Source organism: Phragmites australis, chromosome 7, assembly GCF_958298935.1.
Source record: "Phragmites australis chromosome 7, lpPhrAust1.1, whole genome shotgun sequence".
Lineage (NCBI taxonomy): Eukaryota > Viridiplantae > Streptophyta > Magnoliopsida > Poales > Poaceae > Phragmites > Phragmites australis.
The window spans coordinates 35,357,323-35,479,218 of record NC_084927.1 but is presented as its reverse complement, the minus strand read 5'-3'; the positions used below and the strand labels follow the sequence as shown (position 1 = coordinate 35,479,218).

Here is a 121,896-nt window from a genome sequence, read left to right as displayed (position 1 = left end):
TTTTTTTTTTTGTGAGGAACGGCAGGAGCTCTACCGGAATGAATTAAGGAGAGAAACAATAAGTCTGTACATGGGCACGGCCTGATAGGATGCAGCGTTGATGCCCCGCCCTGAACAACAAAGAAAGACTCTAGATGAAAGGACACAGACTCCCAAGGATTAGGCCAACAAAATGTTTAGCAAATGGTCCCACGGAGGAGATCATGTGACCTCTAGTAATCAATGACTATTACTCTATGAGCTCGGTCAATATGACTTACCGTGGTACGCTGAGCACTGCACTGAGTGCCCCGGAGTTTCGCTCTCGCCTTCACTGTCCATAGTCCATTCAGTTCTGCACGCAGTTTTTCTTTCCACGCGCGGCGCAGCTAGCGCTGTTGGAGGCTTGGTCGTCTATCGTTTAAGTGCGTTTGCTCTCATGCCGGTCATCTGCACTGCAGTGCCTTGGTCTACCCGACTAGGTCCTCGCTGTCTCGATCCGTCAGCATCTCCCACTGCTCAAATGCGACGACTGATGAGAGCCACATATTCATCCACTTGATGCAGTCCAACTGATGACTGATAATGAACCACGCACGCTCGAGTTACTTATCTACATCTATAAAAGATACTTTCATCACACTTCGCATACAAACGAACAAATGAGCATGGCCAGACGCCTTCCCGTTCTCATGCTCCTATTATTGAGCCCTTTCTGCCAATCCAACGACCAGCTGACACAAGCAAATACACTCTCCTCCGGCGACATGCTCATCTCCCAGGGCGGGGACTTTGCCCTCGGCTTCTTCTCTCCGACCAACTCACCCAAGAACTACATTGGAATCTGGTACAACAAAATCCCTGAACTCACCGTCGTGTGGGTTGCCAATCGCGACAACCCAATCACCACTCCATCAGCAAAGCTCGTCATTACCAACAGTTCAGAGTTGTTGTTGTCCGACTCCAAAGGCCGCACTCTTTGGACGACGGCAAGCAACATCACCAGTGGAGGTGCTAGAGCTGTGGCGGTGCTGCTCGACTCTGGGAACTTTATCCTCCAGTCGTTAAACGGCATGAAGATATGGCAAAGCTTCGATCACCCGACCGACACCATCCTTCCAACCATGAGGTTCGTGCTTAGCTACAAGGGGCAAGTGGTCGAGCGCCTTGTTGCATGGAAGGGCCTTGATGACCCATCTACCGGGGACTTCTCCTATAGCCTTGATCCTAGCTCAGAACTTCAGATGTTGCTTTGGCACAACACCTCACCGTATTACCGCACAGTTGTGTTTAACGACGGTGTGTCGGTGTTCGGCAGGATATACCATAGCAACAGTACCTCTACCTGGATCATGTACCAAACCATGGTCAGCACAGAGGATGGGCTCTACGTTTTTTACACAGTCTCTGATGGCTCGCCTTACATGCGATTCTTGATTGATTACACCGGCAAGTCGAGGCTCCTGAGCTGGAACAACAACACGTTGTCATGGAGAGTCGTTAAAGAGGCGCCCGGTAGATGTGATCTCTACGCCTTGTGTGGCCTGTTCGGCTATTGCGACCAAACGGAGGCGCTCCCAACGTGTAAGTGCCTCGATGGGTTCGATCCCATCGACAGTCTCAACTTTTCGAGAGGATGCCGGAGAAGGGAAGCGCTGAAATGCGGAAAGGAAAACCATTTTGTGACCCTGCCCGGGATGAAGGTTCCTGACAAGTTTGTGCACATCCGGAACAGAAGCTTGGACCAGTGCGCAGCTGAGTGTAGCAGAAATTGCTTGTGTTCGGCGTACGCCTACGCCAACTTCAGCAGCGCTGGTGACATTATGACCGACACGTCGAGGTGCTTGGTTTGGGCTGGGGATCTCGTCGACATGTGGAAGATGCCTAGCTTTGGTGAGAACTTGTACCTCCGACTTGCCGAGTCCCCAGGTACGTGCAGTTCCATGTCCACCTCAGTGCTTTTTGCCCCTGCGGTAACATTTGTGCCCTTCATGTCCATAAACCATACATATATTTATACAAGAGTAATTACATTCTGGATCACACAAGAACTTGCTTACGGGTAAAATAGGTTATGATACTTAGGATTTGCACATTCATGTCACAAAATTGTTTTAAGTGAGTAATCAAAAGATCATTAGAGGCTCGACTGAAAAGGCGGACAAACGTGGCCAAGCCTCCAATTTTCAAAAAAGGAAAGGTCCCTAATTGGCATCATTTCTTTCTCGTGTGAGACCGAAAAATTGCAAGATCGAGAAAAACGACTAAAGGAGATGTATAGGAGCCTCACCAAATTCTTAGATGATTTATCCTAATCTTTCACCCAATGCGTCTCAAATTAACAAGCAGAAACAGCAAATGAGATAAATAAGTCACAATGAAAATCTTCAAAGAAAACATGACTCCTATAAATGGAATTGAACCCTAAATTCTATAGAACACAATTCCAAGAGTTATATCTATAAAACTTGCAACTTGAACCGAAAACACTTAGATCTAGGTATTGAGTGAAGAAATTCTCCAAATTAATAGATTTAGAGACAAGGGATGGTTCAAGATCAACTAGTATGTGATTCTTATGCCTCTAGCAACCAGAAGAATGACTCCAACACGATGAAAAATTTTAGCTCTCCACCAAAAACAAAAATTACAATAAAAATTGAAAAACTTGCAAACAAGCAAGAGAGCTCAGATAGAAAAACTAGAAGGAGATGAACATAAGTACAAGATAAAACATAATCTTCATTACTTACGGAGGAACGTCCTACTTTTAGCGAATTACAAAGTATTTTCGTATAGAAAGCTCTCATCTAACACATAGGCTAAGTACTCATCCCTCCCACTTATAACTAGCACACAACTCTTAAATGGTTGGCTCAAGAAACTCATACAACCCTGCTCCTCTATTTATAGGCCTAGTTAGGTTCCTTAGTCCTAAGTTTTCTAGATTCCCAAAATACCCCTATCTTCCAATACACTCATACCTACCACCGAGGGTATTTTCGATTAACTTTTTTTTCGTCCATCGACGACCGTAGCGCCTTCATGATTTAGCTTCGTCTCGACGCAAGCTTCGTGTTTATACCACATGCACTTTCAACATTCCCACGATTTTGAGGCCAAATCACGAAACCGCCTTGCACGTTTCTCAAAGCGTGACTCACCGTCACACGCTTACACCTTAAGCAAGCCACCCGATATCGATATCTGTACTCTGTCTTGTGATCTCGACCGCTGGCAAGTCTCTCCTGCTTTCGATCACTCAGGCCGCCTTGTCACTTGCATCGGCGTCCCTTTCACTTGACTTTCTCAATACACCGTCTTCATCCACTTTCTCAAGCTTTGCTTGCTCTCCACATTTACAGCTAGGATCACATTTGGCTCCGTCCGACCTCTTTGATCGTCCGGCACCAAGCATCCCACTTAGCCCCGATCATCCCACCGTCGACCGTCGACCGTCAAGTTGCATCTATCACATACACATGACAAGACAAACACAAAAGTTTCCCCAACTCCATCTCTAATTAGTCATAATCAAATTCTCAGTTGAAAGCTCATCACAGAAAAATCATGAACACCAAATGATCTGGTGTACACTCCTTCTGAGCATTAGATCATTCGATGTGTGGAAAACCTTTCTTCATCGAGCCAAGAGAAAATCTCCTGAAAAATGCTCTGGCAAAGCATCCGGTGTGTATAACTGTCCATCACTAGACCATCCGACGTTCAACTTCATTCTGACATCAAGGAACACATCTCCTGAAAAATGCTTCGACGAAGCATCTGGTGTGCACAACTGTCCATCACCGGACCATCCAGTGAAGCCTTCGATTTTCTCAACTGAGTCAAAATCCTCTGGTATGAATTTCTTTTGAATATCAAACCATCCGGTGTTGTCTTCTTCCTCAGCGTTTGGACCATCCGGTGTTTGCAATTTTCCTAACTCAGAGACAAAAACTCCAACCCTCATTTCTCTCAACTCCGGTTAGTCATAATCATAACCATACATTATAATACATAGGCATGCTCGTGCAAATCAAAATCAACTCAACTTAAATTTTATTAATGACCCATCACAAATAGTCCATCTTGTCAACCCCAGTAAGTGAACCTTGTCATCTTTTGAACAACGAATGGTCCGGCATTCACACAAGTGCAACACCGGACTATCTGGTGAGTATAACTCCACTGGAACCTAGTTTGCATTTCTCTCTGAAAAAATTAGTCCAATGATCATAAAATCCCAACACCGGATAATCCAGTGAAAACCACAACATTTGCCTTAGAACTGAAATGCTCTGGTGATAATCTATGGTGTTCACACACCCATCATTGAACTATCCAGTGAGTACATCATCACTGGAACTTAGTTTTCCAACCTCTCTGTAAATCTTTGTCTGGTGAAGCCTTCGGTGATCATTCGTGCACACACCGGACCATCCGGTGAGGCTACCATACAAGACTTTCATATTTGCACCATTCTATGAAAAAATTAGTCCGATGCTCACTCTAACCCACATCGTACCTTTCGGTGAATGAATTTTTCTCTGCCTCTGCGCTGAAAAGCTCTGATGCTCATATCTACCATACACAGGACTATCCGATGAGATAAAAAAAACCCTCACACCGGACTATCCGGTGAGTGTAAGCTTCCTGCACCGAGATAATGACACAAACTCCAATTCTTTTCAACTTTGGTTAGACAAAATCAATATTGCAGTATATAACTGTCGGTGTATCAGGAACCGGGGGTCCCTGAATCCCGAGACCAGGCCAGCCATCCGCCACATGGCGCCATCCCGCGAGGTCTCTCCTGTAGGATGAGAAAAGATCAAGTCCCGGAAGAAGGTGCTCGGGGCCACAGTCAGTGGTCCCCGAGCACCCCAGTTCCCCGATGATCCACGAAATCCAATTACCGGGAAGAAAGTGCTCGGGGAGGTGTCCGCTCTCCCCCGAGCACCCTAGTCCCCCGACGATCAGAAGAGCTAAGTTCCGGGAGAGAGTGCTCGGGGCTGCGTACGGTAGCTCCCGAGCACTCGGTTCCCCGAAGATCCGTATAAGAGTGCTCGGGAGAGAGTGCTCGAGGCTGCACGTGGTGGCCCCCGAGCACTCGGTTCCCCGAAGGTTCGTGCAAGAGTGCTCGGGAGAAAGCGCTTGGGGAGGTAACAGTACCCTCGAGCATCCGGTACCCCGAGGACAAGGATGAGAATTCTCGGGAGAGAGTGCTCGGGGATGTGAACAATACCCCCGAGCACTCGGTGCCCCGACAATCCAGCAAGGCCCCCGAGGGGCCCGCTGATAAGGTGTTAACAGTCAGAGGTCCGAGGCCGCATTTAATGAGCGTGCGTGGCCTGACACCTCCAACTGCTCCCGCCGCAGCGTCAGTTCCTGCCATGTTTTAGCAGAGAGGCGTGGGGTTATTAATTGCACGGGTCCCGTCCCGTGTCATCCGGTTTGTCTTGGGATAACATCGCGAGGATCAAGGCGTTCCGTCTGCCACACTGCTGTGGCAGAGGAACAAGACAGGGCGGGCACGCCGGGTTGCTCTGCGGCTGCCCGGTTGGCCCTCTCCACGGTGTCCGTTGCCAGGGCATTTATGGTGACAGGCGACCGGGCGTGCGACGCATTTTTCACCCCCGGTCACTTCGCCCAGAAGAAATGATGACGCCTTTTCCAGTCATGGCGTCTTGGAACTTGTGCCCCCTCCTTCCCGTTCGGGGCATGTCTCGGCCGGCAGGAACTTAAAATAGCCGGCAACACAGAAGCAAAAAAAGGGAAGATAGGAACAAAAGACCAACCATAGCAGGGGCCATCTTAGAGAACAAGACGAACGAGACCAAGAACGAAGAACACAGGCGAGAGTAGACACTGTGAGCAAGGTTGAGCATAGTTCCAGCCGAAGAACAAGGAGCCTCAAGCTCTTAGTTAGGCCAACATCTTTGTAACCAGCAACATCCTTGAGGGACTTCCTCAGGACAGATATAGCATCCATACAGGAGTAGGGTATTACGCCCCCGTGCGGCCTGAACCTGTCTAAATTTCGGTGCATTTACTTCTTCTTGCACTAGGTCGACACCCCCACCACCGACCGTTGCTTTCATTCCCATTTATTTCTCCGACGAACTTATTCAGGATCATCCCCCAGCCGAATCTTTAAAAAGGAATCTCTCGGGATCCCTGCGACAGGAGTTAATCCTCCGACAATAACCATGCATATGCTAACCAATAAAAACCACATAAATATCAATTACTCATCACATAAGATAAACCAAGATACATCTCAACTTGGTTTCTCATAATCTGAAAAAGAAAGAAAAACATCTAGACCCCTTATTGTTATGAATATCTAACGGTACAGATTTAACCAAAAAGTTCATATCAAATACGATTAATAAATAGCTAAATTCGGAAACATAGAGTCAATATCAAATGTGATTAATAAATAGCTAAATTCGAAATTAAAAATTATAAAAATTTAACGGTTCGATTTCCATATGATTTGGAAAGCAAACTATCTAAATAAATAGATCAAATAAAATAAATAATAATTAAAATTGGGATTAAAATAGAAAAAAGAAGAATACATATCAAATATAGTCTTAGAAAAAATTAAATTATAATAAACATCAAATACCTAAATAAAGAGTCCACATAAAATACAATTAATCAATAGCTAAAGTTCATAATACAAATAATGAAAAAAATCAAAATTGTTACTAAGATAATAGATTAAGAATAACCATGTAGCTAAATGTCGTTGTATCAAGCAGGCAAAGGCAAAGCACAACACGCATGTAAGACAAACCTATTTTGATTTTGGTTAGGTTGCCTATACCTGACACATGATTTTAGCAGTTGAACAAAATATATATGAATCAAACTGATACATGTATACGATTCGAGTATAAGTTTGAAGCATAAATAATTTTCTCTTTTACTAACACAATTTTTATCTCTTCTTCTAATTTGATGTGTTTTGTAACTAAATGACACTAATCTTGTAAAAAAAAAAAAGCTAAAAGACTAATTTTTAATCAAAGATTACTGTGACAAACTATTGCAGCGAGACTAGCCACGCTATTAACGTGGTCCACGTTGCCAATTATCTTAATATTTAAATCGGAAATGAACCATCACGTTCACTCTCAAGCCCATAAAATTACCACGTTAATCTAAAACAGAAAATAATTTAAACTATTCATTGTTATGAACAACTAATGGTCTAGATTAAATCAAAGATTAATATCCAATACGATTAATAAATAGCTAAATTCGGAGTTAAAATTATAAAAAAATTAGCTGTTCGATTTCTATACGATTTGAGAAGCAAAATATCTGAATAAAGAATCCAAATAAAATAAAATAAAATAAATAACAAAAAACTAATTTTTTAATAAAAGATTATCGTGAAAACATATTACAGCGAGACTAGCCACACTATTAATATGGGCATTTCGGGTCACAAGAACTTGCTTATGGGTAAACTAGGTTATGACACTTATGATTTGCACATTCATATCACAAAATTGATTTAAGTGAGTTCTCGCGACACCACCCAGCGTGGCGCCGCCAGAACCGGCCCATCGTCGGGTAACGTTCACACAGGCTGGGGGGCCTCCCGGCGGAGCGCCGCCCCCCTGGCCGCGTCCGAAGCCCAGGACCTCCGCTTGCGTCTCAACGAGCGGAGGGGCCACGAAGATGCGCGTGTCACTCTCGAGCGCCAGCGGGAGACCCAGCAGGAGGCCGAGGCTAAGGACCAGGCTTCCTCTTTGCCGGCCCACGATCGCCAGGATTCCCCGACTCACCGGCGTTCACCGCCAAGGAACGCCACCCGCGCCACAGGGTACGGCACCGGCTGCCGTGCCTTCACTAGTGAGCTCCGACGGGTCAAATAGACCTCCAAGTCCCGCCCTGAGCTGCCGGAGAAGTACGACGGGTCCATCGACCCCGTTAAGTTCCTCCAGATATACACTACGGCCGGTGGCAGTGAAAATGTGATGACAAATTATTTCCATGTTGCCTTGAGGGGCTCTGCCCGTTCTTGGCTCATGAACTTACCCCCAGGATCTATTAGCTCCTGGGACGACCTTTGACACTAGTTCGTGGCTAATTTTCAGCGCACATTCACACGCTCCGGCTTGGAGTGCGACCTCCACGCCGTCAAGCAGCAGAGGGAGAGACGCTGCAGCGCTTTATTCAGCGCTTCAACCAGATTCGCAACACTATCCCGCGGATAGCCACCCACGCTGTTATCTTGCTCCTGTGAGGCCAACAAAATCTCTCTTCTTCTTTTTTTGTGAGGAACGGCAGGAGCTCTACCGGAATGAATTAAGGAGAGAAAAAATAAGTCTGTACATGGGCACGGCCTGATAGGATGCAGCGTTGATGCCCCGCCCTGAACAACAAAGAAAGACTCTAGATGAAAGGACACAGACTCCCAAGATTAGGCCAACAACATCTTTAGCAAATGGTCCCACGGAGGAGATCATGTGACCTCTAGTAATCAATATCTATTACTCTATGAGCTCGGTCAATATGACTTACCGTGGTACGCTTAGCACTGAACTGAGTGCCCCGGAGTTTGGCTCTCGCCCTCACTGTCCATGGTCCATTCAGTTCTGCACGTAGTTTTTCTTTCCACGCGCGGCGCAGCTGTTGGTGGTTGTTGGAGGCTTGGTCGTCTATCGTTTAAGTGAGTTTCCTCTCATGCCGGTCATCTGCACTGCAGTGCCTTGGTCTAGCCGACTAGGTCCTCGCTGTCTCGATCCGTCAGCATCTCCCACTGCTCAAATGCGACGACTGATGAGAGCCACATATTCATCCACTTGATGCAGTCCAACTGATGACTGATCTAATGAACCACGCACGCTCGAGTTGCTTATTTACATCTATAGAAGATACTTTCATCACAATTCGCATACAAACGAACAAATGAGCATGGCCAGACGCCTTCCCGTTCTCATGCTCCTATTATTGAGCCCTTTCTGCCAATCCAACGACTAGCTGACACAAGCAAATACACTCTCCCCCGGCGACATGCTCATCTCCCAGGGCGGGGACTTTGCCCTCGGCTTCTTCTCTCCGACCAACTCACCCAAGAACTACATTGGAATCTGGTACAACAAAATCCCTGAACTCACCGTCGTGTGGGTTGCCAATCGCGACAACCCAATCACCACTGCATCAGCAAAGCTCGTCATTACCAACAGTTCAGAGCTGTTGTTGTCAGACTCCAAAGGCCGCACTCTTTGGACGACGACAAGCAACATCACCAGTGGAGGTGCTAGAGCTGTGGCGGTGCTGCTTGACTCTGGGAACTTTGTCCTCCAGTCGTTAAACGGCACGAAGATATGGCAAAGCTTCGATCACCCGACCGACACCATCCTTCCAACCATGAGGTTCGTGCTTAGCTACAGGGGGCAGGTGGTCGGGCGCCTCGTTGCATGGAAGGGCCTTGATGATCCATCTACCGGGGACTTCTCCTATAGCCTTGATCCTAGCTCAAACCTTCAGGTGTTTCTTTGGCACAACACCTCGCTGTATTACCGCAGCACTGTGTTTAATGGTATGTCGGTGGGCGGCGGGATATACCAGAGCATCCCTACCTCTACCTGGGTCTTGTACCAAACCGTGGTTAGCACAGAGCATGCGTTCTACTTTTGGTACACAGTCTCTGATGGCTCGCCTTACACACGATTCTTGATTGGTTACACCGGCAAGTTGAGGTTCCTGATCTGGAACAACAACACGTTGTCATGGAGAGTCCTTAATGAGGGGCCCAGTAGCTGTGACCTCTTCGCCTCGTGTGGCCCGTTCGGCTATTGCGACCACGCAAAGGCGCTCCCAACGTGTAAGTGCCTCGATGGGTTCAATCCCATCGACAGTCTCAACTTTTCGAGAGGATGCCGAAGAAAGGAAGCGCTGAAATGCGGAAAGGAAAACCATTTTGTGACCTTGCTCGGGATGAAGGTTCCTGACAAGTTTGTGCACATCAGGAACAGAAGCTTCGACCAGTGCGCAGCTGAGTGCAGCAAAACTTGCTCGTGTTCGGCGTACGCCTACGCCAACTTTAGCAGCGCTGGCACTATGACCGACACGTCGAGGTGCTTAGTTTGGGCTGGGGATCTCGTCGACATGTGGAAGGTGCCTAGCTTTGGTGAGAACTTGTACCTCTGACTTGCCGAGTCCCCAGGTACGTGCAGTTCCATGTCCACCTCAGTGCTTTTTTCCCTGCGGTAACGTTTGTGCCCTTAATGTCCATAAACCATACAGATATTTATACAAGAGTAATTACATTCTGGATCACACAAGAACTTGCTTACAGGTAAAATAGGTTATGATACTTAGAGTTTGCACATTCATGTCACAAAATTGTTTTAAGTGAGTAATCAAAAGATCATTAGAGGCCCGACTGAAAAGGCGGACAAACGTGCCCAAACCTCTAATTTTCAAAAATGAAAAGGTCCCTAATTGGCATCATTTCTTTCCTGTGTGAGACCGAAAAATTGCAGGATCGAGAAAAATAACTAGAGGATATGTATAGGAGCCTCACCAAATTCTTAGATGACTTATACTAATCTTTCACCCAACGCGTCTCAAATCAACAAGCGGAAACAACAAATGAGATAAACAAGTCACAATGAAAATCTTCAAAGAAAACATGACTCCTATAGATGGAATTGAACCCTAGATTCTATAGAACACAATTCCAAGAGTTATATCTATAAAACTTGCAACTTGAACCGAAGACACTTAGATCTAGGTATTGGGTGAAGAAATTCTCCAAGTTAATAGAATTCTAGCACACAACTCTCAAATAGTTAGCTCAAGTAACTCACACAACCTTGCTCCTCTATTTATAGACCTAGGCAGGTTCTTTAGTCCAAAGTTTTCTAGATTCCCAAAATACTCCTTTCTTCCAATACACTCATACCTACCACCGAGGGTATTTTCGTCTAACTTTTTCTTCATCCATCGAACGATCGTAGTGCCTTCATGATTTAGCTTCGTCTCGACGCAAGCTTCGTATTTATGCCACGTGCACTTTCAATATTCCCACGATTTTGAAGCTAAACCACGAAACCACCTTGCACGTTTCTCAAAGCGTAACTCATCGTCATATGCTTACACCTTAAGCAAACCACCCAATGTCGATGTTTGTACTCCGTCTTGCGATCTCGACCGCTAGCAAGTCTCTCCCGCTCCCAACCCCTCGGGACGCCTTGTCACTTGCATCGACGTCCCTTTCACTTGACTTTCTCAACACGCCGTCTTCATCCACTTTCTCAAGCTTTGCTTGCTCTCCACATTTACAGTTAGGATCACATTTGGCTCCGCCCAGCTTCCTTGATCGTTCGTCACCAAGCATCCCGCTTAGCTCCGATCATCCCGCCGTCGATCGTCAAGTTGCGTCGATCGTCAAGTTGCATCTATCACCTACATATGACAAGACAAACACAAAAGTTTCCCCAACTCCATCTCCAATTAGTCATAATCAAATTCTCAGCTGAAAGCTCATTACAGAAAAATCGTGAACACCAAATGATCTGGTGTACACTCTTTCTGAGTACTGGACAATCTGATGTGTGGAAAACCTTTCTTCACCAAGCCAAGAGAAAATCTCTTAAAAATGCTCTGACGAAGCATCCGGTGTGCATAACTGCCCATCACTAGACCATCTGACGTTCAACTCCAATCTGACATCAAGGAACACATCTCCTGAAAACTTGTACTTGCGGCTTGGAGAGTCTCCTGGAACGCGCACTTCCATGACCACCATAGTGTTCTCCCTGCGTGACATTTCTGCCTTTTGCTGTGTCATGACCACTCTAAATGGATTTCAAATCTTAACTAACCTTGTCATCAAATAAACCATAACAACACACCATCTGGTCCATCTCTCGCACTTCGTGCTGATTTTTGTAGTACTTTTGTAGCACATCTTTTTAAATATGGCAGGAGCAATGCCGATCGATTTAAAGTACAAGAAGAGGTTGGCCTACATCCCAATTACAAGATGGGTTACAAGAAATAGGAACAAGAGCAACAACTAAGGACAACAAATCAAAGCCACCGCTGTAATGAGAGAAAGCTAACTGAAATGTGCACAATCATCTTCTAATGAAATGCATTACTTGCGATGGATGCCAAATTTTTTAGGTTGACAGCTGCCAAATTCAAATTTGATGATTGTAGCAATAAATATGTGTATGAGCAGATATAATGCAGCCATAACTTATCACAATATCACATGCCCATCAGTAATGCTGGATGGATTTCTCTGTTTGAGTGGCAGTTAGGTGTTTAGTTTTAGTGTGCAAATAAATTCACTCTTGCAAGTGATGCTTGATGCGGTAAATTTTAATAGGATATGTTTCTGTGCAGTTCAAAATAAGAGCAATTTAGCAAAGATTGTACTCCCGATTATCGCATGCCTGCTGCTACTCGCATCCACAACCCTTCTCTGGATATGCAAATACAGAGGTACAAAGAACAAGAGCCCCTGTTTTGCAAATGCAACGTTGTTGTGTTCGTGTTGAGAAAAAAAAAATCCACTGATGTTTTTACTAGCAGGCAAACAGCGTAAGAAGGAAGTCCAGAAGAGATTGATGCTAGAATACTTGAGGTCTACGGATGAAGATGGGGATAAGAATATAGAGTTCCCATTTATTAGCTTCGAAGACATTGTCACAGCAACGGACAATTTCTCTGACTCCAATATGCTTGGTAAAGGAGGTTTTGGCAAAGTATACAAGGTACTAGTAAAAAGTTTTACCTTGATAATTACATTAATGGAAAATAAAAATTTCTGAATGATGAAATCATGTAGGGAATGTTGGAAGGTACCAAGGAAGTAGCCATCAAGAGACTTAGCAAGGGTTCTGGGCAAGGCACCGAGGAATTCAGAAATGAAGTAGTCTTGATTGCAAAATTGCAGCACAAGAACCTAGTAAAGCTCCTCGGTTGTTGTATTCACGAAGATGAGAGGTTGTTGGTTTATGAATACTTGCCCAACAAAAGCTTGGATAACTTCCTCTTCGGTAAAATTCAGACTCCAATTTTTCATACTGTGAAATGTCCTAGAACACAACAAATAAATATGTCCAAATATGCCTTGTAATATACCTTGTTCATGGTATTGTTATTAGACTCTGCAAGAAAGCCAATGCTTCAGTGGCCAACAAGGTGTAAGATAATCCAAGGGATAGCTAGAGGAATTCTTTACCTCCATCAGGATTCAAGACTAACCATAATTCATAGAGACCTCAAAGCAAGCAACATCTTGTTAGATAAGGAGATTAGTCCCAAGATATCTGACTTCGGGATGGCCAGGGTATTCTGTGGCGATCAGCACCAAGCAAATACTAACCGAGTTGTCGGGACATAGTAAGTAACTGCTGCACTATCAATTCTTCAGATGGAATTTGTTTGCTTGCACAGTTGCACTTACTCAAATAATGCAGACCTTATTGGTGAAATCATTTGCACAGTGGTTACATGTCTCCTGAGTATGCAATGGAAGGCGCCTTTTCGGTCAAGTCTGACACCTACAGCTTTGGTGTTCTAGTATTGGAGATTGTGAGTGGATTAAAGATCAGCTCGCCACATCTTATCATGGATTTTCCTAATCTTATAGTCTATGTAAGTATCGAGAGATGCTCAGAATCCAGTACTTTCTACAGCTACTCACTGATGATATATTAGCTCAATGAGAAAATTATCTCTCTGTTCAGGCATGGAACTTATGGAAGGATGGCAAAACAGAAGATTTGGTGGACTCATCTGTTAAGGAGAATTGTCCCCTCGAAGAAGTTTCACGATGCATCCACATAGGACTTTTGTGTGTTCAAGACAGTCCAAACTGTAGGCCACTCATGTCAGAAGTTGTGTTCATGTTGGAGAACAAAACCACACCGCTCCCAATACCAATGCGGCCTGTGTACTTTGCACGTTGGGATGCCGAACCTGGAAGAGCCGGTGACAACAAGGTATTGTCCGTGAATGACATAAGCCTCACAGAGCTAGAAGGCCGCTAGATGTTCAGTGAAAACTTTTACTCTACGTGAATTTCAACAATTTGGAACATTGTAACCAATCCTTGCTTAACTGTACATGGATACATGAATTTCGGCGGTTGTACTTTCTGTGAGCTTATTACATGGAAAACACTAGATTCGAGTAGAGTGTATCTGGAAAAGAAATAGCTGTGAATGATACATTAAGAATTGATATTTATACCGACATGCCTCATTTCGGACAAGGTATACCTATTCCACATGAAATTGCTTTTTTCTTCCGTTGCTCACAAGCTTACAAGAAGAAGGTTATCTGATCATTTTAGTGCAGTACCATGTTATGTACCAGATTATTAATAGTATTCTTTATCCTGGGATCGCTCATTGCTCTGAGTCAGCATAGTTTTCAATAAGGCTAGTAAACTTGCACAATTTGTCATAGTTGGCCACGAGGTCTATGTTGCTTTTTTTAAATCTCTATAGAATAGAAGAACTAAACTCCCAAAGCTCAGACAAAAAGACTAATAGGTTCAGAGTCTTTTTTTTTTTCAGCATTGTTGAACACTACAATCAAATCTGGGAGGCCAGACGGTAGAATTTAACCGGTTTCAATGCGAACAGGTTAGAACAGAGACCCAAAATCGTAGTAGTACCTGGCCTCATGACGGCGACCGTCGCGAGCCTGGCGCCGAATCGCTGCGGGGAGATCGGCGGCAAGGGCCCGTGAGGCCGTCGTACCACGATCAAAAGAAGGGCAGCGCCTCTTGGCTCTCTTCGGTCCTTCCCCGAGCTGGTAGCTTGGCTGCGACTCCTCAGCCCCAGCCTTCAGCCTCCGCCACTTCGCCGGTCGCCCCAGCCGCCACAACCGACCGCGGCCTCCGCAACGGCGCCTCCTTGGCGGTGGCGAGCGCCGACCAACGGGATGCAACGGGCGCCCAAGCGCTGTCCACCTCTCGAGTGTTGTGGCTCAGCCCAAAGAGAAGTGAACGCGTACCACTTCCTTCCTCCCGCGCCCAATCGGCATGGGTGCTTACGGCCCAGCTTTCCCATACTGCCAGCCCACCGTCCTGAAAGGTACGTGACAGTCCATCAAAGGGTTCCCGCATGACTTTTCCTTTTTTATTTATATATTTTTTCGGAATTAAAAATATATATCTATTTTGAAAATTTAGATATCTAAATGGGCTACAGGTCCACTGGCACACGGTGAACCCGGTTGGTCAGTTTTTTAAAGGCAAACCGAAAGGATTGGCCGAATGGATCTACCGTCCGGATTATTGGTTGCTGTCGCTCAAACAATAAGCGACAGACGTAAAAATTAGCACATATTTTTACTAATTTCGGAAAATATATAAATAGAAAATTTCAGTTCCGCAGAACAGCTAACCTCGAACGAAGGAAATTCTATAAGATCCTTCACTAAAAGATCCTTATGTGACCTGATACATACCGTCTTTCTCTGAATCAACGACTGATATGTATAACTGAGAGAAAGAAAATAACACATGACATAAAGATGATTCATAAAAAATCCCTATAAGACTCTGATTCATATCGTTCTTCTCTAATTCGATGACTGATATATATAACTAAAAGAAGAAAAAAAAGAAACGTAGAACATAAAAAATAGATATTTCTGTAAAACCGGATCTTTTGGTTATAATTTTCTTCCAACTCGAACTGCGTCGCGTAGAAGTTGGAACAGAACAGAACGGCTGTAGTTGCCGGACCGGAACCGCTGTCGTTGGCACCCGCGCAGGCCGTGGATGATGCCGCCCCCGCGTGTCTCATCTCTCCTTTCCCTTTACCTCGCCGCCATCTTTCCACTCCTACTCCCCCCAACCCTACCGCCTCCGCTGCCTCTACCTTGACTGCCTACCTTCGGCGATGCTCCTGACCGCAAAATGGGGTTGGCGTGCTATCTGTCGCCGCCCCCGTAGAGGCGAGCTATCATCCTTCGGAGTTCGGAGCTCCACCTGACGGTAACCAGTTTCTTGTCATCTCCCTTTTCCGTGCCCGTGTACTTCTCAGTCCACGTTTGCTTCCGTAGACCGGCCTATGTAAGTATAGAGGAATGCCTGACTTTTAAATAACTCAAAAACACTAGGTGGTGACTTGATCAGAACTTGATTTCACTGGTGCAGGCCTGGAGCTTATGGAAAGATGGAAATGCAAGGGAAATTGGTGGACTCATCGATTGTGGAGAGCTGATCACTTCAAGAAGTTATACGATGTATTCATTTAGGACTCTTATGTGTTCGAGACCATCTATATGCTAGGCCACTCATGTCTTCCATTGTGTTCATGCTGGAGAATGAAACAGCCCCACTTCCTACCCCAAAGCAACCTGTATATTTTACAATTAGAAATTATGAAACTGATCGATCAAACGAATACATGCGAAGATCTCTGAATAACATGAGTATCACAACACTAGAGGGGTGTTAAATATTTAGTTCCATTGTACTTTATTTTGTAAACTTCTTAAATCTGTGATGTTGTACAACTGCACTAGCAATCCATGTTTGTACACAAAAATGATCCATTCAGCATGTTGTATTCCGTAGATGGTTTGTGTTAAAAAAATCTCTAGTTTTGTAAACTTCACTAGTTTGTGCAACTGTTGTCAAATGGAAGAAGACTACCTGATCATGTGTGGATCACTTACTAGTCACTGCATATGCAGTTGTTTTCCCTGTAAGAATGTTCTGCTTCTCGGCTTTGTCTGTTGGTCAATGAGTCCGAATTTGTAATTTTTTCACAGCAAGGCTGGTGGAAATTCCTTGTTCTCTCTGGATTGGCAAGCATTCATCATCCTTTTTACAGAGATACATCTTACTGTGAGGTACTGAGCATTGTATATATGACTTACAATTTTTATCTTATTCTTCTGCCGAGAATTTATAGGCCTATTATTACACATCACTTTCCGAAGGTGCTGAGTGCCCCAAGATTCAGGTACAGAAACTTTTGGGGGCTACATTTGAACTTCAGCCTAAACGTCTAAATTCAGAAAAGGGGGGGGGGGGGACTTTTCATATTTCTTCTCATTTTCAAGAAGTTGAAAAGGTACTTCAAGTGACCTTGACCTGTGACAGCAGAATTCATCCCTCCTGTCTTCAGAAATTACTTTTCAACATGACCAGCCTAATTAATCCAAAGACACGCTTCCACTGAAATTTTAGAAATAAAATTCAACTCGTTGGTCTTTACATTTGCACTATTAAACTACGTTTTTGTCATACTATGAACAGCGTTTAACTAGCTGCTAAAATTCGGATCGTTCTCCATTCCGAAATTATACTTTCCATTCTAAAAACAGCAATCTTAAACTACGTTTTTGTCATACTATGAACAGCGTTTAACTAGCTGCTAAAACCACTGCTTTGGCTTGCAGGTTCAGAGCTTATTTTTACCGGGTTTTCCAGGCTCAGCTCGGCTGCTATGCAAAGGTTGAGATGTTAGTGTGTTATTCACGATTTTCTAATTGCTTCGGTTAGTGGCCCCATTTGATCACAAATTCGTTCTTCAAAAGATGGTCTCAAAGGAATGTTCCTTTTCAAGAGGTGTCCATCGCGCCGTCGAAGAACTAAGAAAAAGGCTCTGAATTAATTGTACTTCAGTTTCCTGCAAGACTAGGTGGTGTTGAACTGTTCTTTCACGCTTGGCTGCTTGCTTTATGAGTTCGCCGTGTTTGCTTTACCGTTACACTAACGTAGAGTGTCAAACCGCATGTTAGTACCTTCCCAGTTTCATGCAAGTGGAAACAGAGCTAAATTCTGACAAGTGAAAGCTCGTTCACTTTCTTCCAAGGAAAGAACAGTTCAAAGTTCAGATCTCCTTAAAGTACTTTTCTTTTTTGCATGTTAAAGAACTTATTGAGTTTTGGATATTGTTGGGATGTCGATCATAACATAGTGAACTCGTATTTTATGTTATATTAACTGTTTATACCATCACATCGCTAGGGTGAAGATATTTATAGTCATACCTCAATCACTCCAATCTTCATTACATTAGTACCCCTGTTCTTTGAAATGTTCTCATAATATTTCAAAGGTATTACAACACTACACTATTATAACGTTACATTATTCTAGAACATGACACGTGTCTGCAAGTACACGTATCGACTAGCCCTTCGTCACCGTGGTTGGCTACCTTCGGGCTTCCCTTCGGTCTCGTTCCCTTTGAGTCCTTCGTTCCACCTTAGATGGTCATTCGCTTCTCGTTTATGTCTTCAGCAGAGATGCCCTGTCCTTCGGGTCTTCACCCCTCTCCAAGTAGCTCTTCGGGCCCCTTGTTGCCTCCGACGAATCCTCAGGATCTTCGGGGCGCCTTTTGAGACCTTGGTGCTCATACTTGGCGTTAGCTTTTCCTTCAACTCCGTCTCTACAAGACAACTTCTAAAACTAATTCACTATTATGGTGTCACCACCCATTCTTGTCTAAGATTTACCGAGGTTGTCCAAAACCGAGCAGGGAGGAACCAGTAAGGTACCATTCCCCCCAACAGATGTATTAATTCCAACCATGCTATTTTAGCACTCATCCACTCATAGATTTGGTGCGCTGTTACCAAAATTTATGCACATATAGTCTAGTCAGTCGCAGACTCACAGCACCACAAGGGATGCCAGGGATCCGGATGCAAATGAGTTTTAGTCATAAAATATTTGCTATGATTATACTATTTTTTTAACGAGCTACGATTATACTATGATCAGTAGTATGCAAAAATAGCTTGTATGAAACTTTTACGTGTTAATAAAAGATAAAATTCTGTTTCGCAGTGATCAAACCAGGACTTTATGGAGATTACAGGTATGTAGTACTTCTGATGCAGTAGCTCTACGTATAAGAAGAGCTTTGCTGAGTTCTCCATACACAAAGTAATCACTCCAATTCCTATCTACTTGGGTACCATCTTACAAAATTTATTATCTCGGTAGCAGCTTAATTGGTACATTTCTGATGTAACTAAATCAAGAACGCAATGTATGCATTATATAAGACTCTTCGATCGATTAATATGCATTTGTGTACGTGTCCATGTGATAAAAAAAATGCAGCAGAATATGCCTATGCAAAAGCTATGGATGCGCTGATATCCACTACGGAAATGGAATAAGTTAACCTGAAAGATTCTGGCAATATTATTTAACCAAAAGACACATCTGCACAAATTCCTGAAGGCGCTACTTAATAGCAAAATATGTGGTTTATATTCAAAAGAGAAGCTAGCCAAAAGCGAGTGCTGATCAATCAAAGAGATGCCACTTTTATTTGGTAGTACACGATCAATAGAAACCTGCTACACACTTTGATCCATCACTAGTTTAAACTAAATCCATTACACATCTTTAACAATTTGTTTCACAACTACTCAATGATGCAACCTAACAACCAATCATGATTAGAAACTGATGACGATCAGCACAGAATTATGTCCTTTCAGTTATATTAGCCGATCCCTGCTTATTCTGTGATGAACCTGGAGAATGAATCCAAGTCTTCAAGCACTCATTCCAAAGGTTCATCTAGCTAGCTCAGTTCTATCCTTTTTGTCACTGCCACAGCTGCTTAGACACTACTATAGTTATGAATTATGACCATACACTACTAGACGATCGAGATTAAGAAATATCGTCAGGTCGCCATGCATTCGACGCTTCTGATCAGACCTGTTCCAGCCTTCTTCTACCTAAAGTTGGCACCAAATGGAGTCCAGAAGTCGACGGGGACCTCGCTGGTCACCGCGAAGGTGCTCGATATCGGGACCAGGCACAGCCCCCGGCCCTTCAGTGATATCTCGCCATTACTGTCCTTGGACCTGTCAGGACTTGAGCTCTGAAATGAAACACACGCACGCATGTAAAGCGATCAGCACTTGAACCAGATCATACATCATATGCCATGATCCATTACAATGAAAAGGAGAACAAGCATGCAGCATGCATGATCGGCATCCACAGACTGTACCTTCAAATGGGGCATCTGATGTCCGTTCTTCAAGTATGGAGCACTAAAGGCCTGCAGAAACAAGACGCAAACACAATGTGCATGCAGCTCTGATCAGTCCTCTTCTGATGATTCATGTGAAGAAACGTGCGAGTTGGTGCTTCAGATGTGCTATCATTAAAGGTGGGGAATCATGGTACTCGCCCACTTACACCAACTTGGTCGTGGAGGAACTTGATGTACTCGATGGTCTCATGGAGCACCGATGCCGTATCCGTCTGCACGCGCATCGAGAAATAAGATTGAGTTCTTGTATATGTGTGTTGGATCTCGAAAGGAGGAGAAAAGGAAGAACTCTTTTGCGGGGAAGATGTTGATACATAGTTCCAAGCACTAGTTTGTTTGTGATATAATCGGCATTAGTCACCAAAAGCCTCCCTCACCTTTCCAAAAGGAGCGACTAGTTGCTGGAGTGCAGTGACCCTGTCCCCTAGCTTCTCCTTCCTAACCTGAAATATATTGCACACATGCATGCACAACTTTATTAAAGATCCATCTGGGTTTCATGATGCGGTGAAGTTTAAGAACACCAAGTTGATTTCACCGTGCATGGATAATATAGAGGTAGCTAGGTATGTCTACCTTGAAGGTTGGCAATGGCGACGGCGTCTCGAGCCTGGGTTTTTTTAACGCCGGCTCGCCGTTCACCTTCTTGGTGATGATTGAGCTAGACTCTCCTACTCCTTCCAAAGCAGTCTACACATAACCACACACATAGAGATAACAAACGTTAATTACGTCTCGCCAATGTTGCCGTGAAATATTTGCATCATATAGATGCATGTACCGACCTTTAATGCATGGGTTGCTGCACGATGCGCCGGCGATGGTTTGACAGCACGTACGCTAGCTTGGTCAGGGGCCGCCGCCGGCACGCCGAACCCAGCAGTAGAAGGGTTCCAGAAGGGCGAGTCGTTGGTAAACTGGAGTGGCACCCTGACACCTGCCGGCGCAAACCTCGCTGCAGCTGGTGGCGCCAGGCCCATCTGCTGGTACTGATCATACTGCTGAAACCCCGGCAAAGCCGGCTTCGCCGTCGGCTCCATGAGGCTTCTTAGCAGCGACGACTGGAACCCGTAGGGTGAGGTCGGGGACAAGAGTAGCTCGGGTCCGAGGTTGGACAGCAGCTGGTGGTGGTGGTCCTGCTCGTGGTGGCCTTGCAGGGCTAGGTTATTCGATGAGGGATTCATCAAGCTTGATGCGGTCATGTGGCTCTGGTCAGTTCTTGAGCTCATGTCCTGGTGACCATCTTGCAGAAACCCATGCAAAGTAGCACCACCGTTCCTGTTCAAACACACACCAGATATATAGAGAGATCTCAGCGCCACATGATAGTACTTGTATTGTACGCCATCACATGATAGTATGAATTCGTGGCGAATCTGGTCTAGAGCAGAATCTAACTTCAAACTTACATGAGACGAATCCAGTCGGTGAAACTGGCAAGAGGCTGCTGCGGCACGGCGGCGCCGACGCTGGCTGGATCGGCGATGCCGGTCGGTTCTTGGAAGGTCACTGAGCTGTTGTTTCCTGGCGACTCCGACGAGGCCGTGGTGGCGCTCTTGGCCTTGCCCTCCTCGGCCGCCACGTCGTAGCTAGCAGCCAGATGGGGCGACCACGTGCTGAACCCGGCGAGCTCCGTCGAGCACGTCGCCGCTGGCACCGCCGTGTTCCACCAGCCAACATGTGGGGCAGCGCCGCCGCCGTTGTACATGGCCGGAGCAGCATGCAACATATCAGCATGATCCCCCATGTCGATCGATCTAGCTACCCCGTTTCTTGGTCGATGTTGGTGCGTGCAAGGGATAGAGAGTGTGTGGTGACTGGTGAAGTGGTGAGTGCTTGCTTAGCTTATTGGGTTGGGCAAGCTGCAGGAAGGGGCCGGAAAGCTAGCTGCTGGGGTGCTGAACTAAGCTGAACAAGCTGATGAGTATTGGAAAAGATGCGGATGTGTGGGCTGTGTATATATAAACCGTTTGGAAAGAAGAGGGAGAGGAAAATTTTGGCTTTCTGACCGGAGGGCGCCAGGGCGGAGTCGTTGGCGGTCTTCCGGCATCGCGTCAGGTAATTCTGGTGCAACTGATCATGATCCGTCGGTAGTTCAACGACCCAAAGTGCAGTAGTACTACACTTCTCTGTCTCTCTGCATGCATCCATAAATGCATATATATGCGTTGCTAGTTTCTGTATGATCTCTATTACTCTGTTTGTCTGCTTGTAACTTCTTAGGGTTTTAGAATTTTGAGGTGTATGACACAGTGACAGATCTAGGATTTGGCAGTTAGGTATTCTTAAGCTAAAAAAATTGTTTAAGTAATCGCTCAACAATTATTTAAGTATTGGTCTCTCGTCCTACTTCTCAACTTATTATTCACGTTACGTAAAAAACAGATAAATAAGACACGATTTAACGACGGATCTTTCTACGACCCGTTACTTATGTATCCTTATGTCGGGATTAGATATTGACCTGTCACTGATGTCATTTATATATGTAGCATTGAGTCAGGATCGAACCTTGACTCGTTATTGATGACAGATTATCAGTAACGAGTAATAATATAACTTGTCACTTATCACATTGGTAATGGATCATAACTATACCCATCACTTATGAACTGGTCATAAGTAACGGGTCTCCGTGCGCTAGTTATAAATGACGGATTATCTTACGACCCATCACTTATAACTTGATCATATGTGACAGGTCTCCTTGCAACAGTTATAAGTGATGTGTCATGTTAATACCACTGAATATTGAAACTATGTTCTTATCTGTAGACACTTGATCAAAGAAACAAAGAAAAACAAGAAGCCTATCGGATTTGTTGACCCTGAGACCATTACAATCTCGGTCATCGAACTTCATAGCGACTACATTGTGAACTATGTGACCAGGACAATGCAATACTATTCCAAAATAGACTACATGTTAGGCGCCCACAACACCGATAGCCATTGGATCTTACTGTTTATTTGCCTCGAGTAGAACTTGGTATGATACATCGACTTATCAAGACCAGTAGGACCAAAAGGCAAACCTATATAGCGTGATTACAACGCTGTAAAAGGACTCATCGATGCATAAGTTCTGTCTGGCTTAGTTTACATATTTAACTTTTATAATATTTAAATGTTCTCTAATCGATCATTCTTTATACAGGGCTTTTGACAAGTATCTTCGAGCCGATTCTGACTCAACGCGAAAGACGACCGCAGATTGACACATAAGACCATGTTCGCGGTAAATACTACCAAACAGATTACTAAATGCTCTTTGCTGCTTTTTTTTATCTAACAATAAAATTTTTTTTCAGCAGTGCCACCAACAACCACCGGACAACGCATGTAGATTCTATGTTGCGTGAAACATGCTCCTCACGATTCAAGCAAATGATATGAAATCTCCTGATGTAAGTTCAATACAAGATTATTTGTAACTAATTTCAGTAATTTATCTAATTCTATGATAACATGACATTGGCTACGTATAAGTGACGAGTAACCTATTAACCCGTCACTTATATCTTTTTCTCCAATATATAGAAGACGCACGTCAGTGACGAGTCATATTTACGATCCGTCACCTATGATCTCATTGGTGGCGAATACTAACCCGTCACTTATGACTAATCATTAATAACGTGTTTGGATATAATGTTTATCACCCGCCATCTATGACTTTTTCACGTAGCGTTAAAGCTCTTTCCCACAAAGATTTTTAATGATTACATTTCTTCTTCATTTGTCAAAGCTATACTTTCTACATTAAAAAAACGTACACAGACACGGATTTGCGTAGGACCAAAGGGGGAGGCATCCATTGTATTGTAAAATTGAATTCCTTTGATACATCACAAAAGGGGGAGGGAGATTGAGACGGGGGAAGGGGTTTGCTTGCCACGGTGTAGCAGTCGATGGCGACAAGTCGCAGGCGATCAATGCAAATAACTTAGCTAGCAAGAGTGAACATACTGGTGATCGATCGATGTACATGGCTAGCTAGCTAGGGCCGGAACAACTGAATGTTCTTTCTCTCTCTTTTTTTGTTAAAACATTACTCGCTAGTCACTCCATCATTTTTATTTGTTATTTTATTATTTGTGCAGTCAAGTTTGACTGCTGATACATTCAAAACTATTTAAGATTGGTTATATAAAAATCATATTACTACATTTATCTTTAGAAATACCTTAACAAAAGTGCAATTTTATTAGTATATATTGATATAAAGTTATAGAAAGTAAGAGTCTAAGTTATGTTTTAAATATCGAAAAATCAATAAAGACAAATAAAAAATGTATGGAGTATATGTGTCATATGCAACGCATATATTGTCAGTTGCAGAACAAAAGAAGATCAGGCAAAAAATACTCCATGCCATTGTTCCAGGCATTCAGGCAAGTCACATCTAGCTATACCAAATTGAAATTGTAATCCTCCAAATTTTCTTTGCTTTTCTCGTGCATGTTCCAGTCAGCGCACTTTAATTAGCAATGTGAGATTATCCCATTTCTATTGGAATGGATAGAAGAAATAGAGTTCAATAATTGAATTATGTTCCCATGTTTTTCACGCATTGTACTAGAATCAGGACATAGATATGTCGGAAGAATCAGTGTAAATGTAGCTTTTCTTTTACAAATAAAACAAACGAATTAAATATCAGCGAATAAATTCTAGGTAATCTCAAGGGCATTGACCTCCAAAAGGAAGTCTTGGTGATAGCAACATGAGCAAATAAATTAAACCAATAAGAGGGAATGTTGAGTGATTTCACCTAACTAGAAAAGGGTTAGTGAACTGGAGTAGGACTGCTGCACCTAATTCTTGTACACAGAAGTCTTGTTGGTGCGTGCTACATTCTTCTCCAATTGATTTAATATAATTCTAGGAGATTACTTTCTCAGTGATAATTATATTTAATCTCTCCAGTCAGCTTTATTTTACTGTAAAGCATTTCCGACCACTAGAAGATAAACTCAACATCGCTATCGCGTGATGTAAAATACGTACGTACCCCTGGACTATCTAGAAACCATATTTTATAGCACGCCTGTCATTGTAGCATGATGTTTAGTTGTAGCTAAATCATTCAGTATTTGAGTGTTGCAGAATGATGTGCACAGACTTGATTTATTTTAAGACTAAGAGAGCATGCAAGTGAATACATGTACGGGGAGATAATGTTCATTCAAACAATCCGAGACTTTCACCTGTAAAATCTAGACCTCATTAGTATTTTTATCCCAGAAAATAGACTAATTATATATCGCTATTTTTTGGCCGAAGCTCAAAATTTATAGTTACAGACATCAGTATCGTTTGGAAAAGTTGATGTGATAGAAGAGCGTACCCTTCAAATCTCATCAAATCGTGTTAGGCACCCTATGATTTGTATTGGCTGTTATTATTCTCCCTTTCCTTTTTGGATTTTTGTCCATGTACCTATATTCCATTCAGAGTCCAGACCAACCACTGTATATCTGTATTCCTCTTATTTTCATTCCTTCTCGCAAATACTTTCAACCAATAAGATACGCCTATCTACCAACCTGCACGTACATCATGGTCCACAGACAGGAGAGTTCTTCCATTTCCCCGGACAACGTACTAATTTGACGCAAAAATTAGCGTTTTTAATACAAAAAAAATTACTAGCTGAAGCTGAAATACATGCAAGTACGCGAGTACCATACGGACGTACTGGCAGTCCTTAGGAGACGAGTTGATGTCATCTGAATTGGAAGACGGCGGCCGGCCTAGCTACGCCGGCCTAGACCCAGCCTGCTGCGGCGGCGGTGGCTGATTCCTAACAATGCTTGTGACTACGGCGGGGAAGGCCGGCCGGGGACGGCGAGCCGAGCGAGAGCAAACCCATACGTCAAAAGCACGGGGCCCGGGGCGTCGCACGCGTGCCCGGAAAAAGCCAGCCACCCACTCAACTCATCCAGGCCTGGCCATCCACACACGCGCAGAGGCAGAGCCGAGCCGCACACATCACTCCGCCCCCACTTCAGTAGTCGGAGGCCGAGTCAAAAGGCAAGACAAGGACAGCGTCCTGTTCTCTGCTCTCTGCTCGCTGCTCTCCTCTCGTTTTGGTTGTGACACATCCCCCGTGTCGTAACGTCGCTGCCACGTATCGTCAAAGGTTTGACCATCTCGGGCCTGCCTGAGCGAGGAATCATTGGGCTGGGTTGGTAAGTTAGGTTAGGGTATATCCGACTGTTAAGTACGATACAATTTGTTAGAGTTAATTGTAATTTATTTGTTGAGAATTCGTACATGACTATTAATATTTGCAATATAACTAAAAAATACATAATTAGTCACCGAAAAATATTGCATAGAGAGACATGAATTTATATAGGTTTGGATCTATGAGTGGATAATAGTTCTCAGTTATGTCTTGTTTTTTATAATCTCAGAATCACAAAGTACAAAAGAGAGGGTGTATAGATCTAATCCTAAGAAATTCGATAGATTTCTCCGTATTCCTACTACTAAAGCCTAAGTCGGATGAGAATTGCTTCTCCCATGTATTTTCTATGAGTGTTGATGTTCTACTTGACTAAACTTGCTATGGAGATCCACGACTTCATAAATCTAAATGCGTGAGTTGCTACGAGGCTTATGCTCCTATGTGGTGTGTCTTAGACATACCCCTCTGTCGGAGGGTTAACTCCTATCGTAGGGATTCTGAGGGATTCTTTTTTGAGATTCAGCCGGGGGGATGATTCTGAATATGTTTGCTGGAGAAATAAATGAGTATGAGTGCAATGGCAGGTGGTGGAATGATCTAATACAGAACGCAGTAAATGCACTGGAAGAATTTTTAGACAGGTTCGGGCCGCACTGAACGTAATACCCTACTCCTGTGTGGATGCTATAAATGCCCTGTGAATGTCTCTCAGGAACGTGTTGGTTACAAGAATGTCTGTCTATCCCGGAGCCTCGGACTCCTTATTCTTGGTGGTCTCAGCTTCTATGCTTGTACGAAGATGTTTTTCTCTGTTCTTGGTTTACTGAGATTCACCTTGGATTGCTCCAACTTCGATCTGTTTTGTCCGTGCCTGCCGGCTGCTTTAAATACCCGCCGGCGGTAGCGTGCCCCGAAAGGGGGAGGTACGAGTTCCAATGCTCCATAAATAGAAAGGGCGTCATCATGGCCTCTGCGCGAAGTGACGGGAGGTTGAAACCCCCCCCCCCTCCCTCGCCCGGTCTTCGGTCATCATCATGGCGATGGCAACAGGCGCCGTGGAGAGGGCCCACCAGGCAGCCGCAGAGCGGCCCAGCGCTCCCGTTCTATCTTGTACGCCTGCCACAGCAGGGCGGCAGACGGGGCGCCTCGGGCCTTGCGAAGCTATCCCGAGGCGCACCGGATGACGCGGGATGCGACCCGTGCATTAAATGTCCCCACGCCCTTCTGCCAGAATATGGCAGGGACTGACACCGAGCGTGACGGGAGCAGTTGGAGGTGACAGGCCACGCGCGCTCTTAAATGCAGCATCGGGCCTTTCACAGGCTGACACCTCATCGCTGGACCTCTGTGGGGGCCACCGACGGAAGACTCCTTGGGCCGTCGGGGAACCGAGTGCTCGGGGGTCACTGTTTACCTCCCCGAGCACTCTCTCCCGAGAACGCCCTCTCTTGGTCCTCGGGGAACCGAGTGCTCGGGGGCTACTGTTCACGGCCCGAGCACTCTCTCCCAGGCTTGACTGTACGGATCCTCAGGGAACCGAGTGCTCGGGGGCCACTACTCGCAGCCCCGAGCACTCTCTCCCGGAACTACCTTCCTTGGGTCCTCGGGGTACTCAGGTGCTCGGGGGGCCACTATTCGCAGCCCCGGGTACACCCTTCCCGGTACTCAGTTCTCCTGGTCGTCGGGGGACTTGGGTGCTCGGGGGTCACTGTTCACCTCCCCGAGCACTCTCTTCCCGAACACTTAGTCTTCGCAGATCATCGGGGGACCCGGGTACTCAGGGACCACTGTTTGTGGCCCCGAGCGCCCTCTCCCGGGACTTAGTCTTTTTCGTCCCTCGCGGAGATGAAACCCGCGGGAATGTGCCACGTGGTGGATTGCTGGCCTGGCCTCGGGATTCGGGGACCCCTGGTTCCCGATTCACCGACACCCTCCCCTCCTATAGTCAAGGAAACTTAGGCGTACCATACTTAAAATCCTCCGAGTGTAATCTTTTCTAAACTGTTGATCTCCCTGATATCTAGGAAACCCTTTCTGTACAAAGGATAGCTTCGCTATTCATCACGATTACCTTCCTTGTATTTTATCTTCATATATTTCTCTATGGTGGTCACGATATACAACCGATCGAGTAAGATATGCAGGATCATCATATACCCCTTATAGATATATGGTATTTATATAATATATGTTGGTAAAAGAAACTATCTTCCACAAATAAGGTGTGGCGAGAATTGTTCTTACTAGAGCGACTCAAGCTTAGAAAAGTAGTAGAAAGTAATAAGATGACTACAATAGTTCTCAGAAATTTTCCCCCATGACACCATGTGCCCATGGTCAGTATTTATGTTACTTTCCTGAGCGTAAGGTTACAGACATGCCCCCCTCAAGGGTAGAGACACGAGCTACTACTAGTACAACTGGGTTATAGGGCCAGTTTTGTACTAGATCGCCCAGGCCAGAGGCCAAAATATCGACCCGCTGATAACATCACCCAACCGTTGTAGACACGACAGTGGCAAGTGGCCATTGTGCTTGGTCGGTCGCCAAATACGGCACCAATCTTGTCTGGCGTGTCAGGGCGGCTGCCACATGACGGGCATTAAATGAAAGTCACATCGCGACAGATATCACGTGATTGGTGGGCCCAACCCTACTGGTCTCATTAGGAGGCCCTCGCCCTTCCCTAAGCCTCCAAAGGTCCATGGCCTCCGGTGGTTAGTAGCCTCTGGACTGCTGGCCGGGTGCATGTTGTCGCTCGGGGAACACGTCGAGGCTCCTGCGGCTACGTCCCCTAGCCTATGGTGGGTTCGGAGCCTCTCACATGTGGTCGATGTTGTGGATGCCGAATCGTGGGTGTTGTTAGGGTCTATGCCCTTCGGAGCCCTCAGACTCCTTGGAGCCCCTTTTTGTTGGGGTAGATGAGGGGCCTAGGAGGACCCTACTTGCGAAGTTGATCTTACAGGTACGACGGAGGGGTCCGGGATGGCCTCCGTGGTATCATGGTGGAGCTACTTCTCCTTGGCTCGAGCGTATTCTTCTAACTTGCACATGAGGGCATTCATTGTGTGCACCAGGCGTCAGTGCAACCGATCGAAGAGTGGTCCAGATGCCAAGCCCTAGGTCATCGCGTCTATGACTGATGACTCTGACATGCCCTTTATCTGGGCCTTGGTTTGGGCAAACCTCCGGAAGTAATCCCGAAGGGTTTGGCCTGGCTATTGCCTGACGATGAACAGGCTGCCAGAGGTCATCGGCTCGACGAAGGTCCCCTGGAAGTTATTGCAGAAGGCATCCTGGAGCTAGGACCAGGTGTAAATGGACCCCGACTACAACACCTAGAACCACCTAAGGGCTACTCCCTCCAAGGCGAGGGGGAAGCACTTGGCCATGGTGGCCTGCCTGCCTCCGTTAGCCTCGATAGCGAGAGTGTATGAGTGAACAAACTTCTCTGGGTCCAAATCGCCCCTAGATTTAGGAAGTTTGGGGATTCAGAACCCGTCCGAGAAGTGCACGGCCTACAAGCCCTCCAGCAGGGGTGAGTCAGAGTCCAGGAGTGGAGCTTTGTGTCGATGGACCTAGGGCTCAGCCACGTGCGGAGCGTACAGGGGCAGCGCTCGGGGCGATGAAGGGCACACAACGCCCTTGGCGGCCTCCGGAGCCCTACGGTGTTGGCCAGTTGGGCCTGAAGGACCACCATATGTGCCTGCTAGCTAGTGGCGGGGGCTTGTGTAGCTACAGCCTCAGTCACAACCCCTTGAGGTGCCACGATGTTGTCGCCATGCTGTTGCTGCAGGGCCTTTGAACCGGTAGGGTCTGCATGTCACACCCGAATTTAACGAACAAAATCAAGTACGGTTTATGTGTGCATAGGAAGTTTAACACACATAAGAATGTCACAGGTGAAGTAACAAAAGCAATACTTTAACTTACAACTGTTCAACTTTTACATTAAAGACTTGAACTAAACAACTTTATTATCTAAACGACGGCAAACTAATTGACAACAGTGGGACGAAAGCCTCTACGACCAAGCAACTCTACAGGCACTGACCGAAAGACACACTACTAGATCACCGGGTCGTTATCTTGAAAATCTTTAAAGTCCTCCACTGAGCAACATATGTATTGTGGAAGATAGCAAGGGTGAGTACATGTAGTACTCAACAAGTATGGAAAAAATAATGAAATGTAGGCTTTCAACAAGAATAGACTAACACATGGTATATTTGCGTAAATGCAAGTAAAAAACAGTAATGTGTTTCAAAAGCATTAAGCAGTTATTAAATGAATGTAACCCAAAAGACCCAATAACCACAACCCAAATCTAACCAGCTTGCAACCCATAACCATTTAGTATTCCTAGCACCACCAAACCATAACCATAACCAAAATAACCTAATCATGTGAGAATCCAAGTCTCTCATCACCGTAAACACGGCTGATATATTAGATTTTACACTCCGCAGAGGTGTACAATTTTCCCGCGAGTCGTGATTTTATCACTTGCAAGCAGGTGACTGAAGTCTCCATGTTGCCCATGCTGATCAGGCACATTACACACTACCTAGAGTGTGTGCCCAGGAGATCACTATGAAGCCTTTACAAAGAATCCTCCCAGTATGTGTCACCATCACTCCAGGTTCCACCGCAAGGGTTTACACGAGTCTAACTCCTACCCAGAAGCCCCCTCTTGTGCCTTGTGGAATCTAAGAATTAACTTCCCTCATCCACGCCTCTAATCTGGCCCACACAACACTGGGATAACCCTAATTAATCAGCACAGAGGAGTTTGTTGGAGTGATCTCCCTGAGGGCATATTTCCTACATATGTGAACACTAGACATTCCGGTGTACTCTTCAACTCCATCGCCAGACCGATACACTTCTTCTCTGCACAAAATACTTCGGAGTGTTCATCATCAGGACACCGGACCATCCGGCGTGTTGATCTTCATTCTTCAACATCTGCAACCTTCTCTGCAAGAAATACTTCGACGTACCATCCGGCATGTGCAACTCAAAATGTCGGACTATCCGACGTGTATCGTATTCGTCTTCTTGTGTCAGAACACTCCGGCGTTGTCAACTTCATACATCGGACCTTCCGATGTGTACAGTTGCCATGAGCTGAATCACTCTAACAAGCTCCTCTGCACTGGACCATTTGATGTAGTCAATTTTATTAGGACTTTTCTAATGTAATAAATCTTTGTCCCGACTTTGGTGACTTCTTCATGTATTGTATCCATAAAACCTACTAATGGATATACTTGATAAACATATTAGTTTTATTAACTAAGTTATTATTAATCACCAAAATCACATACATACTCTAAGAGAGTCATGTTTGCTATAGGCATCCTACCTCTCCTAGTGCGTCTGTGCTCCCTACGGACGGCGCCTCTATTGATTAAAGAAACTATCTTCCACGAACAAGGTGTGGCAATAATCATTCTTACTAGAGCGACTGAAACTTAGAGAAGTAGTAAAGATGAATAGGATGCCTACAATAGTTCTCAGAAATTTCCCCTCATAGCACCATGTGCCCATGGTCAGTATGTATATTGCTTTAGTGAGCCTAAGGTTATAGGCATACCTTCTCAGGGGTAGAGACAAGATCTACTACTAGTGCAAATGGGTTACATGGCCAGTTTCGTACTAGATCGCCCAGGCCAAAGGCTAAAATATCGATCCACTGATGACATCACCCAATCATGGCAGTCACGACAGCGACGAACGGCCACTGTGCTTGGTCAGTCGCCAAATACGGCGCCAGTCTTGTTCAGTGTGTCAGGATGGCCACCACTTGTACCCACGTATCAGAACGACAACCACTTGATGGGTAGTAAATGCCAGTTGCATCGTGGCAAATACCACGAGGTTGGTAGACCTGGCTCTACTAGTCTCATTTGGGGGCCCTCGTCCTTCCTGAAGCCTCTGGAGGTCCATGGCCTCCGGTGGTTAGCAGCCTTCAGAAGGCTTCGAAGGCTTGGGTCGCCAGGGTCGCTCCGGAGCCTAGGGCTCCAGAGGAATCCTAAGTTTGATGGTCTTCGTTCTTAAGCGGGCGGAGTCAAGGTGCGACGGAGGTCTTTGATGACGATCCCCCAACAATATATAATAACAATTATATATCCTCGTCACTGTCTAATACGATTCGATCTTATTTTTAGGATTGTCTTACGATACAAATCATATACTCTATATAAATATGCCCATGGGGCTCAGTAATACATCTATAATTATCATAATATATTTGTCCTTCTACAAGTTTTTACTCATTTGGTTCAGTAATACATCCATAATTATTATAGTATATTCGTCCTTCGACTTGTTTTTATTCATTTGGTTTCATCTCGTCCCCTAGCTAGCTGAGCTGATCTACTGATTCACTGAACGAGTAGTTTAACTTGTGCCCGGATCTCTTTCCCTGCCGCCTGAGTGATTCTTCAACAAACGATTCTAAAAACCTGGGGATCTCGATCTTTCGTCTCAGGATTGTCTAATAGCACTCAGGTGGGATGGTAATCAGGACTTTAGTCGCGTGCAATCAATTCCCTCTACCAAGCATATACACTCTCTTTGGTGGTAATTTTTCTCCACGTCTTTCTTAGCCACTAACATCTGTACAGACTCTGAATTGCTCGTGCTCATAATCCACGAACGGACTCGTTGGTGGAGTCGCCGTCGCGGTCGGCGAGCCGTCCTCCCGTGCCGTGCGGCCGAGGGCACCCCCGGCCCCAACCCGGTCGACCCGCCGCCGCCGTGAAGGGGAATTCCTTCAATTGCTGTGCGAAACACGGCGGCGCGCCCAGGCGCGCTCGCGCGCACACGGCGACATGCATGCACATCGTCGCAAGAACGCGAGCTAGCTAGTGCGCGCGGCGCTTCGTCAAGCAGCTAGCGGCAGCACGACGGAACGCGCGAGTTCCCTCCCGTGCCGTGTAACACGTGCGTGTCGCGCGCGGGGGCGAGCGACGAACGGCGTCGACGCTGACCCGGCGGCGTCGGTTTCGGAGGGTTAGGAGAGGACGCGCGACGACACACGCCGATCGCGTCGCGTCAGGAAAAAAGCAAGGAGGACGGACGTGTTTGACGTGCCGGAATCATGCGAGCTGAACTGAACGACGCGCCGGCAATGCGGATGCGACCTTTGCGTGGTTAGGCTATCTCCAGCAGAGGAGTTATTTTTGCAGATTCGTCTGGTACAGTGATTTTGCGGTGTACTGTTACTGACAGTGGGTCGGAGGAAGAAAACAATGTCTGTACTGTAGCAACACTGTAGCTGTACTGTTCATAGAGTCTGATAGCGGGTCCGGAGAAAGAAAAAGAGTAGTAGAGGGTAGAAAATAGGGTAACTGCTGGAGATGAAAAAATAAGAAATACTGTAATAATATTTTTAAGAATAAAAATTTAAAGTAGTTATTGGAGATAGCCTGCGTTACGCAGTTGACACGGGGCCGGGGTACGACTTGGTTCGAGCTGCTCCGGGGTAGCCATGTGTCAAAAAGCGTGCTCTGACTTATAATCAGCGTCGGGTCTACTCGACCTGTCGTTTCGCCCCGACAGCTGCCGGGCTAGCTTAACCAGTCTGGAGCTAGCCTAACGTTTGTTGCGTCTCGTGTTGTCAGCGATTAAAAATAAACAGATAAATAACCGTGCGAATGATGACAGTGCAAGGAGCGTGTGTGTGTGTAGCGGCCTAACTTGTAGGTTATGCATCCAGACTGACTCTCGATCTCGATCCAGAGGCAGGTAATCCATCCAAGCCAGAGGTCAACCGCACAAAGAGTTTGAGAATCCACTGGCATGTGTATGCTTAGCCATAAGACGAATGACACTTGGAACACACTTGCTCGTTTCAGAATTATATTATTATAGTAGACTGAATATACCTTGATGGTACAGCTACCTTAATACTACTGGTCTCACCCCAATGGGCCAAGATCCAGTCTGCCATACATCGCACACAACTAGCGGCTGATCTTAAGGGGAGGGGCTAGACCCTTTAGCTGCTGGAACACAAGGGAAAATAAGCGGCGAATGATGAAGAGGAAAAAGAAAAGGAGGAACATGAGGTGGAGAAGAGGGAAGAAGGAGAAGAGAGCCTCTTTACCTCTGGATCCACCGCTGCTTGATCCATATTATCTGATAAGAAAAGGTATGCGAGTAATAGTGCTCATCTAACAGAACTCGAGCGAAGGTGATCTTGTGAATAATTGGAGTGCTTCTTGTTCTGTCGTCTGCGGTTACTCTTGCTTTAATGATGTTGCAAGTGTGAAACGAAGGAACCCTTCCTCCGGCATAGTAGTCAACACTCGTGGACCCCCAAACTGCACGTGCCAACAGTTCAGGTGGGCTCTGATGGCAGCCCAAAGGCCCACAGATTCCGATTCCCTCCCTGACAGCCTGGGCCCCCGGATCGTGACTGCGTTAGGTAAGATGGGCCAGATGGGCCTGTCAAACCAGTGTCTATCGCATTCACAGCCTGGGTGCATGGGTCAAAACCTTTTTTGACTTCTAGCTTTTATTTTATTTTGTTTTCATTTACCTTTTGCCGTTTCATTGGATATACTGTGTCTCGAAATTTCTGCCTAGTCGCCTGTAGATTGCATCAGAGTTCCTATGTGCAATCTCTCATCTTCGCTGACGCACGCGTTACGTATGCACCTCGCCTCATCGGTCATCGCAATATGAAGGATGCTGTTTTCATTCGAGACCGTCTATTGCTTACACATTTTCTTCTTCTTCTCAACGAAGATATATTGCTTAGACAAATTACGATTTGGTGAGACTTCCTCTGCACATTATCGCCCTAGGTCGCACCGTTCTGTCAGGATCAAGATGTTCTCAACAGCGGCTACGACGGCAACTCCGGCGAGCCGTCCGGTCATTCCCGCCGTGATGGCCGCGGCTCATGTAAATCGGACGTCCCTACCAGCAGATGCATATTGCCCATCCCAAATATGATGCACTGGACTGGACCATGGTGGCGCATAGCTTATTAGGCACTAACAACAGCATACGAACAGGGTGTTTTTTGTGCATTTCATAGAGCAGTTGCTGGAGCTTTCGACTTGAATCATTCCTGAAATGATGCCAGGTACGATCATGTTTGATTTAGCAAACAAGTGCTGGTTGACTCCACAAGAGAAACACGTGTTGACAAAGAATTGCAACACGTCAGTCTGCATCCGTGCTCCAAGCTAGGTGCATTGTCCTGAACTGTGGAGGAGTCAGAAAAGATGATGTGCCAAGGCGCCAATTGCTCCTTAACCTGAACCGTGTGGCTGCCATTTCCGGATTATGTAAACGCACAAGTCAGAAGTCTTCGGGGAGTGATCATGCACAACGTATGAACATGAACTGCGCTGCTCTCAATGGTAAGTATTCATTTCAGACAGTCAAAGGGCTGCTCATAAGATCATACCACATGTCTTGTTTCAGAGGTGACCGTGTTGCAAGGAATCTGGAGCCATGGCCGGTGTCAGAGGAATCCTCCAGCAACGACGGCTTTTGGGAGTGGTAAGTAGATCGAAAAGGATTTCTTCCATTCAATCGGGAGAGTGCTGGGGTACCACCAAAAGGCTTTGCCGCGAGACATATGGCTCGATCAGCTCCATTAGCTTCTGTCCCCGCAGCAACAGCGATGGCTGACACCGCCCATGCACACTCGTTTCATCAAAAAAAAAAAAGGCCTGCAGGCTTTCAGGAATCCGCGGCTAACTGGACGGATAAGCGGTGTGGCCAGGGTATATTCAATTAGGTGTCATGAAGTCTGGTTGGATACGTTTCGCAATGTTTGTTCATAGTCTCAGAGTATATGTTTTAAATTGTTTATCTATTACGGTAACTAAAGATATTTTATGGTTCATTTTACTGCTATGTTCTTAATGTATGTATGTATTTACTCTAATATTGATGAGTTACTTACTCTCATCTTTATATTATTAGGGGTAACATGATTATTTCAGTGTATTTTTTACTTAATTTTAGTATTCTTTGATTTGTACGCAATGATGGATATAGATAAACATTACGAAACAGAGGAGCCACTAGCTCTCAAGCAAACTTTGAGACACAAATGACGTAGTATCCAGGACCATACATGTTGTATTGAACCACTACATATGGTGGTCGTAAGAAAGATATCATGACAGGTAACTTCGTGCCCAAGATGCATTGATTCTTGCAAAAAGGAAGAACTGAAATGGGCCACACAAAAAAGAATTTTGGAGCCTGTCAGACAACCTATGAGCCACCACAGCCAGGTAAACCTAACCGGGAACGATCCTCTACAGCTCTGGGCAGAACCATTAAGGCTCTAATCCTCGCCGTTAATCACGCTCTGGCCCACAGGTCATAGAGTCATCAACCAAGCTTTAGTGCTTGCCTCCTTATTAGTCAAGGATGCAGCGGTACGATCCTATAGAACAGATCCTGTTCAAGTAAGGTCGTGTTGCAGGGCGTCAGAACTGCAGTTTTAAGTTAGCTTTGAGCGCTCGTAAGTAGCCGAGGTGATACTAATCGCTGGGAGCGGCCAATATATTGCGTACTGGACCGGCCCATTCTAGTATAGCTCTCCTATGTGGGCTTCATTAACCGCAGCACACGACACTGTTCATTTTGGGCCTTGGAGATTTGTAAAAGCTCACGTCAAGAGACAGACACGGATTGTTTGAACCATTAATGAAAAATAGAGGTTGGTACAGTAGTTAGGAAATAAAATGGGTTTTTATTGTGGATAGAGGGACTTGACCTGAATTTATAAAGTCGACTGATTTTCCTCTTACTATAAATTTTATTGCTATCGATATTGATACAATATCGTAGAATGGGATTCTCATTATTCTCATCCGATTAATCTGTTTTTCAAAATATTTAAAGAATGAATGATTTGATTACTCAATATTCGATTATTCTTTCACCTTTGATTGGAATGGATTCACAATAATTCTGAATTTTCTCCTAATTTCATATTTCATAATTTCTTTATAAAATATATTTCCTAATCTCATTTTTTAAGTACTTCAGTAGATTTTGCTTTGCTTATCCTTTAGTGCAATTTTCATTTGGTGGCAGGGTGCATTTTTTGTGTAGTTCTTGCTTATTTGGGTAACACAGACGAGCGAGCTTCCTTCACTTCTTTGATGTACTGAGCTACTTGATGATGTTTATACATTAGCAACAATCATAGTTTACTAGCATATGTCCGTTATCTCAAATCAATTGTCTCATATATTGTTGGCCTCGAGAGATCTGCCTCTAAAAACGTAGCCAAAATCCTACTGTCGACCATGGGCACCGTGGGCTCAGCAATCTTTGAGCTGTTATTGCTCAACATCTCGACGACTGCAGGCATGGATGGCCTGTCGTCCGGCTTTTCCTGGACGCAAAGAAGTCCAATCTGTATGCACCTGCGTAGCTGAGGAGGCTCGGACCCGGCAGGTGCCGGTGCAACCGCAGAATCAAGGAGGGCCGTAATGATGCGTTCGACCCACAATCGCCAGGCCTGCAACAACTTTGCTCGCTCAACTTTAAAAAATAAAAGAAAAAAGGTTGGTCGCTTTTGTAAAACTGTAATTTGTGATGCTTATTTATTTGCTCATCTCCTAAATAACAGCACTGACTAGAGAGAGCATCAAGGTGAATATGTAATTCAGATTACTTACTTCTGAAGTGAGGCTTGGCCTCTCACAGTTCCTTCGCCCACTCAGTGTCTCCAACAATGTGACCCCAAAGCTGTAAACATCGCATTTCAGCGTTGTCTCACCGCCTTCACTTTGAACGTACTCCGGGGCCATGTACCCACTTCGTATGATCAACAGATTTCATGAACAGAGTGAGTTTACCTAAAAAAAAAGGAAAAGAAAGAAAGAAAGAGTAAGCAGTAATATTGCTCCTTACGGTGTGCCTATTCTTGTCCGAGTTCCTGTCGCTCCGGCAAGGAGCAGTTTTGCAGTCCCGAAGTCCGCCACCTTGGCCTTCCATCCACCATCCAGCAGCACATTGGCCGGCTTCAAATCCCTGTGGATCACGCTGCCGGATGACCCCTCTCCCTCATACAGGTGCTTGACGCCCTCGGCAATCCCCTTAATTATTTGCAGCCTCATCTGCCAATTCAGCAACGCACGTTCTTTGGGTTTCCCTGTCAGTTGAAAAAAGGACCGTTCAGGCAAGAAGATGGCAGGAGATCGGAAAGCAATATATTTGATCAGTAGGCATGTACCAAATATATAGGCATCCAAACTCCTCCTATGCATGTATTCGTACACCAGAATTCGTTCGTTGCCTTCGACGCAATAGGCAAGAAGCCGGAGGACGTTTTGATGCTGCCTGAGTCCAGACATCACTTGCATTTATCTGGTGAAATAGTTGACGATTGTCTCCGGAAGATCAGTGATCGGTTTAAGCCTCTTCACGGCAATAGTTCTCCCGGGAAGTCCTTGTAGGAGGGGATGTCCTCTGGGTAACTTGCCCTTCAGATAGTTAATTTTCACACGTTTTAGAGAGATAGTAGTTAATTACTTCTTCAGTTGTACACCCGAGAAGCCCCCACATTGCTCTTAAGTAGGAGAAATTATCATATTAATAAATAAAAAATGATCTACACCATCGATTGTTATAATAATCATAAGATTAGTAGCATAAGATCATGGTGTCAGATAGTCGATAAGGCAAGCCACAACCCGCAAAAATGATCTAGCAACAACCTATAGTGGCAGCAAAGGATACGAGGACATTGGAGTCAAGCTTGGTCTGTGTACCTCTCTCTGTTGCAGTCATAGGGTGGCGAGGAGCTATGTTTGACTTAATAATCTGAGAATAAATTTATTATTGCACATCACGAGATAGTAGTGTTAGGTAAACAGTGGGTCAAGACACAATCATAGGTCGTAGATGATGGAGCTGTAACCTACGATGGTGACAAGAGACACCTACGAAGTCAAGGATCAACAAGACAGAATGCAACTAGCAAGAGCTGAGTTTGGGCTAGACAGCTTGTAATCACGGTAGTAAGCTGGTGAAAAACATGTTTCACGCATTTGTATGATTAAGAGATGTCTATACTACTATATTTGACTAAAACATTATAGAAATTCTAAAAATCAAACAATAGATTGATCGATTAATCGTATAAATATGAATTTGCAACGGAGAAGAGTATAAAAAAAACACAGTGTAACGAAGCTAGCCACATAAATGTGCAAGTATATACAGTTTTTTGGATGTGCTACAGTGTTATCCCGACAGTAAGTTGTATGTAGGCCTTGCACCGTAGCAATGGCAGCTCACTTGTAAATAACTCTGCTCCCTACTATAATGAAATGGCCGAACAAAAGCCCAGGTTCCTCAAAAAAAAAAAAAATCTAGTATATAATATCGTAACTAGTAAAATTGCATAATTTTTTTTCGAATGGAGCAAAATTGCATAACTAATGTACCTTGTGGTAGTAACAAGAGGATTTAAGCTAATTGGAGATACAGCGGACCTCGTATACAATGCCGAAAGTACCTTCACCAATCACATTCCTTCTAGAGAAATTCCTGGTTGCACTCTTAACCGTGGGCAGAGCAATGGAAACAACAGAGGGATTTTTGGTGGTTGTGCTGCCTCAATAATTTGAACTGACGAGTTACGACCTGATTGATCAAAGCTTTTGTATCAGATAGCTTATAATAATTTTCCCTTTCTATTTCACATTAATTTTGATCGAAATGCAGAAAAAGCATATGAAAAAAGGCGATACCAGTCTCGAGGGTCATACGTCTTATCCAGGCCACCCGCACAAGTAAGAAGGCCAAGATGAGAACAACGCGTTTCTTTTCCTTCCCTTTCCCTGGCCATGATTCCAAATGTCATCGAAATACCCAGTGAATCAGTACCCATCAATAAATCAGTACTTTCTGATGACAGCAAAGTAGTAGTATAGCAGATTAATAGACCATGGTTGAGTAGTGCATACCTAACTCAGACTTTGCCAGCCGTAGGTACAGGGTTTGCCCTCCATCTACGTACCGCAGATCGACGAGGTTTTCTGCCCACATGATGCATCCGCTGCCAGCGCCGCCGCCTCGAATATCTGCGGCGGCATAAGCCACGCAGGAGCAGTTGGCGAGGCACCTCGCCCTGCACTCATCCAGCGTGATGCTCGTGTCCAGCGACGAGTTGAACGTGTAGGGTAGCTTCACTCCCTGCAGGCGAGGACGAAACAAGATGTGTGAAAGATAGCTGAGACCTTGTGGCTAGCGTTTGTCCCTGTTCACCATGGTCACAGTTCAGAATTCACATGTGAAGAAACAGTAACTGAGGAACTTCAGTATTCAGAGACTGGATGTTTTGTGCTGCGAAAGCGCAGGGTTTTGTGGTTTTCTGTTGGTATTTATTGAGAATCGACACAACAATATACTCCTACATCTAAGGCAAGAAACGTGAGTGGGAAATCGTGATCAATCCACCATCTCCACGCTCGGCAACACTGACTGAAACCTGACCGAAATAAAAGGATCACTAACAGCTACCACTAACCTGCACTAACCTGAAGAAGCGCTCCAATGTACACCAAAGCACATTTCAGAGCTGACTAAATAGCAAAAACACAAGACTTACACATCAATATTGGGAAACACAAGACTTACACATCAATATTGGAGATGCAAGAAGACAGAAGAGAGGACTACAGGCAAGGACAAGAAGCAACAGTTTCAAAGGCTTTTTTTGCCCCTGACAAAGATGTACCAACAGGATTTTGTGATTGTGAAGAATGAAACATGGCGCGCATAATGATGGGTTGGTGATGTATGTCTGCAAAAGCGTTGATCTGCAAACATCAAGAGAGTTGTTGTCGAATGGCGATGTTGATGCTCCTCCTTAGTTTACTTGCTTCTATTGAAACATTTGGAGTAAACAACAATTCTGTCACCACTCGTGATTATTTTGTTATGGCCTCGTGGAATTCTAGTCATATATTGAAAGATTTGGAGTAACTAACAATGCTGTAACCAGCAATAATTAAGAATGATAGTCTTATATTAGAAGTCAGAATCATCGTGGAACTCTGTCAACTCTTTTTCATTGTAACTATTACAGCACAATTTTCTGGATTTAATAGTTGACGGCAGACAGCAGAACTATATGTTCAGGCATATTATCAAAATTGATTTAATGACAAAATTTGATTTAAGGAATGTAATTGCCTAATTGGTACGCTAAACAAAAAACTATTGTAAGGTAGCATACGACAGGAATATTCTGAACAAATTATGCATTCAAAAGTTAAAGCACAGCAACATATTGAAAATGTGCAATGTCCATATAAATTCAGACATCGACGATAGCTTTGCCCCACACAGCTCACGCCAAGTTTCTGACTTTTCTACTTTGATTGCAAGAGTAGTTGGAATCACTCTGCTGCAATGCAAACGTGTTCTATGAGAGTCAAAACTCGAAGTTGGGAAGCAAAAAAAAATTTTCTGGAGAGCCTGTCAGACAACCTATGAGCCACCCCAGCCAGGTAAACCTAACCGGGAACGATCCTCTACAGCTCTGGGCAGAACCATTAAGGCTCTGATCCTCGCCGTTAATCACGCTCTGGCCCACAGGTCATAGAGTCATCCACCAAGCTTTAGTGCTTGCCTCCTTATTAGTCAAGGATGCAGCGGTACGATCCTATAGAACAGATCCTGTTCAAGTAAGGTCGTGCTTGTATGGACAAAACTCCGGGTTATAAACAGGTTGCAGCTCGTACAAGCTTCCGAGGTGGTACTTTGCTTCGCTAAGAGCTGGCCTCCCCACAGGTTTCGTCCGGTTCACCTCATCGTGTTATCATTATGTATTTGGGCCGCAGCCCACAGGCCTTTCTTCTGAGAAAAGGCCTAGTCCTTTGGAGACAATCCTATCCTATCATCTGGGCTTCTAAGCCACCCAAGTGGAGCTTTTTTATTTTTATATTTCGGAAATCAAAAAATTATACAATTAGATGTCTGTTTGAAAAAATTATAAAAATAGGCTGATGCCACCTTTCCAACGACGATAAGTTAAAAAATAAAAAAGCATTGTATTTCACTGCTATCAAAATTCAAAATACAATCAAATAATAATGAAAAATTCCGAAACACAAATACACAGTCGTTTCATTGCTTTTTTTCCCATGAATTTCAATAGGTGACAGTAGACTATTTTTGTAATTTTTTCAAATGAACGTATAGTTTTGCAATTTTTTTATTTTCAAAATATAAAAAAATCACCCCAAGTGTTTGCATGAGTCACGAGAGCAATGCTGTCTACCACCTGCCCAACAGCACAAGAGTTCACAGCGAAACATAACATATGGTGGCGATAACTGAAAAACTAGCTGCATCTTTGCTACGTGCCAATCAACCACGCTCGCATGCTCCGCCGCACGGTACTCTACTACCTGAAGAACAAACAAAGATGCAACGCTCCTTCACCGGAGTCGAAAGGGGGCGAGTCGAAGCTGATCCCTGGAAGGAATATGCACTGACTCGTAGCCGCTGCAAAGCAGGCAAGTTGGCAGAACAAACTATTTGACCTGTGAGCTCAATGCCGCAGAGGACGTTTCGTGCTTTGGTTGCTCGCAAACAGCGTGCGTGTACCGGTCGATCAACGGACCACCAGAATACTGTACCTCCACTTGCTCCCTTACACTCGCATGATTGAAGGGTTCAAAGCAGCACCAGCACCGGTACTGAGAAAGTTGTGCAGTACAGGCCTCGAGAGCACCATGAATGGAGTTCCTCACCCTAAAGAAACAGAAACAATGCAGTGTACATTTGGACAAGGATTCTGCGCTAGTTTCATCGCAGAACCAAGAGGGTTGGGACTCGGTAAATGTCCTCGAAGGACAGAAAAATGTCATGGAAGAAACCAAACTGCTGAAACATAGTGCACCATCAAATAATTTACCCTCCTTATCCGTTGATGCACTTGCGGGGGCTCTCAAACAGCGTTCCAGACTTCCAGCAAATCCAGAAGATTAAAGGACCCTCCAGCAAATTGTGATCAGTGGACCACGAGAGTACTGTACCTCTACTTACTCAGTTACACTCTTGACTGAAAGGCTCAACGCAGTGAGAAAGTGGTTCGAAGTGCTGGCCTTGAGAGCACCATGACTTTTCGCCGTACAGAAAATATAAATCTCGTACCTTGAGGACATCTATTTCAGTGTTAAAAGGAGTATATGTTCACTCTTATCACAAAATTACCACATTAATTTTGAAAAATATCTAAAACAGTTATTATTATAAACATCATAACAGTTTAGATTATATTAAAGAGTCCATATCAAATACGATTATAATTAAATTAGAAATTAAAAATTATAAAACATTAGTAGTTTATGTGGAAGCAAATATTAAATAAGGAGTTCAATTAAAATAAATAATAATTAAAATTGGGATTAGAATAGAAAAAAAGAAGAATCCATATCAATAATCTTAGAAAAAATCAAATTATTATAAAAATCAAATACTTAAATAAAAAATCAATATTAAAATATTGCAGCGCCACTAGTCCGTGAAATTAAAGGCTATTAACGTGGGCCCTAGTTTGGACATGAACGCATGAAATCTACTGTACAAATTCATCGCAATCAAGATGGTTAATCGGGCTATTCTCCTCGAAGAAAACCAACCAAAATTTCTAAAACACCTCCACAGAAACAAGGATTACACATCGTAGCCAATGCAAAGCATAGCTTCGCTACAAGACAGCCAGACAGACAGCACACACCATTCTTACAAACCCAACCAAGAAAGAAACCAGCAGTTCCATCCAACAATCGATCAGGATCGATATCCTAGCAGCCCGCGATGCCGCCATTGATCACCGGCCAGCGCACTCGGGCGGCTGGACGGGGAAGCGGTCGGTGTCGACGCAGTAGTCGTAGACGAGGTGGTGCGCCCGAGCCCAGACGAGCTGGTGGCTCTGGTGCACGGTGAGCTCTTCCATGTCCTTCTCCTTCCACCAGTACCGGCCCTCCTTGCCCCACGAACTCTCGCTGCACCGCCGCATCTCCCCGGCGTCCCAGTCGCTGGCATTGGCCGCCCACGCGCAACCGTCCACGCGCACCTCCCGGAACGTGGCCTCGAACGGCGCGTGCGACCAGTCCGTCTTCACGCGCCCGCCCTGCGTCGCCCAGTCGTCCGCGTTCCAGATGGAGCTGTACACGGACATCGGCTGCGGCGACGGGAACGGCGGTGGCGAGGTGGTGTTGGTGTTGTTGGCGTGGCGGTGGTGGCCGTGGGTGGAGGCGGTGCCGTTCTTGTTCTCGTAGACGCGGATGGGGGTGTCGTCGACCATGAAGACGACCTGGCTGGGGTTCCACAGGACGGCGTAGGTGTGGAAGTCGGTGGTAGGGTCGAACCACAGGTCCATGCGCTGCTCGCGGTTGCCCACGCCGTCGATGTACAGGTTCGTCTGCACCAGGTACGGCTCGCCGGTGACGTTGCCCAGGAACTCGAAGTCGAACTCGTTGTGCTTGTCCCCCTGCGACGACAACTGCGCCAATCCATACACGGAAAATGCAATTTCAGTTTCATTAGAGGTCGCAAATGCAATCACATACCAGGTAAGTACTAAAAGTAATAAGTAAATCTACGTGGGTTGGTTTGTAAAAACGGCATCATCTTTAAGGAAGTAGTGTTCTTTCTGCACTTGTTCACGTGCTGTTGTTCTTTGTAAACATGGCAAGCATGTCACAGCATTGGTTTTCGATGACTTTGTTTAATATTTCGTCAATCCTATATGGAACCAAGAATAGCAAGGAATGCAGAGGAAAATATCCAAGGCGTCCATTGCCGAATGCAGTATCAAAACAGTTGGTCATTCTAATGCGCAACTGAAAATGGCAGCTGCATGTTCAGTTGAGAAGGGAGTTGTAAAAAGATGCAAGGCAAAGCCTGCACTCACTCACATAGAAAGCGGTGACCACCCCGGCGGAGTCGCCCGGCACCAGCTTCAGATCGGCGCTCGCCCTGCCGTACAGGAACTTGTTCTTCGACGCGAATCCTCCACCTGCACGAACACATTTCCAAACGCGAAAAAATGCGGAGAGAAGAGCTCGTCAGTACAGGCTACGAATCAGAAACGTACAGAAACGCACCCCCATCTCTGAAGCAAGGAAGAGATTTATTACAAACCTGAGGAGCTGTCGAGGCGGAGCTTGAGGAGGTCGCCTTCGTACACGACGTGGTCGTTTGCCCAGCTCGGCAGCACCACGTCTTCGAGCTTGCTCGCACCCGCCACCACCCCGGCGCCCAGCAGCGCGGCCACCACAACGGCCAGCAGTGAGGCCGCCGCGCCCAGGCCCAGGCCACCACCGCCTCCGTTCCGCAACGCCATTGCCACTAGTTCCCAAGCTGCCCCCCCCCCCCCCCCAACACTGATACCACTGCTCTCTGTGAAACGAGGATGCTTTGCGAGTGAGCCACCGCCTTGGCAGGCGTTATATAAACGGAGGAGGAGGAGGAGGGGGCTGGCTTATGGTGGAAGGGTCGCGCGTGACTCGGAGCGCCACGTCGGAGACCAAGGGGCCCTCTCGCCTGTGGGGCCAGCTCGCCGGTGGCCCATGGGCCTCGCAACTTTTGCGGCTCGGCGAGTGTTTGGGGTATGATTCACGTACGAGGGCAACCTGGTCTGTGAATGCGTATAATACGAGGGGAAACATATTTGGTTATTTTTATACACTATTTTAGATTAGTTCGGTTGAGTTATAAAATTATTATCATGTAAATAATTAATTACATTTTCAACTCTTATATTCATTCGTACAATCTCAAATTCAATTAACTAAACAGAAACTCAGCCTAATCTATCGAGACAAATACAACTAATCGAATACTAAATTTTTCAACAAACATAACTTTGATCAGGATACTTTGTCCTAACCAGAATATATGGTGTATATGGGCAAAACTCACAGTTAACTAATCACACCATTGGCTATCCAAAATTATCTTAATCTGGCCCTATGGATAGGTATAAATTTGAAAAAAAAATGGTTGGCTACTTACAACTACTATTGTAGCATGGCACGTGCTCCACGAACTAGCTCGACAGATTCAAGCTACTACATCTGTTAATACAAACAGTCTCACATATCAATATCGTAAAATAATCTTTATACGATTAATTAATCATAAGCTAAACTCTTATATACATTTATACAACCGCAAATTCAAACAATCAAACAGAAATAAAACCAACCGATCCAAATAAAAACAGCCAAAGTGTCTATACCATCCACACAGCAAAACCCCGCGCACAACCAATCACACCCTTCTGGCTGCACCTGCGCCCCGGCCCGAAAATTTTCTGCTGCATCTAGATCCCCTCGCCTTGCCTCGCCTCGTCGCCTCGCCTCGCCTCGCCCGCCCCAGAAGTCGTACTGCTGCTCTACAGCGACAAGGCGGGAGTGCGGTCCGAGTCGGATACAGCTGGCTCAAGCGAGGCGTACGCGACACGGTGACACGGTAAAGGGAAAGTGAGAAGCGGGTGAGAGTAAAAATGACTAGAGTAAATCTCGTCCCAGTACGTATTCGCACGAACAGAGACACAGGTCGAGTAAATAAATCGTTTTAATGTGGAGTAAAGGCGCGTGTAACAAGATGGCCCCATTTTCGTCTGCCCGTCTGTAGCTGGCGCGGTACGGCTTGATGGACAAGGCAGCAAGAGCCAAGAGGGACAGAGCTCAAGGCCATACGTTGTACCGGTATATCGTATATTGTCTAATTTTTTATTTTTCCCTACCGTATGGGACAGTTTTTTTTACAGCTTACAACATACTCTATCATATCATAAATACAATTGTTTTGATTAAAATCTAATTAAAATTTAAAATTTTAACTGTCAATACTATATCATATCATAAATACAGTCATTCTGATTAAAATCTAATCAAAATTTTAGAATATTTAGTTTGGACATATAAAAATAATATGCGTAAATTTGTCTTAAAAAATATTATTATTATATTATATTTTGTTAGATATTATAACTATATTTTAATAAAATAATAATGATCAAAGTTGTACAACGAAGATCGTGAAAAATCAAATATAGTGAATATTTATGACCGGACGGAGTATGTACAATTAAGATTTCGAGACATCCCGAAAGTATACGACTATATTTTTTAGAAAATAAACATTTAAATTCGTGTCAAAAATACTAATTTAAATAATTTAAACTTACATCTACACCCTCAACCACAATAAAATAGTACAACAAGGGAATCTTAGGTCCTGCCAGACACAACACGGGTTATGTAGTGCACCATGGATGCCTTAGTGACGTCCAGCGCTAATACCTTCACGACCCTTTGGGTTGTAGAGAAAATGTAGGAAAACGTTAGAAATAAGAATTTTTTTGCGTTCCTTATTTGTTTTGTTCACAGGAATAGGCATAAAGTAATAACACAGGCAATGTCGCTCGATTTCACAGAAAAAGTAAAAAAAAAATTGACTCCGAGTTTTTTTTCTCTTGTCGTCACGTAGGATCATGACAGATTCTTATATTTTTTCCGCGTCCATCCAAATACCAACTTAAAAAAAAAATCTTCTATTTTTATCCTTTATTTTTCATCCATCATGCTATCCTATTCGGGTGTTTTAATCATACACTCCAAATGAGCCCTTATCTGGTACTCCTATAGGATTTGATAAATGTTAGCTTCCAGGGCTAAAACTCGTACGCCATTAGGAACAGTTCCCCGGGAGGGAGCAGCCGGGGGTGGAGGCTCCTGCTATGAACGAGTGAGGCCCCAATGGCCCAATCCTTCTCTTTTTCGAAAGGGAACGCCCAGCTGCTCATGTTTTTGGTGCCCGCGATGTCTGCAGGAACAAAATTCATGAGGCATCATCGTGGCACGACCCCTCCTCTTTTCGCTTCCGAGATGCCAAGACCTAGGCGCACAATTCTTGTCCTTGTCGAACGACGAGACGTACTGTAACACTGTTTTAAGACTATCTCTAATCATATTCTTTTTATTTCGTTTTTTATTTCTTTTTCATTCTCATTCCTTTTATTTTATCTCATCTCCAACAGCTTTCTTTCAAAATAAATCGCAAAAAGAAATAAAAGAAAATACTATCATAAAAAAAATAACCTTGAAAATCCCTTCATAACGGGAACCGTGAATGAAAATTATTGAAACGCTGAAGTGAACAAAAATCTCTTCACGATAAAAGTTTTGTCCGCGACGGAAATCCCTTAAGTAGTCTAATGTTTTTTCTCTTCTGCTTAAACAAGTAGTCTTGTAATAAAAGCCTGTTAGGCATGCGAGCTTCGTCTCATATCGTGTTTATACATTAATATAACTTAACTAGTAAATTTTAAAATCTATAACTATTTACACTGTTGTAACATACAACTATATTTTTAAAGTATATTTTATAAAACTATAACTACTTTGACTATTAATAATAAAAACCTATAATTTTTTATCTGATTCCACTTATTAGCCACACATATGTCGTATAGTTTGATTCTACATGTATGCTACACATATGCTAAAAAGTTGATGTTTTTATTGTTAATAAGAATTGAAGTAATTATAGTTTTGTGAAATAGACTTAAAAAAGTTAGAGTTATATATATTAAAATTGTATAAATAGTTATGGTTTTATGAAATTTACCTTAAAATAATTATATATTTATTTTTAGCCTATAATATAAACCAGATGAATCACTTAGAACCCTCGGTATAACCTTTGACTTTATAAATTTTTAGTGCTAAAAATATTTAGTTCCAAAATTTCTTTGAGCAAAAACTCGACCTCTAATTATCGCTAATTCAGAAGCAGTGGTGTCCACACACGTGACCAGACTTTACCACTATCTCCCACAACTACTCCTACAACAAACAATAGCAGGTGATAAAACTAATAAACCAGGAATCATATAGGCAGGCGTCAGAACTAAAAGGATGGGCACACAAAAATATTGTGTCATATCTGTATAGCATTAGTGTTAGCAATGTAATGTTCATCTTCAACAACCTGATGACCGCACTACCGAGAGTAGAAGGGAGAGAGGGGGGAGATGGATGGGTTCATACCTGAGACTCCAGTGGTTGGAGTAGGGTTGCTAGAACCCGCCATCTCTGCTTCGTCGGTGGAGCTCTGCGCTAGGGCAGTGACGGTCGGGGCAGAAGGGCTCGCCGGCGTCCGACGATGATGACGTAGGCGCACGTAGTCCAGGGCGTGACGCAGAGGGCCAGGTGGAGCTTCCCGTCGGCACAGCGCCCTCTCCTCTAGATCGGTTAGGGTTTAGGTGTCGGTGGGGTGACTAGCGGCGCGGTGAACCTCGTGCCGAGCGCCCCGGCCCCCACCTCTTTTTATAGCGCTGGCGACGGGGGCCCACCAGCCAAAATGGGCTGGACGCCCCCGATCAGGGCGCGGGTCAAGGTTCTAATTAAGTCGTTGGGCTTAATTAGTGAGAGATCAGTCTAACATTCTCCCCCTTGATCTCACTCTACACTTTTACTTTTAAACTTTTACTTTTATCCCATTCCATCACAGATAGTTGCATAGAGCATACTTCATCGTCACGGTCAATCGCCGATAGATTTGGTAGCTACAAGCACGTCTCTGTTTTGAAACAGATTCTTTGACTTTTGGGCCCTAGTAGTCCAGGAATCACAGGCTATCCCTTAACCCCATGCCGGCTACATGTTCCTTGAACACGTTGGGTGGTAAGCCTTTCGTTAGCGGATCCGCGAGCATCCTTGCTGTACTTATATGCTCGAGACTTATGATTTGATCCCGGACTTTATCCTTCACAACGTAATACTTTATGTCAATGTGTTTGGCAGCACCACTTGACTTATTGTTGTGAGCGTACTGTACTGCCGGATAATTATCGCAGTATAACTTTAGTGGTCTATAGATGTCGTCAACCACCTTTAAACCGGGTACGAACTTCTTTAGCCAGTTCACCTGCCCCGTTGCCTCGTAACATGCTACAAACTCGGCATACATTGTGGACGATGTAGTGACGGTTTGTTTGGAGCTTTTCCATGATATTGCTCCTCCTGCGAGAGTAAACACGTACCCTGACGTGGACTTTCTATCATCTCCCGCATAATCAGAATCCGAGTACCCTACTATGTGCAAGGAATCTGATTTTCTGTACGTTAGCATGAGGCCTTTTGTGCCTTGCAAATAACGCAAGACCTTCTTTACCAATTTCCAGTGTTCTGGTCCTGGATTACTTTGAAATCTGCCAAGTAACCCGGTGACAAAAACTATGTCAGGGCGTGTACAAACTTGCGCATACTGTAAGCTCCCGACAGCTGAAGCATATGGTACCACTTTCATTTGATCGATCTCGTATTGATTCTTTGGGCATTGAAAATCCCCATATCTATCGCCCTTGACTATGGGTGCAGGTGAGGCACTACACTTATGCATACTGAACTTTTTCAAGACCTTTTCTATGTATGCCTTTTGTGACAGTCCTAATACCCCTTTGCTTCTATCTCGGTGTATCTCAATTCCCAGAACATATGTAGCTTCACCGAGATCTTTCATATCAAAGTTCGAGGACAAGAACTTCTTTGTTTCTTTCATTAGGCTGACATCACTACTCGCAAGCAAGATGTCATCCACATATAAGATCAGAAAGATATACTTTCCACTTTTAAACTTTGAATATACACAATTGTCCTCTATATTTTCTTTGAACCCAAACTGTCTTATTGTCTTATCAAACTTCAAGTACCACTGCCTTGAAGCCTGTTTCAACCCATAAATGGATTTCTTTAAGCGGCATCCCAGACGTTCTTTTCCTTTTACGACAAAGCCTTTCGGTTGTGCCATATAGACACTCTCGTCTAAATCCCCGTTAAGGAATGCTGTCTTTACATCCATTTGATGCAAGTCTAAATCATAGTGGGCTACCAGCGCCATTATGATTCTGAAGGAATCTTTACATGAGACTGGAGAAAAGGTCTCATTGTAATCAATCCCTTCTCTTTGCGTAAAGCCTTTTGCCACAAGTCGCGCTTTATACTTTTCTATATTCCCTTGGGAGTCATATTTTATTTTGTAGACCCATTTGCAGCCCACTGTTTTGGCTCCTTTAGGAATTACCTCTAAGTCCCAAACCTCGTTGGCACTCATTGATCTTATCTCATCTTCCATGGCCTCAAGCCACTTGGATGAGTGTTCGCTTCTCATGGCTTCTTCAAACGAGGTAGGATCACCTTCCATTTGAAACTCTTCGATGTTATACACTTTATAATCGTCAGGGATAGCTGATCTTCTCACTCTTTGAGACCTTCTAGGAGCCTCCACATTTGGAACATTTTCAAGTTGAGGCTGTTGTTGCTCCCCATGATCTGTGGCAATAGCTTCCATGGGTTCCTGAAGCACAGGTTCCACATCTTCATTCGTTGTTGCCACAGGAGGGACAACCACAGGTGCTTGCATCACAGTGTCTTCCACTGTCGGTGCAGCTACAACGGGTAGTGAGAAGAATGGCTCATGAGTCAACGGAGTGGGCACATATTCCCGCTTCTCCTCAAGGTCAAACTCTCGAGCTACCACGCTCCCCCTCATCATCTCATCTTCTAGGAAGATTGCGTGTCTCGTTTCCACAAACTTTGTATGTCTATCAGGGCAGTAGAAACGATAACCTTTCGATCTTTCAGGATAGCCAATGAAATGGTAACTAACTGTTTTGGGATCTAGCTTCCCAATGTTTGGGTTAAACACCTTGGCCTCAGCTGGGCTCCCCCACACACGTAAATGCTTTAGTGAGGGTACTCTCCCTGTCCACAACTCATACGGTGTCTTGGGCACCGATTTACTTGGTACTCTATTGAGAATATGGATTGCTGTCTTTAATGCTTCTATCCATAGACCCAATGGTAGGGATGAGTAACTCATCATACTACGCACCATATCCATCAGGGTACGGTTACGCCTTTCAGCTACTCCATTTTGCTGAGGCTCGCCCGGTGTCGAATACTGGGCTACTATTCCATTTTCTTGTAAGAACCTTGCAAAAGGTCCAGGAATCTGTCCATACGGGGTATGACGACCGTAGTACTCCCCTCCACGGTCAGATCTGACTATCTTAATCTTTAAACTGTGTTGGTTCTCAACTTCTGCTTTGAATATCTTAAATTTATCCAATGCTTCTGTTCTTTCTTTAATTGGATAAATATAGCCAAAACGGGAGTAATCATCTGTGAATGTTATGAACGAGTCAAAACCATCCACACTTTTCACAGGAAATGGACCACATATGTCTGTGTGGATTATTTCTAATATTCCCGTGCTTCGTTTGGCATTTTTCTTAATTTTCTTTACATATTTTCCTTTTATGCAATCTCTGCATTGCTCTAAGTCTGCGAACTCTAATGGAGGAAGAATATCATTCTTTACTAGTCTCTCTATTCTCCCCCTCGAAATATGGACTAAACGACAGTGCCATAATTTCGACGACGCATCTTGAGTTCGCTTTCGTTTTCTGTTTACATCCGCAGACGAGGATACGTTTTCACTATCACATATAACATTTACTTCATCACGTAGTGATAACAAATATAACTCATTTTGTAAGATAGCAATCCCAACACATGCATTATTGAATGTTATCTTACATTTGCCATTTCCAAAATGGCAATCATATCCATCATTGTCCAAACATGAAACACTAATCAAATTCCTCTGTAAAGAGGGAACATAAAGCACATCTCTAAGAATTAATGTGAATCCATCAGCAAGCTCCAGAGGAAGGTCGCCAACGGCTTCAACATCTGCTTGGACTCCATTTGCGACTTTAACGTGTCTTTCGCTTCTTTGCGTAGTCCTCGTCGAACGGAATCCCTGTAATAAGTTTGCAACATGAACAGTTGCTCCTGAGTCAATCCACCATGTAGATTTCGAATAACTCACATACAGGATTTCATTTATGAACGTAATAATGTTCTCACCTTTCTTTGCCATTATCATTTTCAAGAATTCGGGACAGTCTTTCTTGTAATGCCCCGTTTTCTTGCAATGAAGACACTGATCTTTCTCCACTGTGAATTTCTTTTGTTGATGCTGCATGGGGCCTTTGCCCTTGCCCTTTGGAGAGTTAGCATCGAAATTCTTTTTCTTGTTATTCTCTTTCACATAGTTGATGGAACCACCATGTGAAGCTTTTATCCTTTCCTCTTCTTGCACACACATAGCAATGAGCTTCTCTAAATCCCACTTCTCGGGCTGTATGTTGTAGTTCACAACAAATGTATCAAACTCTTTTAGCAAAGAAGCAAAAATCAAATGGATAAGGAACTCATCCTTTAGAGCCAGATCCATTGGTTTGAGCTTGGATGCCAAGTTGCTCATCCTCAGTATGTGCTCTCTTATGCCACTGCCTCCACCTGAGTATCTTTCTGTTACCAGCTGCTTTATCAGCTGGGTAGCATAAGTCTTTGAAGAGCCAGTAAACTGACTCTTTATTCTGTTCAGGTACTCAGTGACAGTGTCACACTCTGGGATCGAACCCACAATAGCAGGCTCAATCGTGTTCTTTATCACTGCCAAACATTTCTTGTTGGCAGTGACCCACTTCCTATGCTCAAGGTCATAGGCCATCTTTTGGGATTGACAATCCCTATCTCTGGTTGCCCAAGCGGCATCAGCCTCGTTTGTCTCCCTCACCGGTGCCACAAGATCTGTAGGACACGGTGTGGTGACTACCCAATCAACCTCAGCCAAGATGAAGGCTAGGTCGATCTTCTTTTTCCATTCTGAATAGTTGTCACCTTTCAGAGTTGGAATCTCATTGATACAACCCATCAAGTTGTACCCTCCTGAAAATACAATTCAAATAATATGAGAACATGAAATGACACCACAATTGCATGCCTTGATTGCAACGTTGGTTAAAATCAAAACATACAACTGTTCCCTGCGCTAATTCTATATCACCGTTGGGCAGAAATAGAATTAATACATGAGATTATACATTAATATTATTATAATATTGCTATTAATCAACGTTGGTCAGAATAATAACAAAATTATAATAATAATCATCATTTTCATTTCCAGAATTAAATTCTCCCGTTGGTTTGAATTTAATAATGAAAATACGCAACGGAAAACAATTTTAAATACTTTATACTATTTTTCCAGAATTATTTCTAGACTTTATAATTTTCTGGGCAAAATTATCGTTGGATAATTTTTTTTTGCATAAAAATCACACCAATATTTCAATTTAAATACTTTCTGGAAAATGCTAAACAGTATAGATACTTTTATACTGTTGAAAACGCCATTTCGGCCTTGACAGCCCATCCATTTCACTTTCGGCCCGGCCGGAGATTTGGCCCTCTTGCGGCCCGCGGTGGACGCGCCCACGACGATCGACGCGCGCCCAGGCCGCAACCTGGGCCTGGGTCGCCAATTCGGCCCGTCAGCGCGCCCCCGCGCCCGCCCGCGTCGATCTCAGCCATTCATTTGGATCGGACGGCGCAGCGGCGATCTCGGCCGAACAAAACCCGACGTCGCCGCGCCCCTCGCCCTAACCCTAACCCATTCGATCTCCTCTCTCTCTCGCGAGACCGAGCGGCGACACGGTGGCGACCGAGGCGATCCGCGGCGACCGGCGCCGGAGAGGAGAGACGGTGCCACCGCGAGGCTCCTCGTCGGCGTGCGCGCTCCCCTAGGGGTGAGCGCGCCCCGGTCGAGTGGCTTCACGGTGGTGCCTGACCCCTTGAGCCCGCGGAGGAGGCGCTCGGGGCTCGGCTCTGTGCCGCACGCCGTCGAGCGGCGGTGCGAGTACTCTGCCGCCCACGGCGGTGATCTACGGCCAGAAGAGGTGAGACATCCCCCCCCTTCTAGTCGAAGATGAACTGTTAGGGTTAGGGTTTGGTTGTGGGCTCTGATACCATTGTTAGCAATGTGATGTTCATCTTCAACAACCTGATGACCGCACTACCGAGAGTAGAAGGGAGAGAGGGGGGAGATGGATGGGTTCATACCTGAGACTCCAGTGGTTGGAGTAGGGTTGCTAGAACCCGCCATCTCTGCTTCGTCGGTGGAGCTCTGCGCTAGGGCAGCGACGGTCGGGGCAGAAGGGCTCGCCGGCGTCCGACAATGGTGACGTAGGCGCACGTAGTCCAGGGCGTGACGCAGAGGGCCAGGTGGAGCTTCCTGTCGGCACAGCGCCCTCTCCTCTAGATCGGTTAGGGTTTAGGTGTCGGTGGGGTGACTAGCGGCGCGGTGAACCTCGTGCCGAGCGCCCCGGCCCCCACCTCTTTTTATAGCGCTGGCGACGGGGGCCCACCAGCCAAAATGGGCTGGACGCCCCCGATCAGGGCGCGGGTCAAGGTTATAATTAAGCCGTTGGGCTTAATTAGTGAGAGATCAGTCTAACAATTAGTACTCCTTTCATTTTGAAATATAGAGCATATTAAAATTTAGAAAAATCAAACTTTATAAATTATGATTAACAATTAGTTAAATTATATACATGTTTAGTGTAAAAAAGTTATATCAATAGATTCATATTTTATTAATATTTTAATATGATATGTATTTTATAGCAATTGATAATATATTGTAAGAGAAATTAATGATCAAACCATATTTATAATAACATTTTAAAATCCTAATATGTCCTTAAAAAAGAAATGGAGGGAGAACAATACTCTGGTGCAATGCAATGGTCGAGGCATGTGGATCCCATGTTTTTGCACAATGACTAATGGGGTCCCTGCCCTTTAGAGCCGCGGTAACAGTGACGTCAGCCATAATAACGCCACCTGCTTCTCTAGCATTGTCCTGGAAAAGTGGAAAGGGAAAAAAGTTTGTGAGTTTGGACACATCCTTTAGCCCTAGTCCAAAACCTTTCGAAAGCTACGAGTGCGAGGAGTACTCTTTCTGATTCAGTCACTGTATCTATTGGTCAGTAATCCAAAACATTTGAAATTTTAAAACCGTACCGTTGGTGTACGCTCAGCCTGTACCGACAAAGATTAGACTCGCAGTGATTTTAATTTTGTTTTACATTTTTTTTCTTCACAGATGAGAAGATTAAAATTTACAAAATTTCATCAAAACCTTAATTCTATAATTTTTGTCTTTTTTTATTAGTCTACGTGACAGTAAAAAAAATTCTATAATTAAATTTTTTATTTCCCTCTAAAGTTTTCAAAATTCACGAAAATTCGTAGAAATTTTAACCCCTACGTACTTCACAACAGATTAACAGCTGCTAAATGTTTTGTACCCTGTACTCGTGTATGGGTAGTACTTAGTAGTATAGTACCCAGCGCGTTCATTATTTTGATACGTACCTTGTTACTGGTGCTGCCGTGCATACAAGGCACGGTAGTCTCCATTGAAACAGTCTGAAACGCTGCGTGTTGGATCGAGTAATTTCGTCTGCCGGAGATGCAGCACGCAGCAGCTCTGTCAAGACTGTCACGGTAGTGGAATGGGCGTGCATGAAATGAATGGCTGCCGAATCGACGTGACCCGCCCTGGAGTCACTTGTCGCTTGCGCTCGTCGCCGTACCCGTTCCAGTACTGCGTGTGCGTGCTCGCGCTACAGCGACGTGCGGAGATATTTCTCGCACTGCCCATGCGTCCTTTTAGTGTACCGGCAGTAGAAACTTTCACGCGTAAATAATTGAATAGTAAATGTATGTTCTTAAACTGTGTGACCGCACGTTTTTACATCACTGGTGTGTAGCGTGTTTATGGACGTGAATGTGGTGTGTAGCTTGAGTGTGTATGCATCCTATTTGTGCTTAACAAATGCACTTACTCGCTTCATTTCAGCAGCACTACCGTTGTTTTGATGCGGTTTATTAAGTACGTTTACATCAGTGGTGAGTATAACAGAGACGCCGGGAATGCGAACGTGACGACGGATGTAGCCATTGGCAGCTTCTTCTTCCTTTCCCGAGCCAGTGAATGGCGATGATGTGTGGCGAGATGATTGCTCAGGGCCGGCCTGTGCCCGTGGGCGAAGCCATTCGATTGGGCGTGCAAAACATGATTCGCCTCGGCGCCTCGTGTCACATCGGATCGTGCGCCCACGGCAATGGCATGCATTGGCCATGGCATTGGGGAGCGAAAGAGCTCAGGCGGCCAGGAAGCGCAGGATACCAAACGCCAGGGGCGGATGCAACGGGGGCCAGGGGAAGGAGCCCTTACCCTGAAATAGTTGAGAGCCCTTCAAGTTATCTTTATAATTTTTAGATATAAAATAGGAGGAAGAAGATAGTGAAAAAAAGGAAGAAGAAAAGAAAAAAAAAAGGTAAAAAGAAGAAGTTGAGCCTTTTAAATTTTGATTCTAGACTCGTCACTGCCAGCCGCAGCAGGAAGAGACAGTTGTGTGGGCGAGGATTGAATCGAAGGGAGCAGTTTACTGCTGGCGTCCATGTCAGCTGTGCAGGTGTGAGATTTGAAATAGCACGAGATTTGCTTGGATCCTGAATAGTGAGAATAATACCCGAGTTTTTGCATGATTAATTGGCTTGCACGGGCGAAAGGATAGCCGGTGAATTCAGAGCAGCCATCAATTTGGAGCTACTTGGCACTCTGTTTCTTAGGCGGATGATGCTCAATTTACTATCCGGTTGTGGTCATCTTACGGCGGTGAATGAACAAGCTCACTTACGTCTCCAATCGACCAGGACTATTCGATTGAGCTAACCGTGCAGTAAGCTCACTCACCACACGAGACTCGCGGCCCCGTCCCCGTGGGGCGTAGCCCGATGGCAAGGACCATTGGCCGATTGGCGACTCGTGAAGGAGCGGTTCCGGTAACAGTGCTAGTGTACTCGGTTTGCATGTGGATGCCGTCGCGTCATTGTCTCGGCGTGCCGGTGGCCTGCCCTGCATGCATTCATGCACGTAGGCCACGCCTGCCCGTCGGGATCAAGGGTGGCAACGGGCCGGGTTGCCCAGCGGGTTTCATACTCCGGAGCAGGTTTGGATGCAAAATTCGCCCTGCATGACTACTGGGTTGGGGTTCTGACTTCAATCGGGTTCAGGGTGAGGCTACATTTGCCCTGCGGGTGCCCCTCGGGCCCGAACCTGCCCTGTGCATGACAGGGCGGGTTTATGGGCTTTAAAGTCTGCTTAATCACAATTGTAATTATATTTTTATTTATTTTTTACTGTAAGTGAAAAATAGAGTAGCATGCACATTTTTATGTAAACTAATGAGATGTTAGATTGTATCCCTACGTGCTCTCACTCGGCGGAAGAAAAAATGTCACGTTGGCTTGGGAATCCCAGGGTCCAGAATCTTCTCTCATCTCTCCTTGCCTGCCTCCCTCCGCAGGGGTGGGTGTCCCAGTCGCCTTTGATCCCCCTTATCCCTAGGGTTCCCCGGCGTCTCTCTTGCCCAGTCGAGGATACCTTGTTGCTGCTTCTTGGTTTCTTCTTTCTAATTATTTTGTAGGTGATGTCTGGAGACCAAAGGTTCTCGGGAGGTTGGGTGATTGGACCAAGCCGGAGGTCGGTCTGCGTCGTTCTTGCCAACTATAGTTCGGAGGCTTGGTGCTGAAGGCTATGCTTCGTTTGGTTGGGGAAATGGATTTTATGCGAATGTTTGGTTTCTCGATTGGTTATGGGGAACATGAGGTGGGTGGTGGTTTGAATTTTGCTTTCCTTTGATTGATTTTGTGCTTAATTTGAGCCCTTGAGATTTTCTTGGGTGAAAAGGATTGAATTTTTGGGGTAAGGGAGTTGGTCTCCATCGCAGGACCTTGCTTGCTTGTAGGCTCTTCGGCATTAGCGCTGAGCTTCCCTGCCATAAGCTCTTTGCTTCGTTAAAGTTGGATTTTAGGGGAGAAATTTATTCCGTCCCCCTCGGGTCATCCACCATGACATCAAATCCACCAACAACCTGCAGGGGTTTCGGTTTTCTATCAGGTCTCGGGTCATAGGATGGACTTGCACCCGGTTAGATTTTTGGAACCGGATCAGGTTTCATGTTTTGGGTGGTTCTCGCTCCATCTGACCTCGACCGGACCTGTCGCCAATTTGGATCGGGCTGTTGGATTTGGATCGACTGCTGTGCATGCACAAAAGAACCCTGATAGTTGTTCTGTGCTGGGCTCACAAAAGATCAACCTAGAGGCCTGCTATGTTTTTATCGGCCCATGAAGGAAGCCATTGAGCAGTAGCTAGTAGTGAAGTAGTAAGTAGCAGCGGCATCAGGAGGAAAGCCATTGAGCAAGGAAAACTATCAAACAGGACACCTCTCGGTTGGGAACACAAAAATTCCACTAGCCCCTTGCGGATACACGTGTAGGTGAAAAAAAATTATAGGATGGAAAAAGAAATTAACAGACGATGGAGATAAGTCGTACGTACGTAAAGAGAGAGATACGTAGATGCATTTTCCCTCGGCACTCCTGCTCTTCGTCCTCCATGTCCGTGGTTCCGCTTCCGCTTCTACATTCAACCCTCCAGTATCTCAAAATCCTTCCTAAATTCACCGTGGACTCCTCACCTGCTTGCAACCAGTGAGGATTGTAGACTTGTTATTCGTTTCAGTCCGATCCCAGCTTCCTCGATGGAAAGAACATGCATATCTCGATTGGCAACACGAAAATAATCATTCGTAAGATCAGTAAGACTATGGAGATCTAGATTCTAGCGATCCAGCTTCGAGTAACTCACTTTCACAACGTGGACGCAACTTTCGCTACGTTCGCCTATCTCCTCTGAGTTCTATCTCACTTGAGAACGGTCTTCTCCCCTTCCTCCAGTCCGGCCATGGTATCATAGAAGGGTTTGTTCATCGTCTCCGGCAAGTAGATGACCAGCAGTCCGCCGACGATGCCTGACGCGCCGAACACCGCGAACGGCACCCTCTCGCCGAGCACCACCACCAGTGGCGCCACAATGGCCCCCATCTGCGCCGCCTGCGCCGTGCACCCCAGCGCCGCGTTCCGCACCACCGTCGGGAACAGCTCTGCTGTGTATATGAACAGCAGGTTGTACGTTGCCGCCATGCCGAAGATCCCCACCACGCCGCACGCCATCCTCACCACCCTGAAGTGCAAGCGCATGCATGTGCCCATTAGTGGCATGTCAGTTGACAAGGTAGGCCAGGACCTGGCAGGTCAGTGGAAGAATTTAACTGAAGGTTATCTCACCTCATGATGCCGACGCCGGGGATGAGACTTCCGGCGGTGCAGAAGATGCCACTGAGCAGCATCGTGCCAATGGCGAGCGGCTTCCGGCCAAAGTGGTCGAGGAGCAGAGCGGTGAGCAGGTAGGCGGGCATCTCGGCGAGCGAGTTGACGACGACACTGACGTACAGGTTGGTCTTGAGATTGACCACGTTCAGGCTGAGGCCGTAGTACACCACCGAGGTCAGGAGGTTGATGAACACCGAGAGCACGAGCCGGACACGCGTCGTCCGCGACCGGAACACGTCCACGATGGAGCCGGAGGATGACGACGACTCATCGACGTTCCTGCCTTCGTCGCCCTCGTCGTCGAGCTTGAGTGAGACGTCGTCGGGGACGTGCCTGCCGTTGGTGGATGCGATGGCGCGGACGACGCGCATGGCGTCGTCCACCCGCCGGCGCACGAGGTACCACCGCGGCGACTCGGAGACGAACGGCATGACGGCGAGCACGAAGACGAGGGACGGGAGCGAGGTGACGACGTAGAGCAGGCGCCAGGAGTGCTGGAAGAGCGCGGCGACCCCAGCGAGCGCGGCGATGCCACCGGAGAAGAAGTAGAAGGAGGACATGCCGGCGGCGCCGCGGCCGGAGGGCCCGATGGGCTCGGTGGCGAGGACGAAGGCGAGGACGCCGACGCTGCCGGTGCTGAATCCCGTGAGGAGGCGCAGCGCGGCGTAGGCCCAGTAGGTGGGGGCGAGCGCGGTGAGGAGGCCGAAGGCGGCGTTGAGGACGCAGACCGCCTGGAGCGAGGCCTTCCGGCCCAGGAACGAGTCCGAGAGGTGCCCGAACACGCCGGCGCCTGCCGAAAACACACACAGCCGCACCGTCACAATCACATCGCCTCACGTAGGTAGCGCGCGCGCGCGACGGCGCGATAGAGGAAAATATGAAGAAAAAAAGCGACCGATGAACCGTGCGACGTTGGGCCCCATCCAGCTCGAAAACTACCCCAACCAGCAGTCCAACTATGCGGCCCATTAATCAGTACTCACCAAAGGCCCGGTGGCCAACTGCTTTCGTCAGTTTGTGAGTTCCGAGACTACGGGAATTTTTTACTTATATATTTTTCCGAAATTAGCTAAAATACATTTTGAAATCTTATAGATCTACTTCCTTTTGTTGTAAATGTAGATCGTTTTAGCCCTTTCAACTATTCTTTAAATATAAATCATTCTCGAACTTATATGCATTTTATTATCTTTTGTTCCTATCTTGCTTTTGTTTAATAAATATTACCACTCTCACAAATAAATAAGTTATTTTTTTTAATACAGAATAAATAAAGAATAATAAAATTATTTGATCTATTTTCTTAATCTTTATACACAAATCTAAAACAATCTATATTTACAATCGAAGAAAATATATACTAACATATCCTCGTTGGACAGACTATGGATCTATATCGCTCGTCTAATGGTCAACAGATGTATAGATCTATAAATGTTAAAAATAAATGTATTTTTTTTGCATATTTCGGAAATAAAAATATATAAATAAAAAGATCGAGACTACGGCCGGCCAGTTGCCGGAACCGGACGGGGAAGCGATTGCTCACATCCCCACAGCTTAGTTGGCACGTGGCACGGCGGTGACAGCCACGTAGCTACCCTATGCTAGCCAATCTCCTCCACACGTACGTACGTGTCATTTCGCGCCACGCCGTCTCCGCCACCGCAGACAAATCAACCGTCTCTGAGAGGCCTGAAGAAGCAATGCCGGTTTCATTCCCTTTTTCCTTTCGAACCAAGGAATATCCTCTCAGTACCAATTTTTTGATCCTCCTGTTTTCTATAATATATAAAAGAAAGAAAAGAACATTGTGTGCATCCCCACCGTGCAGAATTGCAGGAACCGAGCTTCCCAGAAGACAGGAGAGGAGAGCAATGGTGTCATCGCCATCTTGAGCGACAAGTCGCTAGTTTAAATAGCAGAAACTAACACGGGATCGGAATGGTGTATTGGTGTGAAGCCAACATATTATAGACTAAGGTTCTGTTTGTCGCATCTTTAGGTTCAAAATCTACGTTAAATCTGAAGTTTGTATGATAAATAAAATAATTTAAATATTTATTTATTTTATCCAAAATAAAAATTAGTTAACTCAATCAAATACCTCTAATTCATCCACAGCTCCATATTCAATTCTAAAAAATTCAAGATTTAGATTTGTGTCAAACGGCCCCCAAGCCCCCGTTAGGCTGAGCTCCAGCTCGTAGTTTCATGTCAAAATTTAACTTTATTGATTAAGATAAGTTGTTCAACTCTTTATTTTTAGGTTAAAATTGAAACAAAATAGCTAAAACAATTCTTAACATATCCAGAACTTCAACTTCACTATTTTTTTTTTAATATAGAACATTTAGTTTCAAAAATTATTAGAGCTGTAGCTCTACCAAATAGAGCATAAGCCCGCTCTTTCAAATAGACGGATAACCAGGAGTCGCTACTGCCTTAATTTGATCTGTATGCATCTCCATTGTCCAGATTCTAATGTTAGTCCACAGGCACAGGGCAGCGGGATGCTTGGATCAGTCAAAAAGATTCCTAGGTATATCTTCTTTCAGCCAAAGCGGACATGCTAACGTCCTCGAAAAACAAACGCGGAGATGCTAGAAAATTACACAGTGGAATGGGACACTTACATGAGCCTAATCTGACCGTGGTTTGGACTTATTCTGAGGTAGATGGAGTCACAGATAATAGCAAAAAAAAAATATATTCTGAAATGCAATGCATCTCATACGCTACGGGACAGAAGAAAAAGACGCTGCTGAAAAAGAAGTCAAATAAAGACGCTGCACTCAAATAATACTCACTACTAGTACTGCATTAGCTCGGCTGCTAGTAGTGTTACTCCGCTGGCTACACACTAGTCGACAGGATGAAACAGGCACATGCATATGGCGTCTAGATAATCAGACGAATGAATCCTCGCAAGAAAAATACTGTAAAGATTGATGAAATGACAGGATAAGATGTGACGGGGCATGCATAGTTGTCGTCCTCTGAGCATGTGGGCTATATAAATAGCATTCTCTAGGTGTCGTATATGCAGATGGCCACCGTGCGTATTGTGCGAGGATTAGCAACCTGCTGACAAAGTGACAATGGCCACTAGCAACAGCCGATTCATCTCGTCCATCAAACACGCTCGATCGATGTGGCCATCGAAAGGGAAACAACGCTCGATCGATCGAGAGCCGGAGACGAATCGCGAGCTATTAAGCGGCAGACGAACACACCGGGGCCGCACAGCGCCGGCTAAAAGCGCACCACGAAATCTTGTCACGTCGCACTCTGCGACTCGTCGCTTGCTAATTCTAGCGTTCCCGAATATGATGGGACATCAATTCTGCTCGTGCATGCTAATCCAGCTCGAAGCCTCTAACCCAAAGCCTCTAATCAACGCGCGATGGGAATGGATCGGAGGATAGGATCGAGCACTGACCGATCATGCACCCGGCGAAGAAGACGGCCTGGACGAGCCCGACCTTGTACCGCTCCCCGCAGACGAGGCCCCACTCGGCGACCGTCGACGAGGAGGCGCCGTCGGCCCATTCCCACCCGGCCGCGGCGCCGGCGCAGCGGTCCCCGCACCGCCCGTCCCCCGCGGCGCACGCCATGGCCGGCTCACGGTCCGCGAAGATGATGACCATGGTGTGCAGCGCCTCCAGCGCCCACGCCGCGGACACCAGCACGAAGTGCTGCAGCTGCCACCGCCCGAACTCGCCCGCGTGCATCGCCAGCGCGTCGTCGATGCTCAAACGCCGCACCTTCTTCGTTTCGCCCCCGCCAACGGCGCCCCCGGCGGAGAGGAGCGGCTCCGTGGACATGGCGGCTTGTTGAACTGTGTCACTGGTTGGAGCTTGTGGCGCGGGGCGTGCGCCTCTCTCTCTCTCTCTCTTTCTCTCTCTCTCTCTCTCTCTGTGCGCGTGCGCGTGTTCTGGGTGACGGGTTACTCGCGCGGTATTATTTGTAAGCCGAGGCCGAGGCAGGCGTGCGTCTGCGCGCGGCACGGCTATTGACGGTGTGCTTTCGATAATGCATCCTGGTAACAGTTGTGATGGCAGTCATCCGCTTGAAAATTCCCGTACGTCGTATCTGGACGCGTTTGGTTTCTGCCTTGGACTCTTGTGTGCGCTTGCAGAGACTAACGATCTGCACCTACTGAAATGCACATTACCATTGGTGCAGCGACGGATTCCTAATAAAAAATAACTGGATATCTAATTTGTTAAGTTAGATGTTAGATGGTCTTATTTGTTAGAATAGGATGTATTATATTAGCCTGATATATATAATATATTATAAAAAATGAAAAAAATATTTGGTATCATATGTATCTTACATCTAGTTAGATCCACCCCTGGTTGGGTGTCACGATTAGACTTTGTACTTGCAACAATAATATTATTTGGTTGCACACTTATATTATATTAAGTTTTATTTGATAGAGCTCAAACATTAAGAATTTTTAAAGTCGAGTGTTCCTAACTTTAGAAATTCGTTAAGAACTTTTATAGTTGAGTGTTCCTAACTTTAGAAAGTGTTTAGTGAGTTATTTTATTTTTATTTTAATCTATAAATATAAGATCTAATGTGAAGCTACAGCTAATAGGAGGTTAGTTTCACAATTTGAGCACAGTGAACAAACCATCGCAACAGTACTGTTACACATTGTAGCACCAACTGTTCACTGCGGCACAACCATCGATCTAGATGCATAATGTGGACCTTGATTTTATTTTTTTATTTATTTAAAAATATGATATGTAAGGGTGGAGTACGGGAGGTCTGTTGAAGCTAAAATACGCCATTTAGGCTCTATTTGTTTGATTTTTTATAAGCTGTGCTTTTTTCATAAATCTATTTTTATTATAAGTATATCTAGATTTATTTCTAGCTTCTTAAATATCTATAGTAGTAAAGACTATTTTTGCTTCTCAAAAACCAATAGCAGAAACCAGTAAAAACAAACTATTTATTTCAGTTTATAGTTTTTAAAAAGCAAAAGCCACTAAAAATCTAACAAACATAGTCTTAGTCCCACTTGCACTGCATTTGTCAGAAGATAAAGGAGGATTGGAAAAAAAATTGGAAGAAACGCCATGAGTTGGTTGAGGAATTGCCACGATGCCAATGGATCACTACGTGATACTCTTGCATAGTGCTGTAAATCATAGTGATGGTCAGGATAACCTCTGTACTTTTCCACTCTGTCTTCACTTTCAGGAGGAAAAGCCTTGGCTTTTCTGTCCCTTCTTAATGTTTGCTGAACCTGGCACCTGCATGAGATGCCGCCAGCTAACCATTTCGCTTCTATTTAACCTCTCCACTAACCATCCAAAGGGCACGATTTAATAGTATGCTAATAACAATGTTTATATGACCTCAGCCATTACATCTTCATATCAGATCTTTACTAGACATGTAACAGCTGACAGCAATATAACGCTAATAGTGATAGCCAATGAAGTCCGCATGATTGTCTTTGCATGGTTAAATATCTAACTCCCCGTGCACTAAGAGCAATTAGCAAACTCCCCATACACGGACAGCAACTTCTTTCGTTTGCCATTTAGTAATATAATATATCACTGTGTCACAATCCATATGCGTGAGACCAGGCTGCTTAATGGGCCCATAACTGCCGACCGGATTGAGGCACCAGCAATGACACAAAGAGGCAATACAGGAGAAAGAAGTTGCTCAGCCAAAGAAGGATCGAAGAATAAAAGAATACATCCACACATTCAACCGGAGGGGGCTAGGGGGCTTGAGTCCTGCTACCCCCCATAAACACTTGATAGCCCTATAATTTTTGACATGAACGAGAAAGAAGAAGAGAAGAATAAGAGGATAAGAAGCAAGGAGGAGAGAAAAATAAGGAGAGAAAGGAGGAGGAAGAAGAAGTTGAGCTCTCACCCTAAAATTTGACTCTGGATCAGTCATAGGAAGAATAGACTTGTCTTCCTCCTCCAGCTATCATCCCTTCTCCTCCAAACTCTCTTCTCTGATCCCCAGTCCCTTCTTCCTCTTTTTCATTCCCAATCTCTTGCTTCTCTCCCTCTCAGTCTAGTTTGCTCATCCCAGTCTAAGTTCCCTCCTCTCCAATTGCACTCGGATCGTGTATTTTCCTAGTATTGACTGTGAACTCTTGAATCATATCGATTGGGTGAGCTTGTGTGTTGATTAGTGTGCTTGAATCCATTAGGCACGTGGCAATTGGTCTCAGAGACGTTCGATCTATGGACTTGCGCATGATGGAAAAGGTGCTCGATGATCCGTGTGCCATGATGATGGAGGAGCTTGTGAAGCACGGCTAAATCCTAGACTGGCTGAGTGAGGCCGTGGACAACCTGAGGATGTCGCTGCGAGCTGCCGAATTTGTGAAGCCGGAGGTGGAGAAGGAGTCCGATCCATGGATCGAAGCCGTCAGTGATGCCACGGTGTCTACATCCATTGCCATCTCGAAGGCGTTCACCTCCACGACTACGACTACCTTCACAGCTGCCTCCTCGGCTGCATTCGTCACCATCACCGCCCATGATGCCACCGCCATCCACACCAACACCGTGGTCTGTGCTAACGACTTCCACACCTGCAGCTGTGTCACGCCTAACCACCGTCACACCGTCCTCAACCCCATGCTCCACGGCTTCAACTTCGGCAATGTCCACCTCAACCAGCCCGTCGGCTCTGTAATGCGCGTGCGGATTTACGGATGCATTCCCTAGGCGACGTGATTCCGCTCCGCATCAATCAAGCCACGCTCGATGACTATCGGGAGCGGGACAATAGGAGGGAGTGCAACATCCTCGTCGGCTCAGATGTCGGCACTGAAGTCTTCATCGTACCGCAGTCCCTCAAGCACTCGACTGTCTACCACGCCGCAACTACCAAGCACATGACAGTCATGCTCGCCAAGTGTTCAACGGAGGGTTTCCTCCACGTACGCCACCTCATCGACCTCACCAACCAGAGTCGCAGCGACACCTACTCAATCTTCGCCCATCGCCTTCACCTGAGGTGGGGTAGAGCGTTGCTGCTGCGGCCACGGGAGCTATGGTCGTGGCAGTTCTTGATAGTGGAGTTCTGAGACCACTCGTGCTTGGGGCAGCCCGAGGACACGGACATCCTGCGCATCGTGTAAAAGGCGAACCTAATGCACTACAGCTCCGTTGTTGCCGCTGAGCCTGCTGTCGCGCTGGCGGCTAGCTTCATCGATTTGCATAACGCCGTTCCCACATACTTCCAGTGCCTCAGCGACCATGCCATCAAGGTGTTCGAGTTCGCGAATGAGTACATGGGGGCCTACAGCAGCAACCTACATGTGGCGGTGTGCCCCAGCTGCTGTGACTACTCGGGTACCAAGACGAGCCACTGTGGGGCGCAAATGGAGGCTTCCCTAATGGCAGCCTCAGTGACCTCCTCCATGGTGGCCTCGTCCAAGGCGCACCTGCGGACGAGTGGGACACACGCTTCAAAATGACGCTCGATGCGCCATCGTGTATGAGCCGTACCGCATCGACTTTGGCCTCGTCCTCACCCTGGCTGCGATGTCCTCAGAGCTAAATACCGACCACAACTGGGACATCGCATGCTATTCCCTCCTCGAAACATGGTTATCACCACCACTAAGCTCCACCTGCAGACGCATGGCAGTAGTTCAACGCCAGGTCACAACTGAGGATCACTCCACCAGCGCAGCACAACAGTGCGTTAGGAAGATGAGATCAACATGGCAACCAGCTCCGCCAGTGGTCTAATGCAAGAGGAGGCAGCCGAGGTGTATGCTGGTCGCAATGTACGCGAAGCGTTCGAGGCAAGAGGTGATCATCATCGAGATGTCTGCATCATTCCTATCACCGAGATGTACTGGAAAAGAAGAAGCCTAACCGTAGTTCACAATGCACCTGATCAATTGATGGGCTGGTTGGTGTATACTATTGAAGGCTACTTTAATTTTGGGATCCATTTAGTTCGGTAGAAGCACGGACTTGATGTTGAGATTGTTGCCCTCTGTACTGAGGCTGTTCTACATTGCATTAGAGAGAAGATGGCGCATCCAGGTGACCAATTACTTTTGTTTTTGTGCTGAATTTGTGTGGAGAGGCACAATTGAAGCGTGGTGGAGGTGGCTATCTGTTACTACTTACTGTTATTACTTCTCTTGGGAATGATCTGGCTACCACCACTGGTCAAGAGTTGTTGGAAATGGTTGACAATTCGCCTGTTGTTGAGATAAAGAGCCATAAGAAGCTTAAATCATGGTCAGTTGCAAGGAATGTCTTATTGAAGATTGCTATCACATATGGGCCATTCGCATTGTTCCTCATCCAGGCAAAGGCAAGACAATGCAATTGGGAGATGACGGCCCTCCTAAAGAGTTTGTATCAGGGTTCCTTGATACTTGGTGTTGCATCAGGTGTCCCTGCTCTTAAAATTCAGCATGGTTCTGAACCGAGAGAAGATAAAGCTGGAAGATTTGATCATGACTCTATGACTACTTGTGATCCTTGTGTGCTGGGCAATGGTGGTGAGCATGTCAAGTGCTTGGTAGTGATGGTGACAGAGAAGAAGGCATGCATTGGTGATGAGTGCGGTTTAGGTTGGCTTGGGGGCAAGCCAAGACTCAAGGAGGGAGGAATGTCAGGACCCATATACGTGAGACCGAGGTGCTTAGTGGGCCCATGACTGCTGACTGGATTGAGGCCTAATCAATGACACACAAAGGCAATATAAGAGAAGGAAGTTGCCCAGCTGAAGAAAGATGAAAGAATAGAAGAATAGACTTGTCTTCCTCGTCCAGCTCTCCTCTCCTCTCCTACGAACTCTCTTCTCTGATCCGCGGTCCCTTGCTGCTCTTCTCCATTCTCAGTCTCTTGCTTCTCTCCTTCCTAGTCTAGTTTTCTCATCCCAGTCTAAGTTCCCTTTTGTTCCCAATTGTACTCAGATCGTGTATTTGCCTAGTATTAACTGTGAACTCTTGAATTGGATCGATTGGGTGATCTTGTATGTTTATTGGTGTGCTTGAATACATTGGGTATGTGACATAATGGTCCAATCCATTGCTCTATCACGTAATTAAGGGTGTCATACCAAAGAAGGCATTACACGAAATAAACAGGTGGAAAAAACATACAAGCCAATGTGTTATCAAAGGAATCATGCTGGGATACGCTAAGTAACAAATTAGGTTTACAACGAAACCTAGAAATCGATGACTAACATAAGCGCCCTTTGGTTTGATCAAAATAGATTCTCGTTTCACCACATGTCTGCTCAAAACCGAAATGAATAGCCAATTCGCTTAGCTGGTCATGAATCTAGGAGCTTTTTGCTTGCATTGTATTATTTGTTACTTTCCCTACCCTTTTGGAATCGTAGCAATGGCTCTTTCTTGTTGGTAGCTTACCATCTCTTTCAGTCCTCCAGTGGAAGGCTGTAAATCACGGCGATGGCAGGCTCTAAAAAGAGAGTTTACGAAAGCTATTTTCCTAAGCATCTCATGCAACTCGAGGGAGAGTTTGTGAGGTGTCAATTGCATGGGCCGCTTCGTGCGAGTCAGCAGTGCTTCTGTACCTCGTCCGTAGGGCGGTCCAGCAGGGTGACCGCTGCCGTGCCAGGCCAGGCCAGCCACCAGATCCGGTTCACGTACGGCGGGATGCAAACCTACCAGATCCGTGATCAGATCGCGCAGGACTATCGGCAGCATCGGACTGACAAACTGACGCTCTGTCTGTAGCGGCCGCATGTGCCTCCTTCCGAACGCTCTCGCCACCGAGCACCGTGCGTCCGTGCAGCCCCTGCCATGTGCAGGCGGCCAACCAAGCCTTGTTCCTTCCGCTCGCTCACGACTTCACAAGGTTTTGTCCAGAGCGTAGATGCAGCACGGCCGGGGATAAGACGGCACGACCGCTGCGCTGGATCGGAGGCCGCCTGCGATGCGACCGCGAGTGCTCGGGGGCGTACCAACCGGTCAGAACGCCGGATGTCACCGGTGCGGTGCTGACTCCTCGAATCGTGCGGCACAGAGCCAATCCACAGGTGGATTACGGCTCGGGATGGAGCCTCGCTTTAGGAGTAGCTTCGCCATCGCCTCGTCGGGCGGCGTTGGCCGGGTTCGGCGGGTTGCGCCCAAGTTGCGTTTCGCTGCTCGAGCGCGTGGCACGTGGCGGCCGTGTGCGGTGGTGGCGCGGGCGACGACGCTCGTGGCCATGGACGCATGGCGCAGGGAGCCAAGAGTCCAAGACCCGAGCCGCGCGTGAGAAATCGGGCTGCCGCCTGTGACTCTGTGAGAGTCCGCGTAGCACGGTGCCGCTTGAAATGGGCCGTAAAGAGCGACCAGGAAGCTGGCCAGTCGTTCGTATTATTATTATTTTATTTTCTTTACCCGAGGTCTTCATTGCCATTGTGCTCCATGCACGTTCGCGTTGTTCGTATTACTAGCACTGACAAAAATTTCATCGCACAATGTTTGGTGATCGGATCACCGATCGAAAGCAGAGGAATGTTTCTTTTTCAGGAACAAATGAACATCAGTAGGGCATAATTCCCAAGGACATGTGCCACCGAAATTTTGGAAGCACAAGCACGTGATTTTTGTTCCATGTCGACCCAAGTAAACAATACTCACTCCGTTGACGACCAGTAGCTATATTTCTTTTTTAAAAAGTCAAATTTTATATACTTAAACTAATATTTAATTAAATTGTAATAATATTTAGTATAAAAAATTATATAATTAGTTTCATAATTCAAAATAATTTTCTACTATATATATTTTGTAGCTATAAATGATATATTTTATGAGAAAAATTTAGTCAAATCTAACTTTAAAAATTGAGAAAAACATATCTCTATTTCTAAACAGATGAAATATGATATAGTAGAAATGATACCGCACACAACAAATGGCTCATACAAATAGACAGCCCAACAAAAATGGACTCATAGTAACACAAATATACTATCCCACTAAAATCATCTCTAACAGATACTTAAAATTTTATCTCTTATAATTATAATACTGTTACAACATCTTTTAATACTATTACAATATCCTCTATTTTTTCATCTCCAATAAACTACTCTATTTTATACTTTCTATTACTCATTTATTTTACCCAGACCCATACTCATACTTTATTAACACTAATACAACTACCCGAGCTCCCGCAAAAAAGATGCGGGAACACTGATACGACTACTCCCGAGCTCCCGGAAAAAAAGATGCGTCAGTCCCGCAAAAAACAACGCCTGCATCCTGTAGAGCCAGAAACAATGCGGGGCAAGCGGTAATCGATATTTCCACTGTAGGCCTGGCATGGCCTGAGGTTTTACTGGATATAGCCCCGACCAACCATACAGATGACACTGTCCCGAGAAAAGGGTGCTCTCGAGTGCACATTGGGTATTCTGTTAGCCCTTCGAGACCAAATTACATCCTCTGCCCCCAATTTCGGGATTCTATTTGATCGAAACCCACACATCTTTTTTTCTATAAGAAATGAGTTTGACCTTTCTTTATCTTTAAAAATATAAACATAAATACAATTTAGGAATAGTGCCAAGCGACAGAGCAATCGAGTGAAACGCGTTCATTCATGGTATTTTTTTTCAACCAAGCAAGATCAATTGTGTTTTGTCATTCGCTTCCTATAAAGATAGCTTATATATGAGTACATTAGTAAAACTCATAGGCTTACCTATAGTATAGGACATTTATAGTGTTGTGTAAAATAGTAAGTGAACTGAGTCTATAACCAATGGAGCCTTCTCTCCATTCTTGAGGGTAGCCCTTGGTTCAACTTTTGATGTTTCCTTAAGGGCCCTCGGCCACGAGGTTCACCTCTTCCCAGAGTCTCTTCCTCAGGAACAAACCCTTTGGTGATCACTTTGAGTTAGGGATAACAATTGAATATGACAGGTACAGGTATTGGTATTCGTTAGTTTTTACCTTTCTGCGGATATACTATAAACATTCACGAGTGAAGAACGGGTAGTAAAATTGCCGCACATGGGTTCCCTCATAGGCATACCCATTTGCCTACGGGAAGCTGGGCGGCTGCGGTGTGCTGGGCAGTGGCGAGCGGTGTTTTGGAAGGTGTGTCGAGGTGTGCTGTCCTCAGGTTGTTGGTGTACATGTGCATCATCATTGTGGCAAGGTAGGAAACCAACTGCATTTGGTCAACTATGTGCTCTGCCTTGGTGTTCACTCATATAAGATGCATGCGTGGATTGAAGTGTGAAGGGTGCATTACTTGTCGCTCTTTCACCGAGCCGAGGCATCCATGCGGGAAAGAGGAAGTGCGAATGTTGATGGTAATCTTCTTCTTCATCATCATCGGAGATGCGCTTCGACTTGGGCTCCATGTCTTTGTATCACAGCTTCACCCCATCGCCAGGCCCATGACACCTCCCTCGGAGAATCTCACATGTGGTGCGAAAACCTACAAAACACTGACCAAATTTCCACTGAGGGGAGGGGATGGAGGGCGACACAGTGCATTGGGTGGCACTACGTGGTGTGCTGGGTGGCGGCGTGACGAGGTATGCTGGGCAGTGGCGTGGCGACATGGTGCTTGGTGACATCGAGGTAGGGCGGGGCTGGGTAGCGGCGGCGACCAGATCTGAGGCGTGGCGGTGCGACGAGGTGTGTTGGGTGGTCGGCAGCGCTGCGAGGTGTGCTAGGAGGTGCTAGGTTGCGCCGGGGCGAGGTCATGCGGCAGCGACAAGGTCAGAGGTGTGGTGCGGGGCTGATGGCTAGATTTGAGGCGTGGACGCGTGGTGTTGGATTGCCGGGAGGCATGGTGCAGTGATGCTGGATTGGCGGCTGGGTGGTCGGGGAATTGAGAAGATGAGAGGATCGAGGAAGTGGGAATTGAGAAGTGGATTATGGTTTGGAGGATTAGATCTATATGTAAGAGAGAGTATATGAATAAATGAATGTTATGTGTACGGATGTCTTATATATACTTGTATACTCATCGGGTAGTATTTTTTGTCCACGAATGTATCCATGAATATTAAATTCGAATCATATTTGAACCTATTAGGATATTTATCCACGAGTAATCGGGTTAATTTGCTATTCCTACTTCAAGCTAAGGACTCGTGGACTCATATCTTACAAAAGTTATCCTGGTGCTGTTCTGTGTCCTCTCTCCTCTGATTTCACCAGGTCAAACGGTGTGTAATTCTGCTCTCAGGCTCTCAGCATCCCACGTTCAAGAATAAATCCTATTTCAAAACATCGAAACAGTGTATTTTGAAAAAATGCAATCTTTTCCAATTACATAACATTCTTTCCCAAATCTTAAATCTTGGTCATACAGCCAATTTTTCGCAAACTTCTATTATCCATTTATTTTCTAGATTGCATAGACTGTGCAGATGCACGAGTTGATGGATTCGTTTTATACAAACACACTGAACCACCTCAGTTCAACATATTACTGTGTTAGTAGCAAAGACATCTTGCAACAACATGCATATGGTTTGGTGTCCTGAGTCCTTGACTCCTGATCGCCGATGAAAAGCAGAGGAGCATCATTTGGGCAGAATTCCCAGGGCCCTGCCGTACAAGACGACGTCGTCGTATATCTCGTCCAGGGTGCTGTGCTTAAACTCGAACGCTTCCCTGACCAGATTCGCAGACGACATGCAGGCTCTCGGCTTCTCGAGCTCGCCGGAGCTGCGAAGTGCAAGCAAACGATCAATGATCAGTGCAAAATAAGCGTCAGAATTCAGAGTCCGGAAGCCGATCCTTACAAGTTTTTCTTCACGCTGTACTGCAGGTATTTGTCTGCCAGGAAACGTGCGAGCTCGGCGACGGTCGTGTTGAGGCTGCAGCAGTTGTGGGAGGCGGATGCACATGCATACTCTCTCATCTAAAATTGCTATTAAATATAACTATAATGAACAATAAATAAATAGTAATCATACAGGCACCCCTAATTTTGATCTCACTCCGACCTATCCACGCCGCCTCCTCGTCGGCCACAAACACCTCGGCGCGGCAGAGGTCGTCGATGTGAACCAACGGCACCAAGCCAGCCTCCATCTCGATGCCTCTCAGCACACCGAACGCTGTCTCGTCGCCTGAAATCACGCGAAACCACGATACCAATTACCGAGCCTCCGAAATCAGTAGCGTGACATGGAAAAAACACGAGAAACCGAGCTGTTGTTGTTCGCTGCATGCGTGCTTCGGTCAGCTCGCGCTTCCGACCTCACCGGATAGAAGGGAGAGGCAGATTGCGACGCTGGTTTGGACGTTCGGGGCCGGCGCTGCACCCACGGTGATGGCGGGGCAGACGGTGACGAGGCTGATGCCGTTCTCCTGCGCGAACATGCACGCTTCCTTCTCCATGAGCGCCTTGGAGATCGCGTACCCCTGCGATGCATTGCAAGCACGGCGCCGTACTTAATGTAACATCAGTAACTGGTTCTGCAAGGATGCGTACGTACGTACCCAGATTGGTGGCTTGTTGGCTCTGAGGTACTCGAGGTCGGACCAGGAGTCCACGTCCAGCACGTGTCCGTCGCCTTGCAGCTGCCTGCTGTAGACTGCGGCCGCCGACGAGGTCGGGATCACGCGCTTCACCGTCCCCGCGCTTCGCGCATGACCTCATCACGTTCAGAGTTCCCCGGACAGCTGGCTCGATCAGTTCTTTCTGCCGTGACCGAGTTGATTTGAGCAAGTGAGTGCCATTGTCATCAGAGAACTACTGAACTAACATATGTAGTCGAGACGTTTGTAGTTGAAGAATGATGCCATCATGTCAACTGGTAAAACGGGGAGAAGTTGACAACAACAGGACAGTGATATTTGTCAGGTGATGTTTGTGCACCTCTGGATTCTCCGACGTGAGGTTCACCGCAGCGGCGACGAGGAAGGCGTAGTGACAGCCGGCAACTGCTTCATCGAAGCTGCCTTCCCCGTCCAAGTCGGCGCGGAGGACCTCCAAGGGGCCGAGCGCCTGGAAGTCCTGAGGTGGGAGTTCTTGGCCGTGTCATCTGGGGTTTCAGAGTAAAAACGGCCAAGCACTTTTCAGAGACTAAACCAATCACTGGCAATTTCTTAATTATCATGGATCTTCTCGGGATCATAACAAATTGCAACAGTTCAAGCATGTATGCGGCCATCAGCTCAGATAATATTAGTTGGTTGCTTTCCGATGTAGCTAAGCTTCGGATTCAGATTCTCGAACCATCTTTACTCTTTCTGAACTTACCGAAAGCAAACGAACATGTACTAGTGTCCATTTTACAACGCTGAAGATTTCACTTGCTCAGAGAAAAGACCTGGTAAAAAAACTAAGCTGAAACGAGGGATCAAGGAAGCGAACCGGGATTCCTGACCATCGGCTTGACGGCGTACCCCTTCTCCAGCAGCATCTTGATGAGCGCGGAGGCGATGTACCCGTTCCCTCCAGTGACGCACGCCGTCTTCTTCCTGTCGCCCGCCGACATCGCCGTTCAACGCCCCTCCTCACAAGGGGAAAGAGGATTCGCTCGCTCTCTCACCAACAATTGGAACGGTGATAATCGTCTGGTGATTGTGAGTTGTGACGTCCGTAGCGATCTACGGACGCTGGCAAAGCAGGAGTAAATGATGCAATTAAATTGAGGATTTGCTTTAGGAAAAGACGCAGTAGGTATTGGTTGGTGTCTACAAAGCGAGTGACCGTAGGGATTAACAACTGCCACTCGTATACGATTCGATGGGATGCTTGCATGGGTTGCGTGTATAAACAGGAGATAATTTTTTTATGTCCTCAAAAAATTTCAAAATCCTTAATTTGCCATAAAAAAGTTATTATCACTCATGTACCACTACCTTATATTTTCTTTCTCCTATATAACATTACCGTCGTAACGGATCTGACAATAGTGACACACAGGGAAGAAGAAATTTAGTTTTTCATTCCTGGTGTGCAATTAGTATTAACACCAATATAACAGTAATGACATATATGTTAAAGAAAATTTTAAGTGGTGGCATACGAGGGACGAGAACTTTTTTAGTAGCAGATCGAGGGTTTTGATAACTTTCGATGCCATATTGTAACACCGTGCCTCCAAAAGTTGTGTAGAGCCCAACCACCTCTAAGGTGGGCTCGCATACGTATAGCAACTCTCTTACATTTTTATTGTCGTTTTATTTAAAAGAGTTAACTCGAATGCTCTATGTTTGAACGGCGAATGGTTATAAGTTGATTCTAACTTATATAAATTATCAATGTGATACTAAACACATCATACCAGAACACTTGGACTAAATGGACCGAAACTAGAAACACTAACGGGCTGGGGTATTACACTCTCTCACATTCAGGTTTGATGCCCTCGACAGCTTACCACATACATAACAGATAAATACACAGGATCTCCCATCGGTGCTATGACCATACCATGTCCCCTCCACGGGCTGAGACGCATACACTCATGCAACGAAAGTTAGCTCTGATACTATTTGTAACATCGTATCTCTAAAATTTGCGTACAACCCACCCTACCCGTGGGTAGATCCGCATGCTCATAGCACATCTTTTACATTTTCGTCCACATCTCGTGTCACAGTGAACACCTTTGCAAGCTTCTTCACCATGGTACCATGGTTATCTTAAGAATATTAGATATGGTTCTTGTCCTTTAATCGTACCAAGTACTTCTGTAGCTTTTCGACTTCTTGCTTGAGCTCATCATTTTCTTTTGCAATGAGTTCATTAGATGGTTCTTAAAAAATATTCTTTAACACATATCTCATTGTAAATGTGTGAGCTGGATAGATCAATTAAATCATCATAAGAAGTGTAAGCATATATCTTAGAAATGAAATTAAATATAGAGGTAGATTGCTCTAAATGGATCTTAGTTTGAGATTCAATACACTCAAATTTTGCTATAAGCTCTTCATGCTTCTTGTTTAGCAAATTGAATTTACTCAATAATTATTCATAATTAGAAACAAAGGTAGCATGAATGTCATTAACTGCATTGAATTTCTTAAGCTCTTTTGATTATTTCTTAAGGATCTTTTGTTACTCATTGATAAAATGAAGGAATTCATCATAGGAGGAAGGATCATCATCGGATTTATCACCACTTATATTGCTATCTATACCTTTGGCTTTAGGACACTTGTGTGATGATAGCTTACGTGATGACGACCTTGATGAAGAGCTTCTCTTGCAGGAGTGGATGGCGAAACTCTCATCATTTGAGATTAAATCTTCATCTTCACTCACCCCTCTTCCCATGCATGCAAATTCTTTGGCTCTTCCCCTTGTCTACCTCTTGCTCTTAGTCTTCTTCTCCTTTTTGATATGATTAATAGTTTTGACCAAGTTTTTAATGGAGATTTGATGATCAATCTTGGAATCGATCTTCTTAATGTTCTTCTCCACTTGAGAGATGAGCTTAGCGAATTCGGGGTCAATTTCTTCATCACTTGATGTACTTTACTCATCATCTTCATTGCTCTCTTCATATTGATCTTCATCTCCATTATCTTTGCTTGAGCTTAACTCTTGTTCTTGCCACCTTATCTTCGTCTTCATGTGTGGGCATACTGCTTGCTTGCTTATTAGAGCAAGGTTCTTGGTGTTGGATAAGGAAGAGGCTTCCACCCCTATGTTCATGGTCATCTCATAAGCGGTGATCTTGCCGAGTACTTGACTTGGAGTCATTTTTTTGATGTTGTTATTGTCGTAGATGATAAAGACTATCAACTTATACTTTGAAAGAAGAGCTTAAAGTATTCTTCTCACCACTTGATCATCGTCAATTGGCGTCAAACCTAGTCCACTTATCTCATTGATAAGAATATTCAAACGTGAGTACATATCATTAGCACTTTTAGAGGTAATTATTTGATGCTATTGAGCTTAGTAAAAGGCACATGATATTTATCATTATGCACACCCTTTGTACCTTTATGTATTTCAATAAGACTAGTCCAAATATCATGTGTATTAGTGAGAGAATAAATATGATTAAATGCATCAACATTTAAAGGTGATAAGTGTTGAGGTAGATGGTCCACGATCCCCTCGACACTTAGCCATGGTCAGGCTCCGGAGGCAGGGCCATCCGGAGCCCCGCAGCATTTGCCAGAGGTGAAACCGATGGTTGGGCTGGGGGAGGTGGTTCGCGACCCCCTCGGCCCTTAGCCGCAGTCAAGCTCCCGGAGGCAGGGTCATTCGGAGCCCCACAACATTTGCCGGAAGTGAAGCTGATGGTTGGACAGGGGAAGGCGGTTGTCGGAGGGTGAACTCCAGTCGTAGGGATCCCGAGAGACCCTTTTTTAGAGATTCGGCCGGGGGGATGATCCTGAACGAGTTCGTCGCAGAGATAAATGAGAGTAAATGCGGTCGACCGGTGGCGGGGATTGAACGCACGAAGGATTAAATGCACTGGGGGTTTTTAGACGGGTTCAGGCCGCTAGGGAGCGTAACACCCTACTCCTGTTGGATTTTTATCACTCCGGCGAGGAAATCCCTCAAACGGGGCTTTTGATTACAAGGAACTGGATTTGCCGGAGAGCTGGGCTTCTCCGGCCTCCTAACCTCCCTACTGGTTCGCCGGAGCTTGAGGCGACTCCGGTCTGGGCTCTTCCTCTGGTGGGCTCTTTTTTGGCTCATGTGTCTTGTGTTTTCCTTCTGGGGGTTCTCCTTCTCTGTGGCCTCCTCAACTCTCCTTTCTTTCTTGGGCCACAACACCTTTCTTTCTTGGGCCACAACACCTTAAATGCGCCTCTGCAGCGTCACGCCTCTAACGGGTGGAGAAGACTCGAGCCCCGAGGCGCTATAAACGGAAAGCGTCATCATTTCCCTGGGCGAGGTGACCGGGAGGTGGAAAATGCGCCGCACGCCCGGTCACCCATCGCCATAAATGCCCTGGCGTCGAACGCTGTAGAGAGGGCCCAGCGGGCAGCCGCAGAGCAACCGGCGTGCCCGTCCTGTCCCACTCCCCTGCCACGGCAGCGTGGCAGACGGAGAATCTTGGTCCTGACGATGTTATCTCGAGGCAAACAGGATTGTCCGGGACAGGACCTGTGCAATTAATGTCCCCACGCCTCTCTGCCAGAATATGACAGGAACTGACGCTGAGCGCGGCGGGAGTAGTTGGGTATGTCAGGCCACGCATGTTCATTAAATGCGGCCTAGGACCCTTGACTAGCGGACACGTCATCGGGGGTCTTTCTGGGTCGTCGGGGAACCAAGTGCTCGGGGGCACTGTTCACATCCCCAAGCACTCTCTCCCGAGCACTCTTATACGGGGTCTCGGGGAACCGGGTGCTCGAAGAAGGCCACATGGCGGCCCGAGCACCCTCTCCCGAGCACTTAATGAATGGAACCATCGGGGCACCGAGTGCTCGCGAGGGGCCACATGGCGGCCCCGAGCACTCTCTCCCGAGCGCTCAATGAATGGAGTCATCGGGGCACCGAGTGCTCGCGGGGGGCCGTGTGGCGGCCCCGAGCACTCTCTCCCGAGTACTCAATGAATGGAGTCGTCGGGGCACCGAGTGCTCACGGGGGGCCGCGTGGCGGCCCCGAGCACTCTCTCCCGGTACCTCCTGAACGGGGACCTTCGGGGAACCGAGTGCTCGAAAGCGGCCGCGTGGCAGCCCAGAGCACTCCCTCCCGAGCACTAACCTTTGACCTGCGGGTAAGGCCCCGCGGATTCTGCCACGTGGTAGAAGGCGGGCTCAGACTCGGGGTCCTGGGGACCCCTGGTTCCCGATACGCCGACAGCGGTCCACGACCCCATCGTCCTTTAACTGTGGTTAGGCTTCCCCGTGGCATTTGCCAATGGTGAAACCGATGGCTGGGTTGGGGGAGGCAGTCTGCGACCCTCTCAGCCTTTAGCCTCGGTCAGACTCCGGAGGCAGGGCCATGCGGAGCCCCATGACATTTGCCTGAGGTGAAGCCGATGGCTAGGTCGGGGGAGATGGTCCGTGACCCCCTCGACCTTTAGCTGTGGTCAGGCTCCGGAGGCAGGGCCATCCGAAGCTCCGTGGCATTTGCGAGAGGGGAAGTTGATGGTTGGGCCGAGGGAGGTGGTCTGCGATCCTCTCATTCCTTAGCCGCGGTCAGGTAGCGGGCAGCGGAGGAATCTATACCAACTTCCATCCCATGCAGAGTGGACTTTACTTAATATTTGGTATGTTCTTTATATATGAATATGTATAGATGAAATTATACTGTACTAACTTCACCTTTGCCATACATTTTTGGTCTCACCAATGCTTCGGCTGTCTCCCTTTCTTAGCCCCCTCGCATCCTGCTGCCGCTAGCTGCCGATGGGTGTGATTCTCTAGGGGTGTCTTATCGAGTTGGGTGTGAGCAAAGCTGAATTCTTGTTGCCTTCTAGGTAACCCATGCTACTGAGGATGTCACTCTAGTGTGTGACATCCATACTACCAAGGTTATACAATGCTTTCCAAGTGATCTAGGCATAATATGTCTTCTAGGTGACCTAGCCATGCTGCGTCTACAGGTGTGCAGGTTCCACTGCCTACCTAGGCTATGCAATATCTTTCAGGTGACCTAGTCTTGATGCCTTCCAAGGGGCCTAGGCATGCTATACCTATGGTGCATGGGTGTATCCACCATCGAGGATGTCCCTCAGGTGTGTCACATCTCCTCTACTGAGGATGTCCCTCTAGGGTGTGTCATCTACACTACCGAGTCTATGTAATGTCTTCAAGGTGACACAGGCATAATATGCCTTCCAGGTGATCTAGGCATGCTACGCCTGCAGGTGTGTAGGCTCCACTGCCTACTAAGCCTATGCAATACCTTTCATGTAACCTAGGTATGCTATGCCTATAGTGCACAGGTGTGTCCACCACCGAGGATGTCCCTCGGGTGCGTCGAATCTCGCCTACCGAGGGTGTCCCTCTGGTGTGTGGCATCTACACTACCAAGTCTATGTAATACCTTCTAAGTGACCTAGACATAACATGTCTTTCAGGTGATCTAGGCATGTTGCGTCTGCATGTGTGTAGGCTTTCATTATTGTGTACTATTTAAGCGAAGGCATAACTTTCATGAAATATTGTGACACATATTGCCTTGGAAGCATATGGTGCTCAGCGCATGCAGCTATGACGTGTGTATAAGGTTTGTGGAGTAATTGTGGCTTCTGACAACTACATATGCATGTCCCACTCCTTAGCACGCACTCTTGAACATGCCGCTCACGTCTACCCCCCTCCGACCCTTGTCCCGACACATGACACTGAACCGGAGCTGACACTGAACCGGAGCTCTGCAGTGCCCTCTTGAGTTGCGCGATGCATGTGGGCCTTCCTATTTGCCTTCTCCATGTACTCACATAGCATCCTGCCGTAAAGCATACGATTATCCTGCATTACAACCTTAGCAGCTGCATACCGATCAATGAAGTACTTGCAGGTCCCATACAAGATACCTTCTACAATTCCAACTAGTGGTAGGGATCTCATTCCTCGTATGACCCAGTTGTAAACCTCTGCAAGATTTGTAGTCATTATTCCATACCTGGCACCACCACTGTCGTACAGCAAGGCCCATTTTTCATTCGGCTCATTGCGTATCCACTGTGAAAAGCTCCTAATAGATGAGCCCGATCTCCTTACAATCTGCGGAGTATCGGTTGGGAGAGGACCGAGAGCTATTGGTTCCTCACCGTTAGGTGCAGCCTCCGTAGTTTGTTTCAGAGTCAGTTCATCAAGTCTTGCCCATAATGCATTGAACTTACGTTGCTGGTTCTGACTGCACAACTTTTTAAAGAGCTTCATTAATTCTTTGTTTTTAAATTGTCTGTAGAAGTTCGCACCCATATGGCGCATGCACCACCTACTTTTGAGATCCGGCCACTGCACTGGTACACCCTGTCGCACGCTACCATGTTGCATATCCATCAAAGCCTGCAACAATCCTGCATGTCTGTCATGAATGAGACACACATCTGATCGGTCAAGAACAATTGCATGTTTCACCCGCTCTAGGAACCAATACCAGCTGTCCCCGTTTTCACTCTCCACGAACGCAAACCCCAGTGTCAGGACTTGATTGTTACCGTCGACTCCTATTGCAGACAAAATCTGGCCTTTGTACTTCCCAGTGAGGAATGTTCCATCTAGGCATATGATAGGGCGGCAATATCTAAATGCTTTGATAGTTGCACCGAATGCGAAGAAAGCACGCTACAACACTCTTTTTCCGCTGTACTCCACATCTGTAGAGGGGTAATGCTTGATATCATAGTAGCTGCCTGGATTTCTTGCACAAATTGTGGCTAACTGACGAGGTAGATTGTGATACGAATCTTCAAATATACCGAATCTCATCTCAATAGCCTTTTGTTTCGCCCTCCATGCCTTCGCATAGTTTATTGTGTACTGGAACCTTTGCTCAATAGCCCGGATTATTGATCGCGGCTCATACCTTAGGTTCTCCACGATCTCTCCGTACATGACATTTGCAATGAAAGCAGAAGACAGGTTCCGGTGGGCGAACTCTATTTCCTCAATGTGACAATTATGTTCCTTAACTATTGAGCATTTCCAGTAGCCTGCCCACTTCCCTCTCAATGCGTGCACCCGCCAAGGGCACTCAGCAACCAAGCACTTCACATCGTACTCTCTTTTGCTTGATTTAACTACCTTGAATTGCCTACGAAGAGACAACGACCAGAATTTCACTGCATCAATAACTGCCTCTTTTGTAGGATACATAACACCCTGTGACACCTCATTCTCATGGTATTGCCACGGTGCCTGTTCAGCCTCGGTAACCACCAACTTCAAAAATTCTTGATCCCGCCACTTTGCAGGAACCAGAGCATGAGCCTCCTCATCGGACGAATCCCCATCGGCTAAGCCTTCCTCGTACTCTTCATCATCCAAATCTATATCTTCAATGATGCTAGGGATGTGCTCCCCTCCATCAGCTACACCCATCGGCTGCAGCTCCGGAACATCACCAACCTCCTCCCTGGACCCTATATTAGCCACTTCTGACTCATCTTCTGCTGCCTCACTTGGTCCTGCTACTGCTTCTACACAGAGTTCACCTCATTTTCATCTTTCAAGTACGCCTCAGCTAATAAAACAAGCGGCAGGCCATGTTCATAGCATATATCTACATACTGCCTCCAAGTTGATGTGGCTTCGATGGGAACAAGCTCACTAAAGTATCCATGACTAGCACGGCTCAGAACAGCTTTCAACTTCAGCTCATATTGCTACGGATTCAGTTGGAAAAACCGCATGAGCCATTTGCACATACCCACAATAGTCCTCTCATTGGCCTTACTAAGGCCCTTCATGACATGACGAAATTCAGCGAGATCTACACCGTTGGGATTGTACCTAATTTCACCCTCACCATAATATATCTGAAAAATTAATTTATCTGCCATCCCTGAAAACACCCGCAAATATAACCCATGTTACGACAACAAATTATATTTCTGGTTATCGGAAACAATACTTCTTAAGTGCTACCCTTTGTTCGTAAATAATACTTCTTAAATACTACCCTTTGTCCTGCAGGGTAGGAGTCATCTCTATTGTTGCCTTATACGTCCGCAGGTCCAAATAATATACTAAAAACTATATACTACAAATAACATACTTAAAAAAATATACTACAAATAATATCTAAAAATAATATTTTATATTGAACTACTATCGTACCATTTCCTAACTAAATTTGACAATTTCCTAAACCCTAGGTCATAAATATCTAAAATCTAGGTCATATACTACTACTGAACTAATTAACAAAAATAAAAGGGAAATAAAATTTACCTGAATTTTTTCTTCAAATCCGTGGCACAGATGCAACAGGATTTCGCCGACCTCTCTTCCTCCCCTCTCCTCTCCTTTCTACTTCCCTCTCTTCTCAACTTTCTATTTTTTTGATTTTTCTCTCATTTTCCTCTTATTTTTTGGGTTTTTATAGCCGAGAGGGGAGCGGGGGCCGGTGCGGCGCGTAGGCGGACGGAGCCCTTACCGCCCCTTTTATTTTGCTCCTCTGTTCTGTTCCTCTGTTTTGCTCCTCTCTTTATTTTGTGATGGGCCTCCTCAAGCAACTTTTCCTAGCGTCAAGCATGTTCATCACAGTCACCCAGTAAGGTCCATAAAACAAGGCCGATCTATATTTTAGGCATATAAAATTATCTAATTTTTTATCAACAGATCCTGTCGGTCAGATGATGATGCAATTGATCAGAGAACGTCTTCTACCTCTAATATCCCACACTCTCTGTTTCTCGCTGCAGCTGCCCCATCCCCACCCCCGCGCTGCCCCCCTCGCCCCCCCTCGCCACTGGCTGTCTCTGGTAACATCCCCATCCCCTCCATCGTACTAACTTGCCTCCTCTACATGAGCGGTTTGCCGCCCGCCGACCTTCCTCTAAATCTAGAGATGGAGAAAACCGTAGGAGAAAACTGACTAGTGAAGAAAATGAGCATTCATACCTATCGATCGTACTCAATCGAGTTTTCAAGCGACTAAAATTTAAGAAGCGTGTAAGAAAATCACCCAGTAAGGGCAGCCATTTTATGGAGAACATTTTGAGTTGTCAGAACCAGAACATACTGATAGCACAGAGTTGATTTGCAAGCATATTGTTGGTGATCTCACGACCGATGGTAACCACAGGAACTTATTTTCTAAAGAAAGCAAGGGACATCAGTAGGGCAGAATCCCCAAGGCCTTGCCGTACTCGATCACGTCTTCGTATATCTCATCCAGGGTGTTGTACTTGAACTCAAACCCTTCCCCGACCAGCTTCGCGGACGACAAGCACATTCTCGGCTTCTCGAGGAGCTCGCCGGAGCTGCAAAGTGCAAGCACACGATCACTCGTCAGTGCAAAGCAAGCGTCAGAATTCAGAGCACTGGAGCCGATTCTTACAGCAGATTTGTCTTCACGCTGTACTGCGGGTACTTGTCTGCCAGGAACCGGGCGATCACGACGACGGTCGTGCTGAAGCTGCAGCAGATGTACCTACCGGAGGCCGTCTCCGTCTCGGCGACGAACACCTCGGCGCGGCAGAGATCGTCGAGGTCAACCATCGGCACCGCGCCGAAGGACTTCTCGATGCCTTTTAGCATACCGAGCGCTGCGTTGTCGCCTGAAGTTATACGAAATCATCATGTTACTATTATTCTATAGCCGGGTGTAAAATATTGTTACGCGTGACCAAGATTTTCGACATGAAACACAAAATTTTACGATAACGTGCCAAGTGATTTAGTAGGTCGTAAATATATATATCAGCCAGTTCTGTTCACGCTTGCTTCTCACCGGATAACATGGCGAGGCTAGCAGGGACGCTTGCGTACACCTTTGATACCGGCGATGCGCCCACGGTGAGGACGGGGCACACGGTGACCAGGCTGATGCCGTGCTCTTGCGCGAACCTGCACGCTTCCTTCTCCGAGAGCACCTTCGAGACGACGTATCCCTGCAATATAATGCATACACGACAGCAGCGCACTTCATCTGTTCATCTGTAAATGTTGTCCGAGACATGACTGAACATTCATGCATGTATAGTATCACGGGCATGGGTGAAGACGTCGAGTGTACCCAGCTTGGTGGCTTCTCGGTTGTGACGTACTTGAGGTCGGACCAGGACTCCTCGTCCAGCACATGGCCGTCGCCCTCCAGCGGCCTGATGCAGACCGAGGACGCCGCCGATGTGAGGATCACGCGCCTCACCGTACCCGCTTTCGCGCACGACCTCATGACGTTCAGAGTGCCTCGGATAGAGGGTTCAATCTGGTCTTTCTGCCATAGGCAGATCAGAAAACGATTAACCAGTTCTCCTCAAAAGAAAAAGAAAATAAAATGATTAACCAGGCTCAGTGAGGTGAATAAAAAGTAGACTAACAACAAAACGAGAACATAAAAGCGATGCTGAAACGAATACAAGCGCCGAAGTGTGTGTGCTCACCTCTGGATTTTCTGACGTGAGGTTCACCGGAGCGGCGACGAGGAAGGCGTAGTCGCAGCCGGCAACCGCTTGGTCGAAGCTGCCTTCTTCGTTCAAGTCGGCGCGGAGGACCTCCAAGGGGCCAAGCGCCTGCAATTCCTTGAGGTGGGAGTTCTTCTCCATGTCATCTGCGTACAAATTATACGAAAGCATGCATGGCCTTTAACATGCCCCGAATTGCGCCACTCAACGAAAGCAAACTGCAGAGACGAATCGAACCGGGGTTCCTGACAGTCGTCTTGATGGCGTATCCCTTCTCCAGCAGCATCTTCACAAGGGCTGCAGCAATGTAGCCGTTCCCTCCGGTGACGCACGCCGTCTTCCTGTCCCCTGCCGACATCTTCACACGAGAACGAGGACTCGCGCGCTGCTCACTAGCCAGAATTCGAGCACTGCACTATACAAACAGACTGGAAGATATAGGTCTGGTTGACTATTCCGTGTGCAGAACTGAAATTCTCAACTTCATATTTTGAAGGTAGGCCACACTAAAGAAATGTTTTGTGGCAATTTCGTCACCAGAAAGTCATTTTTTTGTCGGCAATTTCGTCACCGGAATTTTTTTTTTTTGGTCAGAAAATGACGGCTTTTGACGACAATTTCAGCTGTCGCTAGCCGTCCCTAGTATTCAAATTTCAGGATCTTTTTTAGGGCTGAAATGTGCATAATTGACCTTGGAAAACGATGCAGGAACAGGTGGTTAGGTTCGTACTACTCCGATCCGGTCGCTCAAAACGCCAGCCATTGGCGACGAACGGCTGGGCTCGGTCCCTTGGCGCTGCTTCACCATGCACTGCTGCTATAGAATATAATAATCGTCGGTCTAGCGCTGATACTGCCCTCTGGACTCTGGTGGTTGCCACACACAAAGACAAGAAGGCATGAGAGTAGATGGCGATATCATAACAGAAAGCATTTTCAGTAGAAAGAGTTTCAAAATATAGCAAAAACATGCTAGTTTATTCACATTTCAAAGAAACTCTAGGACCAATTTGCATGCCTGAAGCTCCCATCTTAAGCATATGCCGTTTAGCAAGAAAAACTTTCAGCATAAAAAGCAAAATTAATGAGAAATTAGTTAAAAGCAGAGGACATCCGGTCAACATGCTACTTCTGACTTACGAACTATGGCCTTAGATTTGTGCACATAAGAATGCAATTTGATTAGCTGCACTACAGGCAAACTTAAAAGCATATAATTTATGATTTAATATCCAACCTTTTCTCCTTTGCTTCCAAGTATCAAGGTCAGCAGGTATAAGACCCTTCCCCATAATTGGTTTTAAAATTTCAGCAAGAACTCCCCGATTTAAAGTACAGAAATACTATGTAAGAAAGGAACCAAAACCAGTTATTCAGAAGAATCGTCCAGGATATGTAATGATATATGCAAAATTCAGTTGTGGGGAAGCAACCAATGCTATAAATAAGTTGGCACCCATCATGGGCGTCAGGAAACTATGGTCGCAATTGATCTAGAGTTTATAATAATCTATGGAGCCAAATAGTATATGTTACATGTCATACCTTATCATAATAGAAAGCATTTTCCTTTAGGATTTGTCTAGCAACAATAGGGTCAGAGACAACAACGAATGATTTTGGTCCAAAAGCAAGCTTGTAGACAGAGCCATACGGCAAAGAAACCATAAAATGTCACGGCTGCCCAAGCTTTTCCGCATTGTTTTCTCTCGAGTTTCCTGTATGGTTCACGAGGCTGCCGTAGCTGAGCAGGTTGGTGAGCAGGTTGCTGGCGTTGTCAAGCAAGCTCCGCTGCTTCGCCTTGGGATCCTGCTTGTCGACGCTAGTCGACTGGCACCTGCGTGCACTGTCACTGGCAAAACCGAGGCAGCCACAGAATCAGCTAGTCAATTTTGATTCCACCAAACTAACTCGTGAATTGGGTGCACTCCGTTCGCACGATTCTGATGCACAATGCAGAGGCAACAAGACGAACACGTGGTGGGCAACTCAACTGGGCATCCAATCCATCCATCCACCCACCCACGCGAGTGCCGGGGGAGTGAGGAGGCGAGGCCAGGTCGGTGACCGTGCGTGCCTAACGGCGAGGAGGTGCCTCCTGTGAGATGCGGTGGAGGAGGCAGGACCAAGGCGCAGCAAGCCAACGACTGGCCTCGGGAGCAGCATGGCGGCAGGGGACACGGTCACGACCATGACGCGGGGAGTCGCGAGTGGCGGCAGTGGCACATCAGGTGGAGTGGAGTGTGATGACTGGACAGTGGTGACCTCACGATTTGTGGGAGACGATTGCGGCAGCGAGAGGCTTGAACCACGGTTCCCATCGGACGCCCTCCAGAGCCTATGGCCATCACGTCGCAAGAGGGGGGAACGCTACGGAGTCAGTAGCCCATCGCCGCTAGGTTCTCATCGGACGCCCTCCGTTTTTTGGCTGACGTGGCTCAACTACAGTTGAGAGAATGGACGGAAAATCTATCTATTACCTTAGTAATTAGCCAACAAAAAAACCCTCCACGTTCACTCTTAAAGTCACAAAATTACCACATTAATCTGAAAAAAGAAAAAATATCTAGACCATTCATTGTTATGAATATCTAACGGTAAAAATAGTCCAAACATTTAATCAAATCAAAGAGTCCATACGGTAGTTTCGTTGAAAAGAAAAAGAGTCTAAATATTTAATCAAATTAAAGAGTCTATACGGTAATTTTGTTGGAAAAAAGTCCATACGGTAGTTTCGTTAGAAAGGAAAAGAAGGAAAAGAAATTTGGTGGAAAGGTACAAAGAGTCTAATTTGTTAGCGTTCGTATAAATAGTCCTTAAACATGTAATTATTTGGCAAACTATAATATTTAAAATAAAATATCATTTTATTCAAATAAAAAATAGACGCTGATACTGCCCTCTGGACCCTGGTGGTTGCCACACACAAGGACAAGGAGGCATGAGAGTAGATGGCGATATCAACGTACGAGCTAGATCGGAAAAAAAAATGTACAGTGTCAATTCCAGGAGCTCAATTCGCAAAAAAAAAAAAAGGAGCTCAAACGTGCTCAATTGGCGCAGGAATTGCTGGGATCCTTACACACGGATGGTATGGAAATGGCTAACTCGAATCACGCACGCTATGAGAATAGTCAACCGGATCTTTCATATGAAGTTGCCCAGACGTCATGGTGAACAAGAAATATCAGGAGGCCTCACGCATGTGCACTAATCCCACTAGTCACTGTGCACGTGGAATCCTAAACCGTAATATGGTATGATGAAGATGATTACTTACGATTGTTTGGTTTGAGGAATGGAAAGTTGTGATAGATCATCCGGTCCTAGCTTTGAATGGGTTGATCCATCGCACACGCATTGTTAGTGTAAATATGAGGCAAAACATATAATATGATCCCATGATGGACTATCTTTTCTAGCATTGGTTGATCTTGAAATCAAACATCCCATAAAGATTCACAAAATTTGAAGCTTCACAAATTTTTCTAACCAATCGCATGTTTGCTTTGTTTGAATAATGGTCAGAAAATGAGTACACGGCATGATGCTATAATCTGTTTAAAACAGAAATGACGCAAAACCTAATTAAACTGCTTTAAATTATAATTCAGAAACTATAAACTGATTAATCTTGAAGTAGTGCATTTAGTGCTTATGGGGGGTCGTCATCAAGGACCTCTGACGCCCCTTTAGCTTCACTAGTCGAAGTCTGAGAATCATCAGGCTTAGGATCCCTTCGGGACCCATGGCTTCGGAGGGATCATGGAGGCCATGCCTTCAGAACCCTTCTAACCCTCGGATCCATCGGTCCTTAAGAAAAATTAACTAGGAGGAGACTCACAGATCGCTCCCGACTTGTAGTGAAGTGACCAGTATTTAGTAGTGAAGTGACCAGTATTTAATATCAGTCAAGTGATAGCTGTCTGACACGTTGACGCAAGTAAAGGCTGCCTGACAAGTTGGTGCAGTACAACATCGGAATAAACGACCAGCTACTAGGACAATCGGCTCACTAGCCGTAGTCATAAATTACACGGCTGTCCCTATACAATATGATATAGTAAAAAACTTGTATCTCTATCAGTCTCATATGAACATATTTGTACATTCACATGATGAATATCAGTATAAATACAGTACCCTTAGCCACCAAACTAAAGGGACAGATTTCACTGGAAACCAATGGTGTTCTATCTGTGTCTACTTCTCCTCTAAATTTGATTCATTCTAATAAATTAGTTCTCACCGTATTTTGTACGTGAAAGATATTTTCTTTCTCCAACAGCACCATTTGTTGTCTCCCTTGTGTGGTTCATCGGTGACAGCCCCTACCTTCTCAACCCCCTGACCGACCTCCCATCATTGGACTGATATCTTTGAATTTTGGGTTTTGAAAGGTAAACAGTGATGAAGAATTTAATCTTCGAAAATTAGCAAGGTCCATCACAAATCAAACAATTTTTTTTTGAATCCACATTTGTAGTATTGAAATAATTATTAGGAAGTATAAACAAATCAAAATAAAGACAAAAATGACTTTAACGTGTTTCCAGTGGCGAAGCTAGCCTTTGAAATTGGGGTCATGTGACCCTGATAAAATTCCATGAATCTTATGGAAAATTACTGTTTCTAGCTAGTCATATGTGTTGTTGACCTCATCGTACAAAGATGATGACCCCGGTGATCTTCCTGGCTGGCTCCGTTCCTGGTCGTTTCACCGAACAATTCTTGAGTACAAGTGAATATGAAAGAGAACGTGTCACACTGAAGAAGCAATTCATTTTATTATTTGACTCTGAGAAATTTACAACAATTATTCTGATGGTAAAAAGAAACTAGCATTTTTTGGATGACAGAAGAGAGGATACGAATTATTTTGATGGTAAAAAGAAAGTTTCCCCTTACAACAAATACAGCTGTATTTTCAAACCTGAGAGTTTGTTAATTAGTATGAACATTTTTTGGGTGGTTTTGAGTCTACTATGGGACAAACGAGCTTTTGAGAAGAGAAATGTGGGCACAAAATATGCATTCAGACCGCACACAACCTTTTCCCTCCTTCGACGTGACAGAAGTACAGAACCACATTATTTATGCAAACTGATTGAACCAATACTGGTGGCATCTACTTATATTTTGCAAGTACGTGGTTTGGCGTTCTGACTTCTGATCACCGATCGAATGAGCGTTAGTTGGACAGAATTCCCAGGGCCTTGCCGTATTCGATGACGTCTGTCGTAGTCTCGTAGATCTCGTCCAGGGTCCAGAGTGCGCGACGAAACACAGAGTATATGATTGGTTGATCAGGTTGTTCTTGCCGGTATGTATTGTATATACAGGCTAAAGAAAATCAAGTTGAATAAAGTCATATTTATTAAAAAAAATATAGTTAACTATGTTTATTTACAGATTGAGCTAAATTACTGTTTGATTGATTAAATTTGATGTCATATAAGCAGATGTAAAAGTTAAAATTGATTAATATTAATTATTTGATATTAATAAGTGAACTCATTTATACCTATCAAGAAACTACGAATATATATTTGTATCTATCAAGATAAACTAAAATAATACATATAAACAATCAAACATCCTTCTTAATGAAATTATATGTACCCATCGAGCAGGTTAATCAGATCCTGAGCTGAACGAGGGATCACGGAATCGAACCGAGGTTCCTGAGCGCCGTTCTGACAACGTACCCCTTCTTCAGCAGCATCTTGATGAGTGCGGAGCCGATGTACCCATTCCCTCCAGTCACGCACGCCATCTTCTTCCTGTCGCCCACCGACATCGCCGGTCAACGCCTATCTTCACAAGGGAAAAGACGATTCACTCACTCCCTCACCAACAATTGGAACAATGAGAATCGTCTGATGATTGTGGGTTGTGACCTCCGAAGCGATTACGGACAAGTACGCTGGTAAAGCAGGAGTAAATGATACAATTAAATTAAGGATTTGCGTTAGGAAAAGAAGCACTAGGCATTGGTTGGTGTCTACAAAGCAAGTAACGGTAGGGATTAACAACCGCCACTCCTATATGCGGCTCACGTACATATCTACACCGTAGATTGATGCGATGAGATGCTTGCATGGGTTGGGTGTATAATCAGTCATGGTTTGGATGAAGTATTTTATTTAGGTCTTCTTTGGGTGAGCTTTAGGTACCAGTTCTATCTCAGATTTAGAGTTTGTAGCTAAAATAAAATAGACTAAGTATCTATTTTTAGTCTAAAATATAAAAAGATGAGTTATCTAAACACTCTTGATTTACCTATAACTTCATTTTTATGAATTTTTAGAGCTAAAATTTTATCAAACAAGTTGTTATAGACGTGTGATAGGAGGCCGTCAACCGCTTCTTCCCCTAGAAATAGGAACGGAGAGGGTGGCTAGCCGACGGAGGGTGGTGTTGTGCGGGTGGGACGTTGTGGTGAAGAGATGCTGCTGGCCTCAAGTGATGGACGGAGGCAGTGGGTGGGGGTCAAGGTGGGGCATCGCATCAAGAGTGTTTAGGGTTTAATGGGTTTGAGGTGGGCATTTTTTTTTAGGTGCAACAAAAATATCTAATTGTCCATTATGGTTAGAGCACTAATATGAACCTGACAGGGATAGGATTGAAATTTTAGGATCTCACGTATTGATGGTTGGCCATTTCGGTCTTGTGGGGGAAAAGTGGTGTTTGGTTTGAAGATGGAGGCCGGACCACATCTGAGGATGAGTTGATTTGCTACTTCCCATTCTCACTGGACTTTATTGCCATAAGGCATCTTTTTGTTGAAAAAGAGGTATTATTTATCAAAATATACTCAATTTGAAAACATACCACAAAAGTTTCACATTCAGAATTATACCACAAAATGTAGGTATATTATCAAATATTTTAAAACATACTAAATGCGACTGCATGCTATGAAGACTAACAATCTATTATCTTAGTAATGGCCAACAAAAGAAGCACCTATGGTCACTCTCATGGAGGAGAAATTACCACATTAATTGAGAAAAAATAAAATGATTTGCAATATTGATTGTTACGATCATCTAATGGTCTAGATTAAATTTGGAATTAAAACTATGGAAAATTAGTAGTTTGATTTCTATATAATTTGGGAAACAAAAGACCTAAATAAAGTGCATGTTGGTGTAATAGGTAAGAGGGTGCCTCACCAGCTAGGCACCACATTGCTAAGTGTCAGCCGACAGATGAATATCCTTAAGACCATGACCTCACCTTATGATCAGAATATGGCTCCGGCAACCAGGCCCTGGTTATTGACAAAACTCTACGACCGGACTGGTCGTAGGGCAGTTACTCACCTTACCAATCGAATCACATGTTACTCAAGTATTTTTCTTCCCCAAGCACCTCCTTTCAGCGAGCATGGTCGTGGGCATGCGTGGTGATGCAGTGACAACCAGCACCACAAGCGAGCATCACGATGTTCAGCGGATGGGACAGGGCTGGCAGGTCAACCAGAGTAGGATGGGTTTGCTTGCCCCCATCGTGATGAGCTTGAAGTAGTTAGCTTCATCGGGAGTAGACTTGCTACAAAGTTTGCCATGGTCCATCTGTATGTACTCATTTTCCCCTGATATATAAAGGATGGAGGACCCGATTAATTAACTAGATTATCTAATCCATAAGAAAATATACAGGACATAGAGCTATTGTCCCACTGGAGGTCTGAACCTGGATAAAACCCTGTGTTCTTGAATCCATTTGATACATCCACGAGAAACGGCAATGAACACGCACGTCATCCGGTATACCCTGAATTCATTATCAGGGATTATCCCCTAACAGTTGGCGCACCAAGTAGGGGCACGTTTTTTGTGTTTCTGAAGGGAATCGAGGACGTATTAAGAGGGAGTGAATTAGGACACTTAAAAACTATTGGCTCCAAAACTTTCACAAGATAAGCCTATATCAATTTCTATCTAAATGTGCTCTAGGCTTATCTAGTGTGTCTACTTCTATCGCTCATAAGAATTGCAAGTATGTAAAAGTAGAAATGTAAATAAAGTAGAGAGACAAGCTCAGCATGAGGGATTTTTATCCCGTGGTATCAGTAGTACATAAGCCACCCCTAGTGCATATTGGAGCTCCACAAAGAATATGCTCCCGGTTACCAAGTCCCTTCCGGTCATAGCTCTTGAGATACCAAGTCACAAAGACAAGGCCTCAAGCACAATGAGCCACCAAGGTGGGGTCTCACCACTAACCTCTCTTCCGGCCACTTGTATGCCGTCTTCACTTCGGAGCTTTAGTCACAAAGACAAGGGCCTCCTCATCCCCGCATAATCCTCTTGTCGCCGCTCTACACCAAGTTGGAGGGTCAACAAGTTACCGGTGAGTCACAAAGACTCCAAGACGCCAGTGTACCTCTCGGTTTGGATCACTCATTGATCCACACTCTATGTTGCAGCGTTTAGCAACTATTCTCTCTAGACCTATAAGCACTAATCACTCACTAATGGTGTGCTTAATCGCCTTGAATGAACACTTTATGCTCTTGGATGGTTTAGATGTCTTCTTAGGTGTACAAGGGTTTCTCTGGACTCTAGCAACTTCAAATGAATGAGTGAATGGGTATTTATAGCCTCAACCCCGCGTACTTAGCCATTATCCCAACGGCTCACATATTCTGTGAACACCAAATGAACCGTCGTTAACAGAGGTACAAGCACCGGACCATCCAGTGTGTACATTCTCAGAAACTAGCCATTGGAACTCCACTCAGAGTTCTTCTAAACACCGGATTATCCAGTGTAATCTTCAATCCATCACCGGACTATCCGATGAGCACACTTGAGCCTTCTCATCTTTGACAGCCTCTCTGTGTAAATTGCTTTTGCGTTCACCCACATAGTATCACCGGACAATTCGGTGAGTTAGAGTCTTTTGCACCGTGACACAAGTCACAAAATGCTCTGGTGTGATATCCATCTCATCACCGGATCATCTGGTGCCTTATAATTCATTTCCTCCAAAATACCAAGCTTCTGTTAAATAGTCCGGTGATAACTCCTTTAAGTTGCTGGACAATACGATCAGTTCAACTCAGATTTTCTCCAGAAAAATAGTCCTTCTGTTAAATAGTCCGGTGTATGCGTCCTTCAGATCACCGGACAATCCGGTGTTGTAACTTCAAATTTCTCTAAAAAAATATCTGTTAAATGCTCTGGTGCAAAATTCCTCCCATCACTAGACAATCCGGTGAGGTCAATTTCTCTAGGACTTTTTTAATTCAATCAAACTTTGTCCCGGCTGCAGTGGCTTCTTGATGTATTACATCCATGAGATATACTAACATATATTCTTTACAAACATGTTAGTCTCAATGACTATGTTGTCATTAATCACCAAAATCACAATCATGACCTAATATGGTCATTTCACTACAGTTTCTACAAGTGTTGAGACTATGGTTGGGCTACCTATGTCCGGATCCATAACGGTCGTGGAGTCCCGTTTTAAAGACCCCAGCCATAGCAAGGTTTTTATCATGGGGTACGACCCAGACAAGCTCAGTGTGCTCCAAGCATGGAACATCGAGATGGAGTTCAAGGATTCTGAGACCGAATGTGAAGTTTGCATGTTGGACCATGCAACGGGAGGACGGCAACAGAGTCGGGGGAGAAACGGTTTTTTATTGAAATGCATCACTCAGGAAGAAGTATGAGAAGAGGGGAGCACCTTGCTCTCTGATATCCACAGAGGTATATGTGGTAGCCACGCTTCATACCACACTCTAGTCAAAAAAGTGTTCCAGCAAGGATTCTATTAGTCCACGACCCTCCAGGATGCTTGTGAGATGGTAAAATGGTGTGAGTTGTGTTAGTATCATAGCCGATAGAACAAGCTATCAATCCAAACACTGTAAATCATATCACTCTCTTTTCCTTCCGTTGTTTGGGGACTCGATATTGTGGGACCATTCCCTAAGGTCCCTGGCAGTTTTGAATTACTGTTCATAGCAATCGATAAATTCATTAAGTGGATTGAAATCAAGCCGGTCAGGAAGATGACTGCCACGACAACAATCAAGTTCATACGGGGGCTAGTAGTGCACTGCATAGTTACGGACAACGAGATTCAATTCGGTAGTAACACTTTTAAAGACTATAGCAAAGAGATCGAGACCAAAATATGCTACACGTCAGTGACACACCCTCCGAGCAAAGGGCGGGTCGAAAGAGCAAACGGGGTGGTACTACAAGGAGTCAAAATCTGAGTATTTCATCGGCTTTAGAGCTATTCGAGACATTGGGTGGACGAACTCACAACATTACTTTGGTCGCTGCGAACGACCCCTAGCAAAGCCACGGCCAAAACTTCGTTCTTTTTGGTTTTTGGCGCTGAAGCAATGCTACCCACAGAGATCACCCTACAACCTCTCCGAGTAGCCAGCTACTCGGACGATGACTAGGTGTCTCAACGGGAGGATGACATAAACCTGATCTAAGATTTCTACGATCGCGCTCTAATTCGAACAGCTCGAAATCAGCAAAGCCTTAGGCGTTACCACGACCACAGGGTGCGGAAGCGAACCTTGGTTGTAGGCGACCTCGTCCTAAGGAAAATCTAGTATAAGGACCTACCAGTGTTACGACCTACCAGAATAAGGTAGGTCAGAACAAGCTCTCTCCCAAGTGGGAAGAGTCCTACACAGTGGTCGAGGTTATCTAACCAGGTGCGGTCAAGATAGCCATGGAGGACGGCCGTGTATTGCACAACTCATGGAACATATACCATTTGCGCAAGTTCTATGTGTAGGGCTGCTCAAGCGTGAGCCCCCCCCCCCCCCTTTTTGCAGGATCTTCTAGACAAGAGCGGACAACCCTCGGCTTGTATGTTTTTTTGATTCAAAAGTTCTGCCTTATCAGACACTCTATATTGTAGGATCTTACAAACAAGAGCGGTCTGCCCTTGACTTGTATGTTTTTCTGATTCAAAGGCTGGACCGCCTGGTTGGCAGCCCTTGTACCAAACAGACGGCCAAGGTCTAGAGTAATATTGGATCTGTGCACCTAGATTATGTTACCTATTCGCACATGTTGTGAGTACCAAGTCACTTAGGGGGGGAGGGAAGAAAATTGCCGCTCGCGCAGTGTCAGGGATGTGGACGGCTGAAGGGAAACGACCAAGAGGCTGTAATTCCCATTTCGGGTCGAGCGTTAGTCACCACCGAAGAGCTTGCTATGCTAAAAGTTATCCTAAGGCACCACAAATCTAACTAGCAAGCGGTACGGAAAACCTTGGCCCCCTCTAGTTGTAGCGAGCAATCAGAACCTACTCACCACATGAGCACAGAAAAAATCTATTTAGAAGCAAGTCCTTATATTATAAACTGACCACCCGGATAACGCCCGAGGGCTAGTTCTAAAAATCTGCTCACTGTCCTCAGGATCCAAAAACGCTTCTTAGCGGTTCGAACCAGACGATCCAAAGAAGAGAGTGAGCTGCAAATAGAAAAGAGTCTGCAAGGTCATGAAGCTCCTCCATAGTCTTCCGAGCACCAATGAAGCCTTCAGAGACTGTCGAAGCAAGGTCGATGTCAGGGAAGTGCTCGCTGACACAGGCAAGGGCAATGCATGTGCCATAGACTCTGACCTCAAATAGTTGGTCGCCAACGGTCTCGTGAAGCATCAGCGCAAACCATGAAACCCTAACCCAGTTGAAGCCTTGGAGACGAGAATTTTAGAAATACCAAACTTACCATCCTGAGTTGTGCTCTTTTCGATGAGGAAAGATCGCATAGTGAAGGGGCGCCGGTCAGAGGACCGTCTTTCCTTAAGGAAGCCAACATTAGATTTTAAGCTGAAGGACTGTCTTTCCTCAGGGCAGCCGACATTTGATTTTAGACCTGTGAATTGACAGCCTCATCGGTAAGATCTAGATAAAAGGGCATATGTGAGAGGTCACACACCTAACAAAAACACCATGGAAAACGAATGCGATACTACCTGAGGTGCTCTCCTGAGTGACATTGTCTATCCCGGCGTACTAGAATGCTGAATGTGCTCGCTTCTGCAAGGGGCACAACCGACGCTTGATGAAGTCACGAACGATGTTTGACTCCATCAGCTCAGCCTCTCTGAGCCGTCCGATCCATTCTGTGAGGGTCAATAGCTCCGAAGTTGTCGCGGGCACACTCCTCCAGTTGCTGGTGACCTACGCCGGTGCGCTCATCATACGAAGGTTGTCCAAGGAACTATCTGTCGTAAGATAGAACCACTCCTCCCTCCAACCTGATCATGACGAGTTGAGGCCCACCTCGATGTAGGAATTCGTAGCGCTGTCTCAGAGTTGGAACCCGCAGCTTCCGCTGGCTGGCCTGGTCACCGATCGACATGTATAGAAGAACCTGAAAAGATCAAGGTATGGTTTGACCCTGACAAAGTTCTTACACAAGTGAGCAAAAATGCTTAGCATGAGAATAGAGTTGGGATTGAGATGAAAGTGGCAGATGTCATAGAATGGAGTTGGGGTTGAGACGAAGTTGGTAGATGCTCAACCTATTCGAGGCCTTGGTGGCTCAAGGGTCGTGATCGGGTATCGTCTGAAACCTATAGCCTAGGTGGTTGCTCTAATGTGGACTAAGGGTGGTATTTATGTTATCGATATCATGTGATAAAAATCTCTTATGTCGAGTTTGATCTCTCTACCTTCTTTACGTTTTTGTATTTACATACTTGTAACTTACCTTTGTATATTTACATTCCTAGATTAGTTTGCTAGGATTGGTTATAGGTTGCAAACCTTTTGAACGGTAGAGTAGACACACTAGATAAATCTATAGTACATTTAGATAGAAACTAAGATATGTTTATCTTGTGAAGTTTTTAGAGCCAATTAGTTTTATGTGTTCTAATTCACCCTCCTTTCTTAGGACATTACTGATCCCCTACAACCACAAAGACGAGCCACGTTGACGACCACTCCCACAATGAGCATGCGCTCACCTGTGGCCCAACTAGTGCGACCAGACCTAAGTACGATCACAAGACATGTAGTGACTACGAACCACTCAGTCCACCACATCTGTGATGGAGCTTAGGGGCTATTGTCGGTGTAATAAGTAAGGAGTGCCCTACCAGGTGAGCGTCATGTTGCCAAGTGTCAGTCGACGGATGGATATCCTCAAGACTACGACCTCACCTTGCGAGCAGGATAGGGCTCCGGCGACTAGACCCTGGTCATCGAGAAAACCCTGCGATCAACCATACTATTTGCAGGACAGGTACTTACATAACCAGTCAAATCATATTTAATGTCATCTACTCAAGTGTTTTTCTTCACTATGCACTCTCTTCGACGAGCATGGTAGTGGGAATGAGTAGTGATGCAGTGACCCGTCCTGTACCATTTAATGCTACGAGATAAACTCACAAGCGAACATGATGATGTTCGGCGAATGGGACATGGCTGGTAGGTCGACCAGAGCAGAATGGGCGTACCTGACCCCTGTCATGATGAGTTAGGAGTAGTTAGCTTTGTCAAGAGTACGCCTGCTATAGAATTTAGTATGATCCGTTTGTTTGTACTCCTTTTCTCTAGATATATAAAGAGGGAGGATCCAGCTTATAGGGCAAGACTTAAAGCATACAAGACAAACCGTATAACCAGATTATTTAATTTATAAAAAAAATTCGCATGATATAAGATTATTATCTTATAGAAGATATAAACATGGATAAATCGATGTGTTCTTAAATCTATTCGATACATCAATAAGAAACATTGATCAACATATACGTCATCCGGTATACCGATTTAATTGTCAGAAATTATCCGGACAGAGTCTATATAAAATACAATTTCCATACAATTTGCGCAAGAACAGTGAACTTTACGGAACACGACACTGCTAGGAGTGACGTTGAAGCTTGTTACGACTTTATGCCGCGCACTGAAATTGACTGATTCCTTCCCTTTCACAAAAGAATCGAGCCTAGTATAAACTACGCATTACATATTCTATGAAAACAATATCAACAATCATTAGTTACAAGGGAGTAAAATTAGCCATTGGGCTACAGGTATTAATCTTGTTTCCACACGCCTTCCGCTCTCTGAAGTACTTATATACAGAGACAGGTAGGCGCACATCGAAATTTCATCTTTGAATAAATCTCATAATAGTAAGAAAGTAGTTTTTTTAGCATTGTAGATGGCAACATCTATCTAAAGAAGATAATAACTATTTCAGGAAAAGGATACAGAACTTTTTAGGGCGGAAACGATGAAGAATTGCCCGTGGAGGAAAACGATGTAGCAACGGCCTATCGGAAGAAACGATGTAGCCACGGGTGGCTGTCTGGCTGACCAGTACGTTCGTGCCTACAATCCCACTCCACTCCACGGGAACCGATTCATCTGTAGTAATTACAGAGGGCAGTAGGATCCAGTGCAGTTACTGCAGGTGAGTCCTGTCGCACTCCATGAGCTCAACAGTGAGCAATTGGCGAGGAGTGGCTCCAAGAATTGTCAACCATATCTATAAGAAGTCGTCCAGAGGACTAGCACACCCCAAAAAAAAAAAACCGATTGCCTCATGTCGCACTGATCTATTTGAATGGATGGGATTGAAATTCTCGACCTGATTCTGAAGGTAGGCCACAATGCAAGAGAGATATTTTTTAGCAAAAAGTTGATCTTCAGAAGAAAAAAAACATCGCGTAAAAGGCAATTTTCTTCGCAAATTACTCCTTGTAATGAAAAATTCATTTGCCGCTAGTGGTCACTAGTATTCAAGTTGCCACTCGTCACATAACACGCCGTCTTCCGGTCACCTGCGGCCATCTTGGCAGAGAGAACGAGGATTGGGTCTCGATCGAGAGGATTCGAACACTGCTCAGGTAGTTTGCGTGGTTCCTATGGTTGTAAGACGCGCGTTGTATGCACAGCGAAATTGCTGTGGCTGTGCGCGCGTGCGACTTGCTGCGGCCGCGCGCGTGCTCGCTCAGTCGCTAGGTTTTTTTTTTTTTTTTGTTTTGCTGCGAACGGGCAAAGGGGTAGATGACAAGTTTGACAACATCAACGTACGCACGAGAGCATATTTGTTTTAACTATTCATGAAAATATCAGATCTTTATGGGGTTGAAAGATGCATAATTGTCCTTGGAAAACGACGATGTACCAACTGTTGTCGTTTGTGATGTCGCGGCGGCGCAGTCAAAACCTACACACTCTGTGCGTTCGTACCTGTGCCAAGGGTCGCCGGCCGGGTGGCGTCGTTGGACGGTGCTACTTATCAAGTGGCCGAACACAACAACCCTGGCCTCAACGCCCTATGACCTGGACGTGCTGCTTGGCGCCCGCGCGCGGGTCATGACGACGGCCGGGCGCCTGCAGTTCTCCGGCGTGCGCGGTAGCCACGTATACTTCCCGACGATTGGCTGCAACCACCAGCCGCCGGCCGGTCATTTTTCTCCCGTAATGGTCTCTGTGTCAAGCTCGTGCATGCGCTGTCTACTCCTATATTAGTAGGAGCCTCATAAATTTCAAATGTCTGAAATTTAGAAGGCACCAATGGGGTGACAACGAGGTTAGAGTTTTTGGGTTGTCGGTGGTCGCTTTCTGGTGGGTGGTAGACTTAGAGGGAGATCGATAGGTAATGGATTGGTCTAGTGAGAAGGTGGGCGGGGGTGACAGTGATGGTGACGGAAGACTGCTGATAGGTCGGTGTCAGGATAGAAAAGGTCTAAAACGGAGAGATTAGTATAGCGAGGGTGACGGACGTGAATCTAGTATCGGTACACCGCCGGAGACGATTGGAAGTGGACGAGAAGCAAGGCAGAGAGCCGACGTCGGGAGGAATAAGAAGACAACGATTTTGTTGGGAGCAAGAAGAAATAGATAATCCGTCCGATGTTGATCCGACGGTTAAGATGGTCGACTGACATATATTTCGTTTTCAAACACCTGATGTATAAAAACATCCATATTAGTGCTGCATGCGGAAGCGATAGATGCGCGCCACCGAACCACCGGCTCCTCGATCGATCCGACGATGCATGCGGTGACGAAGCGGCCGCGGCGCTTGCGTAAAATTTTACTAGCTAGCCAGCAACGTGCAACATGCGGATGCTCGTGTCGTGGTCTGTACGCGAGCACGTGGTAGATTGTAACCGAAGCATGCGAGGAACACGGAGTTTTAACAAAAAAAAATTATTTCCAAATAATGGTTCAGACGTTCAGTCAAAGTCACTTTCGTCATCATGCGATAGCTGGGTGTTGGGAGAGTACTCCTAGTCTCCTACCAAGTTCTCTGATTTTTTAAGGGAGAGAGATTCGTTCTATTTGTTTGCTGAGACGTGAAGCCTTCAAGTATGGATGATTCCAGGTCTGAACAGCTGAAAAATCGGGCTGTGATCCGACACGGAATGTAGATTTGAACCCATCTCTTGCATGGGCTCAACATAAAGTTATTAGGCCCATATATGGTTGTGTAAAGAAAATAGACTTTTGGGCCTACTAAAGCAGGGTCTCTAGGATGACCGGATTTGCTACTTCTCATCCTCATTGAACTTCATTGCCACAAGGCATCTTTAAGTACATATTCCAAGTATAGAGTATGGATTCTCGCAATAATCCCACAAAGACCTAACCGGTAAGATAAAGACCAATAGCAATCAATGGCGTAGTATGGACTTTTTTAACTTTGTTTTAATAACGTAATAGATGGAAATGGATTCCTACGACAAATACAAGTGTATTTCAAAATTTGGCTGTAGCAGTGTGCGGGTAATTTGATTAGTTTGAACTACTTGTGGGTGATTTGAATCTACGATCGGAAGCACAAGTTACTACTGAAAGAAATACGGGAACAGAAAGTGCATTCCGAATTCAGACCAAAAGCATTTTTCTTTTCTTTTCGAAGTGACAAAAGTACAGAACCGCATCTTATAAACTGACTGAGCCACCACTAAGCTCAGCGTACCAGTAGCATACACTTATTTTGCAACCACATGGTGGACTTGTGATCACCGATCCAAAGCAGAGGAGCATCTCGTCAGTTGGGCAGAATCCCCAGGGCCTTGCCGTACTCGACGACGTCATCGTATATGTCGTCCAGCGTCTTGTACTTGTACTCGAACCCTTCTCTGACCAGCTTCGCGGACGACAGGCAGACTCTCGGCTTCTCGAGGAGCTCGCCGGAGCTGCAAAGTGAAAGCACACGATCACTCATGATCAGTCGAAAGCAAGCGTCAGAATTCAGAGCTCTGGAGCCGATTCTTACAGCAGACTTGTTTTCACGCTGTACTGCGGGTACTTGTCTGCCAGGAAACGTGCGAGCTCAACGATGGCCGCGTTGATGCTGCAGCAGATGTACCTCCCCGAGGCCGCCTCCTCCTCTGCGACGAACATCTCGGCGCGGCAGAGGTCGTCGACGTGAGCCATCGGCACGCAACCGGTGGACGTCTCGATGCCTTTCAGCACGCCGAACGCTGCCTCGTCGCCTGAAACCATGCAAGTCGTGTGACAGAAAGAGAACGTGAGAAGCTGAGAAGGCTCTTGCTGCATCTTTCGGTCAGTTGGCGCTTCGATCTCACCCGATAGCAAGGAGAGGCTGGCGGGCACGCTCGTGTGGATCTTTCTTGCCGGTGCCGCGCCGACGGTGAGGACGGGGCACACGGTGACCAGGCTGATGCCGTGCTCCTGCGCGAACATGCACGCTTCCTTCTCCAGGAGCACCTTGGAGACCGGGTACCCCTGCGATGCGATGCGATGCAAGCACGTCGCCGTGCTTAATTACCATCGGCAAATGGTTTTGCATGACCGGAATGACACTACTTTCCGTGGACAGGACAGGACTGAACATGTGCATGTGTACTACCCAGGGACCGGTCTTGTTGGCGGTGAGGTGCTCGACGTCGGACCAGGACTCCTCGTCCAGCACATGGCCGTCGCCTTGCAGCTGCCTGCTGGAGACTGCGGCCGCCGATGAGGTCAGGATCACGCGCTTCACCGTCCTAGCTTTCACGCACGACCTCATGACGCTGAGGGTTCCTCGGACAGCAGGCTCGATCAGTTCTTTCTGCCATCACCGAATCGAGCAAGTGAAAACAGCATGCCATCAGAAAAGAATAGCAAGGCTCAGAAAGTGGGTGGCAACTTGAACAATGCATCCCATCTGCTAGACCGACCAGAAATGGCAACGCGACGGTGAAGTTAAAACAAAAACCAGTGTGGCGACGTTTGTGCACCTCAGGATTCTTCGAGTGGAGGTTCACCGGAGCGGCGATGAGGAAGGCGAAGTCGCAGCCTGCAACGGCCTCGTCGAAGCTGCCTTCCTCGTCCAAGTCGGCGCGGAGGATCTCTAAGGGGCCAAGCGCCTGCAGATCCTTGAGGTGGGAGTTCTTGGCCATGTCATCTGGGGTTCAGAGTCAGAACAAAGAATAAAAATTCGAGTTAGAATAAAAAGTATGCCTCGCACTTTCAGAGGAAGGACCGGCGACGAAACACTGAACTGAAAAGAGGGATCAAGGAAGCGAACCGGGGTTCCTGACCGTCGTCTTGACGGCGTACCCTTTCTCCAGCAGCATCTTGATGAGCGCGGAGGCGATGTACCCGTTCCCTCCGGTGACGCACGCCATCTTCCTGTCGCCCGCCGACATGGCCGCCGACCACCACCACTCCCGAGTCTCTGACAAAGGGAAAGAGGATTCGCTTGCTCACTCGCTAGATTTCGAACAGTGAGACTCGCCTGTGACATCCCCGAGCCTTCATTATATACTGACGAGTAGGCAGGCACAAGCAGATGGACAAGCAGATGAACGGGCTCAGCCGTGGGCATCTGGAGAGAGAGTTGGGGCTGCGGCCACCGGCAGGTCAATTTCACAGGACAGAAGAACAGATGTCCTAGAGACATTCTGGCATTCGGCAATGGCAGATGCCGCGTACCGTCAGTGTTACCACCACCTGCTGTTTGACCAGGCGTTGGGAATCTTGGATCTTCTTAAAAATAGTCAACCATGTCAGTTGAAGCTTACCTAGATTGCCCCGTACGTGCTACAAAAGTCATCTCAGCATAACTGATCTGACCGAGCTTCTGGTGTATGATAAGATGCGCACAAAAAGTTACTGAAGGAAATGTACAGTAGCAAAAAAGGGGCAGTTAAATATGGGGATAAATGCAAAAACCCCCCCCAAAAGTCACTTGGATTTTGACTTTCCCCCCCAAAAGTTGTTTTGTTGCAAAAAAACCCCCCAAATGTTTGATTTTGTTGCAAAAACACCCCCAAAAATTCAAAACAAAATTTAAAAAATCACAAAAAATTCTAAAAAAAAAACTAGAGACAATTATAAGACCTTTTGTGAAATTTGTTTTAAAAAATAATATCCTTTGCATCATATTTCATGGAGAGTAAGTTTGAAAAAAAAGAAAAACTTGCAACTCATTTATTAATTCGAGTTAAATGCATAGTTAATTATTTACTAATCCAAAAATCATGAAACAAAATTTTTTAGTCTTCTTACATGATCCTCTATCTTGTAAAAATACATGAAATCTTGAATTAGTTATTGTAACGTGCAGGATTGAGTAAATGTGTTACAGATAGATTAATTCATAACTAATCCATAACACCCCCAAAATTAGTGAAACCACTTTTATTAGTTTACTTAAACAATTATTTGTGTAGGAAAAATAATGGTAGACATGAAAAAGTTAAAATAACATGAGTTAATAAATGAGTTGCACATTTATCTTTTTTTTCCAAACTTCCTCTCCATGAAATATGATGCAAAGGATATTATTTTTGAAAACAAATTTCACAGAAGATCTTAGAATTGTCTTTAGTTTTTTTTTAGAATTTTTGAATGATTTTTTTTGTTTTTTAAATTTTTAGGGGGTTTTTTGCAACAAAGTCAAACTTTTAGGGGGTTTTTTGCAACAAAATAACTTTTGGGGGGGAAAGTCAAAATCCAAGTGACTTTTGGGGGGGTTTTTGCAGTTTTCCCTTAAATATGGATTCAAATAGTGTTTTCCAGATTCTGTCAGATAATGTAATCCATAGAAAAATTTCAAGAACAGTTAACTTGGCTGAGCATATGCCTAGTATGATGCAAGCAGTGCAGAACCTGGCTGAAAATTTGAGAAGCCTATCACACGTGGCACTGAAAACAAAAGATCCCGACCTTTCATAAAATCTTGGGCTCGGTGCAAAACAAATATTCTATGGAAACATTATCTGACAACAGTAACAATTACAAGAATAAAAAAAATTGCCATTGGGCTACAGGGACTGCGGATAATCAAGTATTGAGTCTCATTTCCACGCCTTCCGGCCCCTGAACTGATTCCCGGAGCGTTTGCGCTTTTCCTTCTTCTCCTGCCGAGAACGTGCTGCCTTTGCTCTAGTTGCAGCCAGAGGCATCCTCTTCTTGTGCTGTTTCTGCTTATTGCTCAGGCCACCGGTCTAAAAGACAGTATGGATTATGCAATCAGACAAGGGTATAAAAAAACAAAAGGTCACAAGGAAGCATTTGCCAGAATGGTACAAAAGCATGCTTTCACCAGAAACAGACGAGTAGCAGTTTACCTTTTTCTGTTTCGCAGCCGTCGCCGCAATGTACTTTCCTCTATCCTCTCTTCCAGCTTTCACTAACTCTAATCTTTCTGCTTTCGAAAGCTTTCTTCTGATGTGAGCCTGCATAAAAAAAGTTTATGCACGTCAAACGTGTGCCTGCCTCTGTGTGTGTGTGTGTGTGCGTGTGTGTGTGTGTGAGAGAGAGAGAGAGAGAGAGAGAGAGAGAGAGCACCTCAAGCTGAGCTGGATCAACCCGCTTCAAACTAAGCTGGTCAGAAGATGGAATCTTAAAGGTTGCTGATTTTGTGTCACAACCCTTGCTTAGACCATGTTGAGCCAAAGCCAGCTTTGCCTCTTTCTTTGCCTGAAACTCAAAACTTTCTTTAAGACATCCATCTAACTATCTAAGAACATTATACAAGCTAATTTAGTTTCAGAGATAAGTGACTTCTCTCTTTCCAATAGGCATGCCGAACTTCACAGTTTGAACATATCTTTTAAGTGAATGTATCAGAAAAATTAAGTAGTGAAGATCTATTGGCCATCTGAAATCCACATACCTTGAGCTCTTTGATACGCTTAAAATCTTCATCCGATAAAATTTTACCAGCTTCACCCAATGAAACTTCAACCTTCTTGGCTCCTGCAAATCTCTTCAGAGCTCTAAGGCTTGCATCAGCAGCATTTAGTTGTCCAATATAATCACTTAACTTCCTCTTCTGCACCTTAGAGCTGCTGCCTTTTGACTTATCTTCCTCATCACTGTCTTCATCCTGATCTGAACCTTCATCCTCTGAATCAAGTATGCTTTCATTCAGTTCATCATCATCATCTTTATCCTCATCAGATATATCAGTATCACCATCCATATCAGAGTCATCTTCTAGTTCCTCATCATTTTCATCGCTATTGTGGTCAGATTTATCTTGACCCTCATCTGTATCATCTTCCCCGGATACTTCATCTTCCTCTTTGGTATCTTCATTGGCATCAAGTTTCTTTGTATCAGATGAACCATCAATATTTTCTTCTGTTCCAAGTGCAGATGGCAAGTCTACCTCATTATCATAATCAAAATCATCAGACTCGTCGTCTGAGCCTTCCCCTTCCGATGAAATATTTTCATCTAACAACTCAGCACCAGGCACGTCGCTAGCAACAGTGACTTCTCCAAATGCTTTTGGCTGAGCCTTTGGATCAACAGGACGGCCACGGTCCTTCTTGACTAGCAATGATGGGCAGATCTGAACTTCAATTAACAGAGGTTTAGTGATAACTGACAAGGAGTTTCAACATACAGAAAAACTTAACAAAATTTGCAAGAAAAGACCTGACCTCTCTGAACAAAGTGACCAGTGAACGAGCAGCAATGGAAACAGCTTTCTCATGGGACTTTTTGTACAAAACGAGGTCTTGGAGCAGATCCTCGTTCATCATCTGCGGGTTTAATGGAAGTGTGGAGGAAGTAAGCAAGATAAGTGCAACAACGATAACACATGTACATCTCTCCAGATATTCTAGAATACACAGGAATCTCAGACCTGCATGTGTGTTCTATATCAAGTAGCAACAGCCCCAAACAAAATCTTTACAGCTCAAAACTAGAAATAATGGCAGACTAGCACAAACTAAAACTGTTCGTGAGTATATGTATCTTCATTTAATGACATGCTTGAATTTTTTAGTAGCACAAGCATCAGAAGCTTTTCGGTCTATCAGTCATCAGTACAGAAAACCAAACAAACACTGGTGAAAAAAATGATCTAAGGTTTCCTCTGCTTCTTTGAGGGTGTGTAGGGAAAGAATAATACGTCACATATGAAACACAGCTAACAAAAGAACCAGAGTTCAGCGAATACAGAGCACTTAAGGGATGTCTAGTCAGTAGCATTACAGACAAGAGCACAAATTTGAGGCATCCAAACAGCTTAAGGTACCTACCAAAGGCATTCTCATGCAGATCTCTCTCACAACATTCAAGCCAACAGCAATAGCCTAAAAGGAGTAAACTTAGACATAAGCTCATGTAGCCATGTCAGCTGGAAGAATATGTATATTTCGTATGCTCAATAAGAGTCATGCAAACCTCTGGGCGAGATCGATCATGCACAAATTGATTTACTATCTGCTTGAACAGTGGTTCAACAGCATCCGGAGGTACCTAAAATTTAAACATATTATTTTTTGCATTCAGAAAAAGCAATATAAGTGGCACCATTAATTGCAAAAGGAATGAGCTTATGAAGCGGTAGTGCAACCATATCATGGCAGGCTTGAACTGCTGCAGCAAGTAAAGTTGTCACGTCTCTTTGATGAGGCTGCATGCACAGGTACAAAACATTATAACCAGAGTTAGTATAAAAAAACTAGATGGCGTTTCAACGGTTGATGCAAACAAAAAATACCACGTTAAATAACATACTTGAACATATCTTTGAAGATATGGGTAGAAATTCAGCAAAACCAAGTGATGCAGCCCAATAGTCCTCGCAATAACTTTTAACATCATCATCCTTACCTGCAAGGGAACGGATTTTCTTTAAGCTTTAATGCTTGATGTTTTATTGAAGATAAGGTGGAAGAAAGCATTGGTTATGTTATCAATGTCGAAGAAATGAGGATGACCTCGAATCGCTCATTGCATTTCTGCAGCCGAGAGAAAAGCTTCTCAGCAAAACCCTATCGGCAAAAAAAAACACATTTCAGCATAATAGAATAGTGCACTTCGTCAATAACAATTGGATGTGTCATTTAAGGTGGTAACAGCATGAACAGTAGTGTCACTACCGCACCTGGGGATCCTTTAAATATGTCAGGGGTGAATAGTAACTGGAACCAGTCTCTGCAGTAGATTTTCGCTGTTGCCTTTTCATGCTACGGATAACACGTTGCAATTTAGCTTTCTTCTTTTTCTTACTAGCAGCAGTGCCCTTGTGGTTTGCCTGAGAATTCATATACCAACAGAAGACAAACAGTGCATCAGAAAGGGCAAAGTAAATCAAGAATATCTAAATATTATTGGTTGAGGCACAATGATTGAACATTTAAATCACCTTGTAAACATCCTCTTTACTAAGTATAACTTGTGGGTTTTGATTTGCTTCATCTTCGCTGCTTGATGCATCACTGTCATCCTCTTGTTCAGCATTTTCATATCCAAGAAGGAATGAAATAGCAGCTATCATAATCCTGCATGTATCGACAATCGTTTAGGTGGCAAGCATACAATAGCAAATCCTAGGATGTTCTGGCAGCAAGTACCTAGAAGAAGGATGGAAACAGGCATTGCATATTGCATTTGTTGTGCGTTCATCAAACCAGACCCTCCGACGGTGAAGATCACACAGAATAGTAAATGCCCTCTTAGCTCGCAACTCTTCTTCTGCCTGAAAAACACGAGGTGAGACTAAATGTGGTTGGAGAAAAACAAATACATATGTTTTCCAATATGCAAAACCTGATAGTACTGATCAATGCACTTATGAGATGTTGCAAACCTGTAAGAATTTGAAAAGGATGTTTTGCAGTTTACGATTCCTGGATTCATTCTTGCTCTTTTGATTCATCCTCCTAATACTGTGTACAATATGCGAAAATGCTAGCTTTTTGACAGCTCGGTCTCCAATAACTTGAAGCTCCACAAATAACTCTACTGTGTCCTCAAGATCAACAATCTGAACATTTTTTCAGCGAGAGAGAGAGAGAGAGATAAAGATGGAATAAAAAGGGATTAGATTTCGATGGGGCACAAGATGTGAAATTAATCAGTTAATGAGCAAGGATAAAAAATATTTTCACCTAGTATCAATAACCAACCCTAAAAAATTATAGTTTGTAATATCTATACTCCCACTGCTTAGTTGAATGAGAGTACTTAATACTGTGCAAGTCTCGCAAAAGTTACCTAAGAGTATATGTAATAGACTCACGTCTTTTAATCAGAACCAAAGCTTTATTGATGTGAGACCTTCACGATACAAAAACATGCCGACAAGAAATGGAATCAAAATATGGAACTTTCTGTTTAGAAGAAGATAAGAGTCACTAGAATAGAACATGAACTTGTCATTTCGTAACATCAACATGAATACATAATCAGTGAAAAGCCCATTTGCCTAATTTGTTGGCATCCTTCAACTAAGCCAACCAGAAGATCTGTATGTTCTGCACAGTTAGGTGCCTAACACAAGGACATCTAAATCCACATAAATTGAACCAACATATGTTTGCAATGCTAAAATCCACTCACAGAAAAACTTCCTACCTATTCGTCACCAAAACAAACAGAAGCTCACACGGCCAAACCTATCAGATTTTGATAAAAACTAATAACAATGACACGAAAGAACTCTTACCTTCCGATTCACCAGCAGTATTAGCGCCTGCACAAGGTGCGCCCGAAGCCCCGGAGGCAAACCGCGCGCGTTGGTGTCGAGCAAACCCCCAATCTGGTCCGGCAAATCGGCGAGGTCATCCGGGTAGAACGGCGCGACATGGGCGAGGAACAGCGCGAGGTCGCCGAGCTCCTTCGCCACCTCCCCTCCGCCGCCCGAGGAGGAGGTGGTGGCCAGCGCCGCCTGCTGCCGGAAGAGGAACACCGAGGACTCGAAGTGGCGGTGGAGCTGGCGGAGCTCCTCCTCGTAGCCCTCTGGGTCGCGCTTCATCTTCGCCTGCAGCACCGGGAGGTTATGCCGCTCGCCCGCCCCGCCGGATGCGGAAGCGGAGGCCGCCTCCGGCGTGAACGCCGGCGCGTGCTTGCGTGGCATCGGCGCGGGAAACTTGATCTCCGCCGCCGGCGACGTGCGAGGGCTAAAACCCTAGAGGCAGTTTCGTATGTCAACGAACCAGGCCGAGTCTGCCAACTTCATGGCCAATTTGGGCCTCCTGCGTGCGAGCCTAGCCCACCACGGTGCAAATAAAACCAGGCATGACGACGTGCATCGCCCGGCCGTCTCAGAGTTTTTTTTTAACATAAATAATTAAATAAATATACTCCGGATAAAAAAATTTGTAAAAATAGACTACCGCCCTCGTCAGATGCTACCGTGGTTTACCGCGGTTACTGCAAGGTGAACAGTACATCGCAAATTACTGTTCACAAGGCTATCGGTGTTTAAAATAAAAAAATTACATGTTCTATAATTCCTGCAACCCATTTTAATTAGATTCACTCAAAAATAATATGTAAAATTTAAATTAAAATTCTAAAAAAATGTTACTTTTTTAAGTTTTATTAGGATCTCAAATAAATTTTTTAAAATCTAGAAAAAATCACTAATATTCTTCTTATGCGATGGACTAATTTCCAAAATTATTTGTAGCCATATGTTATATGGTGAAAAATGAGTTTCTTTGTAATGTTCTATTTATATGCATTTTTATTATTTTATGTGATATTTTTCTTTTAATTTAATTTGATCTGGACTCATATCAAATTACTATGAAAGAGATTGTATTGAAATATGTTGGACATACATGTGTTGAGATAGCTCTCAAAAGAAAGAGACAACTGGTACTTTAAAGGCCGAGGAGAAGAAGGAGGGGTTGAAGACATCTCGCGAGAAGAGTGGTTCAACAAGTGCAGACCATTGAGTTTGTTACTACTAATGAATTTCACGTAAGGTATTCATGTGATGTATGCTACGTGTATTTGTACCGTTGTAGTTGAAGTTTATTAGGGTGTTATCAATTCAGTATGACTAGAAGTAATATAACTCGATGTACTGTCTTAGTCTTATATAATATTTCTTTGCACCATATAATCAATGGGTGTATATGCTTGAATTCAAATTAAATTAAAAGAAGAATGTCACATTAAATGATAAAAATACATATAAATAGAATATTACAAATGAACTTACTTTTTCACCATATAACATATGGCTGTAAATTATTTTAAAAATTAGTCCATTATATAAGAAGAATATTATTGAATTTTACCAGATTTTTGGAAAATTATTTGAGCCACTAACAATTGTTAGAAGTTATAAAAGTAGTATTTCTTGGAGAATTTTAGTTTAAATTCTACACATGTTTTTTGGGTGAATCCAATTAAAATAGGTTACACATGGATTATAAAACACGTAAAAAAAAATCTAAAATTTTTGGAGTAACAAAAGACTACTTTTTTATACAGAGAAAATAGAATAAAAAAATAGTCCTATAAATAGTAATCTTGGCACTACACTTTACTCAGTACCGTAACCGCCATCTAAGGAGGCGGTAAAACCACGGTAACGGACTACTTGTCGCCCTCTCATGAAGCGGTAAGGGTTTAACCGCTCTACAAGAAAGCGGTAGATGTCTATTTTTACAAATTTTTTCTTCTAAAATATATTTATTTAATTAAAAAATAAAAAAATAAAAAAACTTGTCATCTCATGGTCCGGCTTGGCCGCCCATGCCAGCTCCGCGGAACACGAAAATTCTACCAACGCACGTGGACATATAATTAATAGTACTATTTATTTATATGAAGATTCATACAAAAGAGTTAATAAAAAATTATAAAATATATAAAAAAATTAATAAATAATTAAGTATCAAATTAGAGAAATAGACAATTAAAATAGATCATACGTGCGCAAGGATACGAGATTCGGATCTCCAACTTCACCTTTGTGAAGTGTAACCGTAACTTATGAGTGTATATATAATAACTTGTATGCGTGTACTATTTACTAAAGTAACGTAGCATCAAATCGTATTTATCTATTTAAAATCAAATGGCTCATAATGTTCAAAGTTACCGTGACTTCAATTGCTCTTCAATGGGATCTCAATTCCAAAGACACACGGAATAGCATTTCCCCGCAGCAGGCATCCACCGCTGTGTCCATGCCTCCGCTCGCTCTCGGTCCAAACCACGGTCGTCGGCGGAGTTCGGAGCTCGGCCACGCGCCCGGTCGCCGTCCCCCGCGTCAGTCACCGGCCAGTATACCGCATCCACCACTGACCCACTGACCCACGGTAATGAAATCGCATGCACGCCTCGCTCGCGTCCGATGCCGTGAGACGCACCAAATCAATCGTGCACGACGCGCCGGCGCCCCGCGTGTCGGCAGCGCCTTGCTCCTCGGGCTGCACGGCGCGGTTCCCACGCCGCTTTCTGCAACCAAACGCGCGCGCCTTTCCTCTTCCCCCCTCCCGTTTCGAGGTGGTGCGTGCTCGTCACCGAGACTTTCGATCGTGCTCTCTGCAGCAACCGGCAGCTCGACCAGTCAGAAATCTCTCTCGGAGAATCTACCGATCACAGACGTTCTACGGCGCCGGTACGGCTCGTCATGTCACGAGCCGGTAGCGATGCAACAGAAACTTAATTTAAATTAGCTAGCTAGAGTCAAGGCCTCGAGAGCTTAGGCTGGCACCAAACTATTGCGAGATGTGGCACGGACCATACTGCCATGTTATCATCCTCCGTGAACTACAAGATTATACTAGCTTCACCTGCAGGGCAAGTGGGCACGCAGCTACTCTAATCTGGATTGCAAGCCACATTATCTAACCTGTCAATTCGGAATCCGGATTGATATACGCTAGCTCATAATACGGATCATAGTTCGACGGTACCTGAAGCAAGACATCCTACACTTTATGGTACATGTTCAGATCTTCAATGAGAAAAGACATTCCTTGCTAGTGTCCCTGAAGATGGTGCGGCTGTGTTGGCAATGTGGTGCTTTGGAGAAGCTTTGCAATGTACCTTCACAACTGACAGCACCGCTCACCAACCGAAGCACGCGAAAAAAAAAATTGGCTTGCAAAACTTTTTTTAGATGGGAAGTAGAAGTCAGACCCAGAAGATTTCTAATCGACCTCCAACAGTAAGTAAATCACCTGAGAAAAGGTTAGTTAAGCCCCTAGCACGACGGGACGGAACTACAGAAGCGCGATTACCGCTAATGGCTATCGCTCGCGTCGTCGTCCTCGTCCTGCAGTGAAGTGACTGAAGCCTACTACAGTTGCAGCGAAACGAAGACATGGCACCTCCACGCTGCTGACTTCCTCGTCACGCCAGGACAAAAGCGGGAGAGCAACGTCGCAACTCGCTCGACCCGGCCCAGGTTCGGCCCATCTCGAAGCCCGCGAGACGGTGGTTGACCGTTCAGCGAATGTACCGGAACTACCCCTCACATGTGAACTAAACTAAGAGACCACCATGAGCCCAGGCCGGCCTGGCATTAAACCAACGTGAGCGTTCGTTTGGTTTTGTTACGGTGGACCCTATATGCGGGATCTTCATCAGAAGTCTTAAAGGTGGATTCTCTATCGAGGTTTAATTTAATTATGGAGTTGAGTCTCTAAATTTTGTGTATGTCTGTGAGAAAGTCAGAAAAATTCTGAGCGGGTGCATGTCCGTATGAGCACGAATTGACTCGGAAGTGACACTCTGTCCTTAACAACTGAGCTAACGTTCGTTTGGTTTATAACTAATTTTACTATATATTATTTTTTAATATTAGTTTTATTATATTTTTAACAAGAAAATAAATTAATTTTAAATAAAATTTAATAAAATATTATATCAATAATAAATAAATTAACATGCGTACAAACACGTATACCCTTAAAATTTAGCCTTTAGATAAATATAGTTGCAGTGTCCGAAGCCACCCACCGCCGGCCGCTCCGGCCCGCACCAACCAGTGGCAGCCGCGTAAATATACCACCCCTGGCACGTTGGGGACGGTACCCTTGTTGTTTCGGTTCAAAATATTGCTCGCTCGGATCCTCCACGGCTCCTCCCCTCCACGCTTCTCGCTCGGATCCTAGCGAACAGGAAAATTCCTGAAAAATTGAGGCTTATTTCCCAACTCGGCGTCTCTGAATCCCTGTGAGCACCTTGGCTCCGCGATTTTCTTGAGGTTTTTCGGAGTTTTCCAGATCCAAAGTGCGAATTCGTCGGCGCTTCAAAGCCACGAGATTCTTTGCCTTCGAGTTCACTGCACCCCGCCCCAAGAAAGCTCCACCTCCCCCACCGGCGAGAAGAAAAACCTAGCTATAACCCCTAATCCCACCAGTAATCCCATCCATGGCCTCGTCGCTACCGCCTCGCGGCCCCTACGTGGTGATTTTCCTTGTCTTGTTTTTTTTTTTTTTTGGTTCTCTTGGAAATTTCTCGTTTTCATGGCTTCTAAGTTCTTGGGATGAAATGTGGTGGTGGTGGTGTTGCTGCAGAAGGAGAACTTGGGGACCCCGCGGCGGGGGATGGGGTTCAAGGTGGCACCGCCAAGGAACGTGCTGTCGGCTATCAACAACGGCGCGGCGAACGGCGGGGCGCCGTCGGCGCAGGCAGATGGCGGCGGCGGCGGGGCGGAGGCGGCGCCGGTGGTCGAGTTCAGCGGGAGGCAGGATGTGGAGCTGCTCCTTGCCGAGAAGATGAAGGGCAAGAGCAAGAACGATTTCAAGGTGGGTTTATTGGGGGGGGGTGTGTGTGTGTGTGTGTTTTGCAGATTTGGAGCCGAGTTTCTTGAATTGGTTGGATTTCCGCAGGGGAGAGTCGATCAGATGAGTGAGTACATCAAGAAGCTGAGGGCGTGCATCCGGTGGTACATGGAGTTGGAGGATGGCTATTTGGCCGAGCAGCAGAAGCTCCGAGGTGCTATGGATGCAGAGAATACCCGTCACACCGAGTTGGGTAATGAATCCTAACTCTCCTTTTCTCCTTTTCCATTTGGCTGATCTCGTGGGAATGGAAATTGAGCCCGTATGAACACAAAAGTACTCCTTAGCATTTGATGATTTTGAATTATTGTTTATCTCCTTGAAGAGGCCCACCTCAGCAATGCTATTGAAGAGCTCAAAGCTGCTAACTCGGACTTGACAAGACGTTGCGAGTCTCTAGAGGAGAGTTTGAATAAGGAGAAATCTGACAAAACGGTGAGGACATTCTTATGCCATTCTTGTGCGATATACTTCAACTAAAATTTTATTTTTTTTCCAATTTTACAAATGCCAGGTTGCTGTGGAATCTTACGAGAAAGAAAAGAAGGAAAGGGAATCAGCTGAGACTTCACGGGACTTACTCACTGTAGATCTAGAAAGGGTCGCTCATGACGCAAAGCGATTTAGTGAGCAGGTAACAGTTAATAGAATGTTTTGGGGGAAATGGTTAATGTAATGTTATGAAATACCTACATGGTTTTGTATCTTGAGACCTCTTTCTTAACATATATATGTTTTTAATTGGTAAACCAGCTAAAAATGGTTCAAGACACGAACAAAAGGCTTCAAGAATACAACACGAGCTTACAACAATACAACAGTAACCTTCAGGCTGATGCCTCAAAGAGTGGCGAGGCTATCTCAAAACTGCAAAAGGAGAAGAGCGCCATGATGGAAACTATGGCTGTTCTAAAAGAATGTAACAGCTCAATGAACACTCAGCTCGAGTCTTCTAGAGTGAGTACTTCAACAGAATAGTTTTGATAAACATTTTATGAATTTTTTGTGGTCTCATAAGGGAAACCGTGGACTGTTCATTGAATTTGGATGATATATTTTTTGTGCTTTACTTTTTTGTACATGTAGCTTTCATTATTTATTACATACATTTCTTTGTTCGAATTTGTGAAAAAATCCTAATATGCCCAGGCTTCTCAACAAGATGCTATCAGGGTGAAGGAAGAACTTAGAAAAGAAGTGGAGTGTCTTAGAGCTGAGTTGAAACAAGTTAGAGATGATCGTGACCATTCTGTTGTGCAACTGAACAGCTTGAATATTGAACTTGCTAATTGCAAGGAACTAGTTGGAAAATCTTCAATAGAATGTGAGAGCATGAGCATAAAAATATCAGCACTTGAGGTTTGTAGCTTCAAATTCATACTCATGCCTTTTGTGAATAACTATTAGGCTTACAATTATTCTGCGTTATCAGGAAGCATGCCACGCACAACAAGAACAGATTCAGACATTTCAGAAGCAGCTTGCAGTTGCAACTAAGAAGCTGAAGGTTAGAAGTAGTTTCGTATGCCCAATGTTAATTGCGGCAAATCAACGAAACATATACATTGTTTCTTTCTTTGTTGTTTGATTATATTATTCACTTATGCAGCTTGCTGATGTGACCGCGATTGAGGCGATGACAGGATATGAAGAGCAGAAGGAGAAAATAAAATATCTCGAGGAGCATCTAGCACATGCTGAGTCTCAAATTATTGAAGGTGACAAGTTACGGAAAAAACTGCACAATACTATATTGGTAATACTTAAATGCATGCTATTCTTTTATATAAGTTAATATTTATCTTTTTTCCTTTTTAGAGAAGTCATCGAGTAAAAGTTGATGTATTATTGTATATGCCTTATTTTCTAGATTTCAATTATCCACATATTTTCAGGAACTAAAAGGAAACATTAGAGTTTTCTGTCGGGTTCGACCACTTCTGTTTGAAGGTGATTCAAATGGCTCGGAAGGAGCCTCTATCTCTTATCCAACATCAGTAGAATCTGCTGGGCGTGCTATTGATTTGATCAACCAAGGTGAACTTTGTGTTCCACACAGTCATTTCTTGGGTTGCCCTATGAATTTTGGATGATGATACTAATTGGATATTGCTTTATTGTTTTTCTTATGCAGGTCAGAAACTTTCCTTCTCGTATGACAAGGTTTTTGACCATGATGCTTCACAAGAAGATGTATTTGTGGAAATATCGCAACTAGTCCAAAGCGCACTTGATGGGTACAAGGTAATAATTTTGGTGATGTATAGTATGTTATGTATGATCTTTTATCTTGTCCGTTACAAACTGTCCTTCATTCCCAACACAGTAAGCATACAATTGTGAATGTATGCATAATACTATGACTCTTTTGAGTGACCACAATATTTTCAGTGTGTTCTTTTTTTAACCCCATCATAGAAAAGTAAATGCTATTTTTAATTGTCAGCTATTGTGCTATGATTTTTTTTCTATTCATTTCGAGATATTGAACACATCTTTAGAAGCCGTGGCGGAGCTTGGTGACAAATATAGAGGGGGCCAAGCTTAGAAAACCATACGTAGTTTGATACTTTTGTTAAGTACGGAGGGGCCATGCCCCCCTTTGGCCTTGCTTAAGCTCCGCCACTGTTTAGAAGTGACATGCTTGTACTTGTTATATGTATAAACAATGATCACCTAATTTGTCACACACACACGTCATCGTCATCCTGGAGATTTTAGCTCATATTGATCAAGCCTTTCTCTAGACATCTCAGTTATATTGCTAGTATTTTTTTTCAGTTATGAAGCAATTATCATGGTTCATTTATCTCTTCATATAGGTATGCATATTTGCATATGGTCAAACTGGATCTGGTAAAACGTATACGATGATGGGCGAACCAGGCGTTGATCAAAAAGGCATCATACCTCGGTCTTTGGAGCAAATTTTTAAGACAAGTCGATGTCTAGAATCTCAAGGATGGAAATATTCTATGCAAGTTAGTATTGTAGAGCTATTTAGCTTATGAAGTGTTATATTGGTTTGTGTTGTTACTAATTAATGTATATGTGATTCATGGTGTAGGCATCGATGCTGGAAATATACAATGAGACAATTCGTGATCTGTTAACACCAGGTCGCTCGAACAGTTTTGATATAACCAACAGTAAACAATATACTATAAAGCATGACCCGCATGGGAATACAACCGTGTCTGACCTTACAGTTATTGATGTTTTCGGTATTGCTGATGTGACTTCTCTTCTTGAGAAGGCATCCCAGAGCAGGTGAGTCATTTTGATTCCATAAAATGTGTTGAACATTCAAATCTATCGATACATGTTTGCTTCAATAGAATAGACAATTATTAGTGCATTGTTTATTGTTTGCAACTTAGCATATGACCATTATTCCTTGTTCAACATTCACAACTTAATACATAGTTATTGTATCTAAGCTGGCAGTTTATAATTTGCATATATCTTTGTGTGACTACAGAAATTTATTGGATCTATCTTTGTGTGACTACAGGTCTGTCGGTAGGACCCAGATGAATGAATATTCTTCTCGGAGCCATTTTGTGTTCACGCTGAAGATATCTGGATCAAATGAGGTAGGTCAAGGCTTTCATCTGGGGTGTATCGAGCACTATACTAAATTCTTTACATAATTGTCATGTAAGACCTACAAAAATATATAGACCTTATGCTTCACCGGAATTTCAATTCTTTTTCAGACAAATATTTTGCCTACTAAATAAACATAAATGGTTGAGGATTTTTTTTTTAATCTTTTTGCAGAACACAGGCCAACAAGTCCAAGGGATTCTTAACTTGATTGATTTAGCTGGGAGTGAGCGTCTTGCTAAAAGTGGATCTACAGGTGATCGCTTGAAGGAAACTCAGGTGAGTTTTTGCTTATCACAGATTTACAATATTCTCAGTATTTGATAATGGTGTGCATTATCAATCACGTTATTTCTTTGTTTTAGGCAATTAATAAAAGCCTATCAGCTCTAAGCGACGTAATCTTTGCTATTGCAAAAGGAGATGACCATGTTCCCTTCAGAAATTCAAAACTTACGTACCTGTTGCAGGTTAGTGATTCTGTAGAAGGGGGTGCCCATTTAAATAAAAATTGTATGCTCAAGAGTGCATGTCAAATAAGTCATTAGCTTTTAACTTTTCTTTGTAGCCATGCCTTGGAGGAGACTCGAAAACTCTCATGTTTGTCAATATTTCACCGGAGGCGTCATCTGTCGGGGAGACAATATGTTCATTGAGGTTTGCTTCAAGGGTGAATGCTTGCGAGATCGGAATACCGAGACGTCACACGCAAGCCCGACCCTTCGATTCCAGGCTGAGTTATGGGTGAAGTTGCTGCAGTGCTCATGTGATTGATGATAGTGAGTTGGTTTGTGCCGCATTTGGCTGTAAAGATGACGCGCAGCTGGCTTCTTGTAACATGTACAGTAGGGCTTTGGCGATGCGCGGAGAGCAGCATGCGTATGACTGCTCACATCTTGTGACGATTCTTTTTGTTGTAGCTGATATGAGTAATATTAATTGCTACTGTATTCTCTTCAACAGCGAGTTCAAACTACTGTATTTTTTTCCTGCCATGTAGAACTCTGCTGCTGGCTTATGACCACGACACTATATACGCTAGTATTTATAATGAAATCAATTGGTACTTGGTACCATGTAACTACTAGTACCATCTTATGTTGCCATGCAATCTTACACCGAGTTATGCAAACTCTGGACATGTCGACAGCTCTGTATTTTGCTCGTTTACTTTGTACTTAGTTGAGTCAGGAGTGATGTTCTTTTTACATTGGTGTTTGCTTCCACAGGACAACATAATAAAAACTTCAGTATTGTTTGGGAGTTGGGACGCAGGGAACCATATAGAGAGCTAATAGACAGTTTTTCCTGCTGATCCTTTTCTGAAGCTGTTTGTAGCTAATAAAACTTAAATAAGCGTCATGAACAACAATTCAAAGCTTGCTTGCTACTTTACTACACTACGACCGAATGCTTTACAGACAATTTGATTTGTAAACTTTAATGATTTTTCGCTTATCTCTTTTGATTCTTTTGTAAAAACATTCCTCATGTTGAATTGTTCTGGGTTTTTTTTCTGGTCTGCAAGAAGAAATAATATAAGTTTGTAAGCGCCTTAGCTTGGTTCTCTTTGAAAATTGAAAACAGTTATTATGATATGTTAGTGATAAAATTTGCAACTAACCCGGTGACTGCGGTCAGACCAGAGTATTTCCTTTGGAATCTTGAGCTATCCAGCTGGCGGCAGCGATGAGCAACTCCTTCCTTCCCTTTGGTAATTGGTAAATTGTATGCGCACAGCTACAGTGCTAGTTTTTGCGATAGGTTCTAATTCTATATTTCCAAAAAAAAAATTGTTTCCTAAATCACCGTTGATTGCTGTGTCCAAAATCAGGATAAGGACACCAACCTTGGGCACAAGCATGCTGCATAGGAGAAGAGAAGGTAAAGTTCAGTTCTAA

At 44.9% G+C, this 121,896-nt stretch overlaps 9 protein-coding genes, 2 non-coding genes and 1 pseudogene across 18 annotated transcripts; 2 read left to right on the top strand and 10 right to left on the bottom strand.

Annotated features, from left to right (window-relative positions):
- Positions 1–570: 570 nt before the first annotated feature.
- Positions 571–16,560, top strand: LOC133925060 (G-type lectin S-receptor-like serine/threonine-protein kinase At4g27290). Its single transcript, XM_062370880.1, has 9 exons — positions 571–1,908; positions 12,364–12,462; positions 12,550–12,734; positions 12,809–13,019; positions 13,128–13,365; positions 13,470–13,620; positions 13,713–13,967; positions 14,616–15,068; positions 16,139–16,560. Exons 1-8 carry the CDS (start codon positions 642–644, stop codon positions 15,063–15,065), a joined length of 2,856 nt encoding a protein of 951 aa, XP_062226864.1. The 5' UTR covers positions 571–641; the 3' UTR covers positions 15,066–15,068; positions 16,139–16,560.
- Positions 16,561–19,252: 2,692 nt separating this feature from the next.
- LOC133925059 (transcription factor bHLH112-like) lies at positions 19,253–21,965 on the bottom strand. The gene is made up of 7 exons (XM_062370879.1): positions 21,431–21,965; positions 20,807–21,299; positions 20,598–20,711; positions 20,399–20,464; positions 20,168–20,233; positions 19,977–20,027; positions 19,253–19,844 (listed from the first exon to the last, which is right to left on the bottom strand). Exons 1-7 carry the CDS (start codon positions 21,766–21,768, stop codon positions 19,695–19,697), a joined length of 1,278 nt encoding a protein of 425 aa, XP_062226863.1. The 5' UTR covers positions 21,769–21,965; the 3' UTR covers positions 19,253–19,694.
- Positions 21,966–36,453: 14,488 nt separating this feature from the next.
- LOC133925695 (small nucleolar RNA U3) lies at positions 36,454–36,675 on the bottom strand. Its single transcript, XR_009910967.1, has one exon. It is a non-coding gene; the product is annotated as a small nucleolar RNA U3 (small nucleolar RNA).
- A 676-nt stretch (positions 36,676–37,351) lies between these two features.
- On the bottom strand, positions 37,352–40,864 carry LOC133925057 (cysteine-rich receptor-like protein kinase 44). Of its 5 annotated transcripts, none has more exons than XM_062370874.1 (8): positions 40,185–40,864; positions 39,987–40,058; positions 39,663–39,861; positions 38,953–39,036; positions 38,447–38,696; positions 38,125–38,365; positions 37,890–38,028; positions 37,352–37,738 (listed from the first exon to the last, which is right to left on the bottom strand). In XM_062370874.1, the coding sequence occupies exons 5-8, from the start codon at positions 38,574–38,576 to the stop codon at positions 37,433–37,435; spliced, it is 816 nt and encodes a 271-aa protein (XP_062226858.1). In that variant the 5' UTR covers positions 38,577–38,696; positions 38,953–39,036; positions 39,663–39,861; positions 39,987–40,058; positions 40,185–40,864; the 3' UTR covers positions 37,352–37,432. The 5 variants fall into 5 exon arrangements, with proteins under 5 accessions (XP_062226858.1, XP_062226862.1, XP_062226860.1 ...); XM_062370878.1 differs by having other exon boundaries at positions 37,352–37,752; positions 40,185–40,861; XM_062370876.1 differs by lacking the exon at positions 38,953–39,036 and having other exon boundaries at positions 38,447–38,782.
- An 833-nt stretch (positions 40,865–41,697) lies between these two features.
- Positions 41,698–41,919, bottom strand: LOC133925692 (small nucleolar RNA U3). Its single transcript, XR_009910964.1, has one exon. It is a non-coding gene; the product is annotated as a small nucleolar RNA U3 (small nucleolar RNA).
- Positions 41,920–43,850: 1,931 nt separating this feature from the next.
- On the bottom strand, positions 43,851–45,602 carry LOC133925056 (xyloglucan endotransglucosylase protein 6-like). The gene is made up of 3 exons (XM_062370873.1): positions 45,379–45,602; positions 45,153–45,253; positions 43,851–44,737 (listed from the first exon to the last, which is right to left on the bottom strand). The coding sequence occupies exons 1-3, from the start codon at positions 45,578–45,580 to the stop codon at positions 44,063–44,065; spliced, it is 978 nt and encodes a 325-aa protein (XP_062226857.1). The 5' UTR covers positions 45,581–45,602; the 3' UTR covers positions 43,851–44,062.
- Positions 45,603–59,447: 13,845 nt separating this feature from the next.
- Positions 59,448–64,360, bottom strand: LOC133925055 (organic cation/carnitine transporter 4). Of its 3 annotated transcripts, none has more exons than XR_009910893.1 (4): positions 63,853–64,360; positions 60,366–61,200; positions 59,887–60,261; positions 59,448–59,798 (listed from the first exon to the last, which is right to left on the bottom strand). XR_009910893.1 is itself a non-coding variant. In XM_062370872.1 (3 exons), the coding sequence occupies exons 1-3, from the start codon at positions 64,235–64,237 to the stop codon at positions 59,943–59,945; spliced, it is 1,539 nt and encodes a 512-aa protein (XP_062226856.1). In that variant the 5' UTR covers positions 64,238–64,360; the 3' UTR covers positions 59,777–59,942. The 3 variants fall into 3 exon arrangements, 1 of the variants encoding a protein (XP_062226856.1); XR_009910892.1 differs by having other exon boundaries at positions 59,448–59,716; XM_062370872.1 differs by having other exon boundaries at positions 59,777–60,261.
- Positions 64,361–73,719: 9,359 nt separating this feature from the next.
- LOC133925054 (anthocyanidin reductase ((2S)-flavan-3-ol-forming)-like) lies at positions 73,720–76,074 on the bottom strand (annotated as a pseudogene).
- An 8,866-nt stretch (positions 76,075–84,940) lies between these two features.
- LOC133925053 (anthocyanidin reductase ((2S)-flavan-3-ol-forming)-like) lies at positions 84,941–86,828 on the bottom strand. Its single transcript, XM_062370870.1, has 6 exons — positions 86,631–86,828; positions 86,373–86,539; positions 86,006–86,206; positions 85,721–85,880; positions 85,328–85,547; positions 84,941–85,250 (listed from the first exon to the last, which is right to left on the bottom strand). The coding sequence occupies exons 1-6, from the start codon at positions 86,749–86,751 to the stop codon at positions 85,103–85,105; spliced, it is 1,017 nt and encodes a 338-aa protein (XP_062226854.1). The 5' UTR covers positions 86,752–86,828; the 3' UTR covers positions 84,941–85,102.
- A 16,538-nt stretch (positions 86,829–103,366) lies between these two features.
- Positions 103,367–105,153, bottom strand: LOC133925051 (anthocyanidin reductase ((2S)-flavan-3-ol-forming)-like). 2 transcript variants are annotated; one of them, XM_062370869.1, is made up of 6 exons: positions 104,908–105,153; positions 104,618–104,784; positions 104,248–104,448; positions 103,964–104,123; positions 103,651–103,870; positions 103,367–103,570 (listed from the first exon to the last, which is right to left on the bottom strand). In XM_062370869.1, exons 1-6 carry the CDS (start codon positions 105,026–105,028, stop codon positions 103,423–103,425), a joined length of 1,017 nt encoding a protein of 338 aa, XP_062226853.1. In that variant the 5' UTR covers positions 105,029–105,153; the 3' UTR covers positions 103,367–103,422. The 2 variants fall into 2 exon arrangements, with proteins under 2 accessions (XP_062226853.1, XP_062226852.1); XM_062370868.1 differs by having other exon boundaries at positions 103,651–104,123.
- A 1,377-nt stretch (positions 105,154–106,530) lies between these two features.
- Positions 106,531–111,795, bottom strand: LOC133925049 (uncharacterized). Its single transcript, XM_062370866.1, has 15 exons — positions 111,298–111,795; positions 110,440–110,616; positions 110,204–110,328; positions 109,996–110,131; positions 109,735–109,884; positions 109,568–109,621; positions 109,365–109,460; positions 109,201–109,260; positions 109,029–109,103; positions 108,884–108,937; positions 108,278–108,379; positions 107,503–108,186; positions 107,175–107,306; positions 106,955–107,062; positions 106,531–106,831 (listed from the first exon to the last, which is right to left on the bottom strand). The coding sequence occupies exons 1-15, from the start codon at positions 111,706–111,708 to the stop codon at positions 106,682–106,684; spliced, it is 2,514 nt and encodes an 837-aa protein (XP_062226850.1). The 5' UTR covers positions 111,709–111,795; the 3' UTR covers positions 106,531–106,681.
- Positions 111,796–115,629: 3,834 nt separating this feature from the next.
- LOC133925050 (kinesin-like protein KIN-14H) lies at positions 115,630–121,082 on the top strand. The gene is made up of 17 exons (XM_062370867.1): positions 115,630–116,009; positions 116,120–116,350; positions 116,435–116,579; positions 116,712–116,821; positions 116,901–117,020; positions 117,140–117,343; positions 117,536–117,745; positions 117,819–117,893; positions 117,996–118,142; positions 118,282–118,423; positions 118,521–118,630; positions 119,209–119,367; positions 119,454–119,656; positions 119,901–119,982; positions 120,170–120,274; positions 120,361–120,465; positions 120,564–121,082. Exons 1-17 carry the CDS (start codon positions 115,974–115,976, stop codon positions 120,741–120,743), a joined length of 2,364 nt encoding a protein of 787 aa, XP_062226851.1. The 5' UTR covers positions 115,630–115,973; the 3' UTR covers positions 120,744–121,082.
- The last annotated feature ends 814 nt before the right edge of the window (positions 121,083–121,896 follow it).

Excerpts from the sequence above, each read along its gene's own strand:
- LOC133925049 (XM_062370866.1), bottom strand. The coding sequence starts at position 111,708 with ATGCCACGCAAGCACGCGCCGGCGTTCACGCCGGAGGCGGCCTCCGCT. Across the intron at positions 109,622-109,734 it reads CATATTTAAAGGATCCCCAG|GGTTTTGCTGAGAAGCTTTT; the intron begins GTGCGGTAGTGA and ends TTTTGCCGATAG. Across the intron at positions 109,261-109,364 it reads ATCTTCAAAGATATGTTCAA|CCTCATCAAAGAGACGTGAC; the intron begins GTATGTTATTTA and ends CTGTGCATGCAG.
- LOC133925055 (XM_062370872.1), bottom strand. The coding sequence starts at position 64,237 with ATGTCCACGGAGCCGCTCCTCTCCGCCGGGGGCGCCGTTGGCGGGGGC. Across the intron at positions 61,201-63,852 it reads CTTCGCCGGGTGCATGATCG|GCGCCGGCGTGTTCGGGCAC; the intron begins GTCAGTGCTCGA and ends TGTTTTCGGCAG. Across the intron at positions 60,262-60,365 it reads CCCGGCGTCGGCATCATGAG|GGTGGTGAGGATGGCGTGCG; the intron begins GTGAGATAACCT and ends CTTGCACTTCAG.
- LOC133925060 (XM_062370880.1), top strand. The coding sequence starts at position 642 with ATGAGCATGGCCAGACGCCTTCCCGTTCTCATGCTCCTATTATTGAGC. Across the intron at positions 13,020-13,127 it reads CTTGGATAACTTCCTCTTCG|ACTCTGCAAGAAAGCCAATG; the intron begins GTAAAATTCAGA and ends TATTGTTATTAG. Across the intron at positions 13,621-13,712 it reads TTCCTAATCTTATAGTCTAT|GCATGGAACTTATGGAAGGA; the intron begins GTAAGTATCGAG and ends CTCTCTGTTCAG.
- LOC133925053 (XM_062370870.1), bottom strand. The coding sequence starts at position 86,751 with ATGTCGGCAGGGGACAGGAAGACGGCGTGCGTCACCGGAGGGAACGGC. Across the intron at positions 86,207-86,372 it reads TCACGTCAGAAAATCCAGAG|AAAGACCAGATTGAACCCTC; the intron begins GTGAGCACACAC and ends TGCCTATGGCAG. Across the intron at positions 85,548-85,720 it reads TAGCCTCGCCATGTTATCCG|GCGACAACGCAGCGCTCGGT; the intron begins GTGAGAAGCAAG and ends GTATAACTTCAG.
- LOC133925057 (XM_062370874.1), bottom strand. The coding sequence starts at position 38,576 with ATGCAAGTGATGTCTGGACTCAGGCAGCATCAAAACGTCCTCCGGCTT. Across the intron at positions 38,029-38,124 it reads CGGACAAGAATAGGCACACC|TGGGTACATGGCCCCGGAGT; the intron begins GTAAGGAGCAAT and ends GATCATACGAAG. Across the intron at positions 37,739-37,889 it reads GGCCAAGCCTCACTTCAGAA|TTGTTGCAGGCCTGGCGATT; the intron begins GTAAGTAATCTG and ends GAGCGAGCAAAG.
- LOC133925056 (XM_062370873.1), bottom strand. The coding sequence starts at position 45,580 with ATGGCGTTGCGGAACGGAGGCGGTGGTGGCCTGGGCCTGGGCGCGGCG. Across the intron at positions 45,254-45,378 it reads CCGCCTCGACAGCTCCTCAG|GTGGAGGATTCGCGTCGAAG; the intron begins GTTTGTAATAAA and ends GTGTTCGTGCAG. Across the intron at positions 44,738-45,152 it reads GGGTGGTCACCGCTTTCTAT|TTGTCGTCGCAGGGGGACAA; the intron begins GTGAGTGAGTGC and ends GGATTGGCGCAG.
- LOC133925059 (XM_062370879.1), bottom strand. The coding sequence starts at position 21,768 with ATGGGGGATCATGCTGATATGTTGCATGCTGCTCCGGCCATGTACAAC. Across the intron at positions 20,234-20,398 it reads TAGTCGCTCCTTTTGGAAAG|ACGGATACGGCATCGGTGCT; the intron begins GTGAGGGAGGCT and ends ATGCGCGTGCAG. Across the intron at positions 20,028-20,167 it reads TCCTCCACGACCAAGTTGGT|GCCTTTAGTGCTCCATACTT; the intron begins GTAAGTGGGCGA and ends TTGTTTCTGCAG.
- LOC133925051 (XM_062370868.1), bottom strand. The coding sequence starts at position 105,028 with ATGTCGGCGGGCGACAGGAAGATGGCGTGCGTCACCGGAGGGAACGGG. Across the intron at positions 104,785-104,907 it reads GACGACGGTCAGGAACCCCG|ATGACATGGCCAAGAACTCC; the intron begins GTTCGCTTCCTT and ends TCTGAACCCCAG. Across the intron at positions 103,571-103,650 it reads AGCGTGAAAACAAGTCTGCT|CTCCGGCGAGCTCCTCGAGA; the intron begins GTAAGAATCGGC and ends TTCACTTTGCAG.
- LOC133925050 (XM_062370867.1), top strand. The coding sequence starts at position 115,974 with ATGGCCTCGTCGCTACCGCCTCGCGGCCCCTACGTG. Across the intron at positions 118,143-118,281 it reads AACTGCACAATACTATATTG|GAACTAAAAGGAAACATTAG; the intron begins GTAATACTTAAA and ends ACATATTTTCAG. Across the intron at positions 118,424-118,520 it reads TATTGATTTGATCAACCAAG|GTCAGAAACTTTCCTTCTCG; the intron begins GTGAACTTTGTG and ends TTTCTTATGCAG.